This window comes from Notamacropus eugenii, chromosome 2 (assembly GCF_028372415.1).
Source record: "Notamacropus eugenii isolate mMacEug1 chromosome 2, mMacEug1.pri_v2, whole genome shotgun sequence".
In the NCBI taxonomy this organism is placed as follows: domain Eukaryota; kingdom Metazoa; phylum Chordata; class Mammalia; order Diprotodontia; family Macropodidae; genus Notamacropus; species Notamacropus eugenii.
Window position 1 is genome coordinate 183,686,097 of NC_092873.1, and position 133,824 is coordinate 183,819,920.

Sequence of the window (133,824 nt, forward strand, 5' to 3'; positions counted from 1 at the left end):
GTCGCAACAGACTTGAAGCAGAGCCCAGCCCAGCCTTGGCCATGCGGCACTGAGAGGAGCAGATCCGAGCAGGCTTCAGGGATAGAATCTCCAGCAGCAGCACAGATCCCTCAACCCATAGGCGCCAAAGGTCAGTGAAAGGGTCTTTTATTTATAGCAGCTCTCTTTCTGGCAGCCAAAAAATGGAAATCAAGGGGATGTCCATCAACTGGGGAATGGCTGAATAAATTGTGGTATATGAATGTAATGGAATACTATTCTGCTATAAGAAATGATGAACAGGAAGACTTCAGAGAGTCCTGGAAAGACTTACATGAACTGATGCTGAGGGAAAAGAGCAGAACCAGGAGAATTTTGTGTACAGCAATGAAAACAGTGTGCAAGGAATTTTTCTGTTAGACTTGATATTTCATTGCAATGCAAAGACTTAAAAAATTCCCAGTGGGCTCTTGAGGCAAAACGCCTTCCACATCCTGAGAAAAAACTATGGAATGATTGCAGAATGAAGCAGATCATTTTCTTTTGAATTATGTTTTGTTTTATAATTTCTCCCATTCATTTTGATTCTTCTGTGCAACATGACTAAGGTGAAAATGTATTTAACACAAATATATGTGTAGAACCTATATAGAATTGTATGCTGCCAGGCCTAGAGGCCTGAGGGCTACCCGAGTCTTACCTTACCTATCGTAGGTCTTCGGCTGGCCAAACCGGATAAACGTATGAGAGAAGAGACTTTCCAGAGTCGAACAAGGGTTAGGCTTTATTCAGGGTCCTGGTTACATGTGCAGGGGGAACTCTTCCTTAGGAGAGAGAGAGAAATCTCCCAAGGAGGCAAAGATCTTACAGTAAGAGATTGGAAATGGAAGTGGAAGTGGGGAGAGAGGGGGGAGGGAAGAGCGAAGAGAGGAAAAGGGCCTTCTGTCCTGTAAGGGCCCCTCAGCGCTAAGAGCGCCTTCAGGCTTTCCTGACCCTACTTAAGCTCTCCTGCCGTATCGTTTGCACCTCAATACCGTGCCTGTTAGATAACAATAGGTGTGCCCAGATCTGGGCCAACCTCGAGGGCGGGGATGCTCTCTCCCATCACGTTTCTCACGGGAAGAGGCGGAAATGCACGAGATAGTTTGGTCTCACACCTCAATTCCCTGCTGTTCCCTGGGGGGCCTCATGAGAACTCTAAGGTTTAGAAGTTCTCACCTTTACCTGCCCGAGACTGTCCACATGGAACTGAGCTTACACCCCCAACAGTATGCCATCTCAAGAAGGGAGTGGGGAAGGAGGGAGAGGGAGGGGAAAAAAATCTAAGATATATGGAAGTGATTGTAGAACACTGAAAACAAACAAAATAATTTAATTAAAAAAAATATTTCATGCTACACAAATTTAAGAGTAATTCTGAATATTTAAGGGGAGGTCTGGTACTAAAAACATTTTTCTCAATTTAATATGTACTCAAAAAATTCACAAGAAAAATATATTTCCAGGTGACTTTAAAATTTGGAAAGGTTTCTAACTTATTTTTATCCCAGCATTTTATCTTTTTCCAGTAATATTTAAAGAATATCCAAAGACAGTCATCAACAAATATTTCATCGCTTTGTAGCTGGCAAAATTTGCATTTTGAACATTTGAAAGTTTTTTTAAGTATAAGTACCCTAAAAACCATGGAATATTATTGTTATTAACTTGCAGAAATAAAGAATAAAGATATAAACAACACTAGAACATTTCTTTTGTTAAACCCTGCATAAAGACAGATTCTGTCAAAATCCTCTTTAATCTTTTTTTCTTGAAATGCATTAAGCCTATTCAGATCCGTTTTCTAAATTCGAACAGGTCAAGGCATTTAAAAATGTATTTTGTAAGCAACATTATATATTTTAATCTTTTAGTAAGTAGCAAAATAAATGAACTGAGCATATTGTTTTAAAAAGATACTTTATGCAAAAATAAAAACACATGATATATGCTAGGCTAATTCATTCTATAGGCATGTCCTCAGAACTCATAAGTAAAAACAAACTGACCAGTTAAAAGAATTATGATAAAATATTACATTTATATTTTACCTCAAATACAATTGAAAACTAAATCTAGGTATAAGAAATTTAAGAACAAATATGCATATAAATGCATGCCTATAAATGATGTATACAAGAAGCAAATTCACCAATTAAGACACAAATAATTAGTCCAATATAGTGTAAACTTTAATATGTAAATTAGACATCTTTTCATCACCTATTTATCAATGACATTGATCTTAACTTTATATATTAAAATATTAAAAAGCTTAAAAAACATCATTGCAATATAGATACAATGTGAGAAAATACATATTTGTGGCTTTATACACAATCAAATTCAACCCATTTTATATACTGTTTTTTCTCAAAAAAATAAATGGCACTTTGCATGCAACAAAATATACAAGACTGTGGGAGAGTCCATATATGATTCAAGTTGAGAGCAAAAACGGAAGGAAAAAAAAACCAGACCATCCTCTGAAGCCTAACTTCTATGGCAGAAGTGGAATGTACAATAGGACTGAGACTTAACACATTTGGTGCAGATTAAGGCAACATGAATGAGGAAAGGAGATATTTCCAATACAAAACTATAAACATGTATATGTGTATACATGTAAATATATTTACAAATGAAATCTATTGCAATTTAAAATCTTCTGTAATTAAACGTATCACAAAATTCAACAAACATATAATGAAAGAAAGGATGGGGAAAGAAGAACCCTTTAGGAATTTTAAGCATCAACTCTGGCCCCGGGCTGAATTTAGGCTGCTTCTCTGTTGATGGCTTCCTAAATGACTTCTGCCACTCTGAATCACGCCTCAGTAGTCAGATGAGTTTTTTAGACTTCATTACGCCATCGTGTAACCATAGCTTCCACAGTGTAATGCCACGAGCAGCCTGTCCTTAAGGATTTCCTTACTTGGATATTCAGGTAACTTGAGCATGTTGATGCTTAAAAAGAAAAAAACAAAAAACACCCACATCTCTATTAAATATGAAATCTTAGATTGTTTTGTTTTCTGGCACTGAAAACAGTACTAGATAATTAACATGAAACCGTCCTTTCAAATTTGCATTCATATTGGAAAACCCTGAAGATGTATTTATGAAGAAAACAAAGCCTCACTGCTGCACTGCAGTACCCCTTAGCATTCAGATGGATTGTAGGAGAGTAAGTTCTTTTGGTTTAAATGAAAAGCAACAGAACAACTTAGTTTCAAGAATCTCTTCAAATTAACTGTCACAGTGACCCTTGGTGAGTAAATGCATTCCATTCTATTACAGGTCAGGGAGTGGTTCATCCCAGCATTCCTCCCACCATAACTGTAGAAATGCACACATGTTGGGGATTAAAACAGAACCTGTGAATTCACTGATAAAAGGAAACTCCCTTTACTAACACAAAGCAGCACCTTCTCTACAACTTAGTTTTAGAGAAATGCCCAGTGCTTGGAGGAACAAGAGTAGAACATGGCTTCCTCATTTGGAAGGCCAGATCTCTAGTCTTTACTGCCCACAGCCTCTCAATTCTTTCAAAAGCCTGAATAAAGTACATAATTCAGTGACCATGTTTTCCTTTCACTGTACTAACCCAAATCACATCTCTGACATTAAAAAAAATTAATTTTAAAAAACTGCATAATGAAAGTTGGCCATTTTTGGAACCAAACCCATTAATTTCACTGGTTTAGGGAGAGAACTCTCAATGTGGAATATCCCTTTACTAAAGCAGAACTGCATCTACTCTGAAATTTATAATCTTGGAGAGCTGCCCAGGCCAGAAGTTCAACAACTTGCCCATGGTAACACAGCCAGTGTCAGGGAGTTCTAAACTCAAGTGTTCAGATCTTCAAGGATGACTATCAGTCTGAGGCACCTCACAATGAAAGATGAATATGGTTAAATAACGATGATAATTCATATGAATGTAGTGCTTTAAGTTTGCAAAGTGCTCTGAGGCTATTTAACATACCATGTACTTGATGTCGGTAGCAGATTTGGAGTATAGGGCACAGCAGCTATTGTAAAATTTTGCAATCCACTTCCACCCATTATATTAGCAAAGCCACCATGTGGGACCCTAGAACTAAAAAACAATATGCAATTAAGCAGAATATTTAGGAGAAACTTTTAAAATCTATATTATACAATGTTTTTCATTATTATTCTCTTTTATTTGTTCCATAAAACGTGATGAAGGTCACTACTATGTTGAGGAGAACAGACCACTTGTGGCAAAACTTAAGGGATGATAGAAAAAAGGGTCAACAGCTAGGTACTAGGTCTGGATAGGCACCAGCCTCACTTCTCCTCCAGAGCCATCTGAATCCAGTGACTAGATATTCAGCAGGATGACTAGAGATGACCCAGGATGAGGCAGTAGGGGTTAAGTGACTTGCCCAAGGTCACACAGCTAGTTGAGTGTCAAGTGATTGAGGTGAGATTTGAACTCAGGTCCTCCTGACTCCTGCACTGGTGCTCTATCTACTGCACCATCTAGCTGCCCCCCCAACCCTTTTTTTAAATACATGACTAGACTACTTTGATTTCTACCTGTCATGAACAATTAGCTATCAGATATACCACCTCAAATCTTTCCATATTCAGAATTACTGGTAATTGTGATTCTTTTGAGATCATGTTCCATGATTTGCAGCTACGTAACACTGCCAACAGAATGCTGGTATTAGAAATGGGTTTTTACGGCAGCCAGCAGTTGAATACCATTTAAGTCACTGAACAAATTCTCTTCTATTCAATTTTGGGTTCATTTAGGTCCACTGACAATACTCATCTAAGACACAGACTGATGAACTAACTTATCAGGTCGCCTATCTAGATGCATGTCAAAAATCTAGTCAACGTCTTTTTTATTCCCTTTCTTTTTTTCATTATGGATGGTAAGACCAATTACTTTTGCAATACTACAGATTTCACTGAATAACCTTTCCAGCACTCCAAGATGATGCAATTATTACAATGTAGGTGGCATAGTGAGTAGAGTTCCAGGTGTGGATTCAGGAAGACCTGAGTTCAAATCAAATGCTTACTACCTGGGTGACACTGGGCAAATCACTTCACTCTGGTTTGCCTCGGTTTCCTCATATGTAAAATGAGCTGGAAAAGGAAATGACAAATCACTCCAGTATCTTTACCAAGAAAATGAGTTGGAGGCATGAAGAGTTTGATACAACTGAAAAACAACTGAAGAACAACAAAAATATGTGAATTTCCACTTAGAGAATCTTTTTTGTCAGTAAGAAATTCTTTTTTGTTTGGATTCTTCTCAGGATATCTTCTAAGACAAAAATGAATAATCTGTTTAAATCCTGTTTGATAAGTATATTCAGCAATCTTCTGAATACCATTATCTCCACACTTAAAACTATCAGTATTCCACAATGTTTACATATACATGGGAAACCCTTTGTTCAAAGAAAAAAAATGCATTTTGATCTAGAATCATACACACAAGAGTCAGAAGGGCCCTCTGAGATCATCTATTGCAACCCCCTATTCTTACAGGCGAGAAAAACTGAGGGCCAGAGAGGTGAAATGACCTGCTCAAGGTCACAAGGTGGTACATATTTAAACTAATTTCAGATTCAACACTCTTCAATTAAGTCAAATATGTTTTTAAATTACTAAACAAAAGACAAGGTGGGTTCTTATATTTTCAAACCTCTCAGCCCATCTTGTGGCTGTAAAAAGTACCCTGCTGCAGAAAATCTTCTATAAAAGCCTGCCTTCTCCCATGTTTTCATCAAGAGTACACTCAGTGCCTTCTCTAAAGCTGCACGGTAGGTCTAAGAAACAACATATTACCAGTGATGACCTGCATGCAAGAAGTGTTGCAAAACATATATCCAAGGCACATAAATGGGTCAGAAATATATGGAAAGAAAGGAATAAGAGGGGAACAAGTATTCACAGAAAGTTAAAAGACCTGGAATAAGGACTACAGCACATTAAGCAGAGCACATCTAGAGGATTTATAGGAAGGCATGGATACAAATCTCACAGGCATGAATGTGTGACCTATATATAACTCTAACCAAATCAATGAGATCACAGTTGCACTTACGTCTTGAGAAAGCAGGCAAATGTGTATTTCTGAATAAATTATCACTTGCCTTCCTCTCACCCTCTATAGTAAACCCAACAATGATTATTTCCATACATTTACATTATTTGATGAAGAACTGTGAATGTCTTGGCTATTCTCAGCAACACAATGATCCAAGACAATCCCAAAGGATTCATGATGAAGCATATTAAAGCATACTATCTGCCTCCAGAGAAAGAGTTGATATTGTTTAAATACAGATTGAAACAAGCTATTTTTTGCTTTCTTTCATTTTTTCTTCACTTGAATCTTCTTAAACAAAATGACTGCTATGGAAATATTTTACATAACTGTACTTATATAACATATATCTGACTGCTCACTGTCTCAGGGAGGGGCAAAGGGAGCGAAAGAAGGAAGGAAATAATTTGGAACTCAAAATTTTAAACAAAAATGTTTTTAAAAAATTGTTTTTACATGTAATTGAGAAAAAATAAAATGACATTCTTAAAAAAACTGAAACTGATGAGGTAGAATGATCAAATTGTCACAATGAAAACTGGTCCAATGTTAAAGATATAGTATTTTTAATACTAACTTACATACTATAAGACCACTAGGATTTTTTAATATTCAATAACAATAAATTCAACCAACACTTATTAAGCACCTACACTGGACATTCAAAATACAGTGCTGTGTTAAATAAAAATTTTAGAGATGCAAAGTTCTACAAAGATCTGTACAAATTCTAAGGTGGGGATGGGTAGAAGGTCACAATAGGTCAAGAATATCTGGAGGAGGGGTAACATCTGAATTGAGTTTAAAACAGTGAGTTGGAATTTAACAGATGGAGGTGAGAAAGAGCCTTCCAGATATAGGGGACCTCAAGGAGGTAGTGAAGTATGTAGCTACAAAAAAAATCCATCTTGGTCAGAATGCTGAATATCTGAAAAGTCCTAATTGCTTTTTTTCTAGCTTTTCTAGCCTTTTCTTCAGGCTAAAAAAGCATAATATTGACTAAGCAAGGGAATTTGAACTTGAGTCCAATTAACAATACCTAATATTTGGCTGGTTCCAAATACAGGTAGATTTTTTTTAAAAGTTAGATAGCAACTAAAACTATTCTTAGTATGATTTATGGAAAAATCCGGTGATCAATAAGCATTTATTAAATATCTACTTATAAGGACTGTGTTGGGTGCTGGAAATACAAAGACAAAAATGAAAGAAATACAAAAATGGATCAAAGCACATGAAGAGCTTCTGCTCCAAATTAGATACTCTCTCTGTTAACCCAAACCACACAAGCAATACTACAAATGTAAATGATACTATGTAGTTTGTCAGATTATGAGCTTTCCTAACATAAAATATGCTTGTTGATAGCCTTATTTATCTGCACTGCTTATCTTTGTGTAATACATAAAAATGATGGAAAAGAGGTGAATGCATTAGAAACTCAGAGTCCTGAATAGAACAACACACATTTATATAAAGCCCACTCTATGCCAAGTACTATGTTAAATGTTTTATAAATATCTTCCCATCTGATCCTTACAACGTAAGTAGATGCTATTATTACCCCATTTTACAGATGAGAAAACTGAGGCAAGCAGGTTACAGTGACTAACTTAGGGTCACACAGCTAAGAAATGTTTAAAGGCAGATTGGAATTCAGTTCTTCCTGACACCAGGCCTGGAGTTCAATCGTTGTAAAGCCCTTGCTGCCCCACACAAACTCTTCCCAAGTAATTTACCCCTAAATTGTTACAACTTTAATACAAATAAAATTCTTTACAAAATGAAATACATAATTACAAAAATATTTCTTACCTGCCAGTAACAAACTGCAACAGAAGCACTCTTTCTTCTTGAGTTATGCTTTCCACAACTTCCCAGAACCACTAACAGAAGAAAACAGAAACTATGCATGTAAAAAGGGATTTTTATATAATTCTATGTTCCTCATGCAGTATTTCCATAAGAAGAATTTGGGAAATATTTTGCTCTGATTAACCAGTATAGGTTTTGATCTAATAATGCTGAAAAGCTCATACAATTAAAATGCAAAATTCAATTTCATGCCAATCACTTAAAGAGATTTTACCTGAACAACTGGATCATCTCTTTCATAGCCACTTGTATACTCTGTATTTTTTATCCAATCACTCACATCAATTTCTGGCATACCAGAAAGCAGTAACTCCTTAGGGGAGGAAAAAAAAAACCTTGATTAATCTTGAGGAGGAAAAAAAGATTACATTTAAATAATAAATTTACTTTTAGAAATTTATATGTAAAACTGAAATTCTTAATGGTGTTAAGGAGATCAACAAACAATGCAACTCTTAAATTTTGACGAAACCTTTTTTGCATATCAAATATTTAACAGGCTACTCTACATTTTTGTCATTTCACTAAAATATATACACAGAGACAGTATATATTTATGATAATCTGAGTAACTATACAGGATTACAATTTTTTTTACCTTAATATTTTCATTATAGATTACTCTGTAAAAACTTAAGAAGTCCTGCCAGTAATAGGGCACATTTTTCTTCAACAAACAGTATTTTGCTTTCTATCATATTATTATAAAATTAAGGTAATTCATTTAAAAAAAAAATTGATCTCTTAAGGACTCTTACACTAAAAGCCTGATATGTAAGAGAATGGTTTGTGTACATACAACAGAACATATACATTAATAAGGTGACAAGAGAAAGTGTACTTGTGGGAAGTTTATATTTGAAAGAATGATGCTATGGGGGATAATCAGGCATGGTACCTAACTTTGCAGAGTTTATGATCTACATACCTTGGAAGACAAAGAAAGAAAAATTGAGGAGTAAGGCAGGATCACATAATGAGAAGGAACCACAGAGATCAAACATACCTCTATATTTTGACTGATAAATGGTCATTCAGTCTTTTTCCTGAGCACCTCTAGTCAGGGGGAATCTACCACTAAAGCAGCCCTTTCCATTTCAGGATACCTCCAAGTGTTAGGAAGATTTTCTTTCTATCAAGAGTAAATCTGCTGCTCTGAAATTTCCATCAACTGTTCCTAATTCTGCCAAACAAGGCCAAGCAGAACCAGACTTTACTAGACTAAATGTCTCCAGTTTCTTCAACTGATCACCATATGGTCAAGATCATTCATCAGCCTAGCTGTCCTCTGGACACCTTTAAAAGCTCATCAATAAACTTACTAAACTGTGGTGCTCAAAATTAAACATAATACTCCAGATCAAAGCAGAGTACAAAGTTATTACTGCCTCCCTAGGCCTAGCTACATCATCAATGCAACCCAAGACTGCATTACATTTTTTACCAGTTATACCATACTGTGGACTAACATCAAACCTGAAATTCACTAAAACTCCCAGGTATATCTTAAGCTGCTGTGTAGCCAAAACTCCTATATCATGCACTTGTAAAGTTGATTGTTTTTAACCTAGTGTGATTTTATATTTATGTATATTGTATTTCATTACTCCAAGTTTCTAATCTATCAGTTGTTAAAAGGAATAATCTAAGCAGTTTTACATACATACTATTCCAACTTCCTTGAATGATTACAGGAAAGAGGAAGAACGAAAACAACAACAATCCTACAACTGCATTAAATGTTCTGTGTCATATAAGCAGAATATATATACATATATATATACACACATACATGTATATGTCTGTGTATCTGTGTGTACATACATACACACACACATACATCCAAAGGTCAAAATCTAATTTCTGAATAATAACATAAAACCAGAAGTTAAGTCTTGTCAGTACTTAGAAGACTAGATACTTCCACTTACCAGTTCATATTCATCAAAAAGTTGTATAAGGGAAGGTGGAATGAACATGTGGAAGCCCTGTAAGAAAGCATTGATCTGAGGCTGAATGGCTCTTGTCATTCGGAGCTCAGTAACAAGCTGGACATATTCTGCCTGTAATTAAAAATGTGACAAAGAAATACAAACTTTAATGTAGCAAAAAAAAAAAAAAGCAGTAACAATATGTTTCCTCGGTTCAAAAGATTAAATCTGTCCACAATGGTATAAATTCACATAAATTGATTACAGTTCTATAATATGGACACAATTTACAAAGTAAATGATATACTGAAAAACCTCAGCTAAGCACAAACTAACTGCCTGTTGCTCAAAGAAGTCTTTTTAAAAAATATCAACTCATTATAAAATGGATGCTCATATTGAAAAAAATGTTGAATGATTCAATTCATTATCAAAATAAGTTTTGGCATCACGAAGAATAAAAATTATATGACCATGATAAAATATGTAGCTATATTTTATCGACTTTGTGTTTTCTAAACAAAAATCTGAATCACTAAACTTTAAATATTCACAGCAATTATATTTTGATTGATTCTTATCCTCCAAGAAAAGCATATTCCTTGGGCCTCCCCCCACCCCCAAAAATGTTTACTTGATCTCTCTTCATTTATTCCTTCTTTTGAAGGAATACAACACCTGATATTCTGTTTTAAGAGAAATATCACATACCCTCAGTCAGCAAGAGCTATCTAGCAGTTCACTGATTATGGCTTTTCTGAAACACTTATAACTGCGGGTGACTTCTGGCCATCAAAGCACTCTCAATACTGCAAATGAACTGGCACAAAAATTCCCCTGGCACAAAAATGAAACCAGCCTGTCTCTTCACAAGTAAATATATCACATGCCAGCTATTACATGTGCTACTTTCCCTACAACAAACTACAGTAAACATTAAAGTTTATTAAGTCCGGTCTCTAGCAGGAAGAATCATTTGCAGTATTAACTGGTGGTTTCTGGGCAGAGAAGAAAAACTGAAATGAAAATAACCCCAGTCCTAAAAATTTATTCTTCAACTTGACTTGCCATGAACAGAATTTATTTCTATGTAGCTTCATTTCTGCCTAATATATTAGGACATCATGTAGTGGTTGCTGTTCATTCAAATTAATATCATGGTCTTTACACATTCTGAAGTATACACTACATTTTTTGCCCAAGAACTGTTTCTGTCGTATTTTCGATGGTTGTTGTTGCTGGTTAGTCATTTTCAGTCACGTCTGACTCTTCTTGACCCCTTGTGGGTTTTCTTGGCAAAGATACTGGAATGGTTTGCTATTTCCTTCTCTAGTTCATTTTGCAGATGAGAAAACTAAGGCAAACAGGAGTAAGTGATTTGTCAAGGATCAAACAGCTAGTAAATGTTTGACTGAACTCAATTTTCCTGACTTGTCACTCTGTCCATTGCACCCTTTAATCGCCCTCATTTTCAATTCCTATTAAACATTTTATTTACTCACTCATTTTATTTACTTACATTTCATTTATTACTCACTCTCATTCAACCTACAAAGTCACAAATTGCCAAATCTTTTGCCATCTATTTCCACAAAATCTCTCCAATTCCCTTTCATTCATATAACAGCCTAATTCAAATCCTGATTATCCCTTACCTCTCACCTGGGACCCTGCAATAGCTTCCTAACTGTATTCAAGTCTCAAGTCTGCCTCAAGTCTCCCTTCCCTAATCCATTCTCCACACAGCTGCTAAGTAATTTTCCTCAAGCTGTAGGTCTGATCACATCTTTCCACACCAAATAAATTCTAGTGACTTCTGATTACCTCTAGGATCAAATATTAATTATCTGACCTTACCTATCTTTCTAAGTCTTCTTATGTATTATTCTTCTCTGGTGCTGGAATCTCCGTGTCACAGATCTAACATTCCATATCCCTGTGCTTTTCAACTTGCGGTCACTCCCAATCCTGAATTATGCTCCCTTTACCTCTGCATCTTGGACCGTCTGGTTTCTTCCAACTCAGCTAATGTGCCAACTTCTATATGAAATCTTTCCTGATCTCCCCAGTTATAAGCACGCTCCCTCTCATGGCCCTCCCGCATTCATTCATTCACTAATTCTGTGTGTGTGTGTGTGTGTGTGTGTGTGTGTGTGTGTGTGACTGTTTTGCTTAGCAGAGTGTAGGCACAGAGCAAAGTTACTGAGTTATTGTCAAAAACCCCTGAGTTGCAGTAGAAACAGTACTGAAATAGAATTTGAAACTGAAAATAGTATAGGGGTCAGAAGACCTGAGCTTGATCTCCTGATCTTTTATTTAATGTCTTTGTAGCCATCTCTTTCTAAAAAGAGATTTGTGTGGCCATCTCATTTAATCCAAAGACTGGATTTATAGTCTAATAGCTATTGGATCTACCAGCTCTAACATTTTATGATTGCCTATTAGAATGAATGACAAAACATCTTAAAACTTCCTGGTAACTTATTTTAGCAAATAAGTTGAAAGACTCGATTACGTCTTTTGAGGGTATATATTACTGGTATACATATAAAGCTCAAACATTCATTACTAACATGCATCAGCTCAACTGGGATGGGTCAATACAATTGACAAGATGATATTTCCAAAAAGTACCTCAGGCTGTATAAACTATAGCACTGTTGTAAATTTCAGAAGTAACAGTCACATCATTCATAAGAAACACATTTCAAAAAACAAAAACTTCAGATATTCAAGGTACATGCCAACAGTATATTAAACTGCCAAATTATTTCAGGTATGCTGAAATAAGACAATATATGCCAAGATTTCTAGAAATAATTCATGTGTGGTTTTCCAATAAGTTACCATATCTATTAAAAGAATGTTTTTTTAAAAGTAATACTCATATTAGGTATCAGTTTATTTACAGAATTGCTTAACATAAAGACTTTGACCTATATTTTCATGTATTCTCCACAACAATCCCATAGAGGAAATAGTGCAGATCTCATTGATTCCATTTTACAAATGAAGAGAATAAACTCAAGCTTGGAAAATTTAAGTGACTTTTTTCAAGCTCATACAACTTTAAGATGCAAAAGACTCAAAACCAGGTTTTCTAATTCCAAATCTGAGGTTCTTCCTTACCCAACTCTGTACTTCCTCATTCTAAATGTTAGTAAGATCCCCAAACTGCTTAATACCGCTTTTCTTCCTACACGCTAAAGATTCGAGGCAAGATCTCCCAACAGATCTTACTTAGCTTGCTGTATTGGTCTAACTTAAGAAACATCTTAAGTTATGATAATATTTCAAAAGCATTTTCATGATGTAATGTGACTCACTTTATCTACAGAAAAATGATCACAGAAAATACAAAGTAATTTTGAACCCTCTAATCCAAATTTTAACTCTATAAAAAATAGTTCTTATATGCATTCAACTCCATATACAGTGGAAAAACTTACAGGAGTCAAAGTATCTACATAAAGAGATTCTGAAACAATTTATTATGTAAGAACTAAAGCTGGGGGGAGGAGGGGCAGAGCAAAGATGGTGGAGTAACAGCACATACTTTCTAGAGCGCTGCCTCCAAGCCCAGACAGATACCTGTAAAAAATAGCTCTAAACAAATTCTGGAGCTGCAGAACCTATAGAATGAAGCAAATCTCCAGCCCAACACAGCCTGTAAGGTCGCTGGGAAGTGTCTGTCTCGCCACACAGAGAGCGAGGCGCAGTCCAATATGGGCCCCGCAGGCACAGACAGGACCTAAGCAGGCCTCTCACACCTGTGGCAGTTTCCAGACTTCAGGACCCCGAAACAGCAGGGACAAACTGGAAGGTCAGTGGAAAAAGCCTGAGGGACCGGTGAGGGAGAATAGAGTGATCTGGCCCCAGCCCCAGGGCAGCAGAAGTGGAAGGTGGAGGAGAAACTCACAGCAGCCACAGTACCAGCAGGGGCAGAGACAGTGACTGTTTCTGGAGCTCTAGTCCCACAGATTGTGGGGGAATCAAGCAGCTGGACAGTACACCTCCCACCCCCACCGGAAGTAGAGATCTATCTTGACAAAGAGCTCAAAAGTCAAGCAAATGAGTGGGGAAAAGAGCAAAAACTGAAAAAAGAATCAGACTATACAATCTTACTTTGGTGACAAAGAGCAAAACATGCAAACAGAAGACCACAAAGTCAAAGCTCCTCTATCTAAAGCCTCCAAGAAAAATATGAATTGGTTTCAGGCCATGGAAGAGCTCAAAAAGGATTTTGAAAATCAAGTAAGAGAAATAGAGCACAAATTGGGAAGAGAAATGAGAATGATGCAAGAAAACAATGAAAAACAAGTCAACTGCTTGCTAAAGAAGACCCAAATAAATGCTGAAGAAAATAACAATGTAAAAACTAGACTAACCCAAATGATAAAAGAGATCCTAAAAGCCAATGAAGAGAAGAATGCCCTAAAAAGCAGAATTGGCCAGATGGAAAAGGAGGTCCAAAAGCTCAGTGAAGAAAATAATTCCTTAAAAATTAGAATGGAGCAGACAGAAACTAATGACTTCATGAAAAATGAAGAAATTATAAAACAAAACCAAAAGAATGAAAAAATAGCAGACAATGTGAAATATCTCATCAGAAAAACAACTGACATGGAAAATAGATCCAGAAGAGACAATTTAAAAATTATGGGACTACCTGAGAGTCATGATCAAAAAAAGAGCCTAGACATCATCTTTCAAGAAATTATCAAGGAAAACTGCCCTGATATTCTAGAACCAGAGGGCAAAATAAATATTGAAAGAATCTACCTATCACCTCCTGAAAGAGATCCCAAAAAGGAAAACTCCTAGGAATATTGCAGCCAAATTCCAGAGTTCCCAGATCAAGGAGATCTGGCTGCAAACAGCTAGAAAGAAACAATTTAAGTATTGTGGAAATACAATCAGAATGACATAAGATCTAGCAGCTGCTACATTAAGGGATCAAAGGGCTTGGAATATGATATTCCAGAAGTCAAAGGAACTAGGATTAAAACAAGAATCACCTACCCAGAAAACTGAATATAATACTTCAGGGGAAAAAAACATTCATTCAATGAAATAGAGGTCTTTCAAACATTCTTGATGAAAAGACCAGAGCTGAATAGAAAATTTGATTTTCAAACACTAGAATCAAGAGAAGCATGAAAAGGCAAACAGGAAAAAGAAATCATTAAGGACTTACTAAAGTTGAACTGTTTATAATCCTACACAGAAAGATCATATTTGTAACTCTTGAGACTTTTCTCAGTATTTGGGTAGTTCGAGGGATTATATACATATAGACAGAGAGCACAGGGTAAGTTGAATATGAAGGGATGATATCTAAAAAAATGAATTTAAGGGGTGAGAGAGAATATATTGGGAAGAGAAAGGGAAAAAAAGAATGGGGCAAATTATCTCTCATAAAAGAGGCATGACAAGGCTTTTTCAATGGAGGAAAAAAAGGTGGGAGGTGAGAGGGAAAAACTGAAGCTTACTCTCATCACATTTGGCTTAAGGAGAGAATAACACACACACTCAATTTGGTATGAAAATCTACCTCACGCTACAGGAAAGTAAGGGAGAAGGGGATAAGTGGGGTGAGGCAGTATGATAGAAGGGAGGGCAAATGGGAGGAGGGGGCGATTAGAAGTAAACACTTTTCAGGAGGAACAAGGTCTAAAGAGAGAATAGAATAAATGGGGGGCAGGGACAGGATGGAGGGAAATATAGTTAGTCTTACCCAACAAGACTTTTATGGAAGTTTTTTGCATAACTACACATGTATAACCTGTATTGAATTGTTTGCCTTCTCAGTGGGGGGTAGGGGTGGGGAGTGAAGAAGGGAGAGAAGAACTCAAAGTTTTAAAAACGAATGTTAAAAACTGTTTTTACACGCAACTGGGAAAAAAGATATACAGGCAATGGGATACAGAAATCTGTTGGGGGTGGAAGTTCAATTCCATGTGGACAGTCTCGGGCGGGTAAAGGTGGGAACTTCTAAATCTTAGAGTTCTCATGAGGCCCCCCATAATACACCAGGGAATCGAGGAGTGAGACCGAGCAATCTCGTGTATTTCCGCCTCTTCCCGTGAGAAACGTGATGGGAGGAGCATCCCCCTGGAGACTGTCCCGGATCTGGGCACACCTATTGTTATCTAACAGGCACGGTATTCAGGTGCAAACTATGTGGCCGGAGAGCTTAATTAGGATCAGGAAAGCCTGAAGGCTCTCTTAGCTCGGGAGGGGTCGTTACAGGACAGAAGGCTCCGTTTTTCCTCTCTTCGCTCTCCCCTCCCCCTCTCTCCCCACTTACACTTCTGCTTCCAATCTCTTATTATAAGATCTTTGCCTCCTTGGGAGATTTTCTCTCTCCCTCCTAAGGAAGAGCTTCCCCTGCACATGTAACCGAGACCCTGAATAAAAGCTTAACCCTTGTTCGACTCCGGAAAGTCTCTTCTCTCATACGTTTATCTGGTTTAGCCAACCGAAGACCTGCAATAGAGGTAAGGTAAGACTCGGGTAGCCCTCAGGCCTCTAGGCCTGGCAGAAATCTATCTCGCCCTACAAGAAAAGAGAGGAGATGGGATAAGGGAAGGGAGAGGTGTGATAGAAGGAAGGGCAGATTGGGGGAAGAGGTAATCAGAATGCACGGTGTCTTGGGGTGGGGGGAGGGAAGAGATGGGAAGAAAATTTGAAACTAAAAATCCTGTGTCAATGAATGTTGAAAACTAAAAATAAATAAAAGAAATTAGAAAAAAGAACTAAAGCTAAATTCTCACTTGATCCAAATCTGTAGGTATTAGAAGAAATGTTAGAAATAAAAAATTGAAACATTTCCCCTTAAAGTCTATCCTAGACAGGTGATAACATAGACCAAAAACTCATCTCTAAGATAGGTGGCATACAATGTCAAATGAACTTAATCTACACTTTGCTGAAAAGATCCCAAGGACTCTCTATAAAATCAGACAACAAAATATAAAATTGGAGATTCTTTAAGATTACATAAATATTTGGCTGGTATAGGTTAAGAAAAGTAAATGGAAAGTAAGAACTTCCTTAAAAATCTTAATGTAAATGAATTTCAGCAAATTTAGCCATCTTAACCTTTATGTCTGGCAGCTGATATGGGATAACAAAATAAAAATAATTTCAATATGTAAAACAAAAACAAAAAGATTAAGTAGAAATTTGATACCAGCAGTAACTGCATGTCTAGTTTCAATAACATTTTACAACGATGATCTTATCTAAATATGTCAAATACAAAGGATTAACCAAAATTTCTATTTTCTTACAAAGCTTCAAAAGCCTTAAAGGAGAGACGGAGCCTAGACATCCTACTTCAAGAAATCTTAAAAGAAAACTGCCCAAATCTCTTCAAATCAGAGGACAAGGTGGAAATAGAAAGAATCTATAGAAATAGAAAGTCACTTCCTAAAAGAAACCCCAAAATGAAAACTCCAGGAATATCTTAGCCAAATTTTAGAGCTTCCAGGTCAAAGAAAAAAATAGTGTAAGCAGCCAGAAAGAATGAATTTGTGTACTAAGAAGTCAAAGTCAGAGTCACACATAATTTAGCAGCCACCACTATAAGAAGCACAGAACTTGGAATACTAGTTCTGTATTCTAGAAGGCAAAAAATATGGGCTCAGAGCCAAGAATATCTTACTCAGCAAACCTGAGAAGAATAATTACAGGGGGGAAATGGACTTCAGTAAAATAAGAGGTCTTTTCAAGCATTCTTGATGAAAAGACCAGAGCTGCAGAGAAATTCTGAAGGTCAAACACAGAGGAAAAAAGACATAAAAAGGTAAATATGAATGAACAATGATAACTAACAAGGATAAACTGCTTACATTCAAATATGTGGAAATGTTACATGTGTCTCCTGATTCCTATCATCATCAGGGTTAATGGAGTAAAATTAGACAAGGCCTGGGAGTGGTTACGTTTTGTCTTGATGGTCTTAAGAAAAGAATGGAAAGGGGAAGAGGAATGTGCTGGAGGGGAAAGAGAAAGCAAAGTTAGGGAAAATTATCTCACAGAATCAGGGTTCTACGTCTCAAGGAGATGGTGAAGGGGAAATGGCTAACACTTGAACTTCACTCTCATCTGAATTGATTACAAGGGAACATACACACACACACACACACACACAGAGTTAAATACAAAATTCCATTTTGCTCAATAGGAAAATAGGAAGGAGAGGGAAGGAGGAATCAGAGGAAGGGTAGATTAAGGGAAGGATGAATTTTAAGCAAAACAAACTCTTAAGAAAGTACCAAAATATTTATAGATCTTTTTTGAGGTGACCTGAGGGAGTGCTCATAAACTGGGAATAAACAAGTTATTGTATATAAATGTGACAGAATACTACTGTGCTGAACTCCTCAAAAAAAATGACAAACCAGGTTTACAAAAGACTAATGATGAAGGACTCAGAATGCTGAATAAAACAAAAAAAATTTTGTTTAGATATGGCCAATGTGGAAATTTGTTTTGATTGACTACATTTGTAATAGGTTTTGCTTTTCTCATGCTTTCTAGCTACCTATCTCTACACACACACACATACACACACACAGAAATTTTAGACTGAAATTTACTTCAAATATTACTGCAAAAGAGCTACAATTTCACATTACAAAAAATGACTTAAAAGATGGTCTTTCAGTTCTATTATAGTCCCACAAAAAACTGATCAACTGATGATTATCATTCTAAATTTATATAGGCTAGTCTTCTTGCAGAAGTCTAGGGCTGGGCCCATATTCAAACTCTTCTAGGTTGGAAATACTTGCCAGAATGTGTCCTTCACTGACAAAGCCTCTGAGAACTTTGTGTCACCTCACATCAAAATAAGACATTAGGGTACGACACCGCAATAAAAACATCTTGAACTGTATGTAGAAATATTAACTTAGAGAAAGTTATTATCACATGATAAATGTCACTTGAATTCCAATGACCATAAGTATTTATACTGCTACTCTCCTAATTGGGAAGCTAGGTGGTACAATAGATAGAGCATTGGCCTGGAGTCAGGAAAACTGATCTTCCTCAGTTCAAACCTGGCCTTAGACCCTTATTCAGCTGTCTGAGCCTGGAAAACTCATTTAACTTTGTTTGCTTCAGTTTCCCCATCTGTAAAGTGAGTTGGAGAAGGAAATGGCAAACTACTGCAGTATCTTTGCCAAGAAAACCCCAAATAGATTCATGAAGAGACAGACTCGAACGACTAAATAAATTTTCCTAATGAAATATGTTTCATACATATATACACATACGTAAACAGCTGAGGATACAAAGAGATAAAAGACAGTCCTTGCTACAAGTGACTTAAATATATTCCAATTGATGTAAAGAAGTCGCTCCTTTTTCCATTTTAAAATTACCCTTCATCATTCACAAAGTTATAGTTTGAGGATATAACATACACACCCAGAAAAATAATCATCTAAAATAACATCAATGATACTTTTACTATTAGAATGATAATATATCATCTAAGTCAAGAACTAATACTAAAATCTGAATAGAAGAAATGACAAATGATCAAATGCTGTTAACTCCTTAGTTCCAGCAGGCATTTTCAAATGTTAATCCCATGGGTTTTCCCCCTTAGACTTTACAAAACAAAAATACTGACACTCAAATTTAGAAACTCTATGGGACAGCTTTATATTCAATGTATTTTTCAAAACATACTTTTGCCTAAGTTATATTTATTGCAAATTTTATTATACATATTTAAAACCCCAAAGGTGTTTTATCTAACATACTTTTATTAATTGAAAAAGTTACACCAGTCTTTCAAGAAAATATAGCAATAAATGACTTCTCCAAGTGATTAGTAATGAGTATAATAGCCAGCTAATGACTAAGAGGTACAGCATGATATGTCAGAATACATTTAAGTTTAAAAAGTTTTACTCTAAAATAGCGACAATAGAAATTTCACACTTCTGAAAAAAGCTAACATTCATACCCTCCCTAAGTTTCTTTGATGGTAATAAAAACAATCATTATGGAAATAAATATCTATATTTAGATATCTATAAATCTAGGCATCTAATATATCTTCTTAAAATGAATCGATGAACATATTCCTCCTTTCAGAAGATATATAAACAAATCTGAATCTGTTGAAAACAAAAAATAATAGTTCACATACTGATTCAACCCTATAAGGTTTAAAGCAAATTATTTAAGTTATCACCAGTTTATAGGTGAGGGAAACTGAGATACTCAGAGGTTAAGCGCTTCTGCTTATAGAAAAGTCATCCAGCTAATAAATGGCAAAACCAAAATTCAAATCTAGTCCTTGTAACCTAAGCCTAGCACTTTTTTCACTATACTAAGCCTCCTCTCTAAATAAGAGTAAACTATGTTATAAAAGTATTCATTATCATAAAATCACCTTTTTTTTTATAAGATCTGTTTTAAGAAAATTGATATTTAATTTAGTAAAACTTTTTTAAAAATGTTAATGTGATTTGGTCTAAATGACCCGAAATCCTAAATGGGTTCTCAAATTTTAAGCAAACCCCAGTTAAGATTCAGAAATCTGGTTACTTTCTACACATTAATTGTATAAAACTAATGGTAACTGATGAGATTTAAAACTGAAAAAAAATTTCCTTCCAAAGGATATATGTACCATTCCCTACCTTCATTCTTTGTATAGGTAGGGCTGTATAAATAGGGAATGTTATATACACTGTCACACTCAGTGTGGGTTGTTCATGCTGAAAGGTATTTTTTTCTTCTTTTAAAAAAGGAATGAGTCACTGGTTAGGAAAGAGAGAAGAGGGTTGTAAGCAGGACTGAAGGTCAGTTAGTGAGCATTTATTAAATGCCTACTACTTGCGAGGCACTGTTCTAAGCTCTGAGGAAACAAAGAAAGGCAAAAGATAGCTCTAGCTATCAAGGAGCTCACAATTTAATGGGGAAAAGACAGAAAACAAACATTTATGTATATGAACAAGCTATATACAGGGTAAATAGGAAATAATCAGCAGAAGGAAGGTCCTAAAAAAATTAAAAGGGATCAGGTCAGCTTCCTACAGAAAGTGGGATTTCTAGTTGTGACTTGAAGAGAGTCAAAGGAAGCCAGAAGGCAGAGATGAAGAGGAAAATTATTTCAAACAGCAGGGGCAAGCAGAAAAAATGCCCAGAGCTAAGAGGGAGTGTCTTGTTCCTGGACTAGCAAAGAGGCTGGTGTCAATGGGTCAAAAACAACATGGGAGGCTGTAATTATAAGAAGACTGCCAGGGGGAGGGGGAATGGGGCAGGGAATTTGAATATGAAGGGACCTTGAATGCCAAAAAGATTTTTTTTTAATTTTATACTAGAGGTGACAGGGAACCAATGTTTAATGGGATGACATGGTCAGATCTATGCTTACGCAAAATCACTTTGGTGGCTTAATGGAGGACAGACTGGAGTAGAAGAGAGACTTGTGGCAGATGATAAAAGTATTGCAAAAATGGTATCAAATTTTTAAAAAATAATTTGCAATAGTTTATATAAAAATATTATTGCTTTTGTGTATATAACCTAAGAATGTCTAAGAAGTCAATGCCTACTAACTTTGAAAATATTTTTAAAAGACAATTCTTTCTTCCAAAAATTAAATTAATAAATATATTTTAATAAATATAGTTCAGGATTTAACTACACACATTCAACTATATCCAACTATAAAGGTACCATCTCCATTTTCTTTCCATTAAAGTGGAAATATCTTATTGTATTCCTACTCTAATGCCCCAGTATAGCATGAAGATGACCCTAAAATCTTGAAGGCTTTCAAAATAGAGCAGAAGCTCTGTCAAGTTAAATCAAGCTAGAAAGGCATATCACCATCACCATCACCACTACCACCATTATCATCATCATCATCATCATCAACTAACATTTATATAATGCTTTTGGTTTTGCAAAGTACTCTACACTTATTATCTCATTTGATCCTTCAAGTCTGTCCCAGTGAAGAACAGACTAGTTTAGTATAGAGGTGCTTATCCCCAACAAGCTGGTCACTTGGTGACTGGCCATGACAACCCACATAACAAATAAAACCAGGTACTAGTCCTCCGTCCCATGTGGCCCCTTCTATTTCTGTGATAATAATGGAGGCTGAGTGAAGAAAAGGAAGCACAGGCTTTAAATTGTCTATATAAACATTAACTTAGCTATCATTTCTTGAAATGTAAGATTCTTGCAAAATGAACACACTACTACAATAAATGCAACTAATCAATCTTAACAGTTTTGCTACAAATGAAACTATAAAATAAAAAGAAGTTTCAGCTAAATGGAAGGATAACTTATAGCTTCTCCTTGTAAAGGTAAATAAAGAAGATGGCAATAGTTGATTTTATCATGTGAGCAAATGTATCAAGCCACATCACTTTATGGGATACTCTTGGCTACCTTATACTGTAACTCTCAAGATAAACACTTGCAAAAAAATCACCATGAAAACTACAGTTTACACATCTACATTTGCTGCAGAGGATGAGCTAAAGAAATACCATAAAGAATTCAATAAGACCCTCTCCAAATTAAATCAACATAAACCTCAGGAAGCACTGGATTATCCTTTACTAGAAGTCTTCAAGCAAAAGATGGATAACTGACCTTCGGATTTATTGTAGAGCATATGACTTCCCTAGATGGCCTGAGTTCCCTACTAACTCTGAAAACCTGTGACTCCCTTTCATTTCCAAATCTATATGCTTTTATCCATTCAACTTATATAAAGACCTTATGTATACAAAATCATCGAAAATGGCCAGTGGACAACTGGAACACCCTTCTCCTTTTTAATGCCACCTGATGAGAACTCTACTCAAGCTGGGGTCTGCAGGATGTCTTCCATATCCCCTTTCCACTTAATTTATAAAGTTCAAATTCTTTCATTTGCCATTCAAGGCACTTCAAAATCTGACCACTCTACTTTTCTAGATTTCTCTCATGTTACCCCCGTTCTATACTCGACAAAATTACTACTCACTGACCCCATAAGCATCACCATAGCATTGCAAACAAAGTGTTGACCTTAGAATCCAGAAGACCTTGGTTTTAATTACACTTTCTTGTGCTACTAGGTGCATGACCATGTACAACTCCCTTAACCTCTCTAAGCCTCACTTTCCTCATCTGTGACATGAAGACAGCAATACTTGTAGCATCTACCTAACAGGACTGTTGTGGGGCTCAAATAAGAATGTGTATAAAGTATTTTGCAAACCATAAAGCACAATACAAATGTCAAATGATTATTATTTTTTATTGGATTTGTAATTCCACTGGTTTAAGGAACTACCAACCAGGAAACTCCAGCTTCTACAATATTAAGTTCATCATCAAAACTCTATCTCCCTGAAGCCTCCCACAGAGTTCCTTTCACTGCATCTTGAGTTAATTATCACTCCCAACAAAGACCCCCCCTCTGCTCTTTAGCTGCCTAGTGGCAAAAGGTCTTGTGCAGGAAGAACAAGGAATCACAGATCAGGTGAAACAGATCTCTAAACTCCAGAAGCCAAGCCAGGAGGATAGATTTGGATTTTCTTGCAATGCAGAGGTCCTCAGCATTTCAGCCTAGGACAATTCTTACAACATATGGCCTAGCAAAAGAGAAGGGTGTTTAAAATGAGGGGGTTAAAAATGATTGCTACAAATTTCCTTCTACCTCTAACACTCTACAACCTATGAACTCTTTTTTTCTTCATTTCTTTAAGCTTACTTTCTTTCCATAAACCAGGACTGTCCTGAGAAAGTATGGGTGAAACAAACTTTTTATGTATGAGCCTATATAAAAACCTAAACACTATTTGTAACAATAATTCTATGGGAAAACATAGACTGAGCTCTAAAAAAACCAACTTACTAACTTTTGGAACACAAAACTGTTCATAATTCAGGAGTAGTAGGTTTTAAAGGTGATGGAAAAAGGGTGGTACATCTAACATATTTATTTCATACTGAAATATGTACTGTCCTATACTTTATTCAACGAAACATCTAATTTTATCTACTTTTATGTAAAAATATCTAATTTTAATTGTGTGAGTTTATTTTTTTAAACCAATAGTACTCGTTTGTTAAGGCAAATTTGATCTTTAAGTTGTTGGTTCTAATCTCATTTTTTCACAGCAAAGATAACTAATGATTTAAGGAAACACTAATAATATACACTAAAAAGGTGTGGCCAGAATTAGGTTCTTGGCTACTTTACCTTTCAGAAAGGAAAAACAAAGCAATACTTTCTCAATATATGATGGTACAATACTGAAAACTTCTGTAAGATTTCAGGGTCCTTCCTTACAAATACTGAACAAAACTATTAAAGTGAGTAAAATTTTCTTAACAAGTAATAGCAAAACTCTCAAGCTAATAATGACCAAGATGAAAATGAGAATACTCACTTTGTTGTCTTGGGTTACAAGAATGCTTGCACCTCCAGGTTTCAAAGGCACTTCTTCCATTGCTCCAAACACATCTGTCTCAACAGAAAAGGTCAATTCTAGACCCAGATCACTAATATCATTATCCAGTATCCACTGCAAATTTTTTGCATATTCTGGATCAATAGATGCCACATCCTGATAATTTACAGGAATACCTGAAAAACATATATATATGAAATTGTTAGATGATAAAATCCTTCTGCCTTTCTGTCTGTTTTATGGTAGAACATTGCCCTCTACTGATCTATGGTAAAACTGCAAAATAAAACTAAACTCAACATAATTTAATATTATTCCTAAAACTGGGAAAGAACCCAAAGAATTATTATGTTTAAGTGCAATTGCTTTCCTGATTCTTTACCACGAAAGGATGCATGAAGAATTCAAAAGCAAAGGGGATCTGTGATTTCATTGGTATAGAGTACTCACAAATGAGGAAACTCCCACTATCAATAAAAGCAGATATCTTTAAACCTTAAAGTCTTAGAAAACTTCCTAGGACATTGAAAGGTGACTTGCCTCAGTCACAGAGCAGATATGTATAAGAGGTGGGGCTTAACTCCCATGTCTTCCTGGCTTTGAAGCCAGCTCTCTATGCTGCCTTTCATACTGTCATAAAAAGCTCTGTTAAAGCTTTGTTAAAGACCTATATAAGATTTTCTAAGTGACCATTCTATTGGTTGTAGTCACATTATGTAATATCTTCTTAACATACATATTTAATGTAAAAAACTTTTGGCAATTAAAATCACATTTTTGTTCTTTCAACTAAAAGATTAGGTTTGATTTGGTTTTATTTTTTTCCAAAAAAATTCGTTATACTCAAATCACTGTGTTATAGCATCATTTTAGTTAAATCCTCTTTTTTTTTTGTAATGACTTGGGGTCCACTTTCTTAAAAATTAATCTGCTATAAAACAACTAAGTGATAGGAATAACAAATGAAAATAATAAAGATTTGGAACACAAAGGAACAAGATTCTGTACCTCTGGCCCTTGAAAAAATATTTCTTCAATTTCCTAACAGGGCTTAGATAATGAGTCACTTTTTAAGACTCAACCTTAAAATAACAAGTGAATAAAATGTTCCTAATATGGTCAATGAATTTTTAAAATTCATTCAGTTCTTTCAAAGCTGGACTCAAAGAAAACAATCTAAATAACAAAAAATTTCTAGGCTATTTCCCAACTTAACTGAAAGAACTTAAACTAAGTTTTCTTTTAATAAGAAAATTAGCTTCAAATGAGGTCAGCAAATGAAGACAAATCAAGGAAGGATTTTTTGACATTCAAAATCTCAACGCAGCTAAAATTCTGGGTTCCGATATGATGTTTCATAGGACTGTACATTCTTTTGCTGGCTACTCATCTTCTTTGTGTCCCCCATATGTGGGTGTTTTCTATCTAAGGTGTTCTCTTCAACTTTCCCCTCTTCAATTATTACCTCTATGCACAACTCTCAAATCTGGAACTCTTCTCAGAACTGCAGTACCAGATGCCCTCAAACTCAACATATCTAAAAACAACTCATTATTGTCTTTTCTCCCTTCATATTTCTCTCCCTCCTTCTTCATTTTTGTTTCTAGATCACCAGTAGCCTTATAATCTTAAAGATATCTTTGACTCTTCCCTGTGCCTCACATATAAAACCTCCCATCCAGCATCTAAAAAGCTGTCAAGTCCTATTATTAATGCTACATCTGCATTGTCTCTAGCATCACACATCCTCTACTGCAACAAATCTAACTAAGGCAGCTAAGTGACACAGTAGCTATAGTGCTGGGCCTAGAGTAAAGAAGACCTCAGTTCAAATCCAACCTCAGACACTTATCAGCTCTGTGTCTACTGAATCTTCTTCAGTTTCCTGAGGAAACTGTATGACGGAGACAAGGGCATCTCCTTCCTAGAATTGTTGTGAGGATCAAATGAGATAATATTTGTGAAATGTTTAGGTAGGTACTTAATAAATATTTGTTCCTTTTCTCCTTGTTCCTTTATCCCATTGTAATAACAACCTCTACCTGTGTCTTCCTATAAGCATTTATTAAGCGCTTTCTGTATGCCAGGTATTGCGCTTGGTGCTAGGGATACAAAGGCAAACATGAAACAGTCTGCCCTTAATAAGTTTACATTCTATTGAGGAAGACAACAGGCACACATGTGAGACAACAGGCGCACACGTGCATGCACTTACACATGTACATAATAAAAAGAAGGTAATTTTGGAGAGGAAAGCACTAACAGCTGGGGGAACTCAGTAAAGGTTTTATGTAGAAGGTGGCATTTGGGTTGAATGTTGAAGGACAACATTCTAAGACTTGGAAATGAGAAGGGAGTGCTCTCTGGACGTAGGACACAGCAAGTGCAAAGGCTGGGAAAAGGGCAGCAAACTACTGTATGTTAAGAAACAGCAATGCCAGGTTAGTTGTATTTGAAAGTGAGGAAAGGAAAATAATGGATAAGGCTGGAGAGGTAGGCTTGGGCCTACCTAATACTCTATAATGTCATTGTGGCACTCAAAAACCATTCAGCAGTTCCCCACTTCTGAATAAAGTACAAATTCCCGATGTTCACACTCAAAAGTGTTCCACAATGTAGTTTTTTCTTCTGTTGCCTATCTCACAATAATCCTTGGCATGTATGTGTTCTAAAATAACCACTATTTTCTTTCCTTTCTTCATCTTACCCTTTCCATAGTTAAGTTCCTTTTATTTACCACCACCTGACTCAGCCCAAACGATCTTTCCCTTCGCAAATTTCTTCTACCATGTGTGTTCATCCTTTGTTGCCAAAGAAGATCATGCCATCAGAGAAATAACGACATGACTTGCCCTTGACTTTGTTCCTGAGTGAGGGAGGGCTGTGTAGGTCACCAGCCTCACTTCTCCTCCAGAGCCATCTGAATCCAGTGACCAGATATTCATCAGGATGACTGGAGATGACTCAGGATGAGGCAATTGGGGTTAAGTGACTTGCCCAAGGTCACACAGCTAGTGAGTGTCAAGTGTCTGAGGTGAGATTTGAACTCAGGTCCTCCTGACTCCTGCACTGGTGCTCTATCCACTGTACCACCTAGCTGCCCCTCTACCATGTTACTCATGCTTTGTCCATGCACTGATGTCAGTATCCCTTGTATCAGATATTGAGAGTTTAAGCTCCTTGATCCCTCCAGCATGACTTGCATCTTACTCTTCAATAATTTCAAACTAAACATCTTCAGAGATCCATCCTGTTATGCTGCTCTATCACCCTCCCGTTACCTGACAACTCTGCATAATACTGGGGGATTTATGACTATGGTTAAGATAAAATTTAAAAAGAATGAGAAAAGACAAGCATTAGGTGAAGCTACTAAATCTGTTTCATGTTCAAACCAACACAAAAACAAATTTTCCAAAAGTTGAGGAAAAATATTGTCTAAATAAGGCCTTAGTGAATTAACAGTAGAATCATACCAAGAATGTGCTTGTAGAATGATCGCGTAAAGTAAATGTTGACCAGCTGCCTGTGGTTCAAAGCTAAACCCAAGATCTGTCCAGCAAACCGGAAATAGTTCAAGTGATCAGGATTGACATATGAGTTGCTATTAGGCTGAAAAGTCGTTCCTTTTGAAATTTAAAAAAAAAAAAAAAAGGTTTATTCTCCACTTGGAGAAAGGTAGCATATAGTGTGAAAACATGATAATTTTAATTATCAAAAAGACTATATATGTATTCATTTACTTTAAATTATTCCAGTTCCCTGGGCAGCAATACGAATACAGAATAAAATATCAGGATCAAATTTACAAAATATAAACAGCATACTCAAACAACCAACACGCAAAATGGTTAAGGGACAGAACCTTTCTGCCCCAGAGTAGTTTACATTCTATAAAAACATTATTTCATTGATGACATAATAATTCATAGAGTCCTATGACACAAACAGACTATGCTTTGACCAAAGTTGAGTTAATAAATACTGGTGTTGTGAATAAGCTTCTAAAGTAATAATATCTGTAGAATGTTTAAATTATTCAATAGAAAGAGGGACAAGAAAAAATCATTAATTCACCTCCATTTATCAAGGGAAGTATTTGTGCAAGAAATAAGTTTTCACTGAACTTTGAATGAAGAAAAGAAAATGTCTGTAAGAGGAGTAAGAGTCCAGTCCATACACTGTGAGGAACATAACAGGATGTAATTTAGATAAATGGAAAAGTATGTAGGTGCTTCCAAGTGGAGTAAATAGGCAAGGAATAAGGAGATATAAAAATATGGAATAAAAATAGCAACTTCCAAGCACCAAAACTATCTTGAAACAATAAAAACCAATTCTGAAACTTTGGGCCAGATGGTACATGTTCAAAAAAAAGAAAGCACCAAGTCTACCCATCACAAGAATCCCTTCTTATCACAAAATACCTAACTCGGACCTTTCCCAGCTGACTGTATGAGGAGGAGGAGGAGGTAGTGCAGGAGGCCATTGGCAGTGACTGGCGGCTTTGAAACCAGAAGTGACAGGCCTGGGGACCAAGCTGCCACCACCATGTCTGGCAAAGACTGCATCAACATCTTCCCTTTGCAAATGGCACAGACCATTATGAAGGCTTGATTAAAAGGTGTAAAGACAGGCCAAAACCTCCTAAAGAAAAAATGTGATGCCTTGACTCTTCAAATTGGGCATATCTTAAAGAAGATCATTGAGACCAAAATGCTGATGGGTGAAGTGATGCGAGAAGCTGCTTTCTCACTTGTGGAAGCCAAATTCACAGCTGGCGACTTCAGTACCACTATTATTCAGAATGTGAACAAACCCCAAGTGAAGATCAGAGCAAAGAAAGATAATGTAGCAAGTATCACCTTACCAGTGTTTGAACATTATCAAGGAGCTGACAGTTATGAGTTGACTGGTTTGGCCAGAGGTGGAGAACAACTGGCCAAACTGAAGAGGAACTATGCCAAAGCAGTGGAGCTGCTGGTGGAACTAGCATCACTGCAGACATCATTTGTTACACTGGATGAGTCCGTTAAAATTATGAACAGACAGGTGAATGCCATTGAGCATGTGATCATTCCCCGGATTGAACAGATGCTTATTTACATCATCACAGAACTGGATGAATGAGAACGTGAAGAGCTTTATAGGTTAAAGAAAATACAGGAGAAGAAGAAGGTTCTCAAAGAGAAAACAGAGAGAAAATTGGAGTTACGGAAAGCATCTGGAGAAGTGTTGGAGCCTGCTAATCTATTGGCTGAAGAAAAAGGTAAAGATCTGTTTAAATAGCCCTTCCTATTCTATAGTCTTCTTTATTCATAGTCTTGGTCTTGTGATTTTCTTATAATACATGGTATCCAGGTTGTATATGCAATGGGGCTATTTATTATAGTCCACAAGTTCCGCTAGTTGAAATTAAGTTATTGAGATTATTTGGAGAGATCATGATTATATCAGTCATTTGTAGGACCTACTGCTATTTAGTGGTAATTGACCAGCCTAGGAACCTGTGGAACTATGACCTATTGTTATTCCTCCCCTTCTGGGCCTGTATATATAAGCAGAGTCGTGGTGTTTCATGCTTTAATCATATTTGAGAAACATCCCTTTGAATATAGCAGTGATTCATGCTGATGTGTAGCCTGATTCCTATGTATACAGCAGCCATTGTTTCAATCTACTTTCAGCCTCTGCTTTTGTCACCATGTGCTTCAATCTAGTACTGTGTAAATAACTTCACATCTTTTTTTCTTGCATGGCTGGTCTTAGTCCTATGGAAGAAGACTTTCCCCTCCATTATGGAAGAAATCCTGCCAATTCCTATGTAAATGTAGTATAAGCAGAGTAAAAGAATTTAAAAATGAAAAAAAATACCTAACTCAATCCACTCTGCATTTATTAAACACCAAGCGAATGGTACTGTGCTAGGTGCTAGAAATGCAAAGATAAAATTAAAAACAGACCCTGGTCTCAAAGAGCTTACATCCTATTACAGAGATACATCTTATAGTAAGTATGTAAAAAGGAAGGAAGCTCTAACAAGGAGGGACAATCAGGAAAGGCAGAGGAGATGGTACAAGTTAAACATTGAAGGAAATTAATGATTCTGAAAGGTATAGGTGAGAAGGAAGAGTATTCCATTCCAGCAACAAATACTGTGCCAGATTCTGGGAACAGCAAGTAAGCCAATTTGCAAAGAACTCAGAACCTGACAAAAAGAAGTAAAATACTATAAGCTAGGAAATGTTAGCCAGAGATAAATATGAAGAGCTTTAAATTCACGACTAAGTTTGTATTTCATGCTAACAGCAATAGGGAGTCAATGTAGATTTTTGAGCAGGGGCGTAATGTGGTCAGATGTGCTTGAGGAAGATTTTGCGGCAACTGTGCAGAAAAGCAGTAGAAAGAACAATGGATTTGGCATTGTAGGAAATGGGTTCAAATGCCAGCTCTGCCACTTATTCTTTGTGTGATCTTGGGCAAGTCATCTCACCTCTCTGGGCTTCCATTTCCCTATCTGCATGTAAAATGAAGGGTTTAAAATAGATGATATCAAAGTTCACTTCCATCCTCTATCTGTAAACCTATAAACTTAGAGGATGAACTGAAGAGGAAAGAGGCTTAAAAGCTGGAAGTTAAAACAAGCATCACAATGACGCTAACAAGCAAGAGGTTAGCAAACTAATTATTATTAGAACCCATTACAATATAAAACCTAATGCCAAAGACCCTCAACTTAAAAATGAAGATTTTAAAAACTCTTTCCCCTTCTATTTCCCTTTCTCACTGTGCTTACGAAATCAGACCAGGCAAAACAAGTATCAGGAAGAGATAGTTTATAAAAGTGTTCAAATTTTAAGGAATTTTCATATTCAGCTTTAAACCATAATAGAATCTAACAGCAATTACTTTGTACACCTACAATTTTTAATTTCTCTAGGGTGGTAATGAATGAAAACACTATGTCCAGTGTACTAAAATAAGGTGGAATGTAAGAGCTGGTAGTTTCTGGCTCTCATTATGATAGTTGTTCATAAGCCTTGAGCCTTTGCAATTCAGCTCCTGACTATATCACTCAATTGAAACTGCTCTGTTTGAAATTACCAATGACATTTTAATTGACTAATCTACTGACCTTTTCTCAATCATTCTTTTTCTACCTCCCTATAGTCTCTGAAACCATCAATCACTCTCTAGGTTTCTGTGACACTGCTATATCCTGATCCTCCTCCTACATGTCTGACAGGTCCTTCTCAGATTCCATTGCTAGGTCAAGGCCTTTTTTAAAAAATATATATAATATTTATTTTTCAGTTTTCAATATTCACTTTCACAAAAATTTGAATTCAAAATTTTCTCCCCATCTCTGCCCATTCCCTACCCCTGGACAGTATGCATCCCATCCACCCTTTCCCCCACTCTGTCCTCCCTTCTATCACTTCCCTTTCTTCATCCTCCTCCCCTGTATTTTCCTGTAGGGCAAAATAGATTTCCATACCCACTGCCTGTACATCTTATTTCCCAGTTGCATGCAAAAATAATTTTTAATATTTGTTTTTAAATCTTTGAGTTCCATATTCTCTCCCTCCCTCCCTACCCACCCTCATTGAGAAAGTAAGCAATTCAAAATAGGTCAAAAGTAGCCATGTAAAACACTTTCATAACAGTTATGTTGCTAAAAACTAACCACATTTCCCTCTATCCTGTCCTGTCCTTCATTTATTCCATTCTATCCCTTGATCTGTCCCCCTACGATAATGTTTGCCTCTGATTATTCCTTTTCCCAATTTGCTGTCTCTTTTATTATCTTCCCTCTCCCATCCCCTTCCCCCTGCTTTCCTGCAGGGTAAAATAGATTTCCATACCCAATTGAGTGCATGTTATTCCCTCCCTAAGCCAAATCCCAAGAGGTTAAGCCTCACTTATTCCCTTTCATCCCCCCCCCTTCCTCTCCCACTGTAAAAGCTCCTTCTTACCTCTTTTATGTGCGATGATTTGCTACATTCTACCTCTCCCTTTCTCTTTCTCTTACTACATTCCACTCAACAGTAAATTTTATTTTTAGGTATTCTCCCTTCAGATTCAGCTCTATGTCTGTGTGTGTTTATATACACATAAACACACACACATACATTCATATACATACCTACACATATACACATACATACACACCTATATTTGTATATATACAAATATACGTGTGTGTGTGTGTGTGTGTTTGTATATATACAAATATACGTGTGTGTGTGTGTGTGTGTGTGTGTGTGTAATCCCTCTAACTTACAAACATCATTTTTCCATGCAGGAATGCAAACAGTTCAACTTTAATGAGCTCCTTATGACTTCTCTTCCCTATTTACCTTTTCATGTTTCTCTTGATTCTTGTATTTGAAAGTCAAATTTTCTATTCAGCTCTGGTCTTTCCAACAAAAATGTTTGGAAGTCCTCTATTTCATTGAAATTCCATTTTTTTCCCCTGAAGTATTATACTCAGTTTTGCTGGGTAGGTTATTTTTGGTTTTAATCCTAGCTCCTCTGACCTCTGGAATATCACATGCTAAGCCCTTTGGTCCCTTAACGTAGAAGCTGCTAGATCTTCCGTTATCCTGATTATATTTCCACAATACCTGAATTGTTTCTTTCTGGCTGCTTGTAATATTTTCTCCTTGACCTGGGAACTCTGGAATTTGGCTACAATATTCCTAGGAGTTTTCCTTTTGAGGTCTCTTTCCAGAGGTGATCAGTGAATCCTTTCCATTTCTATTTTACTCTTTGGTTCTAGAATATCAGGGCAGTTTTCCTTGAAAATTTCTTGGAAGATGCTGTCTAGGCTCTTTTATTGATTATGGTTTTCAGGTAGATCAATAATTTTTAAATTATCTCTCCTGGACCTATTTTCCAGGTCAATTGCTTTTTCCAATGACATATTTCACATTGTCTTCTATTTTTTCATTCTTTTGGTTTTGTTTTAAAATTTCTTGATTTCTCATAAAGTCATTAGTTTCCATCTGCTCCATTCTAATTTTTAAAGAGCTAACTTCTTCAGTGAGCTTTTAGACTTCCTTTTCATTTGGTCAATTCTGCTTTTTAAGGCATTCTTCTTCTCATTGGCTTTTTGGACTTCTTCTCCCATTTGGGTTAGTTTATTTTTAAAGGTGTTATTTTCTTCAGCATTTTTTGGGTCTCCTTTAGCAAGCTGATGATTGATTTTTCACAATTTTCTTGCATCACTTTCATTTCTCTTCCCAATTTTTCTTTCACCTCTCTTATCTGATTTTCAAAATCCTTTTTCAGATCCTCCATGGTCTAAGAACATTTCATATTTTTTTTTTTGGAAGCTCTAGTTGTAGGAGTGTTGACCTTGCTGTTTTCCTCTGGTTGTATACTTTGATCTTCCTCATCCAAAAGGATGGAAGAAAATATCTTTTCACTAAGAAACTTTCTATAGTCTTATTTGTTTTTTCCCCTTTTTTGGGCATTTTCCCAGTCAATTACTTGGCTTTCGAGCCAGTTGTCAAGTGGAGGGTATATTACCCCAGGCTTCAGAGGTTTTGTGCAACTGTTCTCCAAGATATCTCTAGGGACCCGTAAATTCTCAGTTCCTCCAATGTGGTTTGATCAAAGGAGAGGTATTTATTCCTCAAGTAAGATTCCCTTTCCACAGCTGCCACCACCTCCACCACACCAGTGTTCTTCCTCACCCTAGGACTGCCACTCAATTTCCCCACTGTCTGTAGGTCAGAAGTTCCAGAAGTGGCCACTGCTGTGGCAGTGGCTCCCACTGCCCTGGGACTGTGGTTGGACCATGTTCCCCTCTCACCCAGGTGAGAGAACTTTCCCACTGACCTTTAGAAGCTGTCTTTGGAGTTTGTGGCTTGAGAAATCTGGAAACCACAGCAGGTGCCCATGATTCAGCATCCTGAAGCCTAATCCAGTGCTGTCTGTGTTGGCTTGGCCTACGTTGGGCTGTGCTCCACTCTGAGTCCAGTACAACAAACCCTTCCAGGTTGTGTTGGGCTGGAAATCTGTTTCACTCTGTCTTTTTGTGGCTTCTACTACTCTAGAATTTGTTTAGAGTCATTTTTTACAGGTATTTTAAGGGCTTTGGGGGCAGAGCTCAAGCAGGTCCATGCTTTTACTCCACCATTTTGGCTCTGCCCCTCCCAACCCCACGCAAGTCCCTTGGGTCTTCTTTTCTACTCCTTATATTCCATTTCACCTGGTGATCATCAGCTTCCATGGATTCAATTTTCATCTTTACAGTGAGGATTCTCAAGCCTCTCATGAGTTACAGTCTAGCTGAACATCTTGATTGGATTTTAGGCATTTTAAAGTCAAAGTGTCTAAAACTGAACTCAATATCTTTTCCCTAAAACTCTCCCTTCTTCTAAATGTTCTTAATTCTATCCAGAGTGCCACCATACTCAGTCATCCAGGCTTACAACCTAGGTGTCTCACCTGACCTACTACAGCAGTCTTTTGGTTGGTCTCCCCACCTCAAGTCTCTACCTACTCCAATCCCTCCTACAGTCAGTTATCAAAATGATCTTCCAAAAGTACAGGTCTGTCACTTTCCCCTCCTCCCTCAAATCTGCCATTTGATCAATTACTGTGGCTCCCCATTACTTACAGGATCAAATATGAAATACTATTTGGCTTTTAAAGTCTTCATAACCTGGGCCCCTCCTCCCTTTCCAGTCTTCTCACATTTATTCTTTTCCACGTAATCTGTAATCCAGTGACAGTGACCTTCTTGATATGTTCCTTGCACAAAACATTCCATTACCCAATTTCAGGTATTTTCACTGGCTGCCCCATATACCTGGAACTCTCTTCTTTTTTATCTCCATCTCATAGCTCCTTTGAAATCCCAGCTAAAATCTAACCTTCACCCTTAGTTCCCTCCTTCTGAGATTACCCACAATTCAGCCTGTACATCTTCTCTGTCTACAGTTGTTTGAATGTTGTGTCCTCTATTAAACCATGAGCTCTTTGACAGCAAGGCCTGTTTTGGGCCTCTCTTTGTATTACCAGCACTTTACACATAGTAAGCATTTAATAAAGGCTAGCAGATTAATTTATTAAAAATAATTTAACTTCAAGGGGTTACACAAGAGACTAGGAAATTCTGGTGTTGAAACAATTTCAGTGAATTAAAATCAAAGAGTAAGATCTTATAAAATTAAATAATAAAAAAAGTTGCTTTTTGGTTTAAAAAACAATAATTATGACCATAAACAGTGTAAAGATCAAGAAATATGTTCATTTTGTAAATACACGTGTAACTGTTATAGTCCTGAATACAAAACATGGTTATAACAAAAATAACACTAGATTTTGGGTCAAAAGATTTGAATTCTAGTCTTTGATCTGCACTTTCTTTGGCCAAGTCATTACTCTAAGCTTTAGTTTTCTTATCTATAAAATAAGAAAAATAATATGGGACCTGACAGTTTTAGCAAATGAGATCACGTAAATAAATACTATACTTTGGATACTTTAATATGTCATATAAATGTAAGCCATTAATAATTGTCAAGATAAAAGAAATTATACACTTACCATCAGCTGATTGGGTGAACAGTGCATAATCAGGGTTAATTATCTCATTAGATAAAATATCAAACCACTCACGTACCACCCCTTGACCCTGAGCATAAGAAAAGAAGAATAACTAATAATAAAGATGATACATATGTATATAGATTCTGAAATGCCATAATATTTCAAAATATGAGGAAAACAAAATTTTAATTAAATTTCTTTATTTTCATTTACTGTCAAGTTCTACTTAAGTATATATTTCAGTCTTTTTTACATAGTGATATACATTTCACTTATTTTTATACCCACCATGCCTTCTTCTCCATGGAAACGCACAGCAATCCCCTGTTTTAGCTTTGCACAATTTGCTTTAGACACAACTTCACAGCTACTCCTAAAAATAGAATCTACATATGTAACAATGATTAGTTTTATATCTTAAAAGTCATTATCAAAAAAATGTTTTGTGAATCTCAAATGCATTAGCTTTTTTGTCAAATAAATATACCTCTGTGAACCAGCAGGATATCATTTTCATTCACTGGCCTGTGTACCATGTCTGAATCTGATTGCCCTGAATGCAAATGTTCATAAAACCATTCACAACGATCTTTAAAAGGCTACCAAAAAAAAAACAAAAAAACAGATGTGTTAAATATTACAATTATATAATTATCATCTTTGCTTTAAGCATTACGCAAAATACTCTGATTATAAAATACCATTGTGAGACTCTGAGTAATTAGTTGATAATGTTCAAACATTTCAGCAACTGCTCACAAAATAAAAGCAAAACTATGCACAACCTACATATTTTCTAGAACTTGCTACCATTTTCAACAGGATATCATTGATAATTTAGAAATTTATGTCCAGCCATTTAATGTCAGACATGTAACTGAACACATCTACAACCAATTAGTGTCTTTTCAAGCTCAATAAAGCTTTCAAAAATTAATTCTCATGCACAGAAAACACCACGGTACATGTTTCATTTCATTTTTAATTAAAATAGTCCCATGTATAGCCTTTATTTTGCCCTTCGGAATAAGAGATGGCCTTTTGATTGGCAATTAAGAAGTATTAGGTACCCTTTCCTCTCTCCAAAAGCTCTGAAGCTAATAAAAAAGTCTGACGACAGATGTGGATACTATGATTAGCTACTAAGTAAACAAAATGATAATGATGAATAACTTTGTAATCCATTAGAAAATATTTACTGAGCACTTATATTTGGCCAGTACTGTGAGAGATGAAAAAAAAGCATCGAGCAAAATCTCTGCACTCAGGCAATCTATAATCCAGTTGAGGACATAAAGACATGAAACAATTGTGGAACAACACAAGGAAGTAGATATTTAGGTGTTTAAAGTATGTGATGTAGACTATAGATTAGACAGGAGTTGAGAGCTGGGAAAGTGGAGGCCAAAGCAGTTGAGAAAGACATCATAAAAGAGATATGACTTTGGAAGATTCATAGATTCTTAGGGATATAAGTAGACCTAGAAATCATCTGGTCTCATCAATTCATTTCTCAGTTAAGAAAAATGAGGCACAAGATCATAAAGATGGCGACAAGGATGAAACCCAAACCCAAGTTTTTTATCTCCCAGTCTAGTACTATTTCAACTGCTCCTTGATATCTGTTACATATTGAAGTAAAGTCAGGCTTTGTTTGAAGAAGAGAAAGCAGCATACCAGTCAGAAAAAGTATCATGAAGAAGGACACACAGGTTTCTTGCTCACAGTGGACACTGTAAATCAGCATGACAAAAGCAGAGGAAGAAGATGCTGATTTGACATTTGGGTGAATGTTGGAAGATAAATGGAAATAAGTATGGACAAGCAGAAAGAGGAAATGTCTGTGTTTGGTCTTTAATCTTGCTACATTAAGATAAGAAGCAATTTTGTTTTGGTTTCATTTTTAGTCTGCAGGTGACATAATTCTGGTAAGCAATACACCACTTTTGGGTTTTTCCATCATGCTCCTGTGTTGGCTAACTTTCTGCTCCCATTCAATCACCCCCTACCTCCATGTAATGGCAATCAGATTAGGACCTTTTGCTGCTTTTATTTTACTAAAATTTGCCTCTGACTGAGTAGAGTGATTGGGAAGGTTCCTTTCCCATCCATTGATGGGCCTACCCAAGGTGAGAAGCTGGATTAGGAGAGTTGTTTCATAGGAGGATCCCAAGTACCTTTTGTTTTTTTTTTCCTACTGAGGCACTGGGTGAGAGGGTTATGACCCCTGGCTTGAAAAAGTATATAAATACTCTGAGGGTGAGGTTTTACTTTGGGGCTTACTGACTGGAACTGTTTCTTTGGCCAGAGAGACTCTGGGAAACAGTTAAAGAACACCCCCTGCCCAAACCCAGAGGGTGATGCTTCCCTCTCTGGTAACTGTGTATGTATGTAATGGCCAGACATTTTGGAAGCATGTCTGTTGACTTTTGATTTCTCTGTATTTTCTTTAAAATTTTAATTTTGATTTTCTCTGATACCTGTACTTGATTAAAGTGATTGTTAACCCCCTGAAAGTTGCTTTCCTTTTATGAATACAGATCTAAGAACCTGTGGTAGCAGGTCCCCCTGTGTATGTTGGGGTGCTTACTGTTACACCCCATCTTCTAGCCTCCCTTTTCAGTCTCCTTTTATGTTCCTTCAATAGACCATAAGTTTTTTAACACAAAGACTTTCATTGTTTTTATTTCTATTTCTATCTCCAGAACTTATCATGGTGAATCACACAGTAGGTACTTAATGTTTTACTGACTAGGAAAAATACATAAGATGGGCTGGAAAGGAGAAATAAAAGAACCTCTACCTCCCACTCCCTCTCAAAAAAAAAATACTCAGCAAGAAGGAAATTATAGTAACAAACATGAGGTAATAAAGTCACTTTACTAGGCAGTGACAAAGGAGATGAGAGAATGAATCTAAAACATTTTGCAGGAAGAATCAATAGGACTTGATGACAAATTAGTCCCAGGAAGTGAAGAAGTACATAAAGTTAAAGAAAATAAGACTTATAAGACTGAAAGAATGGATGGCAATAGTGTCTTTAAAAGAAATAAGAGATGGGACAGAGCCAAGATGGCTGAGTAGAAGGAAGCACCTCTAGAAGCTCTGCCCCCCACAGCTCATAAAATACCTGTAAAAAATGACTTTACACAAATTCTAGAGCAGCAGAAGACAAAGTGAAAGAGATTTCCAGCCCAAGGTAGCCTGGTAGGCCAACAGAAAATGTTTACCACACCAGGCACAGAGTGGAGCACAGTCCAGTCTTGGCCACACTGCAGCTGGGACAGAACTTGAGTGGGTTTCAAGGCGCCACCAGCAGCAGCTGTGATTCCCTGATCCCTCAAACCACAAACACAAAAGGCAGCTTCAAAGGTCAGTGAGAAAGCTTTCACCTCTGTGAGAAGGAAGCAGGGTCCTCCTGCCCTAGCCCAGGCCCCAGGCGGTGCAGCTTCCATTGTTGGAGCCCTGGTCTAAAGACCCTGGGGGAACTGACCTGCTGATCTAGATCTCAGGCCTGAGTGGGCCCTGGGGTGAGGGGGACGAGCGCTGGCTGGCATGCTGGAGGTGGTGGAGGCTCTGGAGAGGGAATTCTACTGGCAGATACTGGGCAGAAAAGAGTGTTTGTAGTTGCTCCCAAACCAGAATGCAGGCCAGCAGAGGAGTAAACTCCTCTCCCTTGATTGTGCCTTAAAGGAACTAAGAACTTACAGGTCCCCAGGGTATACCCTACTCTTGACAAAGAACTCAAAAGTCAAGTAACTGGCTAGGAAAATGCCCAAAAAGAGGGAAAAAGAATAAGACAATAGGTTACTTCCTTGGTGAGCAGGTATTTTCTACCATCCTTTTGGATGAGGAAGAATAATGCATAGCATCAGAGGAAGACCTAAAAGTCAAGGCTTCTGCATCCAAAATCTCCAAAATAAATATGCAGCCCATGGAAGAATTTCAAGTAAGAGAGGTGGAAGAAAAATTGGGAAGACAAATGAGAATAATGCAAGAAAAACATGAAAAGCAAGTCAACTGCTTGCTAAAGGAGACCCAAAAAATACTGAAGAAATTAACTCCTTTAAAAATAGACTAACCCGGGGGCAGAGCCAAGATGGCGGAGTAGAAAAACACACATATGCTAGCTCCAAACCCACAGCTCATAAAATTTCTGTAAAAAAGAACTCTCAACAAATTCTGGAGCAGCAGAAGCCACGGAACAACGGAGCGGGCGAGATTTCTGTTCCAGAGAGCACTGAAAACCTCTCACAAAAGGTCCTTCACGCTGCGGACGTGGAGCTGAGCCCAGCCCTGCCGCGGCTGCGCAGCACCAAGAGGAACAGATCCGAGCAGGCTTCAGGGACAGAATCTCCAGCGGCCACGCAGGTCCCTCCACCCACAGGTGACAGGGGTTGGTGAGAGGGTCTCTTTGGCGGGTCGAGAGGGGAGTGGGGTGCCCCCATAACTCAGGCCCTTTCGGGAGGCAGCAGCAGGGGCGGGAGCAGACCTGGGCTCCCCAAGCAGGCAGGAGCCTGGATCCATTGTTGAAGGTCTCTGCATAAACTCCCTGAGGGAACTGAGCCCGTGAGGCGGCCCTGCCCCCACCTGAGCACCTGAATTTAATCTCACACTGAATAGCAGCCCTGCCCCCACCCAAAGCCCTGAGGCTGGGAAGCAGCATTTGAATCTCAGACCCCAAACCCTGGCTGGGAGGATCTGGAGGTGTAGTAGGTGTGGAAAGAAAACTCAGAAGTCAAGTCACTGGCTGGGAAAATGCCCAGAAAAGGGGAAAAAAATAAGACTATAGAAGGTTACTTTCTTGGGGAACAGGTATTTCTTCCCTTCCTTTATGATGAGGAAGAACAATGCTTACCATCAGAGAAAGACACAGAAGTCAAGGCTTCTGTATCCCAGCCCACTCAATGGGCTCAGGCCATGGAAGAGCTCAAAAAGGATTTTGAAAATCAAGTTAGAGAGGTGGAGGAAAAACTGGGAAGAGAAATAAGAGACATGCAAGCGAAATATGAAAAACAAGTAAAAACCTTGCTAAAGGAGACCCAAAAAAATGCTGAAGAAAATAACACCCTGAAAAATAGGCTAACTCAACTGGCAAAAGAGGTTCAAAAATCCAATGAGGAGAAGAATGCTTTCAAAAGCAGAATTAGCCAAATGGAAAAGGAGGTTCAAAAGCTCACTTAAGAAAATAGTTCTTTCAAAATTAGAATGGAACAGATGGAGGCTAATGACTTGATGAGAAACCAAGAAATCACAAAACAAAACCAAAAAAATGAAAAAATGGAAGATAATGTGAAATATCTCATTGGAAAAACAACTGACCTGAAAAAGAGATCCAGGAGAGACAATTTAAAAATTATGGGACTACCTGAGAGCCATGATCAAAAAAAGAGCCTAGACATCATCTTTCATAAAATTATCAAGGAAAACTGCCCTGAGATTCTAGAACCAGAGGGCAAAATAAGTCTTCAAGGAATCCACCAATCACCACCTGAAAGAGATCCAAAAAGAGAAACTCCTAGGAACATTGTGGCCAAATTCCAGAGTCCCCTGGTCAAGGAGAAAATATTGCAAGCAGCTAGAAAGAAACAATTCAAGTATTGTGGAAATACAATCAGGATAACACAAGACCTAGCAGCTTCTACATTAAGGGACTGAAGGGCATGAAATAGGATATTCCAGAAGTCAAAGGAACTAGGACTAAAACCAAGAATCCTACCCAGCAAAACTGAGTATAATACTTCAGGGGAAAAATTAGTCTTTCAATGAAATAGAGGACTTTCAAGCATTCTTGATGAAAAGACCAGAGCTGAAAAGAAAATTTGACTTTCAAACACAAGAATGAAGAGAAGCAGGAAAAGGTAAACAGCAAAGAGAAGTCATAAGGGACTTATATAAAGTTGAACTGCTTACATTCCTACATGGAAAGACAATATTTGTAACTCTTGAAACTATTCAGTATCTGGATACTGGGTGGGATTACACACACACATAGAGACATAGTGCACAGAGTGAACTGAAGAGGAGGGGATCATATCTTAAAAAAATGCAATCAAGCAGTGAAAGAGAAATATATTGGGAGGAGAAAGGGAGAAATGGAATGGGGCAAATTATCTCTCATAAAAGAGGCAAGCAAAAGACTTAGTGGAGGGAAAAAGAGGGGAGGTGAGGGGAAAACATGAAGTTTACTCTCATCATATTCCACTAAAGGAAGGAATAAAATGCACACTCATTTTGGTATGAAAACCTATCTTACAATACAGGAAAGTGGGGGATAAGGGGATAAGCAGGGTGGGGGGGGATGATGGAAGGGAGGGCATGGGGAGGAGGGAGCAATTTGAGGTCAACACTCATGGGGAGGGACAGGATCAAAGGAGAGAACAGAAGTAATGGGGGGCAGGATAGGAGGGAGGGAAATATAGTTAGTCTTATACAACACGACCATTATGGAAGTCATTTGCAAAACTACACAGATTTGGCCTATATTGAATTGCTTGGAACTCAAAGTTTTAGGAACAACTGTCGAGTACTGTTCTTGCCACTAGGAAATAAGAAATACAGGTAAAGGGGTATAGAAAGTTATTTGGCCCTACAGGACAAAAGAGAAGATGGAGACAAGGGCAGAGAGGGATGATAGAAGAGAGAGCAGATTGGTGATAGGGGCAATTAGAATGCTCGGTGTTTTGGGGTGGGGGGAGGGGACAAAAGGGGAGAAAAATTTGGAACCCAAAATTTTGTTAAAATGAATGTTAAAAGTTAAAAAAAAATTAAAAAAAAATAGACTAACCCAAATTACAAGAGGCTCAAAAAGCCAATGAGGAGAAGAATGCCCTAAAAAGCAGAATCAGCCGAATGGAAAAGGAGATTCAAAAGTTCACTGAAGAAAATAGTTCTGTAAAAATCAGAATGGAGCAGATGGAAGCTAATGAATTTATGAGAACCCCAGTAATTACAAAACAAAACCTAAAGATAAGACAATGTAAAATATCTCATTGGAAAAACAACTGACATGGAAAATAGATCCAGGAGAGACAATTTAAAAAATATGGGACTACCTGAAAGCCATGATCAAAAAAAGAGCCTAGACATCATCTTTCATGAAATTATCAAGGAAAACTGCCCTGATATTCTAGAACCAGAGGGCAAAATAAATATTGAAAGAATCCACCTATCACCTCCTTGAAAGAGATCTGAAAAGAGAAACTCCTAAGAATACTGCAGCCAACTTCCAGAGTTCCCAGGTCAAGAAGAAAATATTCCAAGTAGCTTGAAAGAAACAATTTGAGTATTGTGAAAATACAATCAGGATAACACAAGATCTAGCAACTTCAACATTAAGGGATCAAGGGCTTGGAATATGATATTCCAGAAGGCAAAGGAACTAAGATTAAAACCAAGAATCGCCTACCCAGCAAAACTGAGTATAATACTTCAAGGGAAAAAATGGTCATTCAATGAAATTGAGGATTTTCAAGCATTCCTGATGAAAAAGACCAGAGCTAAATAGAAAATCTGACTTTCAGACACAAGAATCAAGAGAAGCATGAAAAGTAACCAGAAAAGAGAAATCATAAGGGACTTACTACAGTTGAAATTACAGTTTACATTCCTACATAGAAAGAGAACATTTATAACTCTTGGAACTTTTCTCAGTATTTGGGTAGTTGGAGGGATTATACAAATATACACACACACATACATATATATATATATATGTATAGACAGAAGGCACAGAATGAGTTGAATAGGAACAGATGATATCTAAAAAAATAAAATTAAGGGGTTAGAAAGGAATATAATGGGAGGAGAAAGGGAGAAATGGAATGGGGCAAATTGTCTCTCATAAAAGAGGCAAGAAAAAGCTTTTTCAATGGAGGGGAAAAGGGGGAAGTGTGAGGGAAAAAGTGAAGCTTACTCTCATCACATTTGGCTTAAGGAGGGAATAACATGCACACTCAATTTGGTATGAAAATCTATTTTACACTACAGGAAAGTAGGTGAGAAGGGGATAAATAGGGTATGGGGGAGATGATAGAAGGAAGGGCAAATGAGAGGAGGGGGGTAATTAGAAGTAAATATTTTTAGGGAGGAATAAGGTCAAAAGAGACAACAGAATAAATGGGGGGGGGGGGCAGGATAGGCTGAGGGGAAATACAGTCTTTCAAAATATGACTATAATGGAAGTCTTTAGCAAAACTACCCATATACCTCATACTGAATTGCTTACCTTCTTAGTGGGGATGGGTGGGGAGGGAGGAAGGGAGGGAAGTTGGAACTCAAAGTTTTAGGAACAAATGTTGAGAACGGTTTTTGCATGTAACTGAGCAATAAGAAATATAGGTAGTGGGGTATAGAAATCTCTCTTGCCCTACAAGAAAAGAGAGAAGATGGGGAGGGAAGAGAGGGGTGTGATACAAGGGGGGGTAGATTGGGGGAAGGGGTAATCAGAATGCATGGTGTTTTGGGGGTGGGGGGAAGGGGAGAGATGGAGAGAAAATTCAAAACTCAAAATCTTGTGGAAATGAATGTTGAAAACTAAAACTAAAAAAATAAATTGGAAAAAAATAATATAAATAGAAAAGAATAAAATCTGAAGGAAGATGGGAAGGAGAATAAGAAATTAGTGAGATCTCAAATATATTAAATTTTAGGAGCAAAAGTTAAGAACTGTTGGATCACACTGGTCTTTAACAAAAATGATCCTCTATTTCAAAACCTTAACTCATTTTACAAGGCTCAAATTACATATCACCTCCTCCTGATGGGGTACAAACCCAAGCCAAGACCTTTGTCCCTTGCACCTGGAGGATTCTGGTCCCATTTGTCTGAAGGGCCCTGGAAAGCCTAGCTTTGGGGGCTCCTTGCATTCCCCTTACTTGATTTAGCATTCTTTTCATATTTCTCCCTTCCTGCCACTTCCCAGCATTCTCTTGAGATCCCAGTAGCCCAGCCAGGATTGTGGATTGCCTGGACGACCAGCCACTCCCATCAGGATCCTCCCTGGGTTTGATCTACATTCTAGGCTGACTTCCGCCATCAAGACCATCCTTGGGACCCCAGACTACCTGGCGACACCTGGATACTTCCCTTAGTCTTTTTCTGTATTTAAGTTTCATCTCACCTTCATGAAGGCACTCAGATTCAATCCAGCTCAGACTCTGTCTAGCTGAGATTCCATCTGGCTCACTTGTCAATATGAGCACTACAAAAGGTTAGGCTCCTTAAGACTCAACCCAGTATGGCGAATCTTTAATAAATTTTGTTTTCCTTTGGCTTTAGGAAGGCTTGTGTCAAATTCATTCAAGCAGAACCTGGTTTTTGGTTCTACTTTGGGATCCCCCACACCCCGAATCTTAACACTCCAAGACAGTGTACTCTGACTAATACAGCTGAAAGTGTGCTTCCTCCTCTAAATTTCTATTTCTTTGCATCACTCATTTGATACTTACATCAACTGCTTTCCATAATTACAGTGGGGGTTTTTTAATGTCTAGAATGGAATTTAAAGTACTTGCTAAATGTTTTGATTTTTTTTTAAGATATAGAATATGAAGTAAAGAGAGCCAGGAAAACAACGTACACAATAAGTACAATGTAAATAAGGAAAAAACTGAAATGTTGAATAATTATAATGATCAAGCCCTAGGCACAAATAAATTAATAAAAGGCACCCATGACTGCAAATATAAGTGATTTTGGTGTATTACATATATTGTCAGACACAGTCAATGCACTGGTTGATTTTGTAGAACTCTTTTTTTTTTACACCTTTAAAAAATCTTCATTACAAGGGATGGCTCACTGGGATCAGGGAATAATATATTCAGAAATTAATGTGATATAAAAATACTATCAATAAAATTAATTTTTACTATTTAACTATTTTATTATTTAACTCTAACTGCAGTTGTTTTTGAACATTTACTTTATGCATAGCTATTTTCTACAACAAAGGGTATAATGCTTCCAAATGGGTTGCTATGATCTACTACATATGGTTTAAATGGCATTTCACTGAATTCCAGAATATAACCATGATTGTTTTATTGATATTCTTTAAAATCAAAATATAATATTCCTACAACTAACCATAAAACAGTAACAGAGTTTCTTCTTAAAGGCAGTACTTAGAGAGAAGCTTTTAAAAGAAATAATGCCTAAATACAAATCAATATAGTTCTCACTAATCATTAACTTATCCACTACTATCTGAACTAACTGAGTCTTACACCTAGATGTTGATTGTAAAGTTTCATTCTAACTCAGCCTGAGAGCTCAGCTTGGAGTCAAAAGTCCTTTCACATGATTTGTATTTAACTTTAAAGGCTTCTAATATCGAAAAGCCTATGGGCTGCTCCCACAAAGGAGCGGTGGCTTTTCTGTGTTAGCCACCCACAGATGACCTATTCAGCATATTTAGAACTATTTGAAGGGTTAAGTCCTTCATTTACCTTTATACTAATCTGAATAAACTATCAGACTGCAAGGTCCTTGAGGATCTTGTTACATCAATCTTTGTACCCCAGAAGCCCTGCACACTTCTTATACACAGAGGGTGATTAATAAACGTTCACTGAATGTTTCCAACTAGATTTTAAGCTTTCAGCAGATGTCAGAAGACAAAAACTGCATATTTCCCTTTTTCCCCCACAACATGAATCCTGCAAAAATAATGGTTGCTGTCCTTTGCTCTCAAAGAGGATCAAATGACATCACCATGATAAACTCAAGTTTCAAGTGCTTAGCACCGGAGTTAGGCTCCAATTTCTTCGGAGGCATGGGTTCAAATCCTACCTCTGCCAATAGGATGCAAAAATAATAGATAAAAATATTTCTTGATGACAATGAAGGACAAGTAAAAATAATGTTATCCCAATCTGACACTTTAAGGAATTGAAACAAAGACTATAAAACACCAATAGGACATATTACTGTTTAAAGGTACAGTCTTGTATTTTGGGGCTTACTACCCTATCCCCCAACCCCCAGATGACAAGCTTCCATATCCTTCTTATAGCAAGCAAATGAGAAAAGCTTCTATATTCTATAACAGAAATGAATTCAACATTTAATTCCATTACTCTAAGGTAGAAGCAGGGACATAGAGTTGATAGTTAAAAATGAAACCTGTGTTCCAATTTCAAAAATACAGCTTTGCTTTCATTAGAGAAAAACCCCAAAGTGAAAGAAGGATTTACCTGTGCTTTTATGATATGCATGAACCTTGACATCAGTTCAGGACACTCAAGGAGAAAGTGAAAATGGTCAAAAATTATTTTGGGGTTTCTGGGGGAAAAAAGTATTTTACTTAGTTAGCATAAATGAACAGAATATAGTAAGATGAAAATTCATGGCAAAATGTACACACAAAATCATAAATTAAAATATATCCATCCTTAAGTTTCATACAGAAAATATAATAAAAAGTTTTATTTATGCTACTTTAAGTTAAGCATTAGGAGATTTCTAAAAGCCTTACCGATTAACAAAGCATTTAAGAACTTCATCATGTTTGCATACAAACTCTATGAAACGGGGTGAAGTCATTCTATAGGAAAGGGAAACAAAATTTATTAGGCTCAGTGCATACAAGAGCTACATCTTAACGGATATAACATTATGTATGATAAGGTCATAAGATAAGGTTCTATCATAAGATCATAAGACTAAGGTCTTAGTCAATTAACACACTTTTAATGGATGTCTACTATGTGCCAAAGACCATACCAGGCACCTGGCATACTCCTATTTGAAAGAAGTTTACATTCAAATAAGGGAGACAAGTATATAAATAAGCATATACCAAATAGAGAGAATAAAAATAATACAAAGTAGCTAAATATGAGGCAGTTTAGGATGATAAGCCCTATGAATAAGGGATAGGGAAACAGGACAGATTTCATGTAGAAGGTGGTTCTTGAGCTTTTTCTTAAAGGTAAGGTATTCTTTGAAGAGGAATCAAGAAGAAAGTGCACTCTAGTAAAGGGGAAAAGTCAAGGAAAAGACAAAGAGGTAGAAGAGTATTGTGTGTATAAGAAATAGAGAAAGTCGGTTAACTTGGTTGGATACAACACTGGAAGAGGGTGAGTAATGTCCAGTGAGGCTAGAAAGGTTAAGTTGGGGCTGGATTCTGAAAAGATTTAAAATACAAGCAGAAAAGTTTATATTTGATTCTAAAAGCAACAGAGAGCCACTGAGGTGGGTAGAATAGCAGAGTCCCACCATCAGATACAGACTTAAGGAAAATCACTCTGGTGTACAGGATAGGCTGAAGTGGGGAAAAGACTTGAGAGTCTTTGAAGTTTGGGGTAGATTAATTAGGATACCTACAATAATCTAAATGGAAAGTGATGAAAGCCTAAGCTAAGCTATGAGTGAAGAGAAGGAGTCAAAAGAACATGAGACAGTCTCATTTCTAAAATATATAGAGAACTGAATATACAAATACACAAGAATACAAGTCATTCCCCAATTGATAAACGGTCAAAGGATAAGAACAGGCAGTTTTCAGAGGAAGAAATTAAAGTTATCTATATTCATATGAAAAAATGCTCTAAATCACTATTTATTAGAGAGATGCAAATCAAAACAATTCTGAGGTACCACATCACACCTATCAGATTGGCCAACATGACAAAAGAGGAAGATGATAAATATGGAGAAGATGCGGGAGAGTTGGAACATTAATTCATTGCTGATGGAGCTGTGAGCTGATCCAACTATTCAGGAGAGCAATTTGGATCTATGCCCAAAGGGCTACAAAAATGTGCACACTCTTTGATCCAGCAATATCACTTCTAGGACTTTATCCCAAAGAGATCATAAAAATGGGAAAAGGACCCACACGTACAATAATATTTATAGCAGCTCTCTTTGTGGTAGCCAAGAACTGGAAATCAAGGGGATGCCCATCAACTGGAGAATGGCTGAACAAGTTGTGGTATATGAATGTAATGGAATACTATTGTGTTATAAGAAATGATGAACAGGAAGACTTCAGAGAAGCCTGGAAGGACCTATATGAACTGATGCCGAGTGAAAGGAGCAGAACCAGGAGAACTTTGTACACAGCAACAACCACAGTGTGAGAGGAATTTTTCTGGTTGACTTAGTCCTTCACAGCAATGCAAGGACCTAAAAAATTCCCAATGGACTCTTGAGGCAAAATGCCTTCCACATCCAGAGAAAGAACTATGAAACTGGATCGCAGAATGAAACAGATCATTTTCTTTTGTATTATGTGTTGTTTTGTTTTATGGTTTCTCCCATTGATTTTAATTCTTCTATGCAACATGACTAAGGTGAAAATGTATTTAATAGGAACATAAGTGGAGAACCTATATAAAACTTATGCCGTCTCAGGGAGGGAGTGGGGAGAGAGGTAAAAAAAATTTAAGATAGATGGAAGTGATTGTAGAACACTGCAAACAAATAAAACAATTTGAAGAAAAGAATGAGAGACATTAAAAGGTTGATGATATCTTTGGCATAAATAAGGAAGTTTAGTAGCAGAGGAATAAGTGGGGAAGAAGAGATTAAGAGGAAAAATAATTCAGTTTTGAATATTTTGAGCTTGAGATATCTCCAGGGCAGTCAATTAATAATACAATTTAGGGGAGAGACTCAGGCTACCCAGATAAGACAGATGATCAATAGACAGATATAGATATATCTTTGAGACATTTGTATAGAGATGATAATTAAACCACTGGAACTGATGACTACCAACAAGACCTAGAATGGAGAATTCATCTGTTTCATTCAATTTTCTTGAGCTTTAGAAAAATGAGAAAAAAGAATATTCAAACAATCTTTAAAAGAGAAATGGAAATATTAAATTCTGAGAGAACATTTGTATCAAGTTACTTTTTTCTTTAAAAAACTTAAAACATAGTCTCTGCCTAAGTAAAAATGTTTTCCAATATTTAAAATAGTTCTGCATAACATCTACCTCATCTTTATGTACTGTACAAGTATTTAAATTTGCTTTTCCTTCCCTCACAATTCTATTTCTTAAAATTTCAATATGAACATCTAAAGAAGTTTCTCCACTTTAAAACTGGAGAGCAAAACATTATGTTCTAAAAACATGTAAGACCTACCCAAAAACTTAATGAGATATCTTATTTCTAAAATTATAAAAATTCTAGAATGTATTATTTAATAGAGATGACAGTAATAAGCAAAAAGCTTCTTACCCTGGAGGCATCTGACAAGAGCAGCACATATAAAAAGCCTGAATGACAGCACTTAGCCGGTTTGCTGTCATGGAGATAACATCCTGACAATCCGCACTAGCTTCCTGTTTCCCTGCAACATCATCTGGTTTAGATTCCCCTGTGTCAATGGATAGATTTTCTCTGCTCCCAGTTCCTGGACTGCCAAATGAAGGGATAGAAGTAGTATCTTGCTCATCTGGCCCCTTTTGCTTCAATAAAATAGATGTGATGTTGGTCGAGTCCTTTTTGTTTTTCATCAACTCTGTGGCTATTAACACTAGCCATTCATCTAATGAGTGCCAGAGCAACTCCAAGGGCTATGAAAAAATGAAAATTTTAAAATAATTTTTAATTTAAAGGAAAAAAGTTCATCAATTCATTAACAAATAATTATACAGAATACATTTCCAAGCAACTATTATAAAAAGTAAATCATGCCAGTTTACTTTTTTCAAAATGAAATGATAATTATAGAAAATAACCATAAGGTTATCAGTTTTAAATAAAATATGTTTATTTGCAAAAAAAGGAAGAAAAATTAATCTATGTATGAAGTACAAATAGAAGAAAATTTAAAGATGAAAAAATTAGAATTCAGGAATAATGGAAAAGCTAATCTCATCCATACAGTCACTTTTTAAAAAGGGTATTCAATATAGTGATGCAAATGATGAAGAAGAAAGAATATTGGATTCAAAATGAGAGGATATCAGCTCTGTTTTACTCAGCTCTATTACTTGTCAGTGATGTGTCCCTAAGCAAGTCATTTGGGTTCTTTCATCTATATAATAAGGGGATCTGACCAGATAATAACTAAGGTACACTGTACCCCTATAGATCTTATGAAATTTGTTCTTTTAAAACATATATAGGTTGCTAAAGTAGCCCTAGGGAGGTTGTTACTGTATGGAATATCAACTTACTCAATGTCAACTGACTTCATGCTTTTCAACCATTTTAAAATATAAATTTATTTTTAAAAGATTATCAAAAATAGATTCTCTTGTAATACACAATTAGCTTACTGTGTTCTTATAAAAAAACTCTCCAAATTAAGACAATTTGTAAAGATGACATAAAAAAATGTGGATTATATAATGAAACATATACCTGTTCCAAGAATTACTGCATCCTTAAAACAATCATTTGGAAAATGAAAAATACTAAACCATTATAAAAAAGAATTACTGAAAAATTCATTCCCCAACCTTACCTCCATAGAAGAAAAAAGCCATTAATAAATGACTTTAACTGATAAGGTAATGTTTCCCTGCCTCATTTTTCCTAGAGCTCTTGGCTCTCTCCTCTACCCAATTATATTCTAACTTTGTATTATCTTCCAAGAAGACTACAGAATTAGAGTTGTCTTTATATTCCTAGTGCCTACTACAGTGCCTTGAACAAAGTAAGAGTTTAATAAACATTTGTTAAATTGAACTGATACTGCATTTCTATACTGTTCTAAATGTCACTTTTTAAAGAACCATTCCTCAGTGAATAAATAGTCAAAAGGCAGTTCCCAAGGAAAGAAATCCAAACTACTTAAAATCATATGAAGAAATTCTCCAAGTTACTGATAATCAGAAAAACATAAATTAAAGCAGCTCTGAGGGTCTGGCTCCTACCTATCAGACTAGCAAAGTTAACAAAAATAAAGGAAAATGAAAAATGGCTGGAGAGCAGGAGAAGGAGGCATATTAATGCACTGCTTGGAATAGCTATAAACTGGTATAGCCATTCTGGAAAGCATTTTGGAATCATTCCCAAAAGTTAATAAATCATGTATATATACCTGGGTCCAACAATACCACTACTAAAGTCACAACACCCCCCAAAATTAAAGATGAAAAAATTCTACATTTAAAAAAATATTTATAGCAGCTTCTCTTGTGATGGCCAAAAACTGGAAACTAAGGGAGTCTTTGTCAACTGGGGAATGGATGAACAAATTACTGTTATAAGAATGCAAAAGAGTACTATTGTGTTATAAGAAATGAAAGAATGACACAGTTTCAGAGAAACCTAGGACGTCTTATATTAACTGACACAGAATAAAGTGAGCCAAGGAGAATACTTTGCATTATAAGAACAACTTTGAAAGACTTAAAAAAACCATAATCTATAGTTAATCATGATCCAAAAGACTGATGAGGAAGAATGTCACCCACTTGGCAGGTGATGAACTGAATGTGGAGAATGAGACACAAATTTTTGGCAAGGTCAACACAGAAATTTCTTTTTCTGGATGTTGCCTATTTGTTACAAGGATTGTGGTTTTCTTTTTTGCCATTTTTGAAGTGCAGGGAAGAATATGGGAGGAGAAAATAAATGCTTGTAAATGGAAAAGGATTTTAAATTTTTTAAATAGAAAATATCACTAAGTATAATAGAATAAAAAAACTACATATGGGAATTCTATGTCATTATAGAATAACAAAATTAAGCACTGAGGCATCACCTAGGACTATTTTCAGACAGAGTCAGACTCAGGATCCCAGATAGAGAAAAATTTACTTTTCTTTAACTTCCACAGAAAAAGACTACACAACCACTTTGTTACTCTAGAAGGAATTTCATAGAATCATAAGATTTAGAATGAAAGCGACCTCAGAAATCATCTAATTCAACTTCCTCATTTTACAGATGAGGAAACTAAGATCCACGAGAGGTAACCTTCACTGCTAACTTAAATCTTCCAAGCTATGACTTGAGCATAATTCCCATATCTCAAAGAAAAACATTTACAAGCCACAATAATTAGCTCAACGAGCACATCAAAAAAAGTGTCCATTTACTCAGCAATATTTATTATGCACCAACCATAACACAAAGCCCTAGCTGAAGGAGCTAAAAATATCAACACGCATATATTAAACATGCTACATCTATGACAATTTATACACATTAAGGAAAATGTATCTGAAACCAAGTCTTCCACAACTATAACGTGAAGGTGACCTAGAATTCCTGAAAGCTATACCAGTGTAGTGCAGACCCGAGAAAGCTATAAAGTCTGGACCCAACTGCCAACTCATTAACTATTATCTAAAAAACAGCACAGTCAGTTTCAAAAAGGCATCATCAGGTTGGCCAGTGTTTGGTGCAGTAATCATTACAGTTCACCTAGGAAACTACATAGAAATTGCAAGCAGGGGAGTTAGTAGCCAGATCAATGAAAGAAACTAAAGATCTTTAAAGTATAAAAGTAGGTAAGCAACCTTTCAAAATTATATGCAAAATACAGGCATAATTCATCTAATGTTATTAATTTGTTCTATAAAACTATCTGCGCAAAATGTTATTACTAGTCATAAACAGTTCCAAAGAATAGTGTTATCAACCAGTGGTTAGCTAAATGATATTATCAGCAGTCTCAAAACTTTACTGTGGGATTTGTTTCTAATTCATTAACAAGACTGTTGCAATCTGAAACTAGTTGGTGTAAACTGAAGGATGGCAGACCTATAGCAATCTTAAATGGCAATTTTAAGACATAAGCTGGCAGTGCATCAAGTGATCTGGCAGGATAATGAAAGCTCGTAACCACTACAGTTCAGAGTTATTAACATGATATTCTGAAAACCCACTGTGACCCTAAGTATTCTCAGGCAGATGTCACATACTTTCATTCTGATGACAGAATCATGGTGAGAAAAAAAAAAACTTAAACATGCCTATGAATTTCTTTATGTCTAAGTAACAATCCCATAAACAGGAAACAACCACATTTTAAAATGTACAAAAATACATATCATTACCTGAAAAGTCTAATCCTCAAACTCTTTCTTATACCCTAAATCCTGTCAATCTATCACCATTCCAATGTATCTTAAGACACTAGGCAAACAATTCTTAACATTAAATTTAAGAGACCTTTTTTTAGCCATGAAAAACAAAAAGGTGTGGCACTTAGAAATGTCTCCTAATAAAAATATATCATTTTTCAATCCAATGTCAATGAGAAATCTGCCCCACCCAGCAGCCACAGTACCACAATATCCTAGACTCCTCTCATACATCCAATTCCAACACACATGAAAAAGGTCAAATTTGCTGCCCTTTGAAGATTTGTTGAGAGACGAGATTAAAAGCATGGAAAGGCAATCAGTTCTTTAAAACTTACTATTTACGTTAACAACTGTTCATATTAAAAATAAACAGAAGTATGGCCTGACAGTTATGTCAACAGAAAGGTCTAAAATTTAAGATAGAGAACATATTCAGAAGCAAGAATAATTATGCATAGTGCAAAAAATGATACATAAACAAAAGTACAGTATACACAGTTACAAATGGTATAGAATAAAAAGCACAGAGAAAGAAAAAGAGATGCAAAAGATAATTTAAAAGCCCCTGAAAAAAAAGAGGGGAAAAAAAGGCTGGTCTCTTTTCTACTTTTATCGGTATCTTAAGCAGAAAAACTGAACCTAAAGGACAAATGCCACTTAAAAGCTTGCTTAGTAGGTATGTAATTTTCTGACAAAAGTGTTAAGAATGTTATAGACTTAGGCTTAATCAAATATCAAAAATACCTTATTAGCAAGACAAAACTGAAGAATACTAAAACAAGTGTAAGAATAAAATCAAATCAATAACCTAGTTCTTTCTCAAGGGAGCCAAGAAACAAAAAGGGCCGATAAATCAATAAGCATTTATTAAGCATCTACAATGTGCCAGGCACTGTGTTTAAGAGACGGATCATATGTGATATCATGGAACAAAAGAGAAACTCGCTATGCTATACTTACAACAAATTTCAACAAAATTTTTTGGATCAGGAATTTGGCTTCAACATGATAAGGAAATCAATTTGTTACTACTAATCAAATTATATTCTTTTCAAAGAAAGAATGTGATATGAAAATCTGAATTAAGAAATGTTTGACCACTTTCTTCCAGCAGAGGGCACAGTAAAGCCACAGCAAAACCAAAACAAGAAAAAGAAAATAGGTTAAAAAAAACCTCCTAAAAGCCATTATAACCATCCTAAGTATGAAAGGACCTAATTTCTACTAATATATAATGCTAGGATAATATAAAATGCTAGGATATTATTTTTAGCAAATGTCTATTTGTTCCCAATATAATAATGCTGTGAATAACGTTATTTTGTTACAAAAATTCTGTAAAACATAGTTTATTTCACTTAACATATTTTGCAACCTTAATATAAAATAATTTAAGAATTAAACCCTTAAGCATTCCTCAAGTTGAAAAAAAATCATATTTATGCTCCAAAGAAACTTCAAACAAATTATCATATATATATTTTACATATATATGTAAAATATATATATATGGACATATATTTTAAAGGTAACTTGTAAATAGATAGACAGAGAGAGAGAGAGAGAGAGATAGATAGATAGATAGATAGATAGATAGATAGATAGATAGATAGATAGACAGACAGACAGACAGACAGACAGACAGATAGATGAATTGTTACTTAGTCATGTGAAACAAATTTTTTCCTTCAAATTCTTGCTTACTTATACAGGCAAAAATAAAAAGCCAAAACAGAGGCATTAACAACATCACTTCAAGGCCATTATTTGTTCTGTTACCTCTTAAGTTACAATTTAAAGTTAGCACTGAAGGGGTAATACTACCTTGGATTTTTATATAGAATCTTTCTGCCAAGGATTCCACCCATGCAAATGCCAGTATATGAGGAGAAGCTGAAGTAATACAAAATGTTTTAGGAAAATAACTCAACAATTTTTCACTGAAGTCATTCTAGCAAGTAATATTAAATCAAAACCAAATTGGAGAGTTACATCTTGCTGTTTTTTTAATGCATAAAATGTGCACTAAATAATTGACTGGGACACATCATAGGAAATACATTTTAGTGTAGAAATATCAAATTGAAAAGAACATACTTTCCTCTTCCTAATAATAAGAAATGTAAAACATAAAAGTGGACAAAGAAAACATCCTTCATTTTCTTTTTAATAATTTCAATTTCAGTAAAAATAGATTTTAAATTCTATGTGTTTATAATGTGATAGTAAAACATAACTGAAGTAAGCAATATTACCTATATAATAAAAGATATTAAAAGATTTAATTCTTAAGAAAAAAGAAAAACAAAGCTCACCAATTAAATCTGAGCGATGAATAGTTAAAGGTGAAAGGGAAAAGGCATACCTAACTTAAAAACAGATATGGGTATGAACCAAACTTACGTCCTGTTCATGAGGGTTCTGATTAAAGAATGCATGCTTTGTGAAATTCATCTCTTTAACGTCTATCTTCCTAACAACGTCATATACTTTTCTGACCTTGAACACCTGACTTCTTGGAGTTTTATTCCCATTGTAGCCCATATCAATTCCATTATTGGGAGAGGATGGGCCAATTCGAAAGACATGACAAAACATCCTCACAATCCTTAAGAGACTCTTCATTTGTGCTTCATAATTGCTAGACAAGCTGAAAGGAAAAGTAATATAGAACACATTAGATGCATTAAAATAAATCTGTAGCTCCAGATTTATTTTTAAAGATTTTCATCTATCCTGCGGTCTGACTACCCATTTCATTTAATCTAAATGCAACAAAATCTTCCTTATCCCTTGATATAATGAAGAAATTGAGTGTTCTAGTTGACACAGAATTATTCAATATGCTACACACCCAAATTACCAATGTTCAAAAGAGTTTTTGAAAACAAATTAATAAAGAATTAAATATATAAACATTTGCTCCTATGGAGTGGTTTATTTACGTACCTAGGTATATTTTTGTAACCTAAAAAGTTTGCTTTTCTGTGAGCTGTTTACAAACGAATCCATATATGGAAATTAGGTTCTTAGATCAACCCACAAGATCCTATTAATCTGCAACATATTTATGATAACTCAGATGGCATTGCAGGATTTTCAGTGCCTCATAATGATCACTGTGCATATCAATTATAAGTGTACCAATCATTGTAAGGTCCTTCTCCAGCATAACATTGTCATAAGAAGAGAAATCTCAATTTTTAAAGCAATATCAGTGATAAACAACCTCTAACAGATGCTCTCAAAACACAGAAAGGCTTACAGTAAGGTACCAGTCACAGAATTTGTAACTCTTGTCTAAGGATCATTCTAGCTAGGTTTGAAAAGGCTCATCACTAGAAGGGAGCCAAAAGGTGATTCATCTTTGAGGGCCAAGAAATTCATGAACACTATCTGCTAAACAGTGAAAGATATGATCTGCTTGAATGAAGGGGACAAATCAAAGGATCACTAAAATACTACATATAGCTGTAAAAGGTACAGGAAATGGACTCAATCTGAATTATTCCTTATGACACATCCTAAAAGCAGTGTCACAGACATATAAATCACTAATAGCAACTATCTTATCTTGGCTCTTTGCCTAAAGGCAGAATGCAAAATTGTGCCATCTCCTAGGAAGCCTAAGTACTTTTCTCAAAATGTAATTATATCAGAAGCTGAATCAGCCTATTCCCAAGTTACTTTAGCCTCTTCAAGAAAATCTTCTTTTTTGCTGCATTTCAACGTCTTCTGACACTTTTTAGTATAAGATTCCCATTGAGTTGCTGTCTTCTGGTTTGTTGGGTGCCAGATAATAAAGTATTTGCTTTCCTAGTGATGTACCAATAATTTTTCAAAACACACTTCAATACATCAAGGATCTGATTTCAATGGTATGCTTAATCCCTTCACCAACAGAGAATCCTTCTAAATTTTGAATAGATGAATTTAAAAACTTGCCCTTAGGGAGTTTTCACAGTTTATAACACAAAAATATAAGCATGCAAAAAGTTACATAAAACATCTTAAACAATATGTTAAAAAGCTACAGGAAAAAATATTAAAATGAGGACATATTAATTATCAATGAATCATAAAGACAATAATTATGGACATTCAGAGGAGGCAAGAACATTTCAGGGAATGAGCCATTCCTATCTAACTCAATCTCTTTAAGGTTCTCTCACCTCCCTGAAGAAATTTACAAGCAAAAATGGACAAAAATAAAAAGGAAAAATGAACAAAAGGACAAAGAGAGAACAAAAATAAAAAGCACGTGTTTGATTATATACAAGGCTATTTATTGCAGAGAATGAGATAGAGACAAGTTATAAATTTAAAGTGGAAGCAAGGTAAATAGAATGTTTATCTACTTATTGATAGGCACCTGCCCAGCTAAGATTTTAGGAGGGTGTTTTCTGAAAGTAAGACTGGTAAAGTAGGATTCAAATGGTCTTCCAGGCAAAGTATACAGCCTAAAAGGAAGGAAATTATTTGGTAAACAGTGAATCAAGTGTCTCATATCACTCAAAATGCCTTCTGCCACTATCTGCACCTTCACCCCTATTTCACAGTAAGAGGTGACCCTTCCTTTTCCTTGCCAAGGCAAAACCCTCTACAAGCAAAAGTGATCTCATTCCATCCTATTGTCTCCAACAGATGGACCCAATTACCATTCTCAGTTCTCTTACTTATCTCCAATTTTTCCCAACCTATCTCCATCCTGAAAAAACCCTCACTAGATCTAGCCATTGCCACTAGGTATTGTCCCACCTCTCTCCTTTTTGGGGTTACAATCCTTGATGAGGTCATCTACAGGATGTGTCTCCACTTCCTTTCTTCATTATTTCTTGACTCTGGCTTCTCATTTCATCATTCAACCAAAACTACTCTATCCAAAATTACTAATAACGTCTTAATTGCCAAGTCTAATTGCCTTGTCAATTCTCATCCTTCTCAACCCCTGAAGCCTTCGATGCTATCAATCACCCTTCTCCTCGAGTCTCTTCTCTCTAATCTAGGTTTCCAGGACACGGTTCAATCCTGGTTCCATATAATCCCAACATATTTGACCACTCTTTCTCAACTTGCTTTGTTACAACTACATCCAGGTCACACTTATCATTTGTGTCCCCCCAGGGCTCTATCCTGGGCCCTCTTTCCATTTTCTTCTATACTACTGCACTTCATAATCTTATCAGTTCCTATGAACTTAATTATCATTTCTATGCTAATGATTTTCAAATATACTTACCCTGCCCTAACCTCTCTGACCTGCAGTCTGGAGTTCCCTGCTGCCAAATGGACCTATAAAACTCAATGTGCCATAGACATTTTAAACTAAACATGTTAAAATTGAACTCATCTCTTCTCCCACCCCAAACCCTCCTCTTTTCAAAATGTCCCTCTTACTTTTAAGGGTATAGACAGCTGGAGAAACAGTGACTAGAGCACTGGGGCCTGGAGTCAGGAAGATCTGAGTTCTATTTAATGAGCTAGTCATTTAACCTCTGTATGCCTATTTCAACTGTAAACATAGATAAAAGTAGCAACTACCTCATAGCTTTGTTCTGAGAATTAAATAAGATAATGTTTGTCAAAGGGGCTCAGCACAGCGCCTGGTACTTGGTAAGCACTATAAAAATGCTTATCTCCTTTACATCCTACCAGTCAACCAGGTTCATAACATAGGTGTCACCCTCAACTTCTCACTCTTACTCACTCCCCACACCCAACCAACTGACAACTCCTGTCATTTCTATCATCTTAAAATCTCTGCTATATGTTCCGTTGTCTGCTCTGACCTTACAATGGCCTTGGGTGCTATAAGCAAGCCTCCTTGCTGGTCCTTACAAGACACTCTACACTTGCTGATTCCAGGCATTTTCAAAGGTCGTCCCTCATGCTTCGAATTCTCTCACTCCTCCTTTCCCTGTCTTCCTTCTAGTGCAAGCTAAAATCCTATCTTCTACAAGAAGGCTTTCCCAAAACCCCTTAATGCTAGCTCTCTTCTTGATTATCTCCAATTTATCCTAAATATATCTTCTTTATACATAGTTGTTTGCATGTTGTCCCCCCTATTAAATTGTGATCTCCTTGAGGGAAGGAACTATCTTTTTGCCTTTCTTTGTATCTTAGTATAGTGACTGGTACATAGTAGGAACTTGATAAACACTTTACTGATTACTGACAAAGAAGAGGAAATATGAAGAAATTCAGAAAAGAAATGGAGGCTGTAGTTCTGGTCTGAAAGTATAAATTAAAAGCCCTGCAAACTGGGTTTTAATTTCAATAAAAGGAATGGATGACAGAGTTGGCAATGAAGGTAGAAGGAAAAAAAAATACTGGGAGGCAAAGAATTCAATAAGATAGTCATAAAAACATAGGTAAGTATTGAGTATTGATCAGGAACTTATTCAAGGCTGGAGTTACAGGAAGAGAAGAGATGGTCTATTTAAAGAACACCTGCAGGCCATCATCTCTTCTCATTTAGACTATAATGACCTCCTCAATGATCTTTCTGCTTCCAGTCCTAAACCTCTTCAAATTCATTCGCCATATGGCTCCAAAAATAATCTAAGACATAGTCCTGATTCCTCTACTCAAAATCTTAAGTGGTTCCTGATGAATTACAAAATAAAATAAAAATACTTGCTTTGGCCATGCTAGGCCTGATACAATCTGGTTTCCACCTACCTTTCTAGACTTATTTTACAGTTTTCTATTCACTGTTGAGGGGAAGGGATGGGGGGGAAGGAACCTCAACAGGATGACAGGTAATTCAAATTTGGTTTCTAACTGGGAACATTCAGCTTGAAGAAATTTCAGAAAAGATAAGTATCAAGTATCTGACAGCTATCTTGTAAACTTTTTTCTTTTGATTCTAAAGGGCAAAACCAGGAATAATTGGTCAAAGTGACAGAAGGGCAGATTTCAGGCCAATACAAGTCAAAGCTTACTAATGATTAAAGCCCTCCAAAGGCAACATGGATTGTCTTATGAGGTTCTGAACTACCTATAATTGAAAGTATTCACGCAGAAAGTGGATAAAACCACTTGCCAAAGATGTTGCAGGGCAGAGGTATCAAATACTCAAATATTCCCAAGTGCTGCCCAAACCAGATTAAAATGTAATTGGGCAATATTTAAGAAAATAAATAAAAATACAATAAAACACAGATAATATTACATTTTAAAACTGAGTCAATACGCAAACCACAGGGATTCTTAGGTACAGCTTAGTGGTCCCCTGTTTGTATTTGACTTTGACAGCACTGTTGTATGGGATATTTACACATTTTGGATTATGTGAATACTTCATTCCCTTTTGATTTCAAGATCCTATGACTCCATATTATGCCTAGATATTCAAAAACTACAGGCTCTTCATTTGCCTGACAAATAATTAATCACCTGCTCCTGGAATTCAAAGCATTCTATAATCTGGCTCCAACCTACCCTGAAAATTCAATTTTTCACATTGCTCTTCATCATGGACTTTTATGTTCCAGTCAAGATCTGGACTATTCTGTCCCCCACTTTCATCCCTCCCTCTCCTATCTCTATGCCTTTGCTCATATTGTCCATTACGCCTGAAATGAATACTCTCCCATCTCCATCAACTAAAAACTTTTCCTTCCTTCAAAGTTCAATTCAAGTGCCACTTCCACCATGAAGTCTACCTTGACCATGCACGTGAAAAGCATCTCGCCATCTTCAAGTTTCTCACTGCAATTTGTTCTGAACCCTTGCCCCATTCTGCTTTTATCTCACTCCTCCAAGTAGCATAATTATTTGGGTAAATTTGGGCCTTTTCACTCAATGCAGTCTAAGAATTTTGAAAGCAGTGTCTGTGATGTTTTTATACGTCCAGTTCCCAACACAGCTTCTTTTAGATGTCAGGCACTTAACAAATGTTTATTGTTGATGAAGTGAATAAAGTTGGAACTAACCATGGACAAAAAAAAAGAATGACACCTTAGAAACAACTCTTTTCAAGTTTTCTTACTCCAAACTTGAAAATATAGTAGTAGCATTCCTTGATTTAAAAAAAGCTTTTTGCAGGTCAATAAGGTGCAGTAAAGAGAATTAACTTGGCCTCCAGGTTTATTTTGAATTTGTGATGGGTCACTAAGCTCATGAAGTCTTGTAAACAGTACTCTCAAAGAATGTACAGAAGGGTATACCTTTCAGGGGTGGCAAGTTCACACAGACCCAGAAGTTACATTGAAAATTCTCACAACTGTAATTTTTGTTCATGTTAGTGGTAGATATTTCTATATTATTTCTCATGTTTTCTTGGTATGAATTACTGTTTCATTGGCAATTCTGGTAAATGTTTTGTGAAATGTTATAAACGTATGCTCAAATCTACTCACATAAGAAATCTGAAGCTACCCTTTTAAACAAAATGCGATTAGTTTCAGTGCTTCACTGTCCTATCACATCTGATTTTACTAAACATTAATATTTGGTCAGTATATTATAACATCTTGTTACCAGACAGTATCCAAAAAGGTGTAATAGTTCTTAGAGAAATGGCCCTAAAACAGATCAACCCAAGAGGTAAAGTTTCCTGTTGACTTGTTTGCATTTTCAAATTCTTACCTAAGAAGTTTATGACCATTTGTTGTAGCAACTTCAGCAAGACTTGTCAGAATCTTTAGGTACTGGTTTTCACTCTGCTGAGATAAATGCTCCAAAACTTGTCGCAACTGAATGTTTTAAAAATTTCAAAAATGTAAATTAACATTACAGTAATACATACAAATTCTCTGGTAATCAGTCAGCTACTCATTTAAAAGCTAGGCTAGAAGACAGTTTTCTGAAATGAAATTTTCCACAGATAATTTCTCTTTCCCAGTTCAAAAGCTCAAGAAGTAAGTTATTTACCCTTTGATAATTCCTTCGCCCAGAGTCACACAGTAATGCTAATGGTAATCTCTCTGCCTACTGCCCTCACTTTTCAGAACAGGAAGACAGCAGCACCATATTCTGAGTACATCATGAAAAAGTGCAGCAACTTTATGAAATTAGCTGAATTTTAAGTTCTGCAGTTTACCAAAGCATACAGTTACAACAGGAAGGAAGAAATTACAAAGCCAGTGCACATCAGGCCTGACAACAGAAACAAACTTGAATAGAGAACCTGTAATGTAGTTACCTTGTGTAACTTATAGTTTATCTTATAGAAAGGCCAAAGACACAAGCGCGCACAGACCTAAAACACTACGAAATCACTGGATGAAATCTAACTCATACTTGTCTAAAACTGGCAGCACAGCACATTACTGGATACTTGAACTTCACAGAAGTTATGCCATGGAAGATATCTATAAAATCTTGCCTAAAAATTTAACAAAGTAGCATATGCACATACTTTTAAAAAAAATTTACTGTTACCATATTTTCTCGAAGGTCTTCATTCTGTGTCATTTGAATAATTGTCTGGAAAAGCCTAGGGTGATACTGAATTAATACTTCACAAGTCTCTCCATAGCCACCCTAGAAAACAATACGTAAAAATAAACTTTAAAAGTGAAACTTCTTGTAAAATATATATACTTCACACAACAAAAATGTTTAGACCTGACCTTCCACATAGAGGAAAAAAGTAAACAGTATTCATCTCACATTCTATGATGAAGTGTGTAAGGATAATACAGAAAATCTCATACCTGTACACACAAATCCAGAGGGGTTACTCCATTTTTATCTGGCAGATATTTTGCTCCTCGTAAAAGAAGAATCTGTGCTGTGTCTCTCTGGCCATGACTGTATAAAACATAGAGTCAATACTAGAATGTATTCTTTTATACTTAAAGTCTTTACTTATTATGAATTATTAATGTCTGATAGTCCAAAAAAGCCCAGTTCGATCTTCATTTCTTGCTCCTCAAAAGAAGCTGCCAGACTTTCCCAATCCTAGGCCACCCCATCACTAAGACATGTGAACAGTCAATTAATATGGAAAATTTAATTTGTAATCAGCTGACATTGTAAATCATTCTCTAAGGCTTTCTTTATACTCTTTTCTCTCTCAGTTTTGTAAGCACCATTTTCTCCTACCTATTTGACTTTTCATTCTCCTTTGCTGAACCCTCATCCAGGTCATGCCCTCTCACCCTCAATATCCTACAGGGCTATGTTCTGGGCCCTCTTCTCTTGTCTCCTCCCTCTTTCTTCTCCCTACAAATAAGTGACACTTGCCTCCTTACAAGACACTTCATTTCTCAGCTATGGTCATTTTCGGTTGTCCCTCATGCCTGAAATGTTCTCCTTCATCTCTACCTCCTGTCTTCCTTCCGTCCCAAATAGAATCTCATTTTTTACAAGAAGCCTGTCCTAATCCCTCTTAATTCCAGTACCTTCCCTCTGTTAATTTATTTATCCTATAGGTAGCTTGTCTGTACATATTTGTTTGCTTGCCATTAGACTGAGAGCTCTTTGAGTACAGGAACTGTCTTTTGCCTATCTTTGGATCTTCCCAACTCAACAGTGTCTGGCACGCAGCAGGCAATTAATAAATGCTTACTGAGTTCTTCTAATGGAACTGGGAACTAGATGGTCTCTGCTGTATCATCTGCTGATACAATGCTAGCTTGGAAATGGCTACCATCACATTCCAGAGATCTTGATAAGCAGTTACTCCTTTAAGCAGACTATAAAAATCTAAAAGTGACATTAAAAACTAATGATTTTAAGAAAACGTCAGTCTCTGGGGCAGGGTTCTTAGCCTTTTTTGTATCATGGAAAATTCTGGCAGTCTGGTGAAGGCTATGGACCCTTCTGAGGATAATGTTTTCAAATGCATAAAATAAAATACATCAGATAACAAAGGAAACTGATTATATTCTTCTGTTACTTGAAATAAAAAAGAGAAAGTAGGTGACAATGCTGCTAAATCAAAGAACGAAGGAAAGTGCTGAATAACATATATATCAGATGTCCTCGATCTTCTCAGTGAAGAAAATCACAGATGCTTTGGGAAATGAAAGGGAAACAATAAGGAAGAAATGGAAATGTTTTCAAGCAGCAAGGAAGTCAGTTATGGTTATATAACAAATTTGATGTAGGTGAAATTAGTTCAATTTAATGATTTTTCTCCAGAAATGGTCAACAACCCTAGGGCAGGAACAGAGAAAATAGATGGTATAAATTTCCCAAGGATGATGAATTATAGGATGGAAACAATGCAAGGTCAAAGCGGCAAGGCATTTGAAGATATAAGCTAGTGTAATAGTCAAGTGGTTAACATGGAGACAAGGATAGCATGGAAATGAGTGAAACAAGGGTGTGGAAGATAAATTAGCAGAATGTATTAAGAGACCAAAAGTCACAATAAAAGCAAAGAGTATGTGTAAGGTAAAAGAGATAAAATTGCAAAGTTCCAGATCTTAAATGAAATACAATTTTGGGAAATGGTAAATTCTAAGGTGTCACCATCGCTGAAGTAAGATGGAAAATGAGGGTATTTTAGTTGAGAAACCTGGAAAAAAATCAAGATCATGTGTTTTGGGGTTTTTGTTTCCTTTTTTTTGTTGGGGAAAAGGGTGGGGGGGCATCAATGTAAATACTAAAGTCCACAAAGATGATCACAAGAGATGGAAGTGGAGAAAACGAACATAAGCCAAATATGAATTTGGGCTAGAATAGGGCTTATAGGTGAGTAGACAACTGCAACAAGGATGGCAATTAGGGTTAGAATAGCTTGAAAGTGGTAGTAGGAAGCAAGGACTGCATAAAATGGAGTAATAGCTTTCTAAGTCTGAGCATCAGAACACATGCTAAAATTTTTTTAGAATAAAATAATTCTAACATTGTATGTGTAGATTAACCTTTCCTAGTCAAAGTAATTTAATCTGTCAATTGAGTCACAGCACATATAAATGCTAGACTTTTTTAAGATACCTTAGAGTTATGCAGTAATTTTTTTGACTATCCTTTGTTCAATAAGCAGAACAACAAACAAGCAAAAGCTTCTAATACTTCCTGGTTGGTCTTTTGGGCCCTTCCATCTTGCAAGGACTGCTTGGCTTACTAAGTTCCTTCTCTGTCTCAGAGGAGTTGTTTTGCACTAAGCAGACATCTTAAGACAGTTATAGCTAGTGTTTGCTTATCAATGGAATGACTCCAACTTTAGAGGGCAGAATCTAAGAGTCAGTTAATCAATGAATATAATTTTAGAATAGAAAACATGCTGAGTTCATAAAGGATATGAAGTGTTATGTCTTGGGAAACAAAATGAAGTAGAAACAAAGTATAACTTCTGCAATGTCACTTAATAGTGGCAATGATTGCAGAACTCAGCATTAAGCAAGCAGTACGATGGAGAAGGAAATGACAAACCACTCCAGTTTCCTGGCCCACAGGGTCAATGAAGAGTCGGACACGACTGAATGACTGAACAATGACAGGAGAAAAGTCTAAGTCTACAGGACGGAAATCAATTCTGTAAAGGACAAATTTTAATACGATGATTCTAAATTTTAGGCTCTACGATTCAGAGAATGAGGACAATAGAAGAAGCATGATGAAGCAGCCTAGCATAATAAAAGAGTACTGGATTTAGAATCAAAGGCTTAGATGGCAACTGCAGCCCTGTTACTCTACCTGAAGGACTCTACCCAAGTAAGTTCACCTTTCTGGATCTCAACTCACAAATGAAAAGATGGGGATTCCTAAATCCCTTAGAAACATTATGCTTATGGATAGACATAAGTACATAGTAATTAGCATGGTTATTATGCAAAATTATAATATTTTATATTATAGAAAACAAGCAGTAATCTGAAGATTAAAAAGAATTTTTTAAAAGGTGAGAGTTTGGGCAGTCAAGAAAAATATGCAAAGTATCATACACTTCAAGAAACTTCCTTGGTTGCCACTAGTGAGATGCTTGAAAAAAATCAATAATTATGCATATCTTGTAAAATATTCTTGAAGCACCTCTCAATTTTAACTTATTTTCAGTCCACATTTATCATTTTACAACTCTATAATTTGTCTGCAAATTTAACTTACTCTTAAGAAAATATATATGACGGTTGGTGGGAATTCCAGCACTTTAGACACTGTTAAAGGGACTGACAACAAATGAAATTGTTGTTCCATTTCTATCTCCCTTCCAAAATGATGAACTTATTACATAACAAAAGATCCCAGAAATATTTCCCAATGCTTGACAATGTGATATCACAATGCTTTATTTCTAAAGGGTTATAAAATACCATAACAATGAATAACAGAAACAATGCATAAAATGACCCAAAACTGTAAGACCAAGAAAAATAATCCTTAAGAATCAGAAACAAAATTCTAGGCATACAAATTTCTAGAAAAGGAGATATGCCATGCTGCATTCTGACAAGACTGTGGTCCAGAAGATATAAACCAAAAAGCTCTTAACCTTACACCAGGAGAAACTGATTCAATCTAATCAAAATGATTTTATAGAATTATATTCTTATAAATTCTTTGAAAGGAGAAAAGTAAGATGCTCTGTTAACAGACAAAGAAGAAAATAAGAACATAAACAGGATCTTTGCAGAACTTGGGTATTTCTTGGGCTTCCCCAAGATTAGTCATTTTTAGTGAGGTCAATATAGAATTTCCTTGAGATAGATAAAAGTTAAACCAGAGTTAGACAAACTTGGACAAGGATGTTAAGTCAAAAAAAAAAGTGTACATGTAAGAGACTGACTATGATGGAAATGATATATCAGTTATAATATAAAAGGCAATGGAAAGATAAAAGTGGGTATTGGTAGGCTACAGTATATTACCAATAACTTGCTTGGAAGAAATGGTATAAAAAAATTATCAAGAACATGCATGGTCAAATAGAAGAGGTGTGTCAATCAGGTAGTTAAAGCAAGCAATAACAGGTAGACAGCCAAAGCAATGCACTAGTAGCCACAAAGTACTTAAAAGACTAAGGAAATGTCTCCAATGCACCTTCCCTAGAGAACTTAAGGAAAAACATAGATAAGAATCAAACAGGAAAGACAAAAGGGTCTTGAAAGACTGTGATATACACAGGCAAAGGAAATACCAACACCCATAAGAGGAGGGCTATTTGAATATGAATGATCAGACCACAAAGGTTTGTCCAAAATAGCTGTGAAGGGGAAAAAAAATATTAGGGAAGTGACACTGAAGCAGATAGTTTCCAAAACAGGACTACTTGACTGCTGTACAGAATGACAGAGTGCTTCTACCAGTCATTACTCACTATCACACTATGTTTCTAACTTACAGAAAGCAAAAATATAGAGAATATCTGGTCCAACTCTCCTTCATTTTATAGAGATAAATGAGCAATGAAGCTTAAGGAAACAGAGCCAAAGGCCAAATAACTTGCCCAAGGTCACATTAGATAGAAAAAAGCAAAGCCTGGGCTAGAACTCAGGTTTTCTAATTCCCAATTCTGTGTTCTTTCCACAATGGCATATTTTTTACTTGATTATATGCATGTAAAGAAAACACTTTAAATTTCAACAAAGAATATAGGATAAACTAGATTATCACTGCAACAATCATTAATATTTGTAACAAAAGTATTGTTTGCAGAGGACAATACTTGAGGAAAATATGTTTTGAGATTATTACAAATAATTATCTAATTAACCAAAGATGCTATGGGGCAGAACAAAAAAGGGGAAACTGTAAAGAGAAAACTGTTTTCCAGAAAATGTAGATGACTTAATTAAGATATTTTGTGAAGAATGAGAATGTAATATTCTCTTTCAGCCAAGCATGCTAGTCACAAGGTATATACTGCACAAAAAGTACACAGTATTTAATACAAAATAAAATTTATTTGAAGCTTTGTCTCATATTTTTTCTTACTGTCATATATTGTCCTTAAGAATTATTTTTAAAAATAAAATACCATACCTGCAAGCAAAATACAGTGGGGTAGCTCCAGACACATTTGGTCTATTAATATCAGCACCACTGTCTAGCAAGCACTGCACTGTCTGAAGGGAAAAAAATAAAGAATCAAAATAAAGCTAGAGAAAAAAAGTATACCATTTTTAATTTATATAACCAACTGCAATAGATAAAAGCAAAATCTTATTCACATTCAAAAAATTCCTAAAATTTAATTGTATTTACATGTTTTTTAAAAACCCACCTTTAAAATTTCTCATATTCAGCAGTAATCTACCAAAGCCTCACTATAACATAATTCACTCTAGTGAAGAATTCTGTATTAGCTAAAACAGTCTAAGTCCATACATGGTGGCATTTACTGTAGGAGGTAACAGAAGACATGTATATAACATGACCCTAACAGCATGGATTCCCAAACGCAATATAAAGATCACAGGATAGGAAGGGATCTCAGAGGCCATCTAGACCAGGGCTTCTTAAACTTCTTCCATTTGTGACCCCTTCAGCACTTTAAAGAAGAGCTTAAAGAAATCCACAATTTAAGAAATTCTAGACCAACTCATACTTACACAAGAATCCCTTCTATGATATCCCCTCAACAAACAGTCATCCAGTCTTTACTTGAAGGATTCTAGTGAGATAGAAGGCATGAGCTCAAAGTATTTATTAAGCACCTACTATAAGCAGAGCACTAGTCTAGGCACTGAGCAAGGCAACCCATTTCACTTCTGTATAGTTCTGATTACTGGGAAGCTTTGCCTTATATCAAGTTTCAGATTTCACTCTTTTTCTCCACAGTGAACACTGCTCAACTGATCCTCCACTATCCTTCTCACCATCATCTGGATCTTCTCCAGCCTATCAATGTCCTTCCTAAATGTGGTAGCCACAACTGAATACTCCTGATGTGGTCTGATCTGGGCACAGCCAAGTAGGACTCTTTTGCATTAGATATCAGGCTTCTCTTTAAAGTAGCCAAAGAAGATCACATTAGCTTTTCTGGTAGGCATATTTTTGTAAAATCTATTAAAACCCTCAAAACTTTTTCCACAGAAATTGCTATTTTTATACATCTCACTGAAATACTAATTTACAACATAACATTACTTTAAATGTATGACTTTATACTTATTCTCTTTTTATTTTATCTTGGAATTGGCACAACTTTCTAGCCCTGTCAAAGTCTTTTTGGATCATGACTGTCATGCATTACTTTAGCTATGATGACAATGATAATGATAATAACAAAATTTGCTAGCATATCACTTTAAAATGTTGAGAGTATTTTACATGTTAACAACTTGATCATCACTACTACTCTGTGAGGCAACTATACTCTTTACTTTCTGCCATTTGAAAACTTCAGGAGCCTACCGTTTATAAATTTGTCCAAGTTATTGACAGATGCTTATCAACTAGGCGAAGGTTAAACAATTTGTGGTATATGATTATAATGTTATTACTGTAATATATAAAATGATGAATATAAGAATAAAAAGAAACATGGGAAGACCTGTATAAACTAATGGACCAAATAAGAAATATACATAACGACTATAACAATGCAAATAAAAAAACAAAATGAAGAAATAAAATTTAATGTTATATAATTGTAACAAACCAAACTAAGCACTAGAAAAAGCTGAGAAAATGAAACTCCCTCCCTTCATTGCAGAGGTGGCAGACTACAGAGGTGGAATAGTAAATACGCTGTCAAACAATGTCAGTGAGTTAATAAGTTTGGCTGACGTGCTTTTTTCTTTCTTTCTAAATTTTTGTTATGAGATGGCCTGCTGGGTAGGAAAATAGGGAGGAAAAAAGGATATATTCAGAAACAAATGTAATGTAAAAACAAAAACCAATAACAAAACAAGATATAATTTTTAAAAAATATACATTGAATAGCAAATAGCCAAAAAAATCCCTGATGCGCTCCAAGAGACTTCCTGCCAAACTGACATAAAAAAATTGATGACTACCCTTAGGTACAGACATTCAACCATTTCTGAACCCACCTAATCATACATACTCTTCTCTAGTCCATATGTCTCCATCTCATCCTGTGTTCGTCTGTTGCCAAAGAAGACCATGCCATCAGAGAAATGATGACATGACTTGCACTTGACTTTGCTTTGAGTGAGGGAGAGCTAAGCAGGTCACCAGCCTCACTTCTCCTCCAGAGCCATCTGAATGCAGTGATCAGATATTCATCAGGATGACTGGAGATGACCCAGGATGCACTGGGAGACCTTGAGCCCTTTAGGCCAAGGTCTTTGCAGGTACTCACTTAGGGTGAGGCAACGCCCATTTACTGAATAGGACACTTTAAGAAGTAGCCAGGGCATGGCCCCTTTAACGATGCCAAGAAAAAGAAAGACATCAGGCTGGGTGGGAAACAGCAACAGTTACTACTTGATAATCACTCTTTATAAAGCTAGGAAAGTAAAGAGGAGCCCTTATCACATGTTTTGCTGGAATCTAGGCAAACTGTCTAAAAAAACAAGTCGCCCTACCTACCCATCTATTTAAACCCTGCCCACAAAGGAAATTAGATTAGACTGGCATGAGGGCTCCTTGGTGAAACTATGCTTGTCATTTCCAAACATCACTTCTAAAATTTTCTAATTGTTTCTTCATTAATACATACTAAAACTTTGCTAAAATCAAAGTTGAACTTTTTACAGACTACATGCCTCTTTTTTGAAAAATCTACTTGATAAATTTGCATTTCTTCAATACTACAGCACCTCTTCAGTTCTACCTGATCTTTCAAAGTGATTTCACTTCAGTAATCATATCTGCCAGTTCCTTAAAAACCCTAGAATATAGTTCTTCTGGGCCTAGTGACCTGAATTCATCAAGGACAGCTAACTACTGTTTTACTAGCTCTTTACTCATCTTGGAACTGAAGGATATGGTATTCTGCAGGCATTATTTTGCTGACTTATCCAAATGTTGATAGAGATGATCCTGACATCCTAATTCTGACTTAAAAAATAGTGAGCACATACATATCATTGTAGAAAATAGAAAAATAATTAGTTTTTTTCCTGCTTCCTCAAAATGCTCAAAACAGTAATAGTAACCAAAAGACTTTTGGAAATAGAAAGTAATTGGAACCTGGCTGTTCCTAAAACTGGTTGTTCCTAAAATTTAAGAGTTCATAAAAATTTGATTTGCAAAGATTAAATCATATTTTGACTTTACTAACAATTTCTAACATATGTAAATCACGAACCAAATGGATGAAAAATGTCCATTTTCAGATGAACATGCAGTTGGGTGACCAATTCTTTGAGTCATCAGGTGTATGTTAGCACTTTTATATAGGATATAAGTACTGCAAATGGAAACTGAGTTAGGAACAGAACTGAACTGGAAGGAGAGAGGTGACTAAATTATACTTGGGTCAGTGCTTTTCAAAATGCCAATCTGCATCCTGATGCAAGATCCCATTTTTTAAAACACTACTTTTCCTGAGTGATGGTGACAAACCTTAGAATAGCACACTCTTGGAAGACTCAGATTTGGGAGTGAGACAAAGGACTCATTATTAGAGGGATGCTGACAAATTCATTCTACTGAAATCCTATTTCAAAATTTGGGGCATGGAAGTAAGCTCAAAGGCTACACCAATGAAGGGTTTAGTAGCATTTACAAACTTCAAATCACATTATAATATAGTTGACATCAAAACTATTTGAGTCTGGTCAAAAATAGGTAAGTAAATCAGTGGCTCAGAATACACAAGAAAAAAATCAGAAGAAAAATCAGAAAACATATGTATATATATACACATACATATCACTTTGAGAATTCATTATTTGACAAAAATTGCTGGGAAAATTATAAAGTAGTCTAGCAGATATTAAGCTTAGACCATCATCTTATAATATATGCCAAAATAAACTCAAAATGGATATATGACCTGAATATTGAAGATCATATAAAATAATCAGAATTGAACAAGATTTATAACTGTTATTAAAGGCTGAATGCTAAAGAATCTGAGGTGAATGATCACAAAAGTTAAAATAAAAAATTGTCAATTATATGAATAAAGAAAAGCTTTTTCTTGAACAGAATTAATGCAACTAAGATAAGAAGGGAAGTGGTCAATTGGGGGGGAAAATATTTTTTATCAAATCTCTCCAAAGGTATGACAACCCAAAATAACAAACTAAGAGCAATAATTAAGGCCAAAACTCATCTCCTTGAAAGACGAGTAGTGAAGGGTATGAACAATTAGCTCTCAAAAAGAAAAATTTCAAACTATATGAAAGAATTCTCCAAAGAGAAATGCAAATCAAACACTGAGGTATCACTTCACACCACTAAATTGGCAAAAAACAAAAGATGGGAATAATTAATGATGTCAAGGTTGCATAAAAACAGGTACACTGATGCACTACTTGCACAGCTGTGAATTAATTAGTCCATCCATTTGGCGAAGCAATTTGGACTTGTACTAAGATAGTAAATAAAACATCCATGCATATACATGAATCGAGAGATCCTACTTCTTGGCCTCTACCCCCAAAAAGGTAATGACAAAAAAAAACCCCCACATACATCAAGATATTTAGCAAAGAACTAGAAACAAAATAGACATCCAATGATTTGGGGAACAGTTAAGCAAATTATAATATATAACTATAATGGAATATAAGATATGATAATTCTGATGAACTATAAAGTGAAGTAAGCAAAAAACCAGAAAAGCAACAAATACTATGACTATAACAATGTAAACAGAAAAAAATATTAAAACAGTGTCATGAAATTACAGGTGCGGGAACTTTGAATGTGGAATAACGGCAACATCAGACTTTTAATGTGCTGGTTAGTTTTTGTGAACTGTTTCTTTTTCCTCTTTTTATACTTCTAAAGGATGGCTCTCAGAAAGATAGGAAATGTGATATAAAAAAAGAAAGATAATAATAATTTATTTTTTAGAAAAAGGCTACACTAACAAAGAGTCAACTCTGGCATGTCCTTTCTGATGGAAAAGTTTTGACCATGAACCAAGGAGGGCCTATCTGCCTACTAGCCAAAAGGCAATCTGATTAAGTTTGCAGAATATCGTCACCAGAATACTGGTGACTAATCACCAGGTGACTAATTTTCTTAGCAACAACAACTCATGAAGATAGTTTACACCGTAAGGTACAAAGAAGAGTTACAGTTCTATCACGGAAAGAGTGTCAACACCAATGAAATAATGGATCTCTGTAAAAACAAGGTAAGATTTTTTAATGAGTTTCATCAGGTGTGATATGGCTAAAGAAACAGGGTTTCTCTGATTTTAATGGACTGTTATTGTTCTGTAAGAAACAAGAATACAACGAATTCGAAATAATGTGTCAAGATACATGAACTGAGCAAACAAGGAAAACAATACACCCAGACTACAATGTGAAGGAAAAGATTCTGAAAGAGTGGTGATGGTCTAAATATTCACAATAAGACGTATTTGTGGACATGGACAACACGGCAGTTTGTTTTGATTGACAATGAATATTTGCAACAAGTTTTGTTTGCTCCTTTTTCTGAGGGAGAGGGAGAGGGAAGAGATAACAAATAGGAGAGAAAAATGCTTGTTAACTGAAAAAAAGCTTTTAGTAAATTTTTAAAAATAAGGCAGGTGAAAGGGACAGGAGATAAATTTAAACACCCACTACATGCCAGGCATTATGCTAAGCATTTTACAAATATTATTTCATTTGATCCTCACAACAATCCTGGGAGTTAAATAGTATTAGGATTCCTATTTTACAGTTGAGGAAAGTGAGGCAAATAGATTAAATGACTTGTCCAGGATCACACAACTAGTAAGATATACTGCAGCAGTTGTTGGTCTGAGTAAGTCAAACATTTGAAGGATACTTCAAGGTCACAATGAAACAGGATCAGTCATAATGAAGCACAAAGGCAGTCAGAAACAACAATAACAAAACAATTCCAGGCACTGACAAACCACTGATGGAAGAAAAGACAAACTAATGCTCATATATCTTTTGCTTACTGTCCCTTTCCCCTTTAGAAGCACTCACTGTTTCTTCATGGCTCATCTTCTCCCAACTACCTCCATGCTGGTAAATTAAAGTTTTCCCTGAAAGAGGGTAGCCACTACAACTCAAACTTGTAAATGACTATTATTATGAACAGTGTAGCTCATGAGACCCCACTGATGTAACAGATCTCTTTTAGGAGGTTCTGCAATTTCCCAGCTTAGGTCTAATCAACATTATCATCCACCAAAAAAAAAAAAGCCTAGAAGATCTTAACATCCAGAGAAAATTCCCTCTTTAACTTGGACTATGAACTGGTTCTCCCCTCTGACAGTTACAAACATCTTTGACAATACCATGCCTTTTCCTTGTTTCATCACTTCTCTGGTATCAAAAGGTTAATAAGTTTCTCTGTTATGTTTTTTCCAAAACTACTGAATAATTCTGATATATGAATGGAAAACATCATTAAAGTATCTTGCTCTACTGAATCAAAGAGTTCTTTTTTAAGTCAACAATAAGCACATGGTAATCTTGTATTCTCTACATCTTCTAGTCAGTTTTATGTATGTGATCTCTGTGGAACATTATTTGGTAAAGTCTACCCATTCCCTATTATTACTCACATAAAGAATGTCCTCAATATACATGCATAGATGATGTGCATAAAAATGTGATATACAAGGTAAAGCAGGCACACACACACATGCATGTGTGCACACATGCACGCGCACACACACACACGTGAATAATTTCTCAATCACTTTAACTCAAGATTTTTTCCAGACCTCTGGTATCTTTCCCTACATTTGATAACCTGTGAATATGTCCCTCAAACACTCACAAATGTGTCACCTCCAAACTGATCTTTATTAGAGTTGATCTAAGCCAGCTACTTTTCCTCTTTTTATTCTTAAATGCCATTTCTATCATTTGTATAACCATATTTGGAACTGTAATGTTAGAGTCCAATTGTGATAGCTCTGCTGTCCTCAATGATGAAGTTTCTTACAAAAAACTTTGGCAATCTTTTCCACGTTCTTTCTGTTTTCCTTTAAATGGTCTCAAAATTACTTTGTTTATAGCTGAGCTTCACTCTAGGCTTCCTTGAAAGTTTTTACCATCCACTGCTTTTCTACTTTATGAGGCAATTCTGCTCACAATTTTCCATTATTCTCTCCCATAAGATTTAACGAGGGAGTTTATGTTCTAAACCAGTGTTGCCTTTGGCCACCATCTCTCTCCCCTACTTGGAAACTAAGTGTTTCCTGTTTAATACACTTTTTAGGATCTTGGTCTTGGACAAATGATTCTACTAATTAACCTTCTATATGAAATTATGATGACCTGGATGTATACGTCGATATCATTTCTTCAAACCATACATCATTTTTCATCACAATTACAGGCATTGGTCAAAATTATGTTTCAATGGCATGTCTTATCTTTTATGTTTTCCTTTCATAAAGTTTTGTGCTAATTTTGATTTCTGCTTTAACACATTGGTGGTCAGATCACATATATACAGCTAATTCAAAATTCAACCAATAAGCATTCACTTAAGTGTCTAAGCACCAAAATGAAAGTCTCTGCCCTCAAAAAGACTGCATTATATGAATTAATATAAGGTCATTTAGGGGAGGGGAAGTACAAGATACTGTGGGATATCAGGAAAAGACTCATGCAGGAAGTGAGACTTCAGAAGAACTTTTAAAGAAACTAGGGATTCTAAGAATTAGAGGTAAGGAATGAGTACTTTCCAGGCAAGGTGGATGGCCTATATAGTGAGAGCAATTTTACAAAGTTTAACGTGACAAAAAAAGGTTTCATTCAGTGAGGGGATTTGTATTCTTTTTCTGCAAATGATTATTTTCCATGATCCATTTAACATAGTGGTTAAAAAGGTCTAAAAATTATGTCTGTTTTATTAGGATATTCTTTTTATTCTGTAAGCTTTTGCTTGCTTCTCAAATTGATAAAGACTAAAATAGACTAAAGTATTCAAAGACCAGAAACTTGGAGATGCATTTATAACAAATATTTAAGGACACTGAAAAAGGTAAATTAACAAATTTGCGATTAGCACTTGAAAAAATATACTTCAGAATTTAATATACCAAGCGTAATCTTGTATGTAAACTTACATATGTGCACACATACACATAAATGTGTATATATACACACACAAGTATGCATAATATATGTAAGCACATTTTATATTTAAAGATAGGGAAGACTAAATTGCTAAAGGGCATTAAAAATTAGTATTATATAACTTCTTTTTTAATAAAAAAAATTTTCCCAGTTCCAAAATTACCAGAAATTTTTAAACTTTGTTTCAGGGTCCTCCAAATAGCAGGTAAAGTTCCTCATTCTACTCAACAAATCTCTCTTCTTATAATCTTAAAAAGTAGGTACCTGGTAAAAAGGGATCTGGGGAGGAAAAAGGTAGACCATCTGGATTCAAGGATTTGCTTTGGAAGACACAACCAGCTGTATGCATCAACAGGGCTTCATGTTTTTTCAGCCTGCTTTTGTAAAATGGTAAGGATTTCGTATGTTCTTGGGTCAATCTCCAAAGCCATTTAATTGAAGTCAAAGGCTAGCCAAGAAGCAAAATACCCAATGACAAGTTTACATACATAGACCCAAATTCAAAGGAACAAAACTGAAAAAAGTTAATGGGCAACGTTAAAACAATAAAGGATTAAATGGAGAGTAAACTCCTTTTAGCAAATGATTACAAACAATCCAAAAAGAAAAATGCATTAATTCAATTCAAACAAGTTTTTATTGAGTATTACATATAAGGCACTATTTTAGGCACTGAAGGATATACAAAGTTAAGTAAAATGAAGTTCCTGCCTGCCCTGGAACTTATAGTTTAATAATTTAAGCAAAATATTATATGACATAATAATGTAAAACTTCTGATAGTACACTTTGCACATTCTCTAAAAGCAACCTACAAAAACTTCAAATGGCTAGAAAACCGACTCCCTAAAACTAATGTATATTTACTTAATTATCCAGTAACTGACAGCAGTATTCACTTGTCCTGTTAAATAACAGTACTTGGAAAAACTACCATCACTGCAGATCAGCCAACACAGAACTCTTAGATCAGAAAAACTGACCTTTCTCTAAACCTAAAAATAAATTCTGAAATACATTAATCAAACCTACCTTTATGCCTCAAAGCTGAATCCAAGCAATGCTTTGGGAAAAGCATTCAAATAAGTGTACATGACTGCCCTGTAAGTCTCTGGATGAAAAGTTTGGAGGATGGTTATGGATACCAATATAGCTGACTGAATGTAGTGGAATAACCTTATTGTTCCTTAATAAGCCTGCAATTTCAATAAGAAACGCAGTCAGTAATAATTCTCTTGAAAATAACAATGTATAATGCCACTGTCAAATTAACAATTGTTTTTAAATTTTATGAGCTTAAATCTACCCTAACAAGATTCTAAATGCCTTTTCATATTAAATTTGTGAAGCTTCAAACTAAGACACGTAAATTTAAGATATCAAATTACTCAAGTGTAAGCTATTTTCTTTAAATTTAATTTTGAATTAATTTCTAGCTAAATGTACTACTCACAGTATTTAAGTTTAGGTTAGCTCATTTAACAATATGATACTCTTAAGTTTATGACTCCAAATTGTCCCAGAAAGCTAAGAAAGCATTCATATGCATCAACAATTTAACTCATTTAAGTCTTTTAGACAATTTATGACAACAGGAATAAAAACTATAAAAAGTTAATTACAAATTTGGCATTTTATATAGCTAGGTAAAATTCAATTTGCTGACTAAATTTCTATAATGTGTCAAAATCCAATCATCACATAGGATCTGCAAATTACTCTGTATCCTTCTGTTGCTGGAAAAGTAACGTTCCATAGCAACAAGAACTATATTCTCAAATACACGTATTGCTTTTTTGCCCTGCTCAGAGTTCAGAGCAATTTCACTGACTATGTCACTAGTATTCTGCACATATCATAAGGGTAAGTTTGAGATAGACAAAACAGATATTGTTATCCCAAAGAGAAATATTTAGCTAATGAATGAACCAAGTTTGACCTCTATGGTCCCTTTCAGGTCAAGAGGAACCAAGGTTTTCAATGTTCTCTAGACTAAAACATACCATTGATAATATCTCCTAAAGCTATATTACAATTCTGGTGACAAAGTAAAAGGCATACCTCAAATAGGAGCTGCTAGTCAAAATCATCAATGCAGACAGAAGACCAGAAGTTAAAGTTATGGTCAAATTTTTCACTTATAAATATTACCTTTTTTTGCCCAGGCCTATGTATCATTGGTACAGGGAACTCCCTCCACCTAGCGGAACAGTAGCGGAATAGTAAGTACTCACACAATTTTTCATCTTTAAAAGTTGTTGGGGTGTATAGAAGCAAAGTCTCTAACCCAGACTCAAAAAGCCAGTATATATCAGAGAGGCAAGACTTGGACACAGTTCTTCTTAAGACCGGCTTTCTATCTACTGTCACACATTGTCTCTCAAGAAGAAAAAGACAACCTTCAAAATCCTAAAACACTATGTACATTAACACAACAGTATAGAACCAGTAAACAGAATTTGAATGCCCATGTTGCAAAGCTTGGGATCAACAGCAGCAAAGTAGTAAAATGAGTTTTTCATCTTGGTTACCTTTGAAGGAATAGATATAGGTGCTACAAACTGGAATTAAATTTAACCCTCTATTATTCATAATAATTATTAAATTAACTAAATAAGCATCCTCATCATCAAAGTAACAATGTGACAGCAATAAGGAATGTTAAAGATGCCCAATACTTGGAAATACTCTGTCTCTCATGGCCATCTACTCAAATGTTCTTCTTATGTGTTCCTGAAATTCAAACTACACTGAGGTTAAAAGTAAAGAGTTCTGTCTCTGGTCTCTCTATATTAATTTTTTAGAGTTTAAAGGTTTATTTCCTCCTGAAGATTTTTACATTTGATTTTTTTACAAAATGGTAAGTTTTTTTGATTTTAATAAAAATTCTGAATATACAAAATACTGAGCATGCTCTCAATATACATAAGCTCTTTAAGTCATTTTTCAGTCATGTCTCATTCTTTATGACCCCATTTGGGTTTTTCTCAGCAAAGATACTGGAGTGATTTGCCATTTCCCTTCTCTAGCTCCTCTGACAGATGAGGAAACTGAGGCAAATAGTTAAGTGACCTGCCCAGGGTCACCCAGCTTGTAAGTGTTTGAGGCCAGATTAGAACTCAAGAAAATGAATCTTCCTGACTCCAGGGCTAGCACTCTATACACTGTGCCACCTAGTTGCCCTACCATTTCCCTAATGGATATAATCAAGGTAACTACCTTGATTAAGAGGGACAAAAACGGTAACATCAAATTCTAGTAAACTAACACAAAAGCCTTCCTAATCCCACATCTGCCTAAATCACTAACACACAATAAAGCCTTTTAGAGCATCTCATTAGTAAATTAAGGAATGATTTGGGGCAGTCCCTACCCTTGAAAAGCGTATTAAACCTCTAATACATAATTCAGTCTAGCTCAATACCAGATTGAGACTCTAATACATCACAGAAAATTAGCAATTCTAAGGCATATAATAATTAGCACAACTCTACTGAGAGACTGCTATAGATATAATTCTACCTAAAGACAAGAGTATTGACTAAATGATTTTTCAAGGTCTCTTCAGACACTCTGATCCTATAATTAATGGCAACCACCAATGATTCACTAACACTTTATCACTATACATTTCCTTCTGTACAATGCTCAAAAATCCCTGTGGTATTTCAGTTACTAGGATGGAGATTTAGCAGAAATGTTGCTCCCCAATTCAAGTAACTGTAGGAACACAAAATTGTAATGCTGCTAGGAAAGTTACTATTTTTTCCCTTTCAACTCTATTATATCTGCAAAATCTCAGCCAGTAAACATCATCATAGTAATGTCAGGGTATCTAAAAATTTTCTTAGAAGACAATTCTTCAATGGCAGACAATTCTTCAAAACGACAGAATTTCTCAATTTCGAAGCATTCTTCATTATTTTACCATACCTGCTTTAGGTTATAAACCATATGGAATACATTATACTTGTGTTATGCAATCTTCAATGACTTCAGAGTATAATTTACATTTCTTAATGCATTCTATAAAACACAAGGTTTTCTTAAAGGTCTACTATCTTCTATCCTAACTGAAAACAACTGATATCAACTACTATAACACATTTCCTATAGAATTTTATGGAAGCAGAGAAGAGGGTAAGATTGTTGAACAACTGTGATGTTTTTTTCATTATGGTTAACTATCTCACATGATACAGATACAGCTAGAAATCTTTAAATTTTAAAACTTAGCGAGTTTTCTCTTGGGATATTGCAACAGGGATCACATCCAAAACTACAATAATTTTACAAAAGAATTCCTGAAAGTCATTCATAATTATGCTTTTCAAAAACACTGAAGAATGGGATCAGATAGGTCAGAATATTTCTGGTGTAAGCTTTAAAAAAAAGCACATCAAGCACTTTTATAACCTTAAAGATAGTAGCCTTTGAAGAAACAACTGCTATCAATTATTTCTTAAAGACACTGAATTAATTTAATTTCTAGACATTAAAAGGAATTAAATCTAAGTAGACATTAGGATCCAAAGAAATCTTTTTTTCCACTTAATGAACATATTAGGACACCAGAAGAACAATTTTTTCCTCCCAAATTCAAGAGTCCTGATACTGAACCTCATATAGCATACTCTCAATTTCTTGTAATGCCTCATCAAAGACAATCTTGGATTCTTGAAGGCTAGGCTATCAAAGCACAAACTCTAGTATGTCCTAAGAAGGTTTCAAGTATGGCCCTGTTGACAGACTATATCTTGCAAGGACTAGCATACCTAAGCTTAGAAAAGCTCATCACCAAATAGTAAATTTTTTTCAGCCAAAGCACTGAAAGAAATATCTAAAAGGATTATAATCTGCATGAAGTTAGTTACATAAAATACTAAAGTATTAAAAAACACTATATTTCTTCTCCTTCCACCAAAACAAATCAGCAATCTAGGCATTAGTGGAAAATACCTTAAAAGCAAGACCTTTCAAGACAAAGTTCACAAATATTCCTAATGAAAATCTTTTCATAAATTCAAATTTTTCAAAATTTTACAAAATACATTTAATCTCAACTAAATTTAACCTACTGTTTTATGACCATTCTGGCATGCAACATGCAATGCTGTCTGTCCCATTGCATCTTCAACATCCACGTTACTGACATGCTGCACAAGATCATGAAGTAACTCTGTTCTTCCATTTACAGCCAACCAGTGGATCTGCAGAAAAATTCACATTAGTTAGTACTTTTACAAGAAAATTTTACATTAGAACATTAAAATAAACTAAATTTTCAATTGCAAATCTAGCATACAAGTCAGTTAACCCTCTAGGCCTATATGCTTTTTGTTAGTTTTTTTTTTAACAATTAAAATATCCAATAAAATTTGGGCAACCCCAAAGTTGTTTCAAAATTAATCTTTCCATAATGTAAAATGACAGGGCAAATACAAGATAGCTTCCTTCTTGGGTGACCTGGATTTTTTTTTTCCACAGCATGCAATTACATTTTCCAAAAGGCCGTTCTGAATTAGAGAAGAGAAGTGCTAAATTTTTGTCCAGGTCCAAACCTTGGTACTAAATATTCTCAATACACACATTTATCCCCCATTTACTGCCCTTCATTTCCCCACATTTCCCCAACCAGCAAAAAAAAAAAAGGAAAAAGAAAAAAAAAAGTCAAGCAACATATTAAGAGGAAAAGTAACATAAAGAAGTAATGGAAATAGGTATAAAAATAGCTTATGTTAGAACAAGAGTGTTTCACAGCTGAAGCTGCTGCTATTGCCAGCAGATATAAACAAAACTGGGGGAAAAAAGAAGTAACTAAGAGCCCTAAAAAATGTTTCCACATATCAAAATATGCTTTCTTCCACCCTTTCAAAGTCCAAGCCCTCCAACTATGAAAACTGCCTAATAGCAATCAAAACTTTTCCAGGCTTTTGCTAAGTATACTCAATAACAACAGCCAAGAGAAATTTGCATATCTTGAGGCAAAACTAGGGAAGAGAAATAAGGAGGGGGAAAAGTAGAGGCATTTCACTACTATAACGGAAGAAAATTATGTAGGCAAATGAATGTAACAAATGGAAAGAAATCATTTTTTTCCTTCTCAAAATTAATTAGTGCAAAAAATTATTAAATATTATAATTTATCTATCTGCCTACACTGGATAAGTGGTATCATGAAGATAAGTCTATGTCTACACTGGCCACAGTATCAGCTGTACTATAAATATTCAGATATTAAAAGTATATCACTTTTATTCACCTTTCCCACTGTCTACTGAACATATCCATTTGGATATACCACAGAGACCTCAAGCTAAGATAAAGCGAGACTCATCAGTTTTACTCTAAATGCTGCTACTCCTGACTTCCCTGTCTCTTTTAATGGCATCACAATTCTCCAATTACTTATGGTCAAAACCTCAAAATTATCTTTGATTCTTCCCCACTTTGTCCCACAGAGACAGATGACAAATCTTACTGGCTCAATCTCATTACTGCTCAAATCTATCCCTACCTTACCATTCTACCTATAATCAACAAAGTTTATGCCCTTATTATAAAAGCATCACAGATTTAAAGTTGAAAGGATCTCTGGACTATTTAGTCCAAACGCCTCATTTTATAGGTGAGAAAAATGAGGTCCAGGGAGATTCAGTGATTTAGTTACCCAAGGTCACACTAAGTATCAAAGATAGGACTGGCTCAAAAGATAAGTGCTCTTCCTACTTTACCATGCTGCCCTCTAAAAGTCTTGCCAAGAATATTAAGGCAGCCTCCTAAAAAGAGTCCTGACTCATTTTTTTTTCCTCAGCCTTTTCAAAGTAGGCCTATACACCATCACCTAACTGGTATTCCAAGGCCACTAAAATGACTTTATTCTTTGGGTTAAAAACCTTCAATGACTCCTCCTTAGTATCTACCAAACAAAGGTACTCTTTAGCCTAGCATTCAAGATCCTTCACAATTTGGATCCAACCTATTTTGATTTCATACCACAACTCATCATATGTTCCTTACTTTAGTTAATTAAGTTAGATTACCTGCCATCTTCCAAATATGTTTTGCCTATGTTCATGTTATTCACTCCCTAACATTTCTACTTTGACCTGTAGAATCATGCTCAGCCAACATAAAAGAGATCAAATATCACCTCCTCTAATGCCTTTCTTGATCCTCCCAAACAAAATTGATGCTTCCCTTATTCATCTGATAGAACTATTCATGATCAAGACCCTTATTATGAGTAGGCATACAATAGATAATACCCAAAATTATTCTCCGCATTTAAAAAACAGCTTACCAAATAGCAAAGGAAGATTTAATTTCATATGTCTTAGTTATTTCATTTAAACTACTTCAAGATGCTATTTCTCAAAATTATGTCATTTTATCTCTACTTCTAGAAAAAAAAACCCTTAAAATTGTGACTATTTTAGAGTGAAATTCCTATAATCTACTCTATACAGTTTACCTATTTCTTTCAAGGATCTATAATTTCAACAGTAATTAAACTCCCTCTACTGAAGCAGACTGCAAGCCCTTCAAACTTAGAAAAAGGTTTTTGACAAGCTCCTAATTATCTAGAAAATGCACCAGACCAAATCCTAATAAAGAAATCCAGAAAAAGTTACAGTGAGTCCTTTGTCTAGCACAGCTCAGCATAAGAAAACAGAGAAGAAGTGGCAGGAATAAGGGGGAGGATAGGGAGGTCCAAGAACACAGTGCACAGGGAACACACCAGTACACAGGCAAAGGCTGCTCATCAAGGCAAAAGTAGGTCTCAGACCCACGCCAGCTCTACATCACAACACTGTGACAGGAATAGGTACCAACCGCCATTCACTTTGTCATCCACACGCCAGTCCTCGTTAGATCCAGGGCAGAGTGAGGATACCCAGAGTGAGGAAACCTGGGCACCATTACAGAAAAAGGAACAAATCCAAAAGCCAGCAGCAGTAATGTGGCTCAGACTTCAGACACAAAGCAATGTGTAGCCCATCATGCAGACAAATAGCTAGAGTAGGAAATGCAGACCAAAGGGGAGCCTCTAATTCTACTGCTCAAAGCCAAAAGAGCTTTCAAACTGCTGTTTTTGCACAGACCCAAAGCCAGGTAAGGAATTTACAGAGCTCAGAATGGAGAACAGTCAATTAGACTTTGTTCTGGATCAAACCAATATGGGAGCACTGAAATTCAGCAGGTGTCCAGTTCGTCCCTGAGATCCTAGAATAACATAACACTCAATACCCCCAAGAAATCAGCACCAGCCCATACCTCCTATCTGAAGTCAAGAAAGAGGTTGGAAGAATAGGCAAAAAATAACAAGAGAACTCAACCACAATCCTGCCATGGGGACAGGGACACTCAAGACACAAATGCAGAAGAAAATGACTCTAAAACATCTACAAGCATTGTCCCAGAGAGCCTTACTGTGACCAAAATGTTGATAGTCATGCAACCAAAATAATTATAAGCTTTTCTAAACTTAAGTTGGTCCTAGATCATCACTAGACCCATACTCAAAGGTTTTCTAGTTTGGCAATACCTGCTAAAGCTTCTCCAACTGGCTTAGCTTTCAAGAACCCAGAGTCACTTCTATAGAACAATGCATCAAATTTAAGACTTTAGCGGAGAGAAGTGCTCACACAAAGAATACATATTACAATGACTTAATTTTGCAAAGGCAAGGATAAGGAGTAAAGGAAAACATTCTACTCCTGAGCACAGTGAGGAACAAGAAAAAGGAAAAAACCTCACCCACAGTCTAAACTCCCAAAATGCCTATGAAGAACATACTGTTCAAAGATTCAGTGAAGATCAGTGACAGAAGCTAAGGAAAGAAACTAGAAAATGAGAGAGTAAAAATAGAATCAAGAAAAGAAACAAGCAAGCAAACAAAAAAAGAGACAATTAACAGGTTCATATTTTCTCTGAAATAAATTCCTCAAAACATCTACAAGAAAAGTATCTTCAAACATTTGTGATCCATTAAGTCACTGCAAAGACATTATTAAACATTTAAATAAAAGTACAAAAAATAAGTGTTTCAAAACCCATGAAGATGTTAAATTTCACTTTTTAAAAAGTATTTAAAGTCATTTCAATAAAATTTAAACCACTTACTGCAGTCAGTCCTTCATTATTACAAATGTTGACATCTGCACTGTATTCTAATAATTTACTCATGCACTTCTTCTGACTGGAAAAAAGAAAAGAGATATTCATAAATGTCACAAACAATAGCTTTGAAATATACCAAGCACAGAGTGAGAAAGGTATTTTACAAAGAAATCAATTCAGGTCCAGTATCTGATGATGTTACATACTTATATAACTAACTACCCTACTTGATAAGTAAACTCAGCTAAACAGCATTTAAAATGAAATACAAAATGATAAAGTTTCTAAGATTTGGGCATAATCAAGCATTAGGTTTGATCTGTAGATAACTGGAGGGGAAAATATGTAATCAAGTTATTTTTATTATTATTGTTTTGGGGGGTGGGATTGCTTTGAGACTGGGTTTCTACTCATTTCCCTGCTAGACTGTGGGCTAGAAGTGGCCACTCATGGGTCTGAATTCAATACCGGTTGGTACAGAAGATATAACATGCTCCATTTTTTCAAAGCTGGAGGTTCACCTTGCCATAGGCATTTTAATCGTCTTCCTTTCCCAGGGACTCACCATATTGGCACTGAACTTAGTGTGGATACCCAATTGGTTTTAGAGATACTATACTACAAACTCCCAAATTCAAGTGATCTGCTAGCCTCAACCTCCCCAACATTAGGGAATAAAAGTATGTGCTACCATACAGGGCAATAATCAAGTTTTCACCTCATTCAGGAAAGGGCAGTGAAATCTTCCTTTAAATAATATACTCAGATTTGAATCAGTTGAAAGACTATGATAGTGCATCAACTTCCATGTTCTTAATTACAAAATATTTAAAAGATAATACTTGGATAAAACAAAATACACTACCCCAGAAAAGGTGATTAATAGCAAATAGCTTAGAAATGTAGACTGGAGTCATGTTGTGGAGGATTTTAAAAGTCGATCTAAGGTGTTTTATCCTAAAGGAATAGGGAGCCACTGATGGTTTTGCCAGACAAGCGATACATGGTTCCAAGGCCTTAGGAAGATTGTTTTGACAACTATATGAAGATTAGATTTAAGAGACTAGAAACTGAGAAACCAATTAGGAGGCTATTACAGAGGTCCAGGCAAGAAGTGATAAAAATCTGAACCAGAGTAATAACCACGAAAATTGAGAGAAAAGGACAGATTTTGAGAGAACCTAAAATCACAAACTTAAGAGTAGAAAGGGACTTCAAAGATCTAGTCCAAAATTCATATAAATGAGAGAAGTAGGTCCCAGAGAGGTTAGATGACTTGCCACAGATCACTTAACTCAGCTAGTAGGCAGCAAAGTCACTGGTGAACTGACTAAATTCAGCATGCTTTCTACTATATCACGCTGATTCATTGCAATGATATGAAATGCTGCCACACAGCAAGATTTGGGAAGCCTACCACAGCCTGCTGGTTGGTCTCCCTACCACAAGTCTCTTTACTCCAGTTTATACTCCAGTCAGCTGACAAACAGATCTTCCTAGACTATAGGTCTAATCACGTCACTCCCCCTACTCAATAAACTCTTAGGGGTTCCCTATCACTACCTGGATCAAATAAAAAGGAAAAAAGCCTGTTTGACCTTTGAAGTCATTCATAACCTGCCCCTGTCAGCACCCTATTTCCACCTTTCCAGTCTTACACCTTACACTCCCCACCCCACAATCAACATACTCTGCAATCTAGTAACACTAGTCCCCTTGCTGTTCCTCCAACAAGACAATCTATCTCTTGACTTCAAGCATTTGTGTTGGCTTCTCCGAAGCCCCTGCTAAAATGTCACCTTCTACATGAAGTCTTTTCCTAGTTTTAATTCTAGTGTCTTCCGTAGGTTGATTATTTCCAATTCAGCCTGTATATAGCTTGTTTGTACACAGCTCTTTGCATACTGTCTCTCCCATTAGACTGGGATTTTTGAGAGCAGGGAACATTTTTTTGCCTTCCTTCCTATCTCTAGTGCTTAGCAAAGTGCCTGGTACACAACAGGCACTAAATGTTTATTGAGGCAGACCTGAAGTCAGGAAAACCTTGAGTTCAAATGTGGCATCAGATACTTACTAGCTGCATGACCTTGGGCAAGTCACTTTAACCTCTGTCTGCCTCAGTTTCCTTCTGTAAGATGGGGATAATAAGATACTTACCTGCCAGGGTTATTTTGAGAATCAAATTAGATATCTGAAAAGCATTTTGCAAATACTGAAGCACTGTATAAGTATTAGTTGTAATTATTATAGTGATCATGATGTTGTTATGAAGACTGTAATCAGACATGGGAAATATTATTATCCAGTGGGGCAATTCATAAGCTTACCAAAAGTAGCACTTATGAAGGCAGGGAAATGCTATAATAGGCTTGGAAGACCATATCACTCACTAGAAAAGAAACAGCTGAGGTACATATAACACATATAGGAGAAAAGTGGGACTACTAATAAACAATGTGGACGTGTCCTAATTTGACTAGCTGTCCCTCACTTAGCACATTTACTTAAAGCAACTGGGCTTCTAGCTATGTGGTCAGATATTTTAATGATGTTTGCTAACACAGACCAAACTATGTTCTAAAGAAACTCTTAATTATATATGTTAATCTACGGTCAAATTACATCATCTTAAATTACGTTAGAAATTTTTATCATAAAAAACTATGCCTCTAAAAATGTCATATATAATTGCTTTTAAATTTTGCCTACAGAGATTTTAAGTCAATTAAATATTAAGAAATTAATCTGTAAATAAGACTAGGTATCATAAACCAAATCTAATTCTTTTTCTTCCACTGACTAGCTGTGTAAATCACTTAATCTCTCTACCTTATTTCTTTTTCTTCTAAACTAATGTAATAAAGGCCCCCTCCCACAGAGATGGTCTAATACTGGTAAACCTAATGATTAAAATGATTCATTTTTATGGTCTATTTGTCAAGTGTTTGTTTCTAAAGAATAATTTATAAGGATTCTTTCTGGCAGCATAATCCAGAAAACAACCTGCCTTTCAATACTGGGACCATGTCCATATCTTTCACACTGAATGACCTGCCTGAATCTCCTACTATAGTGACAAAAGGATTGAACTTGTTTTTTATGCATACTGTGAGGCAATCTGTTCTTTAGCCTCTAATTAGACTATGAAAATTTGGTGAAATAACTATTCATATCTATACATTTTCCTAAGATAGTTATCCACTACATATATATTAACCCTATGCTCTAATTCTTAGGTCGCAAAGGAAGTATCAACTGACCTGCACTGATTAGAGGGAGCTTCTTGACCTGAGCTCCATGAACTTGTTTTGAAAATATTTTGATAACTATATGCACAGTTACCAATATACTCAGTTTCCTTTGTAACACTATGGGTGTTATTTTATGCATTCAAAAACATTATTTTGTGAAAGACTCCATAGGTTTCACTGGAATGCCAAAGGGTTAATGATATTAAAAAAATCAAGAACTCCAATGTTAAGAGAGTTACCTCAAACGCTGAGAGGTTAAGTGACTGACCTAGAAGTCACCTAACTAATATGTGCACAAGGCAGGATTTGAACCTAAGTTTTCCTGACTTCAAGGCCAATTCTCTCACTATTATATCACACTGCCTCTTTCTCGTGAAAAGGGAAATTATAGAAAAAGACCAATGAATATAACGTTCAGCTGTAACTGTACCTAAAAACACTAAATAAACATATGAATTAGGGATACTATTTCACTTTTCTTGATAGTCTTCATTTCTTGAGGCAGCTAAGTACCCAGCTCTAATCCTGAAGTGAAGGAGAGTTTAAGTCTGGCCTCAGACTTTGTGGGGATCAATGAGATACTATTTTAAAGCATGTAGCACAGTATCTGGTACACAATAAGCAATTAATAAATTTTTTCTTCCTTCTTTGATATGAATAATTCAAACATATCTTTAAGAAAAATTTTACATTAAAACTGATCATATTTACATGTTTACATGACTTGCACAAGCTAAATATTAAAAATCACTAACTAAAGATAACTGAAAATCATTGAATATATTATAAGAAACAAGTTATTTTTACCCATTTCTAGCTGCCAGATGAAGGGGTGTACACCCTGAAATATCTTGATAGTTAGGATTTGCTCCTTTTTTTAACAGCAGAACCAAGCATTCGACTGATCCACAACTGAAACAAAATTAAGAGTTCAAATTCTTTCAATAACTAAAGCAAATATGTTGATTAATTCAATATCCAAAGGTCACACATTAAGTATATCTCTGTGGTCACTTACTTGAAAGTTCTACTACTCCACAAAGATAAAACATTCTATTTCTACTAGGATATCAATTAAGTAGTAGTTTGGTTTTATCAAGGTTCCCAACTCTGGAAAATGCATAAATTTGTACTAATATATGTACATACGCTGCTTTAATGATTACCTCATTATTACTTCTTGAATTGAAAATGTCATGGAAACACTTTCCAAAAGTCTTATTTCCTATTAGCAATAAGCAACAGAAAATCTAGCTAAATGGCCTTGTCCATCTAGCCTAAGATAAGTATTAGTCATAGATGATAAAAGTCAATGACTTCAAATTACAGCTAGCATAGTTCCAGAAGACAACTATTTAAAAGTTAATTCTAAGTTTTCAATAATTTGAGTCATTTCTCCAATTCAAAAAGAAAAAAAGTAAATTTAGTTGCACAGTTCTTGTTCAGTCCATCACAAAGGGAATCTACATTCCACTCAGACTACAATCTTGGTCCAGGTCCAACCCACAGTCTGTAGTAGTAGTTCATGGTTATATCATTGGTCACATTCCAGAATGGGAAGAAAAAAAAAAACAATGCAGGCAATTAAGAAAAGATAAAGAAACAACAGGTTACATTTATTTGCTCAAACCAAGTTATGTCTTACTTTGCAGCAATATGAAGTAAGCTTCTTTTCACTCGTCCAAATGCATAATTGACATCAAACTTTGAATTGGATAATAATTCTGAAACAGATCTACACAGAAAGAAAATCAAAAGACTTTAGCATAATTCACAGCTTTTCAACTCTCCTTATCAAATCTTCAAGAATGAGATAACCTTAGCCCCAGGAGAGAAATCATTCTCTGAAGATTTATCCAAAGCAGTATTACTACCAAAAAGTACCTGACATAGCCTATTAAACTAGGAACCAAAAGGTTTCACTCATAACTATTAAGACTGACATACAGTCTACTCTGGTTTCTCCAGCCAATGAATTCTTCTATGCAAAGGGAGTCAGTATAGAGAAACTGCACACATATAACACATGCCTGATGTGGGATTTGTGACCCCATGTCTAAATTTTGCCTGAACCACTTGTAAAGTTACTGCAAAATCCATATATGCCTTGTGTCTCTATCTGTCTGTCTCTCTCTTTCTCTCTCTCCCTCTCTCTCTTATATATAAAGGTAAGATCATAACAATCTACAGGTGAGCAGTTTCTCCTCCAATTTTAAATGCCAATCATCTCATATCTAGATATCAAGCTGGAATCAATACCACTCTAAAATAGTCAACAATTCTTCACAAATAGCAGAACATCAAAACAGTAATGCATTAAGAAAATATGCTTTCTTACATTTCTATAATTTCTGAATGATTAGGTCTGTACGTACTCACCCACCATGACTTTTCTATCTCAAGCTGTATCTTAGTAGCCCACTGTTAACTAGCACAACATCTATTTCCATAGAATGGGTTAATACAGGGTGTCCCAAGTCTTAGTATAGTTTTAGGTGATTAAAGTTAAAATATCTTAATTACAGAATCTTAGAATCTTAAAGAAGTTTAATAACATCAAATTATCTTCCTTTCTTCTGTGTACACGCTGACAGGATATAAGCTCCTTAATGGTAGGAATTATTTTGTATTTGCACCTAGCACCACATTTTTCATACAACAGCTATATTTTTAAATTGAATACAGTCTAACAACATCTCATTGAGCATTATATAAATATTAACTATTATTGCTATTGTCATCATCGGTAAAATTAATATAACTGACTTATCTAAGGTCATCCTACGAGTTGGTCTGCTCCAACAGTAAATTTGTTTTTTAAAGAAAAAGGGACATAATAAAGGAAAATTTAGAAAAATGTTAGCAATTTTACCTTGGGCAAGTCTGAAACTTCCTTGTCTCTACTTCTCTTACAGATAAAATAGAGCACTGAATTAGACTGCCTCCAAGTACACTTTTAGCTCTAAGATTCTAAGTCGTTTTGTGATTATTTAGATAACCCTAAAAATTTTTATTAGTCTTTAAAAGAAATACTCACCTATGCTGATCAGCCATAACCATTGGCATTAACGTATAGACAGCAGTTTCATTATCTAGGCAGAAACCAGTAAAAAAGAAAATTATTTTATCTACCTTATACAGTTACAGTTAAGGAACTTCAGAGAGTGCATGTGAAGTTGCTGCTAGGCATAATCTAGTTACAGTATAACTAGACTTCCGACATATCTAATGTCTAGTCCTCTTAAGGGAAAGAATTAAGATGACTTTGGAATCATCTTAACTACTCAAGGCAAGAAGAGAGGGAAGAGTGTCAGCCTGGGTTCCACCTTCAAATTTGTTTTCAAATCAACATCTTGGAAATTATTTTCTACCATGAACTTGATGGAAAAAGAACTTAATGAATTCATACTACTTTAAAATTTAAAAACTGAGTTTACTTATAAAGTTAATAGTTTTACAAGTTTGACCACACTAATGTTTAATCTTTCATAATGCATGATATCAAAACTACTACAGATATTAAAGGTTCTTAAAAATCTAAAACAATTATACAGTATGTTCTCCTTATGAATACATCATTATAACAAAATTACTTCTAAATGCTTTAAAAAAAACTACTAAAAAACTGAAAAAAATCAGTTATCAAAAATTACAAACAGGAAGAAAACAAGGACATTTAAAAAACAGATACCATACCATATTACTATCTGAATTTCAGATACCCTTCTAAAATTTATTTTTTTATAATTTTGGTTGTCATTTCCATTTCTCCATGCAGCACAACTGCACTGTTAAGAGTTCAAACACGATGGTTCCACCATCATTGTTGGTGACGAGTTTATTAACAAAAATCTTTCCAGATAGCTTCTTCTTTCCATCACTCTGATGTTCACTTTCTAGTTTCAACTTCAAATGCACTCATAAGAACTTTGCATTGTTCAATCTCTCCATCAAGCTTCTTGTAAATACTCTTTTCTCTCCACAGTTTCTCACTGTCTTACAGGATAAGACAGCTCTGTAATCTTCTGCAGTCCTCATCCAGAAGATTTAACAAATAGAGGTTACACTCTAATGCATGATTACCTTTGGCTGCAAATTATTTCTGCTTGTCAAGGAGATCAACTGCTTTCTGGTTGAGGTAGCTTCTGGGCTTTTTTGGTCTTCTCATTGTGATAAATTAATATATATATATATATATATATACATATACACATATATTAGTAAATATATAGAAGTAAACTTCTTCTGGAAAAGGTGACAATGTCACTGATTATTTTATTAATTTATTTTGACAAGTTAGGGAGTCAACAACTTATATAAATAAGTAGGGCTGGAAATGCCACAGTTGTATATGATACCTTCTTATTTGTGTTCTTCAATCTGGTACTGATTTGATCTTTGCTCTTACAAGCCAGTGGAGGGACTATACACAAATGATTCTGAAAGGACACTAACGTTAGTAACTAGTCATTTCCTGTAAAAATACAATTTGAGAAGAGCCAAGATGGTAGAGAATAAGGAAAAAGTACAGTGAGCTCACATCCTTCCCTCAACTATTCCAAAACACCTCAGACTAAACACTGATAGAGAAATTCATGGGAAAAAATACAACAAAGTAAGCAACTTATTCAACCCATTTAGGATAGAAGACAAGAGAAGAGATATGCTTTCAGGCAGGGGGAAGCTGTGCACAAAAGCCAAAATAAAGTCTAAATTTATGTAGTGTGCAAGAACAGGTGCTAAACAGTAGCTCTGTTCCTCACTAGCTAGTTCCATCCAAGTCACAGATCCCAGGAGGAATGACTGTGCCTATGACTAGCATTCCAAGATGAGGAGTGGTTGAGGGCCCTAGACTGTGTAGTGAGTGAGGAAGAAATTTCAGAAGCAATTAGCAGCTCTATTGCTCAGATCACAAAAGTGGGATCTGGGTCTCAGTTCTGGCTTCTGGGGCCTGCAAAGTAATGATTAAGGAAGGAATTTCATACCAAAGGAAAGCTGGCCAAGGGTGGCTGAGTAAAGCATCAGTCTTCTGAAACTTCAAATGCTCAGAACTGAACACAGGTCAGTTAACTTGCCAAGCTCAAACTGGGAAACAATGGTCAGACTTCATTCACTTTGGGAGCACTGATTAGGTCCCTCATCTGAGCTGTAAACATTCAATATGCCAAAAAAGCAGCAACAGAACCAAACCAATCATTCCCTCCAGAAGTGTACAGACCCTAGCCCCAAAATAAAGTCCAAAATCAGAAAGCAGTGTGAAATAATGACCAAACAAAAAAAATCGCACCCTAAAAAGTTATTGGGGTGACAGGGATGCTCAAGACACAAACCCTTAAAAAAAGAATGACTCCAAATTGATAAGCAAAACCTCAAAGAAAAACACAGCTTAAACACAAATTCAACTCCAATACCTAGAAAAGGTGAAGCAATGGAGGACGCAGGAATAAAAATGTTTTTACAAATGAAATGAGTACTAGAGGAAAAAACTGGAAGAGAAATAAAGGCTATGGAAGAAAGAATAGAAAAGGGACTTAAGGACTTGGAAGAAGAGGTACAAACCTTGCCCAAGCAACAAACTCCCTGAAAATTAGAATGGATGAAATAGAAGCTAATTAATAATTTCATGAGGCAATAAGAAATACTAAAACAAGGTCAAAAGAATAAAAAAGAGAAAGGATAAAGTATATGATAGCAAAAATAAATGACTAGGAAAAACTGATCAAGAAAAGATAATTTAAGACTCACTGGGCTATCTGCAAGCATGACCAAAAAGTCAAGATACAATATTTCAAGAAATCATAAAAGAAAACTGCCCACATTTCTTAGAACCAAATAGCAAAATAAAAATAGAATCCAAACTTCCCAGAATGTTATAGCCAAAACCCAAAGCTTCCATATTGAAGGAAAAAATACTGCAAGCAACCAGAAAGAAAGAATTTATGTATCTAGCACCCAGAGTCAGGATCACACATGACTTAGAAACCACCATTCTAAAAGGGCAGAGAGCTTGGAATACAATGTTCCAGAAGGCAAAAGATCTAGGCTTACAACTCAGAATAATTTATCCAGAAAAAAATGAATATAATCCTATGGGAGTAAAATGGACCTTACTGAAATAAAGGTCTTCCAAGTACTCCTGATGAAAAGTTCTGAGACGTGTTGAAACTTTAAAATTAAAACACAGGAGTTAAAAGAAACATTAAAAGGTAAATGAATAAAGAAGCATAAGGGACAAAACAGAATATACTATTAAAGTTCTAATGTAGAGAAATTAGAGAAGTGTCCCCTCTAAGTTCTATACAAGGAGAAAAGGAAGTGGGGGAGCAGCTAACAATTGAACCTCACTCTCACCTCACCCAGTCAAAGAGAGGAAGAATACACAGACAAGGATTTGGGTACAGAAATATACTTTACTCAAGATAGACACAGGAAGTAAAGGGGGAAAGTGAGAAGAGAGGATAGGGATTAATACTAAACAAAACAAACTAAGAGTTTACAAAAATATTTATAGTTCTTTTTGTGGTGTCAAAGAATTGAAAACTGAGGGTGCCCATTAACTGGGGAATGGCTGAACAATTTACAATACATAAACATGATGGAACACTATCATACTATAGGAAATGAAGAAGAGAAACCTGGGAAAACTTATATGAATTAATAAAGTGAACAGAACCAAAAGAACATTTTTTGTGACACTACTGTAAAGACAAACAACTCTGGAACTTAGAAACTGTAATTAAAGTAATGAGCAACTACAATTCCAAAGGACTTACAATGAAACATGCCAGATAAAGGTACACGTCTAATAGTATATGATGAGATATAGTTGTTTTTGAACATGGCCAATTAGGAAATTTGTATTGCTTGACTATACCTGTTTGTAACAGGGGTTTAGGTTTTTTTCTTCCTGAGCAAGTAGACACTAAGCACTCTCATTTCATTTATGAGAATATTTTAAACTTTTTTGGGGGGTGGGGGGGTGGAGAAAGTGAAAAGGTTAAAATTTTTTGGTTGATTAAAAAGATTTTTAAAATATCATTAATGTCATTTTTTCTGATACTATTTTATGCTCAACATATCCAGCACCTCCCAACTCTCTACTAGAAAAAAAATATTGGTGACATATATACATGAGGCTTGCTTAGAGTCTACAAGCCTCCAGTGTCTTCTGCTTCTTACATGAGCAAATTTTCCAATTTTGTTTACTCTCCTCCTCCAGGTAGGCATTTCATTACATTTAAGTCATAAGATTTGTTAAAGAACATGTTGATTTAATTTCGAGAGTCCTACTGAGTTCTTCACAGAGTTTCTCACCTTCTTCATCCACTACAATTGATATTGGCACATAAGCTGCAATTATTTTCATGGAGTCTTTTTGTGAGTGCATACATGACATAAACAAGATAATCAAAAGTCCTACGCTATGATGTTTCTTGTTGTCTTTGGACAAATAATAAAATCTGTGCCACCAAGTTCTTTTATTTGCCTCTCAAGGAAAATCTGTGGGCCTGTCAGTTCTTAAATGCATCTTCATTTTGTCTTCTGGTTCCAGTTATGAGAATGGCAAGATTTATACTGATTTGGTACGTCCACAGTTTTAGACAGTCTAAACACAGAAAGAGCCCACTCTCTCCTTTTCCCACTACTCTATCACTGCAGAAGCAGTAAAGTCCACAAAGGACTGAAGACAACTTAGTCTTTTTCTTTGTCTCATGAGTCACCATGAAATACGGCCATGATGCCAAAAGCTTAGGTTTCTCTTCAAAAAGCAGCATTTCCAAAAATGGCATTCAAAGCCTACCTAGCTTTAACTAGATCACATATAACAAAGAACCATGAAGAAAGCAACATAATCTTGCACCTAATGAGGAACTGATTCTCAAGATATCTGAAAGAGGGATTATTAATTGGGGAAAATTATGTACTTTATTATTCCCCCAAAATGACTAAAAATATATGACTACAAATCCAGGTGCTCCTTCCCATTTTTACTAAGTCTTTATAAGAATAATCTTCACATGTAAGAAGGAAATGCTTAATGAAAGTTTGAGAAGGAAAAAGGTAATCCTTTACAAAGCAGTATTCCATAGCAGACCACATCTTCACTATCACACAAATGACAAAAAAAATTAGAAAATAGATAAATTCACTATGTTAAGAAAAAAAAAGCTGTGATTCTAGTAGCACAAAACATTGCCTCGAAGAGTCTCCCCCAAAAAGATATCTCCCATGCAAATATCAAAACCATATAAGAAAGCCTGAAAAATATAACAGAAATAACTTTGTCCTATGACATTCTGGTGATAATTATCAAGCAAGGGAAAAAACTGGGAGATATATACTTGCTAAAGATTCTTTTGTCATTTAAGAGTCTTCATTCTAGAGCACAAATGGAAGAAGGATTTCCCATAAAATAAGAGATGATCAAGATGATGCCTGTGAATAATATGGTAACAGATTGCATCAAACCCTAGTACAGTATAGTCTCCTAAATGAGATGAGAAATAATGACTCAAGATCATTCTGACTAACATACAGGAAAACTGAAGTAGATAAGGAATATCTACTGTTCGGATATACTAAGCAACTGGATGAACAACCCATAGAGCATAAAAATATCTTGAACAGTATATGTATCTTGAACAGACACTTAGATGATCAACGAACTGGACCCAGAATAGAACACAAAGAGAAGAGAAGACTAGATTTTCTGGGGGATGTAGTGCAGTTCTATTTTGAATGACATTATCTTCCCCCCTAAAACAAATAGACATCTTTTAAGATCAATATTCTTTTAGTAAAGCAAGCTTTTTGCCAAAGAATTAAACTCGCTGGTTACCTAAAGGTCACACAAGGAACACAGTGGAAATAAAGAGGCCACAGCATATTACCAACAAGGAGCTAACACAAAAAAAATGGAATAAAGGAGATCATCAGAGAGATTCATGACTGGAAATGGAGTCTAGTCAGTCATGAGGCAAAAGCAAGGGCTATATAAATGACAGTCCATTGGTATCTACAGAATGTCAAAAGATTTAAAGGAAAGATCCTAGGATGTTGCAAGGATTCCTACTGAAATACTTATGGAAGGTCATGGACAAGACTTACATAGGATGGAAAGATGGGGAAAGGTTATCATCTGCATCAATGGAGGGAGTACATCAATTAAATCACAAATATATCAAAGTATTTAATACATACTCCAGTTTAACAAGTTTTATTGGGTTTACACACTTTCTAAAACCTCCTTACTATATAACTATTTTTTATTTTGCCACTTTGCCTTTAAGGTTAAAAAAACATACTCAGTATTAACAAAACACTTTCCTAATGTTTACAAAGGAAAAAAACATTAAAAGTAAGCCAAAATATATCAGCTTATATCAAATAGTGCCATAAACAGTGTGTTCAAAAAATGTTCTTCAGTGAAAAGTGCTATGACAGCACTCTTGATCTTTCCTGCGCATATTCCAAAAGAAAATCTGAACTTTTAAACTCTATCAACTCAACTAGATCATATCTTAGTAAACAATATCAACAAGAAAAGACCCTTGTTCTGCACAAATTATGACTTAAAAGTATTATAAATGAATATAGTATTACTAATTCTCCCTAACTAAAAGAAAAATGAATATGAAGGTTCCCAGCAGTAACATGTTTTATTCATGACATCTCTGTTCATTCAGATCAAAGGAAACTGCATTACCTAGGTATTTTCAAAAACTCATTTAAAAAGAATTGAAAGCAATTTATCAACATTTACTGAAGGCCTTTTGTGTTCCGAGAACAGCACATGTACAGTGCTAAGTGAATTACAATGAAAAAAAAGACAGCAAACATGGACCTGGACTATTATAATTGCCATAACCCTAATCAAAGTCTTTGTTACAGAAAGTAAAGGTTAAAGAGTTGAAGAAAAATATCTTTAAAATATTAGAGGGTGAATCAGCATGATATGGTCATAGACTGGCTTCTCTCTATAATTAAAATTGACTTCTCAAGGCCTCAGAACATAGTATTATTTCCAAAAGTAACTGAGAAACCAGTAAGAGGAAAGAAAAGTGTCTGTTTTTATAAGAAGTTATTTAAATTTTTGGGTTTTGTACCAGGTAGTTTCAAAAGCACTGACAATCAAACAGCAAATCATTAATGAACAATAGGAACATCTCTCTTTTAGAAATATTCCCTTTGCCTCAATTCTAAAAGTGGTGTTAATTTTATATAAGATTTTTCCCCAAATCATTAAGGCCAATTATAAAAATATGCTTTAAAACTCTCTAGCACCAGTAAAAAAACAATTTTACTTTTTACATAAACTAATGTTATATATGGTCACCTAAAACATTTTAGCAGAAATTTAAAATTCTACTATCTCCTTGAATGAATCAAAAGTCACAGGGCTACTTTCCTAAACAATATTAAGTACTTTCTTAAAAAGATATAAGAAATAATCCCCACCCCTTCTTTTTTTCAAAGGGTTGTGATATTTGTGCCAAGGATGACTTAAGAGAACAATACTCTAAGGTCTTTGCCAGATCAAAGAAGGATGGAGTCCAAAAACTAATTCAAAAATGCTCTTATGCAAGCATAAATGCTGCTTCAAACTATCACACCTCAGCAGTAACCTGAGGTGGTTAAAGACTCCTCAAAAGCTGATTGGCTAAGGAGAACCAATATGTCTCAGACAAATTCTTTCCTGTTTAGAGTTTTCATATCCTCTTTTGAGCACGCAGTACTTCATCACAATCTTTAGATTGATAATCAGACTATCTGTGTGCGTGTGTGTATATATGTGTGTGTATACATGCATACATGTGCATGCATACATATACACACACACGTGTATGTGTACATATGTGTGGGTGGGTGTCACACACATCTACAGTCATATATACCATTATGGGGATCCCTGAAAGCTAACTGAAGAGGTCATAGTGAGGAAAGCTCTATGGAAATAAGCAGAGGGTCACCAGTACCAACACCATCCCCTCTGCATTTTCAAAATGACAAAGCAATTTAAAACAAGCCCATCCTAGCGACTTAACCGGAGGAGATTCTGAACACGAGGGAAAAGCGTGCATCTGCAATTTGGTCCTTGCACTGAGATTCTTAACTTTCCTGTGCTTCGTGGAACCTCTGAGGCACTTCCTGCCTAAAATAAAATGCAGTCTTCAAATGGAAATCAATTACATCCAAACAGTAACCAAAATAATTTTTAAAAAATCAAGGACTGAGGGTTAAATTAAGAAGCCCCGAAAATCTGACTGAGCATGAAAAGAAAGTTAGTTCTGACCATTGCGTCCCATCTGACCACACCACACACCCCCATCACGTCCCCGGCTGGAGATAACCTCCCCGACCCTCACCCGAACTCCCAACTTCACACGACTCTCGAGGTGGAGAGGCGAGCCGGGGGGGCCGGAAGGCCCCTTCCCGGATAAGGAAAAGCCTAACTTGGAGGGTTGTTTTTCGGTTCCCCCGCAACCCTGGACCGGCCTCCTCGTCCCCGACCCCGCTCCGCTCCCCTACCTTCGGGCAGCTCCACGGTGCGGGCGCGGCGCAGGGAGCGGGTCAGGCGGTTGAGCTGCTCCATCGCTCTCTCCATCCTCGGGGCGCCGCGCCCCGCTCCCTCCCCGCCGCCAGGGCCCAGCCTCGGAACCTAGCTCCCTACATCCCCGGCGAAGCCCATGGCGGTCCAGAGAGGCTAGGAGCTCCCAAGCACATCGACGGCCGCAGCTACCTCCTCCCCTCCGCCAGCGTCGGCTCCAGCTCGGCCTCGGGCTCCAGTTCTGGCTCGGGCTCCGGGGCTCCGGGGCCGGCTGTGGTTACTGACAACGGGAGGGAGGACCCGGCTGGGCCGGCGTCTCGCGCCGCTTCCTGCCTCTCTTCTTCCTGTGTTCGCACCGCCTTCTGGGAATTGTGGTTCTCTCCTGAGCTCCAGAGGCGAGCCCCGTCCATCGTCCCTGCCGTCCCACCCCCAAGAAGAGGCCGCTACTCAAAGTTCTCTCGTTTCCCCTCCGTTGCCCCCACCTTCTCCTAACTAGATTTTGGACAGGAATATGTTTAATGGATCGTTGCTGCCTCTTAGCAAAGTGCCTTCTAAGCTCTTGGCGTGAGTGTTGCGGTAAAGAGCCTGCGGGACGCCCTGCCCCCAGACCATAGCATCCCTGTGCGCTCTGCATTACACAATTAAAAAGCCTCGACTGTTAAAAAAAAAAAATCCTAATGGTAATTACCATTAACAATTAAATAAACACATTGATCATATGGAATACAAATTTTCCGTTTAAGCGTTTGAATAAAAATTCACAAACGAAATTAACAAGGTAAGTACAAACTATCCTTTTTTACTTCCTTCCCAGTCATCTTCAAGGTTTGCAAAGTCTTTTACATATCTGGTAGGGATGGGACCTGGACCCCAAAAAAGGAAAAGACCATGTCTTTGGGACCTGGACCCCCAAAAAAGGAAAAGACCATGTCTTTGGGACCTGGACCCCCAAAAAAGAAAAAAACCATGTCTTTGGGACCTGGACCCCAAAAAGGAAAAAAACCATGTCTTTGGGACCTGGACCCCAAAGCCCCTCAGCCCAGATCTCTGGCATTTGCCTGAGGCACCAGGCCCATCCCAGGCAATAATTCTTTTATTGTGGGCACACAATCCAGACAGTTCAAACCTGATGGAAACTTGTCTCTGATGAAAGGGGTTAGGTTCCATTTTCTTACATAAGTCAGCTTGGTAGACCCACACCATAATTTCTGGGGACAGTTTACTTAAGGTTTATGTTGTAGTTCCTGTTTCAGTCTCAATGTGCAGCATAAATCAGGTATTTATTTCTTACACATACCAAAGAAATATGCTTATTGACACAAAAGACAGAACCTGACAAAACAACTGAAAACTAGATTCAACAATTTAATTTATTAGTAGTAGTAATTCATATTCCCTTGAGATGCTCAAACCTCCTCAAAATATGAAATAGCCTGCAGGATTTCTGATTAGACATTTTCCATTTCACCTCAGCTCTGCACTGTCCAAACCTGAACAATGTGGTTTTTATGGTAAAATGAGTTAGATTTGGGCCAATCTTCTTGTTGGTAGTTTGTTGTTTTTTTTTTTTAACCAAGATTTCTGGAGTAATAGGAAGGACTTTCTCACAGTCAGTCAGGAGCAAACCAGTGGCACCCAGGAACTTCCAACCTCTCAAACTTTCTAGGTTGCCTGAAAATCTTAACATATCTCTCCAAGCATAGTTTGTCTAAAATCAAGAAAAAACAAACACAAAGAGGTAGTCCAAATCCAGATTCATGCTTATCTAGGCAGGATATATGCCACAGATGCCAAGCTAGTCTCCACCAAATCTTTATGGGAATCTGCTGCAAACAACACTTAACTTGACTAACAGCTGGAAGGGAAGAAAGACTTAGAAGAAGAACCCTCCCTTTTAAATATCCCTGATTTTCCAGTTCAACATCTCAAAGTACAAGTCCTTCAGCTCTGAGTCATGCATGGCTCCAAAGTTCCCACGTAGCTGTCCAGAATGAGGAAGAACTTTGAATGTCCTTCATGGGATGGCCCTATTTACACATGCATTAGCTTTTATGAAACCCTTATAGCAACCTTGTGAAGTAGGCTCTACAATTAACCCTATTTTAGAATAGTTTTTGAAGAGACTGAAGTTCAGAGAGGTAATGCTACCCATAGTTAGTCAGTGTAGGAGGCAAAATTTCAATTTAGTTCTTTATTCCAATTTCAGTTCTTTATCTTTTCTAACTTTGCTTCAAATCAAAATATATTTTCCTATAGAAACAATGTCGTAAATGGTATCTAATTTCCAAAGCTAGGCCATAAATATCTAGCCTTAAATATCTGAAGGGTGGTATTAAAAGTTTTAGCCTTACGTGTGGAACCTGGGAACAGATGGTTCAAGTATGGGACAGAGGAACACTAAAGTTTCCCCATCCTTCCTGGATACAGACAGCACTTGCTTTAAGCAATATTTCAGACAGTGGGTAACTCGGTGGGGCAGTAGATAGAGCACCAGCACAGGAGTCAGGAGGATCTGAGTTCAAATCTCACCTCAGACACTTGACACTCACTAGCTGTGTGACCTTAGGCAAGTCATTTAACCCCAAGTGCCTCATCCTGGGTCATCTCCAGTCATCCTGATGAATATCTGGTCACTGGATTCAGATGGCTCTGGAGGAGAAGTAAGGCTGCTGACCTGCACAGCCCTCCCTCACTCAAAACAAAGTCAAGTGCAAGTCATGTTGTTATTTCTCTGACAGCATGGTCTTCTTTGGCAACAAAGGATACACATACACATTTCAGATAGCTGTCATCTGTCTTTGACGTTCTTCCACCTACCTTCCCATTTATTTCCTAATAATGACCCTGTGTCCAGTTTCATTCATGTTGTCAGAAATCATTCACTGTGTTAATAATCATAGCTTAAACTTATACAACCAAAGCCCTTAACCTCTCTTAACATGACCACAAAAAGCAAGTTCAAAAGATTCTTTGGATCAACATCAGCTAAAAATGCAGCTCACAAGCTTCCCATTCAGTGTTCCATTTTACCAGGACAAACCAGGTCACAAATTTATTCAAAGCAAAAAGCATTACATTAAACAAAATAACAGTGTAAATAACAAGAAAGGACTCTCTCAGTATGCACAGGGACACAATTTCCTACACGTTCTAAGAGTAATCACTACTTGGTAGCTAAATGCACAGTGACTATGATGGGGAATTCGGATTAAGGAAAAACTAAAATCAAATCCTCCCTGAGGAATTTTATTAACTGTGTGACACTGGGCAAGTCATTTAGCCTCTGTTGTGCCTGCCTCCCAGAGCTGTTATGAGAATCAAATAAGATAACATGGAAAGCCCCTTCAAATCTTAAAGTGCTAAAGAAATGCTAGCAATAATTAGTAGTAGACAACCAGTAGTATCTCACTGAGTCATGTGAGGATCAAATGAGATAATGCTTATAAAGTACCTTCAAAACTTAAAGTGCCATTCTAATGATGATAAGGATAATGATGCCAATGGCAGAGGGAATACACCTAGTGTGATGATTAAAAAGGTTCCAGAGACATAGTTTCTGGGTAATTTAACCATTTTATTAATAAGACCAGCACATTATTAATAAAAGGTTGGTCATTTGGTTGTCTCTCTTAGACCAAAGACCTCTCATGGTGGTGGGCTCACAGTTAATGTGCCCTTGGAAAAGTAGATGTTCTTAAGGGGTGCCTGATCAACTCTGATTGGTTAACACAGTGAGAAGTGTGCTATCTTGGGGTAGCTCAAATCTAGGTCAAAGAGACATCAATTTCTGTATCACCTGGTTTGATAATAGAGAGAATCAACATTTTCCCAGATATCTCTCAGCAAACACAATTGACAGGAATACACCCATTAGCTCAAACTTAGAATATCTTTTACAATCTGATTAGATCTTGGCCTGAGTATATCTCTGAGAGATTTCCTATACTGGTTGATTTTTGGATGAGAAAGTAGAAAACATGGGAAAAACCTTGGTCCTAATATAATAATTAGTTATTAAATATAAGAGAGAAATATTTATTTCTCACACTAGAGAACTCAGAATCACAGAATTTGAGTAGCCATGGGTCAGGGATCTACCCTGGCACTTTTTCTCAGGCTTGTAAAGTAATGTGTATTTACCTAAGGCAGAGCCACACCAACAGGCTGTAATTTCTCTGAGTGGCTAAAAAAAATTTCTACAAATGCAAGTCAAATCGAGTCAACCAATTCCACTGGCTTCCTATTGACTCTAGGATCAAATATAAACTCCTCTGTTTAGCTGTTAAAGCCTAATACACCCTAACCCCAACCTATCATTCCAGATTTTCTTGAACATTACTCTTCCTATACTCTTTGAACCAGTCAAACTGGCCTCTCTTTCTTCCTCATACACAGCAGACTCTAATCTCCCATCCTAAGACTTTACGTTGGCTTTCCCCCTTGACTGAAAAGCACCCTCCCTTATTTCCTCCTCATAGAGCTCCTCTCTTCCTTTAAGATGCAGCTCAAGCACCAACTTCTTCATAAAGCCTTTTCCAATTCCTCCCCAACTACTAATATTCTCCTTCCCAGCTGACCTAATTTAACTATATTTTTGCATTTATTTACTTTATATTTATACTACCTATATATATGCATATGTCTGTATGTATTTAAAAATGTACTTCTTGTCTCCCTTTTGAGAATGTAAAGTCCATACGAAAAGGTGCCAGGCCTAGAGGCCTGTGGGCTACCCGAGTCTTCTTACCTCACCTCTCGAGGTCTTCGGCTGGCCAAGCCGGATGCTCGTATGAGAGAAAGGATGTTCCAGAGTCGAACAAGGGTTGAGCTTTATTCAGGGTTCTGGTTACAAGTGCAGGGGAATTCTTCCTTAGGAGGGAGCGAAGAATCTCCCAAGGAGGCAAAGATCTTACAATAAGAGATTGGAAATAGAAGTGTAAGTGGGGAGAGAGGGGGAGGGGAGAGAGGAAAGAGGAAAAACGGAGCCTTGTGTCCTCACACGTGGCCCCTCCGCCCAAGAGAACTTTCAGGCTTTCCTGACCCTACTTAAGCTCTCCCGTCGTGTAGTTTGCACGTCAATACCGAGCCTGTTAGGTAACAACAGGTGTGCTCCAATCCGGGACAATCTCGAGGGCGGGGAGAGCTCTCTCCCATCACGTTTCTCATGGGAAGAGGCGGAAATACACGAGATAGCTCGGTTCACCTCAATTCCCAGTCGTTTCCTGGGGGGCCTCGTGAGAACTCTAAGATTTAGAAGTTCCCACCTTTACCCGCCCGAGACTGTCCACATGGAATTGAGCTTCCAACCCCAGCAAAAAGGGATTGTTTCATTCTTTGCACTTGTATCTTCAGTGCCCCACCTAGCACATTACCTGGCACATGGTAGATTTTTAATAAATACCTATTGATTTCTTTATCAATCCATAGCTAGCTTCCCTCACCAGCTTCAGCTCTTTTTGAGCTTGAGCATTTCTCACCCAATTTTTATAGAAACTGTGCCATACTCATGTTTATCTTTCAGTACATGGCCTTGCTTCTATCTTCTGCATATTCCTTTTTCAAATCTCAGCTCATGGATGAGTTCCTTGTGTATCAATATCAGTCTTTTTAGATAGATCCTTTTTCTCATTCCTTATCTTCCCTTTTTCCCCTTCTTCCTTTTGTTTTGTATCTTGAGATCTTCATTCTTGAATATCTCCTATGCCTTCTGGGATTAATTCCCTTGAAGCATTTTTGTCCATGGGAATCTTACTTATCTTTCTTCTGAATGCACTAAAATCTACTTTCCCAAAGTCTAGGGAGCTGCATGTTCTGTTTTAATCTCCTCTATTATTAACTCAATGAAGCTTCTGAGGCTGAGATGCAGCAAAGCATGGATCAGTTCTCTGCTGCTTGTGCTAATTTTGGCCTAACAATGAACACCAAGAAAACACAGGTTCTCCACCAGTCAGCACCACACCAACAATACATCAGTTACAATAGAAATTTTGAATGCTGTGGGTAAGTTCACTTACCTTGGCACTCTAGTTTCTGGGGATGTCCACATCGATGATGAGATTGATACATGCATTGTCAGAGCTAGCTCACTGTTTGTGAAACTTTGAAGGAAACTGTGGAAGAGAAGAGGTATTAGACTGACTACCAAAGAGAAGATCTACAGAGCCATTGTGCTGACATCATTATTGTGTGCCTCTGAAACCTAGACCATATACCAACCATTCCAGGAAACTGAATCACTTCCATTTGAATTGTCTTAGGAAGATGTTAAAAATCACCTGGCAAGATAAGATATCAGATGCTAAGGTCCTTTCTATAGCCAAGCTGCCAAGCATTCAAACTCTGTTGCAGAGAGTACAACTCCAATGCATGTTCAAATACTTAGCCCTGGTCTCATCAAAGGTTTCATTCCACCAAGCTTCAGTGATATTTATGAAGTCAGATTTGCTGCTTTGAATTAAGACTTCTAGCTCCTCCTTTTTATTGCCTAAATTTTCAGCCACTTGAACCTATGCATTTTACTACCCTCTTGGGTCTCATCTCCCATAAATTGCTAATTGTCTGTTCTTCTTCATCCTTTGAAACTAATCCCTATGGTCTTTAACTTTGTGAATATACAAAGGCAATCTCCTCTCTTCCACCCCTCCCCTTTTTTTTAAATCTTAAAGCCCTTTTGGTTGTAATTTCAAGACACCTGGCAAATACATTCTTCGACTGGTACAGAATGAGTGTATTCTGTCTCTGGCCAGGAGTCTGTCCAACCATATCCTGTAAGCCATGATGCACTTCTCCAATTCTCATTCATAGACACTATGTTCTTAGTCCAATGTTTATTTCTAAAATTAATTGTTCACTTCAATATCCATTTCCTTCAGTGGCCAGGAAAACAAATATACCCTGTTTCCTTCAGTTTCTTGCCCAAGAATCACAATCATTAACCACACTTTTTTTTTTTTTAGGATTTGCACCCACATAAATAATCAAAAGTTGATAGTTGAAATTGATTTTGATAAGTCTTGAGAAGTTCCCTCTTATGTCTTGATATTTACCTCTAGGAAGACAGCAGAACTCTTTATTGTTGTCATCAAGTTGACAAAAAGCTACCCTTAGCAGGGAATCACCAATCACTTTTGTCCTCTTCTTTTGCCTTTTAGTGGATAATCTCTTACCTGATAGCTTCTGTCACTCTATTATAATATTCTTGGTAGGAAAAGCAGCTTCCAGCTCTTTCTTCAGAAAGAACTTCACATTTGCTTTTAAGTTCTAATTGCACATCTCTTCTTTCCCTTCCTGTTTCTTCTCTAGTTAGCATTCTTCCAAACTCCATCATCTTAACAAAAGTTATCTTTACTCCTCCATCTCAAACCCCTTTTTACTTCTTTGCATTGAAGACTTGCATCTGTATTCCTTAGGAGTGCTTCATTCTTTCTAACAACTTGAAATATAGAGAGATATTCTTTAAATCCCTTCACTTTGTCCTCTAAGAAGGAGATCAGCCTATACGTGGAAGACAGATAAGATAACAAGACTCTTGCTGAAATACAAGCATCACATACTCAGTGAACAGTCAAATAATTGTTGAGATTTACAGCCCTGTTTCTTGAAACGACCCAGCAGTAGATGTTTACTCTCAACCCTAACCAGCTGGTTAAAACTTTTTACAGCCAATTATCACTTCCTTAATAACTCAGCTACCTCATTTAAATTCTTTCATTTCAAAAGTTCCATAGCCATAGTCATACTTACCTCCCCTTCAGTCTTGATTTAATCTGCAGCCTATTTCATCGATTTACCCAAGTACAATTTCTCTATCATTTTGCTTAACCTCTTAATGTCACACTAACCTTTCCATGCTTGCCTTTCCTAGTCTCTTAATGCAAACTAGCTTTTCCTTATCCTTTCTGATTCTAACTCCTGTGGTTCTCCTCCTTAATCCTCTATGATCCTCCTTAATCTTCCTAAACTCTTTACTCCTGGTTTGTCCTTGATCCGGCCACTCTTAAAAGTTGGAGTAGGATCTAGACTGGAGTCTGGGCCTGCAAATCTTTTTTTTCCCCAAATTTTCCTCAATTTCCTCAATTTCTCCAAAATTTTGCAAAAATTTTTCCTTGCCAAATTCAATTTCTTTCATCAAGATGACCTACATTATTTTCTCCTTCTTACTTGCTTTACTTCCCCTCTTCTTCAATACAACCTTCTGTGGGGCCATCTAGTCCTCCTGATCTGTATCTTGTCAGATACCCAGAAGGCTCTGGAAGAGAAAGCCAGGCTACTGACCTTGCACAGCACTCCCTCACTTAAACCCAGTTCACTTGCAAGTCATGGCATTGGCTTCCTGATGTCATGGTCATCTTCAAGAATGAAAGACAAGCAACAACAGCAACCTTCTCTATCAGAAGAAACTTCTACTCTCTCAGTTCCATATAACTTCCTTTTCTCCAGCTTGAAGCATCTTCTACAAGTCCTCTCAGTAGCAGAGTCCCTCTACAAGCAACTTCTGCCCTCACTTGACCGACTTTTAAAGGTCATAGCATCAACCAGATATGTATCCTCTCTCCATTCCATGGTTTTTACTTCCTTTTCTGATTTGCTAAAAGATTGATAATCTAACCACCTTTCTGTACTTAGGTCTGTGAAAGAACAACTCCCTTGCTTTTTTAATGAAGACTTAGGGAGATTTGGGATTCTAAGGTGCAGTACATGGAAATATGGAGCACACTTTAACATAAGTAAACTAGCTTTATTGAAGGGATATACTTATAAGATAAAGCATCAGGGAAGATGGTGGAAAAAGGATAATTCCAGGTGGAACTAGGTGATCCTGTGGGGCCCTGGAGATAATGGGCATTCTTAACCAGTAAAGTGGTGTGTTTATATAGGTTTGCTCTTGTTCTAATTCTAGCAGGATTAGGCGTTGGGGTAAGGTAGTGAGGATGTTGAACCTGGAGACTGGTGCTGATTCATGCTGGGTTCTGGGGGAGAGAGGTTCTCCTGGTAAATATGTAGCTCATTGATATTCACATTTACATAAGGCAGGAAGAAGGGCACAATTTCTTACAACTTCACATAATGGTTGCACCTCAATTTTTTGAAAAAAAAATTTGGCATAAAATCTACAATTATGCTGTGAAATACAGTAATTTATTCTAGAAGGAATAGGGAACCACTGAAGTTTCTTGGGTTAGAGATATCAAGTCTTGTTCTTTAGGAATATTAATTTGTCAGCTGTATTGTCAGGAGGAAGATTAGAAAGGGTAAAGATGAGATGCACAGAGACTGAGAAAAATGATTATTAATAACCAATGATTTGGGGAGATCCAGAGTTCCCCCTTTTTTGAAAATCCTCATTTTCTTCTTTAAAGCCCAACCTTTGAAGGATATGACTGACCTCTGCCAAATATTTACCTCATCTAGACAATCTTATCTAGGTGAATTCCTGCCCATTGTATTCCATTCAAGCAAGTTTGGGTAGAGGTAAATCATTTGTCTAGATTGCAGAAGACTGGGGGTGGTCTAGGTTAGAGAGAGTCTTGGTGCAAGAGTGACACGATGTCACTCTTCCAGCCTTTGGAGTGAGCCCATTTTTTTTTTTGTAAAGTCCACCTCTCATTAATTCTTAACCCATCAGAATTGATTGCTACCCTCAGGAATACCCACTCTTCCAAGGGCATGTAAATTATGAGTCCACTGCCCTGAAAAGTCTTTGGCATTCAAGAGTGCCACTGACCTCTTTGATTAATAAAATGCTAGCATTTTAAATAAAATTATTAGTTACCTAGAAATTATGTCTCTTCAACTTTTTAAACTTTTTAAAAAATTGGTCGTATAACCAATTAGCAGGCTATTTCAGGAGTCAAGAGGAGAAGAGATTAGAACCTTAAGTAGGGCGACATGTAAGCCTCAGCAGACTAGTAGCTTCCCACCTGGTAAACAAAAACTCTTCAAGGGAAGCCAAAATTCTCTGAGTCATCTGGTTAAAGTAAAGTCTAATGTAATGGAAAAGTCCCCTTTCCTGACAGTGAGGAGTTTGAATATCAACTAACCATCAATTTCCTAAAAGTTCCACCCTCCCACCAACACGAATTCACACCCGTCCAGGCTCCCTGCTCCCTTTTTCTAACATCAGGTCCTGATTGACCTGGATCAGAACCCTATAAAGCTCACCAGACTTTTTGAGTTTGGGGTAACCAGTTCTACCTAGGGACCCTCGCAGATCCTAATCTATCCTCCCTGACCATCCCCTTCTTATGGTGAATATTTCCCCTCAATAAAACTGGCTTGCCTTTCTTCCTCTCTACTTTGGAACGCCAAATCTTAATAAAACTGTACAGAAATCTGAAGTTCATGTGAGTAGAGAAAAACAATGGTAAGAGAGGAGTTATATAGATAGAATCAAAAGAATGTGGCAACTGATTGGATACAGGTGGTAAAGTCAAAAATGATTCCTAGCTTTCAAAACTGTATGGTAGTATCCTTGAAAAAAAAAAAGAGAGAAGTCTGGAGAAGTAGGTGTTTTGTTTGGTTTTGTTTTGTCTTGTTTAGGATGAGAAGAAAAACAATCAATTCTGTTTTGGATGTAGGATCATAATGACTTTTTGATAACTATAGAACCTGTTGGTCAAGGTGTCCAGTAGGCAGTTGATAATTTTGCAAAGGTGGGGAAATAGGCATATAGAGTTAGTGGTTACTGAGGGTTGCTTTATCATCTTTTTAAAAAATAATATGCATCTAATTTTTTTTGAAGAATTTGTTATCTTGAGATATCAAGATATCTTGAGAACTGATTCCTTAATGCTCCCAATATTATGTTGCCTGCCATAAAGAACTCTTCATATAATTGGTTTGATTCATCTTTAAAAAAAGTCTTTGCTACTTCATCATGTTAAAATTCAAATGGATCTGATCCATTTGATTTCAACATCTTTTAAAGAATGGGTTGTTTCATCATGAAAACAAGATTATTCTTAAGTAATATTGATGTGATATTATCTGGATTTTTTTAGCTTGAGTTGTGACCATATTGACTACTCATACAAATCACTTGAAAAAAATTTTTAACTTCATTTTAACAAACAAGAGTATGAGCTATCAGATAATCCTCAGAGACCTCAATTTTTGTCCTCTTTTGTATTTCTTCTTTACCTTCCCTTCCTGTCATATAAACCATTAGACTATTGGCCAGTTTCTTTTCTCCATTCGAATTTCTGAAGCAGTGCATATTAATTTTAAGTGGTGATTTACATGTGATGTATTGAATACTTTAAATTAGAAAATGGAAAGAACACTGAAATGTGAGTCAAGAAAACTGATTTTTAGTCCTGGCTATACCACCAACTGGCTATGTCATTTAGTGTCATTGTGCCTCAGTCTCCTAATTATTTATGATACAGAGCCTTATCTAGTACCTCACTGCTGCTCAACAGTTCTTGAATTTGTGAGACAGTAATTTCCAATCCCCTTAGTCACAGTTACTATTTCAAACCTTTACTTTTTTCCTCAAGTCCCCATTTATACCTCCACCCTCCCCACACTCTCATAGCAGATGACCTCACCTCCTACTTCTTTGAAAAAAAAATAGATCCAGACTGAGTTCTGTCAGCTCTTCTCCTATATTCCTCAAAGTTTTTTTAAAGTATCTTCATACATTTCTTCTCTTCAGATCAGTCTCAAAATCATCCCTCCTTAGAAAGCCATCATCAAATTATTACTTTTGCCCTTGATTTGGTTGTCTATTTTCCATTAAGACCTTGCAGAGCCATCAACTAAAAGTAAACAAAAAACCCCAATTAAGTCAACAAATTAATAATCCTCCCAAGAACACAAAAAATAGAAATTCTAAAGACTGAAGAAAAGAAATAAAATTGAAATGCTAAAACATCATCAAGATGGTAAATAAGACAAAGCAACAGACCCTGAGAAATAGGCCTGGGGTTTGGGCCTTTTCTTTTGGCCTTTTCTATTTTATTGGTGCAAAGAGTGGAGTCTCCAGGTCAGGAATTCAAGTCATGGGGAACCAGCAGTCCAGTAGAGAAACCCTAGGGAGCAAGAGTCAGGAAACTAGCCCAGCAGGGCTTTGGACTTGAACTTGAAGGGGTTAATGCCTTACAGGAAATGAGCTAAGCTAAGAGCCTAATACTCCTTTGCTCCCTAGAGATTGAGGGGAAGGGGGATAATAATACTATTAGACATTAGGGGAAATATTTGTGTGTTTGTTTTTCCTAAGTCTTTGAAATGAATATTCCTTTGAAAGAACTAGTTTGGTGTTAAATAGGTAAATAGAACTGAAGTGCTAGTCAGTTATTGTTCAGTCCTTTTTCAGTCATGTTCTGCTCATCGTGACACCATTTGGGGTTTTCTTGGCAAAGGTGCTGGAGTGCTTTGCCATTTCCTTCTCCAGCTCATTTTACAGATGAGCAAACTGAGGCAAACAGGGTTAAGTGGCTTGCCCAGGGTCACAGACCCTGTCAGAGTTAGAACTTGAACTCGGGTCCTCCTGATTCTAGGGTTGGCACTCCATCCATTGTGCCACCAAGCTGCCCCAAAGTCCTATTCAACTGTCCCTAAAAGTGACTTCAATCAGGGGAGGCTTAAGTTTTTGGCAAAAAAAAATCCTTAATGCTTTGAGGGCATCAGAGAATTGGGGATAAAGGAGATGTGGTGGAAAGAGGATTAGAGTAGGGGAATGTAACAGGTCTGGCCCTCAGAGAAAATTAAAAATGGAGCCAAAAAGTCTATGTTATACAACTATTATCAGACCCAGAAGGAATCTTAACATACTTTAGCCCACTATTTAGTCATCTAGTACAATGAGATTTGCCAATTATATTTTGTGGAACTAATATAATTCTTCTTTCTTTTCATGTGTCTATTTCCGTCTCTGCCCCTCCATCTGACTTCAAATTTATATCTAGATAGTTTCTCGTTTGGGATTATGATAAGTCAGTTGTACTGTTACCATTAGTGGGAATGATTTGCTAAAAAAAAAACCCATAAAATCTTAATCCTGTGCTTATCCTATACTGGTTCTGAATATACAAGGTTCTTATAAGTAATTCTGGCAAGTAATTCTTTATTCCAGGTGCTTTTCATTTGACTTTTCTTAAAAGGTAAAGTATAGCTTGAATACTTGTTTGTAGATGGAAAATCTTTAACCATTATTTGAGTTGGACAGGAATATAAAACTATATAATACATTTAAAATTGTGCCATATCTATATTTAAGTATAACTTCAATTTTAGCTGTCATTCAATTTGACCAAGAAGTTACATGATACGGTGGATAGAGAGTCAACTTGGAAGACCTGGGCTCAAGTTCCACCCCTGATATAAACTGTTTCTGTGACCCTGGGCAAGTCACTTAAATTATCAATAGCTCTCAAAGACTATAAACTGCAGATATGGTGCTGACCTTTATGAGTCGAGCGAGTTTTCCCATATTGTAGTTCCTTATAGTTTATAACAATGAAATTACAGATCTAACTCCTATCCCTATGTCCTTATAAAACTGAACTAAACTTTTTTTTTATGTTGCGAACTCTGAGTAGTGGTGTTCTGTGGTCTATTGTGTCATCTCATCTTGCTACATCCAAAGACACACAAATACTTTCATGAAAACATACCTACTTTTTTGTATGTATCTGTACAGAAAACATATATTATGCAAAAGGCAAAGTATTTAATCGTTGACAATTAGTTGGCACAGTGTATCGATAGAGTGCTGGGCCAGGAGGAACATCTTCCTGAGTTCAAATGCAGACTCACTAGCTTTATTCCCCTAAGTGACGTAACCTTATTTGCCTCAGTTCCTCATCTATAAAATGAGCTGGAGAATGAAATGACAAACCATTCCAGTATTTTTACCAAGAAAACCCCAAGAAATCAAGAAAATTAGTGAACAATACAAGAAATCCTATCCTGGGCCATCTCCAGTCATCATGACTTTTATCTTGGCACTGGATATATGACTCTGGAAGAGAGAATGAGGCTGAGGATTTTGTGCAGCTCTGTCGCATTCTAATTCAATTTACATACAAGTAAAGATGTAAGTGATATCTGGTCCTCTTTGAAAATAAAAGATGAGCAACACAGGTCAACAACATATAAATCTATCACAAATATTTCTTAGGTTGTATAAAAGAATCTTTAATAAAAAATTATAGAAATACAAAGCACTTTATGATTCAGAGACAGACACTATATTGCTTCTTCTAAGCCTAGCTGAGTATTTCTGGGCTACATCTATACGGACTTTCCTAAGAAAAGGGATGTGAGGAAGAGGAAAAAGGGGGAAAAGATAGAGAAGGAGAGAGAGAAGGATGGGGGCAGGGAAGAAGAAGGGAGAAATAAGAGACAATAACAGGCACAAAGACAGGAAGAAGGACAGGGAAAGGAAAAAAAGAGAAAACTTCTGTTAAAAAGCCAGGTCTTTTGATCATAATGTATAATGTTTGTAGCATAGCTAATATTTTATTTAAGATTTTTGCATCCATATTCTTTAATGAAATTGGTCTATAATTTTCTTTCTCTGTTTTTACTCTTCCTGGTTTAGATATCAGTATCATATTTGCTTCAAAAAAGGAGTTTGGTAGGATCCTTTCTTTGCCTATTATTCTAAAAAATTTATGTAATATTGAAATTAGTTGATCTTTAAATGCTTGATAGAATTCACTTGTAAATTCATCTAGTCTTGTTGTTTTTTCCTTAGGAATCTCATTTATGACCAGTTCAATTTCTTTGTCTAAAATAGTCCTGTTTAGATATTCTATTTCAGAGGTGGGGAACCTGCAAACTTAAGGCCACATGTAGCCTTCTAGATCCTCAAGTGTGACTCTTGGACTGTGTACAAATTTCAAATCCCTTTGATAAAAGGATTTGCTCTGCAAAATTTGGACTCAGCCAAAGGTCTGCACCTGAGAACCCAAAAGGCCACATGTGGCCTCGAGGCCACAGGTTCCTATTTCTTCCTGCTAATCTAGGCAATTTATATTTTTATGACTATTCTTTCATTTCACTTAAATTGTCAAATTTACTGACATATAATTTGGCAAAATAGCTTTATAATTGCTTTAATTTCATCTTCATTATTGATATAGTCACCCTTTTAATTTTTAGTACTGTGATTTGGTTTTCTTTTTCTTTTTAATCAAATTAAGCAAAGGTTTATCTATTTTATTGTTTTTTCCATAAAAACAACTAGTTTTATTTATTAATTCAATTTTTATACTCAGTTTTATTTATTTCATTTTTAATTATTAGGATTTCCAATTTAGCATTTAAGTGGAGATTTTTAGTTTGTTTTTTCTAGTTTTTTAAATTGTATACTCAATTCATTGGTTTGCTCTTTCTCTATTTTATTGATATAAGCATTTAGAGATATAAAATTTCCTTCTGATTACTGCCTTTGCTGTATCCCAAAGATTTTGATATGTTGTTTCCTTATTTTCATTGTCTTTAATGAAATTATTGATTATTTCTATGATTTACTCTTTAACTCATTCATTCTCTGAGATTAGGATATTCAATCTCCAATTAGTTCTTAGTCTATGTTTCCATTGTCGCCTATTAAATTTATTTTTTATTGTATTGTAATCTAAAAAGTATTCTTTTAATATCTCTGCTTTTAACTATACGATTTTTACTTCTTAGTATATGGTCAATCTTTGTAAAGAGACCATGAACTGCTGAGAAAAAGGTATATTCCTTTCTATTCCCATTAATTCTCTCCAGATATCTATCAAATCTAGCTTATCTAAAATTCTACTCACTTCCTTGATTTCTTTCTTGTTTATTTTTTGGTCAGATTTATATAGTTCTGAGAGGAGAAGATTAAAGTCCCCCACTGTTATAGTACTACTATTATTTCCACTTACAATTAATTTATTTTTTATTTTAAAAATTTAGATGCTATGGTATTTGGTTCATATAGAATCAGTATTGATTTTGCTTCATTGTCTATGGTACCTTTTATCAAAATGTAGTTACTCTGTTTAATTCTTTTAATTAAATCTATTTTAGTCTTAATTTTGAGATTACGATTGATACCCCTGCCTTTTTTTTTTTGCATCAGCTGAAGCATAATAAATCTACATTAATCCTCTATTTTAACTCTTCATGTAATTCTCTTTCTTAAATGTATTTCTTGTAAACAAAATTTTGTTGGATTCTGAATTTTAATCCATTCTCCTACTTGTTTCTGTTTTATGGGTGAGTTCATCCCATTCACATTCAAAGTTTTAATTACTATTTGTGAATTTCCCTCCATCTTATTTTTACTCACTATTATCCATCTTAGCCTCTCTTTTTTACCCTATCCCTATTACTTTATCCTCTCCACTTAACCTCCTATTCCTTATTCTACACATCTCTCTAAAAGTCCCTCCCTTATCCTGTACCCTAGTCCTTTTATTTCTTTATAAGTTTAGAAGACTTTTTTTATAATAAAGTCTGAGTTTTTTTCCACACTTTTGGTATATTTCCCCTCTTCACATGCCATGAGAACTGAGATCCCTCAATAACATCCAGACTGTTTTACCTGTAGAACAGATCTCCTCTCTATATAGTTGATGCTACTACATTCCTGCAGTTAATTTTTTCTTCTTTGTTTTATTCAGTGCCTTTCCCACTTCTACAAGCACATTGGTATGAAGTTATTTGAGTTCAAATGTAGTGTTTCTACTATCCTTGTTGATTAAAAGAGTTAATTATAAAGAATCTGTCTGTATCTTTTCCATCATTCATTTGTTGTCTTCCTTCCATTTTTACCATTAGACACTCTCAAGATGACTTTGTTTATTTTAATCTTTGGTCAAATTTTCTTTAAACTGTTTTTCCCTCCACATGTTTTGATTATTCATAAAAAATAACTCAATAGTAACAAGGAGGAAATTGAAGACAATTTTCTTTTTCCTTTACAATTCAGAGAGGTCCCTTGGACACGGAAAAGTACTTTGACCCTGGGCCAGCCTAGATATAATGTAGGCATCCAGGGGCATGTTAACTAATAGGAATCTTCATGGCCATTCTGGATACTCTACATTTCAAATAAAAGTGATGAAATTAAATTTAAATAAAATAAAATTATGAAGTCATTATTTTCGGTGTCATCCTGGAATATATCTTTGCATTAGCCTTCTTAGTTTTACAGATTGTTGTTGTGGGAAGGGATCATAATATAACAGTAGGAGCATGTGACCTTACCTCAATTTCTCCTTTGGTTTAAAGAAAGGAATCATCCTAAGCATTTCCCAACAATCTTATTGATGAACTTTTTAAAAAGTTCATTAAAGCTAACCATCATAAATCTTAGAAAAAATCACTTATCAATTTATTCCAAATGATTATCATTCTATTTTGTTGCCCAAAATATAAAACCACAATTTTATTTTAGTGCCTTTATAAATTTGCATTAGAAACTCTAGACAATAAAAAGATTTTCACGTTTTACAAATGAGAGTAGATAGTGAATTGCTGATCTTACTCCTTCTCTCCCACCCTCATCTTACCCACACCTTTTTTTTACGATGGTATGCTTAGATTTTCAGTGACTATAAGATCGTAGATTTAGAGATGTGATAGACATCCAATGCCAAATAGTCTAACCCCTCATTATACATATATGAAAACTGGGGTTCATACAGATTAAATGACTTGCCTAAGGTAAAACAGGCAATAAATGTTACAGGCAGGATTTGAACCCAAGCCTTTTTGATTCTTTGGCCAATACTCTTTCCACTATGCTATATCACATAGTGCAGTGGTGCAATGATATTACCATGTTCTTGTTCATACTGAAGACATTCTCCTCTGAAGTGTAAATCCACAGAAAATTTTCTTCAGTAGGTTCATAAGTATACCTGTCAGTCCATCAATGATCATTTATTAAGTGCCAACTATATGCGTGACACTGTACTACATGCTGGGGATATGAAGAACATGAAAAGAGAGTCAGTCCCTGCTCTCAAAGAGCTTAAAGTCTAATGCATTATTCTTTCCTTGCCTGAATTACTTTTCCCACCTTGTTCCTTTCATCTCCACCCATCAAAATTTACTTAAAAATCTCCATGAACTGAAAATGTTCTCCCTGACTACTGAACACTTCTAGAAATTTGTTTGTTTCTTTCAGGAACTTAGTACACATTGTCTTGTATTGAAATTGTTGTTTTTGTTTTACATGACTCATCTGGTACTACTGGATGGCAAACTAATGGAAGGTCTTCATCTAGATGACTTCTAAGATTCCTTCTTTCTCTAAATCCTGGGATCCTATGATTGTGTCTTATACAGTACCTGGTACAGGCTCATGCTAAACAAACAGTTGTGGAGTGAATGAATCTTAAATAAAGCTTTTAGATAATATTGCATATATTTAGAGGACACAGTTCATGTTAGAGAAAGGATTTACTCTTAAAGTCACAGATGCTACATACTTTTTCAATATAAGAGGTTTTTATTGTTCTTCAAAATCTTACAATAAATGTTTATTTATGGTCTATTACTTTTTTGGAACTGATCTAAGCATGTGGTGTCTTTTGTAGTTTCTCCTTAGATGCTGTGTGCTTGAATGAGCTTCAGGCAGACATGTAGCAAGATGAGAAACAGGTTTTTCCCTTGTTGAATCATAAAATATATAGATGCCTATTAGCTGAATTTAGGTGTTCTTTATTAGGAACAATTGTATATGTATTTAGTATAAAGCCTAATACAACAATACATCATTCCTGAGAAGGCAAGGGCTCAATAACACACTGGTACAGCTAATCCGTTAAGTATGTTCCTTGCATTCAGGTTACCTCTGTGCATATCCCAAGGGAACTATGGCAAGGAGCTAGATAGAATTGTGGTCAAAGGCATATTATTTTAATAATCCTCAAAGTATCCTCTATCTGGATACAGAAGCAAACCCCTCTGCAAACCACATGTGTGTATGCCAGTGTGTGTAGAGGTGTCATCTGTTAAGCTTCTATGTTACGTCTAAACCACATTTTTCTCAGATAGCCAACACATTCTCCATTTTGGTGAACATTAAGTGGTATCATTTTACTCTTCTGTAAAAAGAGGTTACATTAGATGATCACTGTAGCCCCATTCAGCTCTAAATCTATGATCATATGAACCACTAATTTACCAATTCAATCCAATTAAGTATCTGCTATGTGCAAGGTACCATACTAGGTGCTAGAGATAACAAAAACATTCCCTTCTCTTAAAGAACTTACTAGCTACTAGAAAGATACAACATGTATTCAGATAAGTAAAATTGAGGTAATTTGAGGAAGGAGAATGGGTTAGAAATTGAAGAAATTGGGGAAGGCTTCACAGTGGGGATGGCATCTGAGCTGAACCTTGAATGGAGATAAATATTTTAAAAGCCTGAGGTGGAAAAGACAGTGCACTCTAGGCATGGGGTACAGTCATCTCTCTGAAGACATGTAAATGAAAGACAGAATGCTGAATTTAGGAAACAAGTAGGTCAATTTCACCAAAATGTAAAGTGAATGAAAGAAAACAATAAGAAATTTTGGAAAGATAGCATAGAGTCAAATTATACATAGTTTTAAATGCCAAAATGAATTTATACTCTAGAGGCAACAGAGGAGTGATGTCATCATACAAATATTTTAGGAAAATCATATTAGCATGGGTGTGAAGGAGGAGCTAAAGAAGGGAGCTAATGGAAGCTGAATGACCAATTAGGCATCTATTACAATAGTATAGAAAGAGAAGTAATGAGAACCTCAATTAATGTAAAGGCTTTGGGAGTGGACAGAACAGTATAGATGTCAGAAATGTGGGTGGTAGAATCAACATGATTTGGCAACTGGGTATGTAGGATGAGGAAAAGGTAAGGGTCAAAGTGTCAAAGATGAGTTGCCAGTCTGGGAGGATGGCAGTACCTTTCAAGAAAAATAGCAATGTTTAGAGGGGAAATAAGTTTAGGAGAGAAGAAAATAGGTTCTACTTTGGACAGTCAGAGTTTGAGTTGCTGATGATCCAGGTAGGGACTCTAGCAGGCAGTTGACCATACAGGGGAAAGAGATCAGTGCTGGTTTTGTAAATACTGGAGTCATTTATGTAGACTTGATAACTGAACCCAAAGAAGCTATTGAGGCTAGAATAAACAGAGACTGTAAAGAGAAAAGAGAAAATGACCCAGGATGAAGTTTTTGGGGACATTCATATTTAAGGGGGGGGAGATGGTTGATAATACCACAAAAAAGGTACGAGTCATCAGACGGAGAGTAAGCATCAAAGGCAGACTTTGTGAACTTTGTGAGCCCTCTAGTTCCAGAGACAGTTCTCTTCTCGTTATTCCATTGTGCCTTTCTATATCGTTATCTTATATTTGTCTATTGCCATAGTGGATGTTGTTTCATCATCCACATTCTTATTTTGAAAACTTCACAGTTATAGAATTCAGGATTTGCCTTTTATCTCTAAAATAAGTTTTATGTCCTTTCTTTTATAGGTAAATATTCAGACAATTTGATTAACTTTGTGTCTGAATGCTAAGAATGATTTTTCCCCTTTTACAAAGGAACTAATCTTAACCATGTTGTATCATTCTTATATTGAATAAAGTATTTACAGAAGATCCCTTAAATGTTGAAACTCTAAGTTGGATGAAGAATCAGGAAGAGATTTCTGCTGCCTTTGTGATAGACCAGTTTTTCCTGAGTTCTATAGCCCTGGGTGAGAGCTGGCAATGTCAAAGGAAGTAGGAAGAAAGAATAGGAAGAGATATTGGAAACTACACTTAAAACTTGCTAATGTTATGATAGTGTCAAACCATGTGATGTTCCTAGAAGCATTCCTTCACATGATTTTCATTGCCATCACAGGAAAATTCATGGTCCCCTAACTTCAAGATCATGAAGGCAATTACTTCCATCTTTTCCCATCTAGTCAATACCTTGAGGCCTACAGTCATCTCTAACTTTCTTTCTTCCCCACGCCCTGTGCTCCACTTCATTTGAACAGTCAGTAGTCTATTTATGAAAATCTATACAATAGTCACCATAAGTGCTAAGAACGGAATGTCATAAAAGGCATAAGAGCTCACTATGATAAATAATAGTTGACATTTACATAGTTCTTTAAGAATAGTAAAATGAAAGAAAAATGCCTTCCGTTAATACTTTACATATGTGTAACCCCTTATATTTAATAAAGTACTTTCACATGCTTCCTCTAAATGTATCAGTTTCAAAGCATCAACATACAAGTGTTTCTAGGTTGGCAAAGACTATCCCAGCCCAATGGTGGTAGGTGCTACTTATCACTATCACTACTAGGTGCTACCAAGCTGCAAAGGGTTCATTGATAGAGTCTAAGTCAAAGGACCAGCCTACCTAAGTTAGGACAGGCCCATCACCAGATTGGCAACAGGATGATGAGAAACTTTGTCTATCCAGTTCCAAATCGGTGATCCTATGAACTCTCGAAGACTTTCTACTAGATTATAGAGAGATTGTGGTCTGTGTAGACCAGAGTACTCTCATAAAAAATTCAGGAATCCTTTGATTCCTGAAATAATATCATAAACATAACCTCTTTTGAGTCTCATAACAACCCTAGGAAATAAGAAAGACAGAGTGATCTTCTGCTAAAAGATGAAAAATTGGCACCCACAGACAAGAAATAATTTATCCAAGATCACAAACCTAGTTGGTCACAGAGCCAATAAAAAGACTCAAATCCCTTACTATACAGTGTTTCTTCTCCTGTGTGCTGCCACCATTGGAAAAATCACTAGAGATTTGATGGCAGAGGTTTATTCTATTGACTGAAATGTCCTGATCCACAGGACAATTCTGGTAGAAAGTGTCAGATTATATGAATAAGATCCATTGTTCATCAAGACTATAGAACATCATACTTTTAATTATAAAACATTGCAACTAATAAGATATCATTAATTATAACATGAAGAGGAGCATGGCATAATAAATAGAGAGCTGTCCTCAAAACCAGAAAGACCTAGGGGCTCAAGTCCTGCTTTAAGCACATACTGCCACTTGACTCTGGACAGTTAATCTCTCCATGCTCTAAGAAACTCACTGATTATAAACTGCAGAGAAAATATTCACCTGAACTGACAAAGAGAATTTCCCCACCAGGGAGGTGGAGTGTGACCCACAACACTCCTGACTGACAATGGAACCAGACTAAAATGTAATTGGGAAATATTTAATAAAATAGACAAATAAAAATACAAAAAAAAACCCATGGATGTTACATTTTAAAGCTAAGTCAATATGAAGCCCACAAGGACCATTACATAAGACTAAGTAGTCCCCATTTCTATTTGAGTTTGACACCACTGCCCTACACCAATGAAATCACAAATCCTGTCCTTATCCTTATGTAAGCCTTATACTGTTAGCCTATCAGCAATACAATTTATAATAACTCTGTGTTTGAAGAACAGATGGCAAAGAGATATAAATGCTCTCAAGTATGGTAAGCTGAAATCAAAATCTGTAAGAAAAGACAGAGAAAAAATGCTTTAAGGTACTTTGAAGTGTTTGTGCTACTGGGTCCCAACAATGGTCATATCAAATTTCTGTGTATGAATCAGAAAATGGGTTGGCTTAAAGGAAGTGTCAGACAGAGTACACATATGGTTATAACAACAGGAAGATAATAAAATCTGATACAAGTTTATTTCTGTGTTGTCATCCACAAGATGGAGCAGAGGCTGTGGAGTTCAATGTGCAATGTTTGTGACGACAACAGAAAGTCTTGATTTAAAAGTATTGCATTATTCTGTGCCTTGCCCCACTTTGCTTTTTCTCTGTGTTTATATAGGCCAGGTGTTAGGAATAATTGATTCCTCTTCTATGATTAAACCACACCTTACTGTGTAACCATGGGGCAATGCATAATCCCTACTGGGCCATCCTATTCCTTATTGTGTCAACTTATTGATGCATTTGTACTGATTCATAAGGTTTATTGTATTAGAGGTTCCCAGATACATTCCACCACAGGCCACCTCAGCTAAATGACTCAGTACACTTAACCTTTCTGACTATCAGATTCCTCATCTATAAAATGAGGGGGTTGGACTAAATGAACTCTAAGAGCTCTACCAGCTCTAAACTTAGTTGGTGAAAACTCTGACAACTTATGTTACTATATATATATGTGTGTGTGTCAGATCTGGGGAGTCCTTAAACCCAAGGTTGGTGATTACATAGCATAATGAGAATACATTTTTGCATGTGTCTTTGATCCAAAAACAAGTGACTGTAGTTGGATATTACTTTACTAAATGCCAGGCTCTGAGAATTTATTGCTCTAAACAAATGCAGAAGGATGGGTCTTTTTTGGGTTCCACTGCTTTAAGGTCTGTAGTCTTAAACCAATGAATGAATTTTATATTCATTCAAAACAGAAGATATATTTGGTCATAGTTGTTTCCATCTTGGACATAGCATCTACTGTTGTTCCCTAATAGTCATTACTATCTCCCAAAGATGAAGTAATAAAGCAAATTTTATTTATCATACTTATTTAGTTTCTTCCTTCTTATATTTTTATTTTAAATTTCAGGAGAAGGAAGTTATGTAAGTCTATAGATTCCATGTCACTAACACCCTCTCATCCTTAATCATTGAGATTATTCCACTTACTAAAGTACATCTAATGTGTACTTAGCCTTCAGTGGGAAACATTCCAAATCTAAATATTCTGTGTTTTTCTTTGTTTCTGTTATGATTCTGAAGGGCTCTGCTCTAAAAAAAAATAAATATATGGACAAAAACCTCTGACCAAAGAATTATAATTAAAATTCAGCAGGTGAAAGTTACAATTTGTATGTGCTAGTGTGTTACTGAAACAGTTTTTTAGAAAAGGAGAGGAAGAAGAGAGATTTGCTAAAAGATTTAACTGCTATAAGAATTCTGATGCCTAATGTAAGCAACTAAAAAATTCCCAAAAGCAAGCAGCAGAAAGACATCCTCAAATCAATTTTTCATGACAAACTTATTGGTGGGAGCAGAGAGATTTCAGACCTTGCAACATAAGGATCCATGGGGAGAGAAAACTCAAAACACCCTCAAGGTGGCAAGGTGTCAGAGACTGAGACATTATGCCCTGTTGCCTGTGGGTGGAAATCACTAGTGGAGGTCAACAGGGAGCTTAACTAATTTAAGCTTAATTTAACACTTAGGCTTATACAGTGGGAGAAAAGACAAATTCTTAACTTTTTTTTGCTAAGTACTGAGCTCCTTTTTTTCTACTTGCTAAAAAGAAATGTGTTATCAGTGCCCTTTAAATTCCAGCACCCTAGGGGCAAGCCTTGATCATCCCACCCTAGTTATAGCTCTGAATGTAAAAGTAGTTCTAAAATTATTATTTCTTTTCAAGTTTCATATTTAGTCTTGTTTAAGAAGTCCAAGAAACTGTTGCAGTTCCCTACTACAATATCTGCCTGTAGAGTTGGAGATGAATTTTAACTCAAAACAAATATCCTTGATATTCATTAATACTAGGCTGTGAGAAGCTGTGGGATAAAGCAGACTAGGAAAACCAAGATTAGGAGTAAAGCCCAAAAAATTGCTTATATAGAAAAGGGTTGGGCAGTTACTAAATGTCCTGAGACAAAACAAAGATAATAGTCTGATAATACATCAGGAATAACTAGGGTAAAAGATAAAAGGCTCAGAGTCTGAACAAGATGACAAGGTTAGCGTCCAGAGGTCAAAGCCAAGTAGAGGTTACAGTCACAGGTACAAAGAATGGAAGTAAATATCCAAAGATCCAAGCAAGGAAAGATGATAAGAAAAGGAGCAGAGTTCAGTTATAGGACCCTGAATCAGTATTTTAGACTCAAGTCAAGAATCAGTTCTTGAGTTTATCAATCAATACCATTTATTAAGAGTACTTGTGCTAGGCAATGTGCTAAGCACTGAGGAACTCAGAGAAACACAAAAAGAGGCAAAAGTACAATCCTCACTTTCAGGAATTTACTCTCCAAAAGGGGAGTCAGCAGGCAAACACATATATACCAAACAATATATATGCATGATAAATGGTTGGTTATTGTCCCTTGTTCTTGAAGAGGACCAAAATGACATCACTATGTTGGAGTCAAGTTATGGTGTGTCCAAATGTGGTTGATCAGACTAATATGATCTTGAAAGGCTCTACCACAGATGGAGCACAAAAAATCCACATGAACATTTGGAGTGCAGACATCTCTAAGTTTGTGCATCTCATGTTTCTCTTGAACTTCTGCAATTCTGATTTCCTCATAGAACACAGTGTCTTCTTTCATGTGGGCACACCATGCTTAGTGGTCTTTGCCAGTGCCTCCCATGTCTCCCAATCAATTCCAAAGTTCTCCAGAGAGACCCTGAACATATCCTTGCATGGCTTCTTCTGGCCCCTACCTGAGTGCTTGCCTTGTGTGAGTTTTTCATAAAATAGTCTTTTAGGCAACTATACATTTGACATTCAAACAATGTGGCTAGCCATTGAAGTTACACTCTCTACTGTAGAGTTTGAATGCTTCATAATTCAACTCAAGAAAGGACCTCGGGGTCTGGTAGCTTATCTTACCAAGTGATCTTTAGAATCTTCCTAAGACAATTCAAATGGAATTTCCTGGCATAACACTGGTGTACTGTCCAAGTTTCATGGGCATACTACAATGAGGTTAGCACAATGGCTCTATAGACCTTCAGTTTGCTAGGGAGTCTGATATCTCTTCTCTCCCACACTTTCTTTCAGAGCTTCCCAAATGCTGAGCTAGCTTTGACGATGCATGAATCAATCTCATCATCTATTTGGATGTCCCTGGAAATGTAAGTGAAATTATTCACATTATTCAAAATCTCTTCATATGCTGTGGCTGATGGTTCCATGTATTAATGATGTGGAGCTGCCTGGTGGAGAATCTGTATTTTCTTGGGATTCATTGTTGGGCCAAAATTAGCCCAAGCAGCAAAGAATTGATCTATATTTTGTTGCATCTCAACCTCAGAGAACCACTTCTCAAGGACCAAAAAAGTCAAGTAGTATACATATAAACATGCAAAAGGAAGATATAACTGGATGTCAGGATGGTGAAAACCTCACTTTTGTTGAGGTATTAAGCAAATTTTTTCACATAAACCTAGACAGGCTACTATTTTTATGAAAATGCTGAGCCTCTAAGATTTAGAATGGGGAGCTGTCCGTGGTCCTGACAAAGGTGGGCCTTAGGAAACTTGACTAATTCTGGAGTGTTTAAAGGAAAAGGCTCTGTTATTATTAGGGGTAATGTAGTAACCTGCTCTTCTGGGACATGGCATAGTACTTTATTACACTATAAGAATGAGTTTCAGTTTTTAACCATCAATGTTCTGAGATCTATAGCTTTACTTAAAGACCCGAGAGCACTTCATTCCAGGATTCAGTTTTTCTAAGGAACTTTGCCACACAGTCTCCTTTCCAGTGTTTTGAATTCTTTGTGTTCTGTTCTTGATTAAGTAACTGTCCTTGGCTGGGAATAGATGTACTGTGTCTTTTGTGTACCCTGAAGTGCAAGTTTCATTGATAAGGTCTCTTGACCTCCATGTGCCACTGAGGTAGAGCAGAAACAGGAACCTGATTGATTCTCAATTAGTTAAGCCTTTAGTAGGTCTGAGGCCTGGACTGAGAGTTGGTTCATAGATAAGTCAGTTCTTTGACTGCTGTGTAACATCCCTTACTCTGAGGTCCTATTCTCACCCTCAGCAGAGGAAGTAGATTTGTGGAATATACCAGTTTTGGTTGAAAGATTTCTGAACTTGGAGTCAAGAAACCTGAAAACTTGGCATGATTACCACTATCTTTGCAACACTAAGATACACTTAATTTTCCATGGTCCTCAATTTTCTTATCTATAAAATTATGAAAGTTGACTATATAATCTCTGAAGTCTTTATAGGCTCTAAATAGTCTAAGATTCTAGGTGTGTACTACCCTGAAAGGTGAGACAAAATTCTTCAGGAAAGTATTTATTAAACATCTACTACGTGCCATTGTTCTAGGTACTATACATACAAATACAAAAGGGAGATAGTCCCTTCCCTGAAGGAGCTTATGTTCTACTGGGGAAGAAGGAATATATAAACACAAATAAATATAAGATACATGCAAAGTAATTTGAGGAGGAATGAAAGGGGGGACACTGGCAACTAATAAAATCAGCAAAAGCCTATAGGTGGCACTTGAGATCATCCTTAAAGGGAACTGAGAGTTCCAGTTGAGTTATAGCATAATACTGACACATAGTAAAAATATTTATGTATTCAGTTTACTTAATAAGCACTTATGGATTGCCTGCTTAAGTGGTTAGTACCATTTTCACTGAAGCACTTATAACAGGTGAGGTTTTATTTATTTTAAATTTATTTACAATTCCACAATCTGTCCTTCCCTACTCCGCCCCACATAAAGAAAAAAAGAAACATGATAGTCATTATACATATGGAGTCATGCAAGAAATAGTTCTCTATTAACTATATTTTTTAAAAAGACAAGAAAAATAAATAGGAAAATATGCTCCAATCTACATTTTGAGTCCATCAATTGTCTATCTAGAGGTGGATGGCATTTTATATCATGAGTCTTTTATGGAGTTGTGGTGGATTATTTTATTGATCAATGACTAAGTCATTCGCAGTTGATTTTCCTTATAATATTGCTGTCAGTGTAAAGATTGTTCTCCTGCTTCTCCTCACTTCATTTTGAATCATCTCATATAGAGCTTCCCAGATTTTTCTGAAACCATCTCCTTCATTTCTTACAGCATAATAGTATTCTATCATATTGATATACCACAACTTGTTCAACTATTCCCCAATTGATGGGCATCTTTTCAGTTTCAAATTCATTGACAGCACAAAAAGAGCTGCTATAAATATTTTTGCACATGTGGATCTGTTTTGACCCCTACTCATTGTACCAATTGTTTTGTGACAGTCCTCTCGTATGGGGGAGTCCCTCCTGGGAGGACACAGGGTTACCTTATTGACCCTTGCTTTCTACAATTGGGCTCACAGTGTCATACTATCCTGGTATGGATGTGACTGTCAATAGGTTAAATCCTTGTCTGGGTATCCAGTTTATATCTATGGAAAGGTCCATGGACCAGTCAGTAACATTAAGAAAGCAACCTCTTAATGAGTTTGCATGCTGAGAATAACATGTAAAACAATGTGCATAAGTTCAATGCAAAATTTTATGACAAGTAATGGAAAAGAGGGGGAAGAAGAGAGAGGAAAAAGATATCTCACATACATCTCAGGTATTCATACTAACATAGAGTATAATTTACATTGGGGAACAGGGAGATATAGGTCCATTCACCAGGAAGGAAAGGAAGATATGTTCCCATTAGAGGGGAAGGTGTCCTCTAGGGGAAAGGGATGCTCCTGCTAGAGGAGAAGGTATGCTCCAAAGTGCTCTAATGGTAGACAAATATTATTTGGGGGAACACAGCTATACCAGCCTTCAAAAATGCTATAGGCAATAGTTTTTCCATAAGTATGTACTATAAGCTGACAGTTTTCCTTATGGGGAGACTGTTAACGGTGGTCTCAAGACGACCCGGCCCAATCTTATAGCAGGATCCTTTTCCTATTTCTTTTATCTTATTGGGGTGTAGACCTAGTAATGGTATTGCTGGGTCAATCCAATCCAATCCAATAATTATTAGGCATCTATGATGTGTCAGGCACTGTGCTAAGTGCCACGGATACAGTTAATAAAAAGAAAGACAGTCCCTACCCTCAACAGGCGTATAGAAAAGCAGGCTGAGGACACTAGGGATCTTGTTCTGTGACAATGAAACCAGCCAGGAAAGTAGATGCAAAGTAGAAGCATCTGAGAGTCCACTTTCTGCCCTCTCTAAAGGAAGGTTTTTGGAAGAGTTAGCTACTCTATGCTCCTGTTCTCTAAACAAAAGAGAGAGAAGACTGAGGGAAGTGGAATCAATCAAAGTTTGAGTTGACAGCATGGTTGTGAGTTTGAAAGTAATGAATCAAAGGGTATGCACAGTTTTATTACCCTTTGGGCATAGTTCCAAACTGTTCTCCAGAAGCGTTGAACTAGTTCACAGCTCCCAGGTGGGGTATTGGTATTTGTGATTTGTTCCAGTGCATATTATTTTCTTGTGGTACTTCAACACAAAGAAGCAATAGTCCTTCCACTATCCTTTGGGTCAAGCTGATCATTACTGTAGTTTCAAGCAGGGTCAATCTGCAACCTTATCCTTACCCTTTTTATTTATTTGATTAGTAGAGCAGTCAAATCTTGACTGTGGTGTTAACCCAATCAGTACTGTTGATAGAGCCCAATTTATCAACATTTCAGGGTTCTTGTTAAGCTTTCACAAGCACTGTAGCAGTCCATTATTATTGTTGTTAGCATTAGTAAGAAAATCCTTCTTATTATATTCAATAGAATTCAAATAGAAATAATCCTGGGACAAATCTCTAACCTTCTATTATTCTTTTGTATTTAATGGTACTGGCCCCATGTATCAGGGAATAAAAAAAATCAGAAAACATCCTTCTGCAATTTTCAATATGCAAATATACAAATGATCTGCAGCGGTGCAGTGAAAAGAATTTTGGATTTGGGTTCAAATCCTGACTTGGCTACTTAATATCTATATGATCTTAGGCAAGTTATTTAAATTCTCTGGATCTCAATTTCCTCTTCTATAAATTAAGGGAATTTGACTAGGTGATTTCTAAGGTGTCTTTAAACTCTAAATCTATGATCCAGTTTTTTACAGGAACATCTCCAGTGTACAAACTCCTTCCACCAAAACAGGCAGAAACCTTTAATGATTTAATATATGAGTCCTAAAATGTTACCTTGAGTAGCAAAGAAGTTAAATGACACCCCCAGGATCCCATGGGAAATGTCAATGATTGGATTTGAACTCAGGTCTCCCTAACTCCATACCAGTATTATGTCACTTTACTATATTGCCTCTTTTTTAAAAAAAATTTTAATTCATATTATCTATTTTTTACATTATCACAGTTAACTCAAGTTATCTCAACTATCCCTTCCTCTCCCCCTCCCAGAAAGTCATCCTATATAACAACAATAATAAAAAAAAATAATAATTATAGTAACTAATATGTATGTAGCACCTATTAGGTGCCAGGCATTGTACTAAGCCCTTAATAATTATCTCATTTGATTCTCACAACAACCCTATGAGGTAAGTGCTATTATTATCCCTATTTTACAGATAAGGAAACTGAGGCAAACAGGAGTTAAGTGATGTGCCCAGAGTTATATAGCTAACTGTTGGTGGCCATGTTTAAACTCAGATTTCCTGACTCCAGTCTCAGAGCCCTATCTGCTGCTGCAGTTAGCTGCTCAAATATAACAAAAAAAGGGGAAAAAACCCAACACAATTGATCAATGCATTGAAAAAAGTCTAAAAATATGTGCAGTGCATAACACCTGTAAATTTCTCACTTCTATGAAGGGATAGGTTGCTAATGTCTTCTTATATCTCTTCATTCAAGTCCTGATTGATCTTTATAAACTTGTTATATTTACTTTTGATTTTTTGGTGTGAAGCTATTCTTTCCATTTATATTGTTATTATGATCTGTATGTTGTTTTCTTGGCTCTGCTTATTTTAGTCTGCATCAGTTCATATAGATTTTTCCATTTTCTCTGTCTTGATCACATACATCATTTCTTAGAGCACAATAGAATTCCATTATATTCATGTACCATAATTTGTTTAGCCACACCTCAACAATGGGTATCTACTTTGTTTCCAATTCTTAGCAATCACAAAAAGTACTACTAAAATATTTTGATGAGGACTTTTTTCTTATCAATGACTTCTTTGGTATATAAGGCAGTAACGAAGTCTCTAATTCAAAGGGTATTAACATTTTAGTCACTTTATTTACATAATGCCAAATTGCTTTCCAAAAGCCCTACCAACAACAGTGTATTAGTGTGCCTATCATCCCACAACCTTTTAAACACTGACTATTGCTATTTTTTTGGTCTTCCTCCCCCACCCCCCCATCTGTAGGGTGTGAGATAAATCACAGGATTGTTTTTGTTTTTTTTTTTGTATTTCTCTTATTATTAATGATTTGGAGCCTTCTTTCGTGTTTGTAAATAATTTGAAATTCTTTTGAGAATTATTTGTTCTTATCTTTTGACCACTTATCTACTATGGAATGACTATTATTGTTTATATATTTTTAATATCGTATCCTTATCAGAGATATTTGATATAAAGATTTTTCCCCATATGTTCATTTAGCTTCTTATCTTAAATGCACTAATTTTGTCTCTGCAGAAGCTTTTTTAGCTTCAAGTAGTCAAAGTTATGGTTTTTGTCATTTATAATTATCTCTATTCCATGTCTGGTTAAAAATGCATCTCCTATTCATATGTGTGAGAGGTATATGATCTGTTTCTTTTCTATTTTTTTTTTTTTGTGGTATGATCTTATATATTAAGGTTGCATATTCATTTAGAATATATCCTGGAATGTGGTGTAAGATGTTGGTCTAAGCCTAATTTCCACCAGACTCCTTTCCAGTTTTCCTTGCAGTTTTTATCAAATGATTTTATCAAATTTTTTTCCCTATTTTTTCCTTATATTTTCCATTTTATCAAACATTGGATTATTTTGTTCTATTGTTTCTGACTCTTTCTTTTCTAGTCTGTTCCACTGATCTATTTTTCTATTCTTTCAGCCAATATTATATAGTTTTTGTGTTTGCTGCTTTATAATATAGTTGAGGTCTAAAAGTGCTGTTCCACCTTTTCCCTACCTTTTTCATAATTTCCCTTTAAATTCTAGTTCTTTTGTTTTTTAAATGAATTTTGTTATAATTTTATCAAATTTTATTAGTCCCCTTAATAATTTGATTGGCATAGCATTAAAAGGGTAAATTAATTTTGGTCATATTGTCATTTTTGTTATATTGGCATGACCTACCCATAAGAGCTGAATATTCTTTTAGCTATTTAAATTGTTCTTTATTTCTTAAAGATTACTTTGTAATTGAATTTATTCAAGTATGGTAGTTTGATCCCCAGATAATCTGTGCATTTTGTAGTTATTTGTAATAGAATTTCCCTTTCTATTTTTGCTATTTAGGTTTTATTATTATATAGAAATACTATTGATTTTTGAAGTTTTCGTTTGTAACGTAACTTTGCTCAAGCTATTAATTGCCTCAGTTGGTTTCTTTCCTGGTTTTCCAAGGAAACCGTTGTATATATCATCACCAAGTAAGGATAGTTTAATCTCCTCTTTACATATCTTTATGACTTTAGTTTCTTTCTCTTGTATAATTGCTGTTGCTAACATTTCTAGAACTATGTCAAGTAATAGGAGGGAGAGGAGACATCTTTGCTTCACCCTTATATTTCCAAAAAAAATATCCTAGTGTACAATAATGATTGCATATAATACTTGCTTTTGGTTTTAGATAGATATATTTTATGATATTAAAAAAATTCTCTATGCTCGTACTACGTTGGGTTTTTAACATAAAAGTGTTACATTTTGTCAAAGGCTTTTTCTACCTCTGTTGACATGATCATGTGATTTTGTATGCTTTGATTTTTTACTATGATTAATTATATAATTGTTTTCCTAATGTTAAACCATCCTTGTAATGAATGATTTATTGGCAGGATTTTGTTTAACATTTTTAGTCAATGTTCATTAATGATATTGGTCTATAGTTTTTCTTTTTGTGTTTTATCCTTTCCTCTTTTATGTGTTAGAATTATATTTGTCATATAAATGAGGTGCCCTCTTTCTCAATACTTAAGAATAATTCCTGGGGTATAGTACTAAATGTCTTCTAAAATTTTGATAGAATTCTCCTGTAAATGAATATATCAAGACCAGGAGTTTGTT

General features: G+C 36.0%; 1 protein-coding gene and 1 pseudogene across 2 annotated transcripts; one reads left to right on the plus strand and one right to left on the minus strand.

The window, feature by feature from the left end:
* Positions 1–1,921: 1,921 nt before the first annotated feature.
* Positions 1,922–101,257, minus strand: HACE1 (HECT domain and ankyrin repeat containing E3 ubiquitin protein ligase 1). Of its 2 annotated transcripts, none has more exons than XM_072642937.1 (24): positions 100,907–101,257; positions 92,415–92,469; positions 91,023–91,112; positions 90,185–90,289; positions 86,130–86,205; positions 82,082–82,213; positions 68,839–68,921; positions 63,618–63,714; positions 63,343–63,444; positions 62,548–62,654; positions 56,359–56,605; positions 50,147–50,484; positions 47,428–47,496; positions 47,147–47,234; positions 36,436–36,547; positions 36,237–36,334; positions 35,946–36,033; positions 27,860–28,009; positions 24,363–24,559; positions 9,928–10,059; positions 8,211–8,309; positions 7,937–8,007; positions 4,007–4,120; positions 1,922–2,985 (listed from the first exon to the last, which is right to left on the minus strand). In XM_072642937.1, the coding sequence occupies exons 1-24, from the start codon at positions 100,980–100,982 to the stop codon at positions 2,883–2,885; spliced, it is 2,829 nt and encodes a 942-aa protein (XP_072499038.1). In that variant the 5' UTR covers positions 100,983–101,257; the 3' UTR covers positions 1,922–2,882. The 2 variants fall into 2 exon arrangements, with proteins under 2 accessions (XP_072499038.1, XP_072499039.1); XM_072642938.1 differs by having other exon boundaries at positions 56,455–56,605; positions 100,907–101,256.
* Positions 28,017–30,248, plus strand: LOC140526590 (V-type proton ATPase subunit D pseudogene; annotated as a pseudogene).
* Positions 101,258–133,824: the final 32,567 nt, after the last annotated feature.

What these genes read in the sequence shown, in the direction of transcription:
- HACE1 (XM_072642937.1), bottom strand. Translation starts at nt 100,982, where the DNA reads ATGGAGAGAGCGATGGAGCAGCTCAACCGCCTGACCCGCTCCCTGCGC. An exon ending in CATCTGGCAGCTAGAAATGG is followed by an intron (nt 86,206 to 90,184) that starts GTAAAAATAACT and finishes TCTTTTTTCCAG; the next exon opens with TCAGAAGAAGTGCATGAGTA. An exon ending in GCCAGAATGGTCATAAAACA is followed by an intron (nt 68,922 to 82,081) that starts GTAGGTTAAATT and finishes TTTTCCCTTCAG; the next exon opens with ACAGTGCAGTGCTTGCTAGA.